Source organism: Moschus berezovskii, chromosome 14, assembly GCF_049115385.1.
Source record: "Moschus berezovskii isolate FMDL1 chromosome 14, NW_MosBer_1.0, whole genome shotgun sequence".
In the NCBI taxonomy this organism is placed as follows: domain Eukaryota; kingdom Metazoa; phylum Chordata; class Mammalia; order Artiodactyla; family Moschidae; genus Moschus; species Moschus berezovskii.
In genome coordinates this window covers 32,903,952-33,035,253 of record NC_142473.1, presented here as the reverse complement: position 1 = coordinate 33,035,253, position 131,302 = coordinate 32,903,952, and the positions used below count along the sequence as shown (strand labels likewise).

The 131,302-nt window shown below is 42.6% G+C and overlaps 4 protein-coding genes, 2 long non-coding RNA genes and 1 pseudogene across 8 annotated transcripts; 4 read left to right on the top strand and 3 right to left on the bottom strand.

Moving 5' to 3' along the window:
• Window positions 1–3,001: 3,001 nt before the first annotated feature.
• On the bottom strand, window positions 3,002–14,186 carry CD3E (CD3 epsilon subunit of T-cell receptor complex). 2 transcript variants are annotated; one of them, XM_055422492.2, is made up of 8 exons: window positions 14,032–14,186; window positions 13,812–13,919; window positions 11,738–11,755; window positions 6,517–6,534; window positions 5,872–6,093; window positions 4,867–5,034; window positions 4,507–4,553; window positions 3,002–3,654 (listed from the first exon to the last, which is right to left on the bottom strand). In XM_055422492.2, exons 2-8 carry the CDS (start codon window positions 13,858–13,860, stop codon window positions 3,598–3,600), a joined length of 579 nt encoding a protein of 192 aa, XP_055278467.2. In that variant the 5' UTR covers window positions 13,861–13,919; window positions 14,032–14,186; the 3' UTR covers window positions 3,002–3,597. The 2 variants fall into 2 exon arrangements, with proteins under 2 accessions (XP_055278467.2, XP_055278468.2); XM_055422493.2 differs by having other exon boundaries at window positions 13,812–13,916; window positions 14,032–14,056.
• A 40,655-nt stretch (window positions 14,187–54,841) lies between these two features.
• Window positions 54,842–62,870, bottom strand: LOC148775560 (uncharacterized). Its single transcript, XR_016038979.1, has 4 exons — window positions 62,747–62,870; window positions 62,202–62,270; window positions 60,251–60,436; window positions 54,842–55,857 (listed from the first exon to the last, which is right to left on the bottom strand). It is a non-coding gene; the product is annotated as an uncharacterized LOC148775560 (long non-coding RNA).
• MPZL2 (myelin protein zero like 2) lies at window positions 57,884–69,084 on the top strand. Its single transcript, XM_055423113.2, has 6 exons — window positions 57,884–58,476; window positions 59,461–59,627; window positions 60,091–60,301; window positions 62,749–62,896; window positions 65,596–65,671; window positions 67,889–69,084. The coding sequence occupies exons 1-5, from the start codon at window positions 58,419–58,421 to the stop codon at window positions 65,657–65,659; spliced, it is 648 nt and encodes a 215-aa protein (XP_055279088.1). The 5' UTR covers window positions 57,884–58,418; the 3' UTR covers window positions 65,660–65,671; window positions 67,889–69,084.
• Window positions 65,678–67,882, top strand: LOC148775559 (large ribosomal subunit protein eL34 pseudogene; annotated as a pseudogene).
• LOC148775558 (uncharacterized) lies at window positions 68,889–70,865 on the bottom strand. Its single transcript, XR_016038978.1, has 2 exons — window positions 70,729–70,865; window positions 68,889–69,256 (listed from the first exon to the last, which is right to left on the bottom strand). It is a non-coding gene; the product is annotated as an uncharacterized LOC148775558 (long non-coding RNA).
• Window positions 70,704–97,940, top strand: MPZL3 (myelin protein zero like 3). Its single transcript, XM_088842962.1, has 6 exons — window positions 70,704–70,858; window positions 83,610–83,776; window positions 87,843–88,053; window positions 90,076–90,241; window positions 91,977–92,037; window positions 94,304–97,940. Exons 1-6 carry the CDS (start codon window positions 70,786–70,788, stop codon window positions 94,328–94,330), a joined length of 705 nt encoding a protein of 234 aa, XP_088699088.1. The 5' UTR covers window positions 70,704–70,785; the 3' UTR covers window positions 94,331–97,940.
• A 214-nt stretch (window positions 97,941–98,154) lies between these two features.
• JAML (junction adhesion molecule like) lies at window positions 98,155–128,034 on the top strand. Of its 2 annotated transcripts, none has more exons than XM_055423112.2 (10): window positions 98,155–98,227; window positions 102,737–102,799; window positions 106,273–106,427; window positions 108,409–108,634; window positions 114,124–114,236; window positions 115,977–116,214; window positions 119,446–119,584; window positions 122,538–122,598; window positions 123,990–124,076; window positions 127,522–128,034. In XM_055423112.2, exons 2-10 carry the CDS (start codon window positions 102,757–102,759, stop codon window positions 127,612–127,614), a joined length of 1,155 nt encoding a protein of 384 aa, XP_055279087.1. In that variant the 5' UTR covers window positions 98,155–98,227; window positions 102,737–102,756; the 3' UTR covers window positions 127,615–128,034. The 2 variants fall into 2 exon arrangements, with proteins under 2 accessions (XP_055279087.1, XP_088699087.1); XM_088842961.1 differs by lacking the exon at window positions 98,155–98,227 and adding an exon at window positions 98,307–98,450.
• The last annotated feature ends 3,268 nt before the right edge of the window (window positions 128,035–131,302 follow it).

Sequence of the window (131,302 nt, the reverse complement as noted above, 5' to 3'; positions counted from 1 at the left end):
TTGCTGTCCTGGGTCTTTGTTGCTGCACGGGCTTTTCTCTAGTTCTCTAGTTATGTTGAGCAGGGGCTACTCTAGTTGCAGTGGCTTCTCTTGTTGCAGAGCACGGGCTGTAGGGCGCGAAGACTTCAGTAGCCGTGGCACGTGGGCTCTGTAGTTGCAGCTCCTGGGCTTTGTAGTTGTGGTAGATGGGCTTTATTGCTCCGAGGCACATGGATCTTCCTGGATCAGGGATCGAAGCCCTGTCTTCTGCATTGGCAGGCTGATTCTTTACCACTGAGCCACAAGGGGAGCCCCCGTGAACACATTTTTTGTCAGATTTATCCCTAAGTGTTTTAATCTAAATTCAATTTATTTACTAGCTAAAGGGCTATTTCGGTTCTCTATTTCATCCTTAGTGGGTGGAATGCCTTCTCTTTTGTCTTTAGATTCTATCTATCCTTCCCTTCAAGACCCAGCTTAAATCTCCCCTTCTCTGTGGAGCTTTTGCCGACCACTTCAATTCTCCCAGTACCTCTTAGGAACGCTGATAATACCATCTATAGTACTCCTATGCACACTCACACTTGTTCTGTTGCTTTTTGCATAGTTGGCCTCTCTTACATAATTGTAAGCTCCCTAGAAACAGAATCCGTTTGTCTCCTTTTAGTACTTAGCACAGTGCTGGTCTGTCACGTGAATGATTAGAAAAGCACTCATCGGAGGAATACCTGAGCAATTCAATACAGGATTTTAAAGACAGAGAAATGGAGAGTGATCACAGTCAGCACTGGGTACCAGCATAGGAGTTGGACAGCCTGGGTTGCTAATTCCAGCTCTGTCCCTGACTAAGCACTTTGGGTGAGTGACTTCACCTCTTTGAGCCCCATATCCTCATCTGTAAAATAAGGACAACATCTATCTTCTCAGTTGTCACAGGAAGAAGCGAGGTAACTCTTGTAAAGTGCTAAGCACAATTTCCGTTGTTGTTGTTTCGTCACTAAGTCGTGCCCGACTCTTTCGTGACTCCATGGACTGTAGCCTGTCAAGCTCCTCTGTCCATGGGATTTTTCCAGGCAAGAATACCTGAGTGGGTTGCCAATTTCTTCTCCAGGAGATCTTCCTGTCCCAGGGATCGAACCTAGGTCTCCCACATTGGCTGCTGCTGCTGCTGCTGCTAAGTCGCTTCAGTCGTGTCCGACTCTATGCGACCCCATAGATGGCAGCCCACCAGGCTTCCCCGTCCCTGGGATTCTCCAGGCAAGAACACTGGAGTGGGTTGCCATTTCCTTCTTCAATGCAGGAAAGTGAAAAGTGAAAGTGAAGTCGCTCAGTCGTGCCCGACTCTTTGCGACCCCATGGACTGCAGCCTACCAGGCTCCTCTGTCCAAGGGATTTTCCAGGCAAGAGTACTGGAGTGGGTTGCCATTGCCTTCTCCCCCACATTGGCAGGTGGATTCTTTACCACTGAGACACCAGAGAAGCCCTCAAGCACAATTGCTAGAGCAGAGTAAATGCTTCCTCAGTTCAATTCAGTTGCTCAGTCATGTCCGACTCTTTGCGACCCCATGAATCACAGGCCTCCCTGTCCATCACCAACTCCCAGAGTTCACTCAAACTCATGTCCATCGAGTCGGTGATGCCATCCAGCCATCTCATTCTCTGTTGTCCCCTTCTCCTCCCGCCTCCAATCCCTTCCAGCATCAGAGTCTTTTCCAGTGAGTCAACTCTTCGCATGAGGTGGCCAAAGTATTGGAGTTTCAGCTTTAGCATCAGTCCTTCCAATGAAAACCCAGGACTGATCTCTTTTAGAATGGACTGGTTGGATCTCCTTGCAGTCCAAGGGACTCTCAAGAGTCTTCTCCAACACCACAGATCAAAATGCTTCCAAATGTTCTCTATTATTGCTTTCATTATGCTGAGCCACACCTCCCTTGCCTGGCCACCATCATATACACCTGGGACAGAACTGCCACCCTTGGACCAGCCTGCTGATCAGCAACTAGTCATGGTCAACGTCATGGAGATTCCTTTTGAGCCTAAGTGCTGAGTGCTTACAGGGACAGAAGTAACTTCAGTGCAGGCCAGTAAATAGAAACAGCAGCCACAAGACCGAGGCTGACTGTGTACAGTATATGGGGCGCTGCAAACCACAGAGGCCTTTTCTGAGTTGTGGTCACACTCCGAAATAGTCCTGTGGTCAGCAGGGTTTTCTGAGTGCAGAGAGCCGACTGATTTGAACTGGGCTGAGAGAGTTCAGCGCTCCGGTGAAGGCGCTCTGGAAGCAGAGCATGTGCCCTGGGAGGCCGAGAAGGAAGCCCTCCCACACGGGCCCTGCTGCTCTGCGCCCATCACCCTCACTCAGCGCAGCCCACATCCGGGCGGCTAAACCACAGCCCGCTTCGGGCTGCCTGCCGGCGCTACCCTGCTGGGCCGCACCTCCCCCGCCTCCCTCTCCCAGCCCCGGCGGCTCCTCCTCTCCTCGGAGGGGCTTCCTTCTCGAGGCAGCGTGGAAATCTGTATCCCCCCTCCCCCACATCCCACCCAACCGCCGACACACACCCCTTCACCGCCTCTTTTCTTTCCGCTGCCTTCATATGCCTTTTAAGACCTCTATTTCTGTCTCACCCGTTTTCTGAACTGACCATTCATCAGGCACTCTGTCATCCTTGCTGTTTTTCTCCAAAAGGGGTTAGTCAAATGATTCTTTTTCTCCCTGCCTTTCTTTGTTTCTCTCTTCCCTCTTTCCCTTCCCTCCCTCCCTTTTCTTTTCTTTCTTCATTCCTTTCCTCTCTCCCTCCTTCCCTTTCTCTATATCCCCTCCCCACCCCCTGCCCCTCTTTGGTTTATTCCCCGATGCCCTTTCCAAAGAGAGCTTCAGGTAAGGCCTGTTCCAGCTGTGCAAACAGGTAGTGCTTGCATTTGGGGTCATAGCTGGGAATACAGTCAAAGGTAGGGAGGACCTGTGTTGTCCAGGAAACAAGACAGCCTCTGAGGGCTTCCCAGAAAAGAGGGACAGCAACTCTTTCAGCCAAATACACTTTATTTCTTTTCTTTCTCAGCTGACAAGGAATTTAGCACATTCATGGAGTGCATGTGACCATCTAGGAGACAGGGAGGGAGGGGGCACAGAACCAGCTCTGGGTTGGGGTCTGTGAACAGGGCAGGACCTCTGCCAGTATCTGCCCAGTCCATTCCCACTAAGGGTTTCCAAAGAGAGAGCTAGAAACAGAGAAAGGTAGGTGGAATAGTTAGGGATGGGGCAATTTCTATGCAGGAGAAAGAGGGAACCAAGGGGAATAGTAATATCCACTGGGGAAGGAAAAAATGGGGGCAGGGCGGCGTGAAAAACAGAAATAAATATCCTGACAAGGCCGGCCAAGTGTGCAGGGGTGAGTAGCTATGATGTTTCAAAGGATAATAAGGCAGCAATATCCTTGGACTGGGCGCCAGCAGAGAGGGCAGGAAGGAGGCCGCTGGGGACGAGGCTGAGTGTGGAAGCACCCCACGAGGCAGAGGGACAGTTCTCCTGTGGGGTCCAAGATTTGCCCAAGGAATAAACAGGGAGTGGCGGGCCTGGCGAGGAGTCAGACCTGGTCAGTGCGAGACGGTGTCAGGTTGTCAGACGCCTCTCTGATTCAGGCCAGCATACAGGTCCCGCTGGCCTTTCCGGATGGGCTAGGGGTGGAATAGAGAGCGGGTGGTCAGCAGGGTGGCAGGAAGTCATTCCTGAGAAAGAAGGGCCTCTGCAGAATTAGTGTTAGAGCAATGGGAAGATCCTAGGCTAGGAGACAGGAGGTGGGCTCGACTGGTAAGAGAGTTGATCTGGTCACGTCCTGGGAACCTCAGTTTTCCCATCTCAAAAATGGGAAACTAAAGGGCTATTTCTCAGGGCTTTTGTCAGCATTAAGTGAAGTCACTCATATGAAAGTAAATGCCACATGCTTGACTGGTGCTCAGTAAATATTTGTTGAGTTTACCCAGGTGTGATATGCAAAATATTTAACCATTGGTGGTGCATACACACTGATCAATCAGAACAGTCCAGTGATTCTCTGCCATGCCAGGCAGTAACTCTTTACTTGCCAAATCAAAAGGTGGTACAGTGGGGGAGGGGCTGTGATGTCAGGTAGTATGTGCATTAAGGGTGAGAAAGCTTGGGACTACTCACTAGTGAAATATTTTCATATTTCAGCAGCTGGTAGGTACACGCTGGTGGGATGGCAGTCATGAGTTTATGGTGTTTGAGTTTGAGTGTATGGTATTCCCCGTGGCTGCTCCTGAGCTAATTAATGAATAAACCAGAGAAAGAGGAGTGACACCGCCACCTCCACTGCTTGTGGTTGTAGGAACCCTGCAGCCTTTGAGATGAATGCGTTCTACCATGATAGATGGTAGAGGTGGGCACATGGTGGGTTGTCCTGTAGCCCTGAAGGAGGGGCTTTGAAGTGTCTGACAGGCCAGGTGGACAGTCCCATCTGTCCCCTTCTCCCCTAGAAAGATCCCTCCCCCGACCCTGTCCCTCATTACCTCATAGTCTGGATTGGGTACAGGGGGTGGCCTCTCCCTATTTTGTCCTGCAAAGAAGGGAAGGGAAAATGATTCATTTCCAAGAGGACACACCAATCTCGTGAAAATGAGACCCAGGTCCAGAATGGCGAACTCCCCTCTACTTCTCAGTTTTTTCTGTTCCAGCTGCTGTTTTTCTTTGCCTTTTTTTCATCCCATCTCTAATGACCCTACACAGTTCTTATCATTTTGTGACCTCAGCTCAAGATGGGACATTCTGTGTCGAGATCTTGGCCATCCATGAGTGTTCTAGAGAAGCTGTCTTGACCTGGCCCGGGCCGGACATCCCCTCCTTGGTGGGCATCTCCTCCGTGATCTTACCCCGGGGCCTGCTGCCAGCACCCGCTCCTCTCGTCATAGGCGTGGCCTTGGCCTTTCGACTCTTGCTCCAGTAATACACCAGCAGCAGCAAGCCCAGAGTGACACAGATGTCAACCACGATGATTGTGGCCACCGCCATCAGATTCACCTCCATGCAGTTCTCACACACTGTGAGGCAGGGGTCGGGGGAGAAGAAGAGAAATCCCCCAGAAAGGAAAACACAGGACACCGGAGATGAGGAAGGAACAAATGAAGCTCGTTCTCCCTTTAGTACTCACATACCTGCATGGCCAGACACCCCTCCCTCTGCCCCCAGGCTGTTTCAGCATCTCCGTAACAACAAACGAAGTGTGGTGTTCATGGGTAGAGACTCTGGAGTCAGACAGTCCTGGGTTCAAATCCCAGCTACGTGACTCACTAGTTATGAGAATTCTGAGATGTGTGTTGAACCCGCAAAGCTTCTGTTTCCTCATATATAAAATGGAGGTAAGATAGCACCGAACCCATATAGTTGGTAAGAGGATTATAGGAAACGCCCGGGCAAGTGTTTGGTATAGTGCTTGAAACTCAATAAGCATTCATTGATTGTTAGCTGTCATTATTGTTTATGATTATGCCTTAGTTTATGACATTTTCATAGAGTAGCTTTGAGTCCTTTTTGTAAAGCCTGAAGAATTCATGTCTGGATAAAGCATCAGATAAACTAATATTGGGGTCCCATATTTTCTGGACAGGATATAACGCAGACAGGATACACAGTCCTGTCTCTTGGGAAGTTGTTTTGGATCTAGTGCTAAGGTTACCCCAACAGCCCTATATTGATGTTTAATCTATATTTCAGAAAATACTGATGATGTGTGGCCCCAGATAGTCTTGGATTGAGTGTAGGAGAAGCACAGAGTTGCCAGGGGACTGTAAGTTGGGTAAGAGGAAATCCTGAGAATGATCTTTTGAAATATCTTCCCTAAAGAGTCTAGTAGTGCTTGCTCTGAAGACCTATATTACCTCTTGCTTTCAGGTACAGCAGATGTGCATCCTCTGCGTTGCCTTCAGTTACGATGCACTGATAATAACCACTGTCGTCCATTTCTGAAAAATCTACCAGTAACAGCTGTTTCCCAAATTGTCCGTGAATTTCTTTACCATTTTTTTCCCATTTTATTTGATTTTCAGACTCTGTAGGGCACGTCAGCTCAACAGTGTTTCCAGAGATGGAGATTTCATATGCTGGGGAATGGGAGAGAAGAGAAGGGAAATTTAAAAAGAGAGACCAGTAAGATTTCAGGCAAGTTAGTAGCCAAAGAACCAACCAAATGCCGAAAGTCATCTGACATCCTAGATCTCAGATTTTCGTGTCAAAAGGCAACTCTGTTGGCTAAAGGGTATGAAAGGAGAGACGCAGGAGAAGGGGCCCTAGAGAACCTCTTGAAGATGACTTCATAGTTTAGGCATGGACATGGGGACTTGGAAGGAGAGGGTGAAAGTAAAGAAAATCTATAGAAGTCCTTATTTGTAATGTTTCTAAAATGGGGAGTTAGAAATGTTGGGAGGACCTCAGTTCTTGGGGTTAATCTCCCTCAATCAGGTGCTTCTTCCCAGCCACGGATCTGCATCATTGATAGGGCAGATAGAAAAGACTGATAAACTTACGTTTCTGTTCAGCATCATCTGAAAATGAAAAAAAGAAAGAATGGTAAGAAAATAACCTTGGTTGAAGTTTAAATTGTAGGTAAAAAATTTCAAGTGGCGCTAGACACTGTCCCTAAGAATTCCCAGAGAATTCTTTGGGAGCCCCATGTCTTGAAGATGAGGTCTGTACCTGGCCTAAGAGATATTCTCATAGACAAAACTCAGGCACATCAAACTGAGAATATATCAGCATGTACTTCTAGACTGAGATCCACTGAAGTTCAAAAAGTCTTAGAATCCTAAAGCTGAAAAATTCTAGACGTCTTCAAACTTATTCTCTTGCATTAGCAAGAGCCATATTCCAGAAAGATACGAAAGGGATATCATATCCTTCTCAGAGATAAAGACCTTCATTTCTTTGAATCACTGATTCTTATACTCATCTGTTTTTCATTATTCAGAAGTTCTTTCTTATAATTAACAGAAACCCTCCTTCTAAGTCACTTCAGTCATGTCTGACTCTGTGTGATCCCATAGACGGAAGCCCACCAGGCTCCCCCGTCCCTGGGATTCTCCAGGCAAGAACACTGGAGTGGGTTGCCATTTCCTTCTCCAATGTGTGAAAATGAAAAGTGAAAGTGAAGTCTCTCAGTCGTGTTCGACCCATAGCGACCCCACAGACTACACCCTACCAGGCTCCTCCATCCATGGGATTTTCTAAGCAAGAGTACTGGAGTGGCTTGCCATTGCCTTCTCCCTCATAGTAGAGATCAAATATCTTTCTTCTTATTCCATGCCACTTTCATGTTATTATCCTTAAATTATGTGAAGTTCTATATACATTTTAAGGAAATAATTCTAATAAAAAGTGACATTATTTTAAATTATATCTCAGTGCAATCAACTCTCAATTATATATGTTGGAACTATTGGTGCAGACAACTGAAATCCACTAATAAAATTTGGGGATCCAGCTAAATTCCCCAGAGTAGGTAATTTTGCCCTAGGAAGTATGGATGGGGAGCACTCTGGTTTCCTGGAAGACCTGTGGCTGGGACCCTATGCAGCACTGGGCTATGCTTGAGCCTGAATATATAACAGCTAGAAGAGCAGAGAGTGATGCTCAGAGACACCCCTCTCTCTACTGGGGGTGTTTTGCTACAGTGTGCATTGCAGATGCTCGAGAAAAGTGTTTTTTACTTACTTTCTTTCCTTCTGGGGGGTCCTGCTAATGGAGAACAGAACAGAGAACTGACTCAGTTGCTCAGTCAGCCCTCCAGCTGAGATCATATGGAATGTAAACAAGTCATTCTGCAGGTTTACCTATCTACTAATAATGGGGAGTTGAGTATAATGACAGTAGATCATCTATAATATTTTGACTTGGAAATAATTTTTCAGCATTGGTATTTCTTAGAAATATTAAACTAGAAATCATAAATAAAATAATTTAGAAGTAAATAGAAGTTTCACTCTGCATGGTATGTTTGTTTGGAAAAGCAATGTGAAAGAAATTGCTCACAACTCTTTTTGGCATAAATTCAGTAGTGAAGCGCAGACCAATACATTCTCATACAAGGGCCTAGATGTCTATGCTTAGAAGCACTTGTTTTATTATTATTATTTGGCTGTGCTCCATGGCATGTGGAATTTCAGTTCCTCAACCAGGGATCGAACCCATGGTCCCTGCAGTAGAAGCACAGAGTCTTAACCACTGGACCACCAGGAAATTCCCTTAGAGGTCTGTACTTAGAAACAGAACATATGCTCACAAAAATTTTGTTCATATTCATAATGATTAAAAAAATGAGTTTCAGGGACTTTCCTGGTGGTCCAGTGGCTAAGACTTCTGTGCTCCCAATGCAGGGGGCCTGGGTTAGACCCCTGGTCAGGGAACTAGATCCCACAAGCTGCAACTAAGACCTGGTGTAGCCAAATAAATATTTTTTAAAAAAAGAGTTTCAGCATCAGGTAAATAGGCGTTTATATCTCTGATTGGACTATATATTTGTGTTCTAAGTCTTGGTTTTCTTATCTGTAGAGTGGGGATGTTAGGAGAATTAGGTGAGGAAATTCAGGTAGAATATTAAGGGCAATACCTAGAACATGTATGCTCAGTAAACTATAATGCTTATTATTTAGTCTGCATATTTCCCATATAATGATAGCTAAACTCTACCAACTGCTTCCTGCCCATCAGATAATATTCTAAGTAAATCAATCAATCCTCGTAACAACTCTACAAGGTAGGTATCATTATTATTTATATTTCACATGTAATAATGCTATGGCAAGGAGAAGTTAAGAAAATTATTCAGACACTCAGCAAGTAAGAAGTTGAGCCAGGATATGATGGTCTAGCTTCAGAGTTAGACTTTTAGCCTCACCCTCCACAACCTTCCCCACTGCCTGAGATATTGTTCCTTATAAGCTCACCCTTTAAAACTCAACTCAAGAATCACCTCCCCTGGGGAGCTTTCCCCAACTATATCCTTTGTAGAGTTGGCCACTCTTCTCTTTATATTTTATTTTACTCTTTACTCATAGCAGGAAACAGATTATATTATCAATTATTTGTCTTTCAAATAAGACCATCAGCTTTCTTTTTTTTTTCTTGCTGAACCCTGTGGCTTGTGGGATCTTAGTTCCCTGACCAGGGATTGAACCCAGGCCCTCAGCAGTGAAAGTAAGAAGTTCTAACTGCTGGACTTCCAGGGAATTCTGAAAACCTTCAGCTTCTTGAGGGGAAGGAACTAGTGATGCAGTCATATGAATAATCATTTATTCATTAAAAAAACAAGTATTGAGCACCTGTTCACATACACACACACACACTGAGCACAGACCATGTGTATTAAAAGTAAAAGTAAAGTGTTAGTGGCTCAGTTGTGTCAGACTCTGTGATCCCATGGACTGTATCCCACTGGGCTTCTCTGTCCATGGGATTCTCCAGGCAAGAATACTGGAGTGGGTTACCATGCCCTTCTCCAGGGGATCTTCCTGACCCAGGGATCAAAACCAGATCTCCTGCATTGCAGGTGGATTCTTTACTGTTTGAGCCACCTGGAAAGCCTATGTATATCTGGTCAAATAAATAAGGTGTTGTTTTGGCCTTCAATGAATTCATGATATACACAAAAATTCCAACCCACACCTGCATATATATTCTTTCCTGAATGGATGCTCAGGAATACACATCACTCAGCTATAATCAGACCTGACAGCAACAAACATAGGTACATCTCATACAGATTCTATTGAAAGATAATTATATTTTCCCTCTAATGGTTCTGGCTCTTAGTATTTATTACTGTGATATGTCATGATCATTTTGATCCACATTTGAAAGGAAGTTGTACAGAGTGAAAATCCTCTTACCAATTTCTTCTGAATCTGAAAAAGAAACTGTTCGAAACACTCCTATCTTTTAATAAGATCAGACCTTTCCACCCTGGGTTAGGACTCTTCCCTCAATCTTCAGAAAACAATGGATATTTAAATTTCCTATGACTGCATATGAAAAACTCTTTCATATTTTACATTAAAAAAACTGGTGGCTAATTAGTTATTAAAAAAGGGTCCTAAGTAATCATTTTGAATATGTCTATTCAATACATAAATATAAAAATATATTTATAAAATTAAAAATATAATTGGCACTAGTGGTAAAGAACCCGTCTGTGAATGCAGGAGACATAAGAAATATGGGTTCCGTTCCTGGGTCGGAAAGATCCCCTGGAGGAGGAAATGGCAATCCACTCTAGTATTCTTGAGAGAATACTTGGAGATTCTTGGAGAATCCCATGGATAGAGGAGCCTGGCAGGCTACAGTCCATAGGGTTGCAAAGAGTTGGACATGACTGAAGCATTGGAGAAGACTCTTGAGAGTCCCTTGGACTGCAAGGAGATCCAACCAGTCCATTCTAAAGGAGATCAATCCTGGGTGTTCATTGGAAGGACTGACGCTAAAGCTGAAACTCCAATACTTCGGCCACCTCATGCGAAGAGTTGACACACTGGAAAAGACTCTGATGCTGGAAGGGATTGGAGGCGGGAGGAGAAGGGGTCAACAGAGAATGAGATGGCTGGATGGCATCACCGACTTGATGGACATGAGTTTGAGTGAACTCTGGGAGTTGGTGATGGACAGGAAGGCCTGGTGTGCTGTGATTCATGGGGTCGCAAAGAGTCGGACACGACTGAGCGACTGAACTGAACTGAACTGAAGCGACTTAGCAGGCAGGCATAAAATTATTACATTGTACACCTTAAACTTATACCATGTTATATGTCAACTATATTCCAATAAAGCTGGCAAAAAAGGAAGATCTGTATTGGGCATAAATTAAATGATAAATAAAAACCAGCCCCAAATGACCATAGCATGCAGAAGAGATTAGTTTTTCTGGAGTTTACCAGTGCTCTCAACATACCCCATCTGTCAGTAAGGTACCATTAACACATTCTCCATGATGTATTTTTTAAAAAGGATTCTAAGGACACTACAATTTAGGCAGATTAATCCTATGTAATGGAGACTGGCCCAGTGCCTGCCTTTTAACACAAAATTGGTTCACTCAATTTGGAGGAGCTGACTGAAGAGAAAGCCTTCCAATATTGGGATATTCCTGCCTCTCTGCTTTGACTGAGGAGGTAAGTGCAGGCCAGGCACACTCATATGCATGTGCACACATGAACACACATGCACACACACACATACTTTCAGAATATTTGGACATGTAATTCTTCTTTTTTTTTTTTTACTTTTTGGTCATACCGCACAGCATGTGGAATGTTATTACCCTGACCAGGAATGGAACCTATGCCCCCACACATTGTAAGTGCAGAGTCTTAACCACTGTACCACCAGGGAAGTCCCTGGATATGTAATACTGAATGTGGACTCAAATGCTGCCCCAGTGGCCTATTCAGTGTATCTCTAGGCATGCATTTAAGCCACAAATCCTCTACAAAAAACTCACATCAAATAGGAAATGAAAACTTGGCATTGTTTTAGTTGGCTCAATTCTTTTCTTCTGGATTGTTAACACTGATTATTTCCTATGATATCTGTTGCATTCCTCTTCTTGGCTAGAACTATCCCTAGACTTATGAGGAAAAGGCAAAGATGAGAGAAACCCCTTTTATTGGTCTCTGTAGGAGGTCTAGTGAAAACATTCATAGATATAAAACAGATGGACTGATTTGATAATAAGGAAAGGAAAGAAAAAGCATAACTCACCTTGTGCCCAAGCACCAACTAGAAAATAAATAAGAAGAAAACAGTTAGTAAATGTTGTGAGTGACTGAAATTCCAAGCAGAGAAAGTTATATAGTTTAGTCTGACCATTTCTGAGCATCTACGGTCTTTCCCACCCACTTCTGGATCACAGATATCCCTATACCCAGTGAGTGATATGGACTCTGGGTACTGACCCGGGGTTTCTGGTCAATTTTGGATGAGACAGAAGAAAGAAGCACCTAGTGTTAAACATGAACACACAGCATTTGACAAACAGACATTAGAAAATGTTGAGGGGTGCTTCTGGGGAGATGGAGAAATAGCGAGAGAGTTTTGCAGCCCAGCCTCCATTTTAAAAAGAAATCTCTTGACTGTGGAAGAAAAACAAGCTCTGGGTTAGGTGCAAAGATTGAGATTCTTGTTCTGTCTCTGACTCCTGCTGGTCTGATGGTTTGGTTTTTCCATTTGTTTTCTACTTGAGACAGAGATGGGAATACTTGAAACCAATTACTCATCAGCTCGAGCCTGTGCATTGAAGAGTCCGATCATATTTCCACTGGGTCCTCCAGAGTCCCTGCACTCATCAGTAATCCAGATTCTCTGTAATGACCAGTTTCCCTGACATCGCCTTCAAGTTTCGTGTGTACCTATTTTATCAACAGCCTCTATACTGGATGAGACACCCCTCCCAATCTCACCATAACCAGAGCAGCCTGGGCACATTCTCATGAGGCTAAACCCCTAGGGGTGGTTGGGTCTTTGGTATTCCCTCTCTCTCCCTCTGCAGAGCAGCTTATACTATGGGGCTGTAACCCAATGCCTTGAGGAATCACACTCTGCCCCTTGACACTCCAAACATGTTCCCTGGACCAGCAGGAGACAAATGAGCCAGATAGCTCATTATAAAGGCAGAAGGGCAGTCCCACTCCAGACCCACTGAAGCAGAAGTTGAAATTTAACAAGATTCCCCGGTGACTCGTGTGCATGCTTAAGCTAGAGAAACCCAAGATGAAGCAGGAAGTGGAGACGCCATGGCTGTAGCTCTGAGATGCAAGCCTCAGCTGTGATAGTGTTTTCTAGATCCCTGAAATAAAACCCTCATGAGCTATTTGGCCTCACATCGTGCCATCATTAAGAACACAGGCTGTAGGCAGTTCTGAGTTCCCAGATCAGCTTCAGCACTTACTGAGTGTGGTTTTAAACAAGCTATTGAACTTCTTTGAATACTAGTTTTTTACATCTATAAAATAGGGTGGAGGTCCCCAACCTCTAGGCCACCTCCTGTCAGATCAGTGGCAGCATTAGATTAGAAGCAAAGTGCACAATAAATGTGATGTGCTGGAAGCACCCCGAAATGAACCCCGCACCCCAGTCAGTGGCAAAACTGTCTTCTCCGAGACTGGTCCCTGGTGCCAAAAAGGCTGGGGACCACTGAAACGGGATACATAGAACGTTTACCTTCCAAGGTGGAGGTAAAGATTAAATTTGTTAACACGGGTAAAGACTTTTTGTAACACGGTATCTGGCACTCAGTAAACAGCAACCTTAAAAAAAATCCTCGTCTGATATGAGCTATGGAAAGCCTTTTCGTTACTTATCAATTTATATTCCACCTTCCTTCCAACAGGACTAAAGTAATTGAAAGCACTTGGTCAACTGAAAAGGACTGGAAATTATCATTGTCTTAGATACTAAGCTTGCTGTATACTTGATGCAGAGTTTGGGTTCAGCCATCTACTCTCCTTATAATAAACAGTGAAGGTTAACTCCTCTAATCTCCTTTGTTAGTTCACAAGGGCTGGGCTGTTAAATGACAGAGGTTTCTCTTGGAGGCACAAAGATCTCCTTGCTTTCGGTAGATATGATCATTTCAACTGCTTTCCTTTAGCTGTTCTCTGAAAGGTCTTCTGGGAACATGCTAGCCTAGCCCTAGTTCCCTGTGCTAACACTGCACAAACACGTCCTTACATTTTCTAGAAAATGAGGCTCCTTGGTACACTGGGCAGCACCAGGTTAGGCAGTGAGTCTTCCATGATCTGGAGAAACACCCATCTTTTCATTCCATCGTACTCACCTAATAAGAGGCAGAGTCCCAGAACTTGCCAGAGATTCCCCGACTGCATCCTTCCTCACTGGATGCTCACTCTACCTAAGATGGCGGAGGCCAGTTGGCTCACAACTTCTGAAAAAGAAACCAGAGGACTTTTTCAAAACCCCTGCTCGAGTTGAGGACCCTGGGGCCATTGCTCCCAATGCTGGGATGAAAAAGGGGGCTTTGTAAGAGAGAGACTCACCATTTTCCGAAGCAGGCACCTATGGCTGGGAGGGGAGGCGGGTTTCTGAACCCCACACAGGAAGTGTGGAGGGGCCTCTGGGCCTGAAGGGTTCTTCGTTAGAGACGGAGGCAGCCACCTGGGTTGGCTGGGGATTGTTGGGCCCCATGTCCTCCCATTGGACGAGGGAGACCTGAGGTGCTGTGAAAAAATACCTGCAATTTAGCTGCCCAGGCCTTGCACAATGCACGCCCCACACTGGGGGCTCCCTTCTCAGATACCCCTCCTCACCACACAAGCTGTCATAGGAAGAGAGAGGAGCACCAAAGAGTTTCTTTCTTTATGGCATACGTGGCTTGGGACAAGGTGTTGATCTGAAAATATATGTTGATTTAAAACCATGAGATGCCATTCTTTTTTTGCCTATAGTGTTTACAAAAATATTTTAAAAATGTAATACTCAGGAAAGGGTAGAGAGTGATAGTCTTAGAATCTGCTTAATTTTTGAGCATGCATCAATCAGATGCTTACCCAGTGCCAGGCAGTGTGCTAAGGGCTTTAACCAACAGTTCTGTAAGGACTTCCTTGGCAGTTCAGTGATTAAGACTCTGTACTCCCAATACAGGGGCACAGGATTGATCCCTGGTCAGGAACTAAGATTCCACATTCTGAGTGGCATGGCCCCAAAACAAACAAACACAAACTAAAAACAAACTTCTAAGGTAGATATTAGAGTTTCCCTGATGGCTCAGTGGTAAAGATTCTGCTTGCTAATACAGAAGATATGGGTTCCATCCCTAGGTCGGGAAGAACTCTTGAAGAAAGAACTGGCAAGCCATTCTAGTATTCTTGCCTGGGAAATCTCATGGAGAGAGGAACCTGGCCAGCTATAGTCCATGGGGTCGCCAAGAGTCAGCCGTGACTTAGCGACTGAACAACAGCAAGGTAGACATGAGGGTTAAGGCGTGGCCTCGAAACAAGTGAAAAATGACCCTCTAAGATAGGTATTATTCTCATCCTCATTTTATGCTTGAGTAAACTGAGGCTCAGATAGGTTGTCTAAGTTGTCACAGATTACAGAGCTGGGATCCTCAAAAATATTCCGGTGAAATTCATTGATTTAGTAAATAGTTGATATCTACTTGGCTGTAGTATGTGCAGCTGCTGCTACTGCTGCTGCTAAGTCGCTTCAGTCGTGTCCGACTCTGTGCGACCCCATAGATGGCGGCCCACCAGGCTCCCCCGTCCCTGGGATTCTCCAGGCAAGAACACTGGAGTGGGCTGTAGTATGTGCTGCTGCTGCTGCTAAGTCACTTCAGTCGTGTCCGACTCTGTGTGACCCCATAGACAGAAGCCCACCAGGCTCCCCCGTCCCTGGGATTCTCCAGGCAAGAACACTGGAGTGGGTTGCCATTTCCTTCTCCAGTAATAAAACAGTCACAAGATAGATAGTCCTCATGGAGGATGAAATGTGGACTTAAGCTGATTGTTTCAGGAGATTGATGCTGAGAAAGAGGAAATCCAGGGGCTGTGGGGGTGATAGAAGGAAGGCCTAGTGCAGTCTGGGGGTAGGGAGGGTCTCCCTTCTGAGGGTGGCATCTAAGCTGAAACCTGCTGGAGGCCTGGAGTGAACCAGGAGTTGGGGGAGGGACAAGGAAAGTATTCCAGACAGAGGGGATGTCTGGGGCCTGGGGATGAGGAAGAGAGACCCATTCAAGAAATCAGAAACTCGGAAAGGCAAGTAGCAGAGACAAGAAATGGAACTGGAAACTCAGCAGGGGCCAGATGGAGAGGGATTTGCAAGCCTTGTTAAAGATTCTTTTTAAAAAACTTTTTAATCGGAGGATGATTGCTTACAGTCCTGTTAGTTTCTGCTGTACAATGAAGTGAGTCAGCTATATGTATACATATATCCCCTCCCTCTGGGACCTCCCTCCCCCCTCCCATCCCACCCCTCTGGGTCATCACAGAGTGCCAGGCTGCCCTGTGCTATACAGCAGCTTCCCACGAGCTATCTATTTTGCATATAGTAGTGCATATATCGGAGAAGGCAATGGCAAGCCACTCCAGTACTATTGCCTAGAAAATCCCATGGATGGAGGAGCCTGGTAGGCTGCAGTCCGTGGGGTCGCTAAGGGTCGGACACAGCTGAGCGACTTCACTTTCACTTTTCACTTTCACACATTGGAGAAGGAAATGGCAACCCACTCCAGTGTTCTTGCCTGGAGAATCCCAGGGACGGGGGAGCCTGGTGGGCTTCCGCCTATGGGATCACACAGAGTCGGACACGACTGAAGTGACTTAGCAGCAGCAGCAGCAGTGCATATATGTCAATGCTGCTCTCCCATTTCACCCCAAAAGATTCTTAAGGATTATTTTAAGGGTAATGGGAAGTGATTGAAGAGTTTAAAACAGGAGAATGACAGCATCAAATTCTTTAAAAAATTTTAAATGAAATAAATTAATCGTGGAAGTAATATATGCACGTTACGAACAAAGGAGGAGCACAGAAGAGTACATACAACCGTCTCCTGACTCACCTTGCCTTGGCCCTATTCCTCTCCCTAGAGAAAACCACTTTCAACTTTGTAAACTGCTTTTCTGGTGGTTACCCTCTTATCTCTAAATGTGAGTTGTCATCGTTCAGGTTCTCTGGAAAACAAACTGAGATGGAGATTTGTGTGCAGGTGGCTCGCAGAGGGAAGCACAGGAACAGCTCTGGTCAGGGAAGGAAGTGGGATTGGCCAAGGGCGAAGAGGAGCTGCAATGAGAGTTCAGCCAGACCAAGGGGAGATACCAGGCTAGGACTGTACTGAAATAGGGAAGGGCCTCATATTCTATAATGCGTTAATCACTAAAGGGATGTTCCGTTCCGTTCCGTCGCTCAGTTACCTATCAGTTAAATTATACATAATGGCTCATCGCTGGGAACCCTGCCTCCCAGGGAATGAGAGTTAACATGAAATACCTTTGTTCAGCTCATAGGAAACATCCTGACCAGGTTTACCTGTGAATGACTGCAGGAAGGAAGAAATTAACACAATCTCTCCCGAATCTGGCTGGAACCAGGACTCTACACCCTCCCCTTTCAGTATAAAAGAAGCCTGAATTCTAACTCTGGGAAGATATTTGGAACGCTAACCCGCCATCTTCTCAGTCTTATGGCTTTTCCAATGAAATAGCTATTCCTTGCTTCCATAACTCCTCTCTCAATATATTGGTCTGTCATGAGGTGACTTTCTGGTACCTCTCTGGTGGCTCAGATGGTAAAGAATCTGCCTGCAATGCGGGACAACCAGGTTCAATCCCTGGGTCGGGAAGTTCCCTTGGAGAAGGAAATGGCAACCCACTCCAGTAGTCTTGCCTAGAGAAGTTCATGGACAGAGGAACCTGGCAGCTACAGTCCATGGAGTCTCAAAGAGTTGGACACAACTAAGCAACTAACACACACACACATGAGGTGGCACTAGTGGTAAAGAACCCGCTTGCCAATGTAGGAGACTTAAGAGATGTGGATTCGATCCCTGGGTCAGGAAGATCCCCTGGAGGAGGGCATGGCAACCCACTCCATATTCTTGCCTGGAGAAGTGGGTTGTGGAGAGTTGGAAGTGACTTAGCATGCATGCATGCATGCAATGAGCGGTACAAGCTTGGACTTGTTAACAGGGTGACCCATCAGAGCAGTCCTGAATTGAGGCCATAGGCATATCATCTAGCTTTCGGTATGAACTGTTTCCAGAGAGGTGTGAATGCGGGTGTTGCAGTTTTTTCCGCTGAGAACAAGGCCTGTGAGAAGGCTCCGCTGTGAGCTCTCAGAGGACACAATCCCAGCAGATGTGTGAGTAAGTGGTCCTCAAGGGGGAACGTGGGCAGCATCATGCAGCATCCATGCCGGTCACCCCTTGGCCTGCTTATCCACTTGCTGTATAATAATTTCACGCCATTCTTTAATCAACCTTTTCAGGATTCTGGTTGATTTCTTTTTCTGGAGAAGCTTGTGAAAGAAGGGTCACGGCCCTACTACAGCTGTTCTGGGGGCCCCATCTGATCGTCATAATCTCGCTTCTTTGTTACTCATTCTAGACTGCTCCTGGCCTTAGATGTTAACAGCACTTTTGCTGACCTAAGGGAAGACATAGCTTGGGGAGCCTGAGCCCCTGGTTGGCATGGCCTTCTCAGGCTGTGAGCCCTTGGTTTCTACATGTATTCTCCCTGCTCCCTGCAGCCCTGACTCCTCCTGATAGTAAGGAGAGATTCATCCTGCTGGGACAGTGGATTATTTTTTTGCCTACTGTCAACTGCTACATCCCTTGGGCCATTGGAAAGTCATATGTAGGACAATTTTTTTGTTTTGCTGACCTGTTCTCTGCACGGCAAGATGCCAGCATTTGGTTGGCTAAAGGCCTCTAGCATCCCACACAAACAACCACACACATTTCCAAAATACCCTCTAGAGAACAGTACCATCTTAATTGAGAATTACCATTTAAGAGCTTTCTTCTCTCTGTGTTTATAGAACCCAGTCTCCAGTTCCGTCTCAAACTGAACAGAAGGAAGCAGCAATTGACTAGGAAATCAGCAATGTGGTCACATGAATACTCCAAAATCACTGCAGATGGTGACTGCAGCCATGAAATTAAAAGACACTTACTCCTTGGAAGAAAAGTTATGACCAACTTAGACAGCATATTAAAAAGCAGAAACATTACTTTGCCAGCAAAGGTCCGTCTAGTCAAGGCTGTGGTTTTTCCAGTAGTAATGTATGGGTGTGAGAGTTGGACTATAAAGAAAGCTGAGCGCCGAAGGACTGATGCTTTTGAACTGTGGTGTTGGAGAAGACTCTTGAGAGTCCCTTGGATTGCAAGGAGATCCAACCAGTCCATCCTAAAGGAGATCAGTCCTGAATATTCATTGGAAGGACTGCTGAAGCTGAAACTCCAGTACTTTGGCCACCTGAGGCGAAGAGCTGACTCATGTGAAAAGACCCTGATGCTGGGAAAGATTGAAGGTGGGAGGAGAAGGGGACGACAGAGGATGAGATGGTTGGATGGCATCATCAACTCAATGGTCATGAGTTTGAGTAAACTCTGGCAGTTGGTGATGGACAGGTACACCTGGCAGGCTGCAGTCCACGGGGTCACAAAGAGTCGGGCATGACTAAGCGACTGAACTGAACTGAATGCTCGGCATGAAATGTCTCTACTTTTCTGAACTTTGCCCTCACTCAGCCTGCACTACAGCCACTAGACCAGCCTAGGACTCCACTCTGTTTCCTGAGAGTCTCTTAGGTCTGTTCTTCCCTCTGGCTTCCCAAATGGTCTCCATCTCTGTTCTAGCAAATTTACAGTCCCTAAGCAGTGTTCTCATTTTTTATTTTTGAGGATTAATTAAAAAATTTATGGTAAGCACACATAACATAAAATTTACCATCTTAACTTTTTTTGGGGGGTTGGGGATGAGGCATGTGGGATATCAGTTTCCTGACCAGAGATTGAATCCATACCCCTTTCAGTGGAAGCACTGAAATGGAGTCATAACCTACTGGACTACCAGGGAAGTCCCCATCTTAGCTACTTTTAAGTGAACAGTTCAGTAGTGTTAGGTACATTTGTATTGTGCAGCCAGTCCCCAAAGTCTTTCCATCTTGCAAAACAGAAACTCTATATTTGTTAAAAAACAACTCCCCATTTCCTCCTCTCTTCAGCCACCATTCTGCTGTCTGTCTCTATGAATTTGACTTTCTCATTTAGGTGAAATCACATAGTGTTGGCTTCTTTGGAACTAGCTTAATTCATTAGCATAATGTCCTCAAGATTTAGACTGAATAATTATTCTATGTGTATACTGTGTTTTGTGTATCTATTCATCTGCTGATGATCTCTTGGGTTGCTTTCACCCTTTTGGCTACTACAAATAATGCTGCTATGAACATGGGTATTCAAATCTCTCTTCAAGACACTGCTTTCAGTTCTTTTGTGTCTGTACCTAGAAGTGGGATCGATGGATCATGTGGAATTATATACTTAATTTTTTGAAGACCTCATATATTATTTTCCCGAGTAGTTGTACCATTTTACATTCTCTCCAAAGGTGCATAATGTTCCAATTTCTTCACATCTTTATCAGCACTTGCTTTCTGTTCTTTTAATAATAGTCATCCTAATGTCTATTGTAGTGGGAATTCCTAATAATGTACTTTCCCAGCCTTGAGAAATTCCATAGAAGTAGAGTCTAGAAAAACAACACATATTAAGAAACTATGCTAATGATTATCTTTCATGTTTTTCTTAGAATAATAGCCTTGTTACAAACCCCAAGACCAGATCCAGAAGGGAGAATGACCGGGATCAAGAAAGCATGGACTTTGGAACACCGGGTCAGCGCCAGGCATGAATGCTGCCTACTCATTTGCTGATTGCTCCTGAGACTAGCCTGGAAGGGAACAGCCTGGGGGTAAAAACCATGGAGATCTGGACTATGTCAGTGTAATCCATGACATTTAGGAGTACATGATTAAAACAGCGTATGTCTTGAGAAAGATAAGATTAAAGAAATTCTTGTAGTCTGCACTTAGGAATACAAACTGGACTCAGAGTAGGCTCTGCACCTCTGTCCAGTAGAAGCTGCAGGTCCCCTGACCCATTGCACCAGATTTCATGTTCTGTCTTCATTCTCGCCACTTGCTCCCAGACCATTAAGGCAACAGGGTATGAAGTGGTATCTCATTGCAGTTTTGATTTACCTTTCCTTGATAATTAGTGATGTTGAGTATCTTTTCACGAGCTTGTTGGCCATTTTATATCTTCTTGGGAGAAATGTCCATTCAAGTCCTTTGCTCATTTTTTAAAAGCTACTTTTTTATAAATTGTATTTACTTATTTTTGGCTGTGCTGGGTCTTTGTTGCCATGCAGGCTTTTCTCTAGCTGTGGCGAACGGGGGCTACCCTGTAGTTTTGGTGCTCTGGCTTCTCATTGCTGTGGGTTCTCTTGCTGCAGAGCACTGGCTCTAGGGCATGCAGGCTTCAGTAGTTGTGACACATGGGCTCAGCAGTTGTGGCTCCCGGGCTCTGGAGCACAAGTTCAATAGTTGTGGTGGACTGGCTTAGTTGCTCTGCGACATGTGGAATCTTCCCAGACCAGGAATTGAAACCGTGTTCCCTGCATTGCCAGGTAATTCTTAACCAATGAACCACCAGGGAAGTCTGTTTGCTCATTTTAAAATTGGACTTTGTAAGAAAGCTATAGTTGTTTATATATTCTAGATGTTAAGCCCTTATCAGACATAGGATTTGCAAATATTTTCTCCCATTCCATAGGTTGCCTTTTTGTGCTATTGTGAAACTGGATGCACAGATTTAAATTTTGATATAGTCCAATTTATCTATTTTTTACTTTTACTGTCTATGTTTTTGAAGTCATGCAGTGGCCCCCTTTCATTGCCAGTCTAAAGAACCCTTCAGGCTGGGGAACAGGAGGAGGAGGATTGGATTAATCTTTCGAGTCTCGATCAGTTATTGCAATAGTGGTCTTTCTGCCTCCTCGCTTGATCCCACCAATTCATTCTCTGTAAGACAGTGAAGGTGAAGTTGAAACATACTAAAAAGTGTGATTTTGTCACACTGCTTCTTGAAGTTTGAAACACCCATCATTCTCAGGATAATTATAAAGCCCAGGGATGGTGGTGAAAGTGGAGAAGGAATTTTGTCCCTGATTCTCTTTCCAGCTTTATCTAGACTTTTATTTCTTTCTCCTCCTTTTTCATGCTTTTGCTGTGCTAAATTATTAATAGATGCCTAACCACTTCATGCTTTTTATTTTTCTTACTTCCAAGCCACTATGTGGGTTTTCTGCCCAGAAAATTCACCCTCATCTAGGTCAGCTCACACTCAGGCTTCAGATATCAACAAGATGCATCAGCCTCTGGGAAGCATGCCCTGAACCCCAAACAAAAAATTAGGTTAGGCAATACTCCTCAACACAGCACTCATCATAATTGCCATTTACTTGTCTTCTCTCTTCTAGACCACTGTAAAATACTGTGTCCTGTACAACAGTGTTTCCCTGTCCAACACTTTGCTGAAGGAATAGGTGGGCAGCTGGTGTAACAAAGGTCTTAGTGTTACTGAGTCAAACTTGTGTCTGCTCGCCCATGCTGAGTAAAGCCTGCCTACTGACACGGAGTTGTGGTGAAGTAAAGTTCAGTGTTCATCGCACAGGGTCAAGCAAGAAGTCAGGCAGCTAATGCTTAAAAGACCTGAACTCCCTGATGGCTTTCAGGGAAAGGTTTTAAAAGACAAGGTGAGGGAGGGAGATTGTGGGGTATGTGATCAGGTTGTGGACATTCTTCTGTTTCGCTGGTGGTGAGGTTACCGGGAGTCAATATCATTAACCTTCTGGTTTCAACCAGTCTGGGGTCTACGTGCTGTGGGTAACACACGGTTAATTCTTTCCACCTGGTGGGGGTTTCAGTATCTGCAAAACAGCTCAAAGGATATGGTACAGAATATTATCTATAGCCCCTGAAGAGGAACTAAAGGTCCTTGACTTTGTTTAGTGGCTAAAGTATCATTGTTTTGCTTGACTATTTTGCTTTGTTTCTGAATATTCTGACTTCTCTGATTGAACCCCAGTCTTCTGCATTAGAATTACCAAGTCTAAGCACTGGACCACCAGTGAAGTCCCAAGCTTCATACTTAAAAAAAATTTATTGATTGATTTATTTTGGTTGCGCTGGGTTGTCACTGCTGCATGCAGGCTTTCTCTGGTTGTGGTGAGTGGGGGCTACTCTCTAGCTGCATTGCTCAGGCTTCTCAATGTGGTGGCTTCTCTTATTGCCGAGCACAGGTCCTAGGGCCCATAGGCTCAGTGGTTATGGTGCATGGGCTTAGCTGCCCTGCGTCATGTGAGATCTTCCCAGACCAGGGATTGAATGTCCCTTGCATTGAAAGGCAGATTCTTAACCACTGGACCACCAGGAAAGCCCAAGCTCCACGTTTTTAATAGTCTGTCCTTTCTCCACTTTTTTGACATGTTACCTGTATTATATACCAAAGTTTCATATGTGTAAAGGTCTAACTAATGGGCTATGATTGTTTTACCAGTTAATTTTTCCATCCCTACATCAATACCACATCATCTTTATTGTTTTCTCTCTTTTTTAAAATTGAGGTAGAGTTGACTAACAATATTACATAAATTTTAGGTGTGCAACATAGTGAATCACAATTTTTAAAGATTATATTCCATTCACAGTTATTATAGAATATTGGCTGTATGCCCTATGTTCTATGGTGCATCCTTGTGGCTTATTTACTTTACACGTAGTAGTTTGTACTTCTTTATCCCCTATCCGTATCATGCCTCTCTACCCTTCCCCTTCCTCACTAGTAGCCACTAGTTTGTTTTCTATATCTGTGAGTCTGTTTCTTGTTATATTCACTAGTTTATTTTAGTTTTTAGATTCCACATATGAATGATAACATACATTATTCGTCTTTCTCTTTTTTCACTGGGCATAATACCTTCCATGTTCATCCATGTTGTGGCAAATGGCAAAATTCCATCCTATTTTATGTCTGAATGGAATTCCACTGCATACATATGCTACATCTCTTTCATCCATTCATCCACTGATGGACACTTAGGTTGCTTCCTTAACTTGGCTATTGTAAATAATGCTGCTTGGAACACTGGGGTGCATGTATCTTTTCAAATTAATGTTTTCATTTTCTTCAGTATATACCCAGGAGTGGAATTTCTGGACTATATTGTAGTTTTATTTTTAGTTTTTTGAGGAACCTCCATACTTTTCCCCACAGTGGCTGCACCAATATATATTCCCACCAACAGTGTACAAGACTTCTTTTTTCTCCACATTCTCTCCAACATTTGTCACTTGTGGTCTTTCTGATGATAGCCATCCTGACAGATGTGAGGTGATATCTCATTGTGGTTTTGACATTTCTCCAACCACATTATCTTACTTTTTATAACTTTATTATAAATCCTGGCATCTGATAGAGTAAGTTCTAAGCCCTGTTCTTTTCAGAAGTGTCCTATTTTGGGCCTTTTACTGTTTCATATAAATTTGGAGTCATTAATAGTTTCATGAAAAACCCTTCTAAAATTTTGTTAGAAAATGAAATAGATTTGTAGATCAATTTGGGGAGAATTGGTATTTTTATAACATTAAGTCTTTGAATACATGAACATGGTTAGCTTTCCATTTATTTATTTTGAAATGTCATTTGGTGGTGGTGGTTTGGTCGCTAAGGCATGTCCAACTCTTATGACCCCATAGACCGTAGCCCACTAGTCTCACTTGTCCATGGGATTTCCCAGGCAAGAATACTGAAGTGGATGAGTGAATACATTTCCTTCTCTAGGGATTTTTCCCAACCTAGGGATCAAACGCGTGTCTCCTGTGTTGCAGGCGTATTCTTTACTGATGAGCCACCAGGGATGCCCCAAAATGCCTCCTAAGAATGTTTTATAATTTCCTCTATCTAAGTCATATTTTGGGGGGAGTTAGATTTTTGTTGAATATACTCTGAGACTATGGTAGGTGGTATCTTTTTTTTAAATTGAAGTATAGTTGATTTAAAATAATAGTTTCAGGTGTACAATATAGTATTCAATTCAGTATTTTTAGAGATTATACTCTAAAGTCTTTCTTAAGCTGTTTTTAGTTAATTGTTGGGGTATAGAAGTGTTTCCTAATAGTATGTATATTAATCTCATATCTGTTTCATTGCTAAATTCTGTTATTCCTAACATTTGTTTATTTAAACAAATAAACATTTTTTTTAAAACATTTAAAACATTTTGTTTTAGTACTGTGGAAAATTGTGTCATCTGCAAACAATTACCGGAGAAGGCATGGCACCCCACTCCACTACTCTTGCCTGGAGAATCCCATGGATGGAGGAGCCTGGAAAGCTGCAGTCCATGGGGTCGCTGAGGGTCGGACATGACTGAGCGACTACTTTCACTTTTCACTTTCATGCACTGGAGAAGGAAATGGCAACCCACTCCAGTGTTCTTGCCTGGAGAATCCCAGGGACGGGGAAGCCTGGGGGCTGCTGTCTATGGGGTCGCACAGAGTCAGACATGACTGAAGTGACTTAGCAGCAGTGGCAGCAAACAATTATAGCTTTACTTCTTTTTTTTTTTTTGCTCTGTAAGCTTCTGATTTGTTTTCCTTGTTGTACTGTGCTGGGTAGGGTCTCTGATACAATGTGGAATAAAAATAGGGACACTGGGCATTCTTCTCAGTTCTTAATTTGGAAATGAATCTGCTGTTAGGATAATATTTGCTGAAGGATTTTAGTATTTACTGTTTGTCAGGTTAAGGAATTCCTATCTTGTTCTGATTTACAAAGAGTTTTTATCCTGCATAGGCATGGGATTTTATTCATGCTTTTTCTGCTTCTATTGAGATGCTCATGTGGTTTTTCTCTTAACCTGTTTATGTGGTGAATTATATTTTTAGATTTTCTAATATTAAACCATTGTTATATAACTGATGTTGGGCTGCACCCCACAGGCTGGCAAACCTTGTAGTTGCCTGGCCTTGAGACCAAAGAAACAGCCTGGAGACAGTGACAGAGACATCAGTGGTTTATTGGACAGTGGATCTTATGAAAACAGACTTGGAGCCACATCCCACCATGTGCAGAAAATGGTGAGAAGAACACAGCAGTCTTTACTGCTTGCAGGGGTGAGGGGGGTGGTGGGAGAAGGAGGCTACCATTTATAGGGAAACTGACACTTGGTGGGCCTATAATTAAGTCCTATAATTACGAGGATTGGATAGTCATGACAGTGGAGCAGGGACTGGTCGAACAGATGTACAGAGAGCAAGAGAATAGCCATCTTGAAAGGTCTGCCCACATGACTAGATAAATCCTATTTTGTAGTGGTTTCTTCCTTCCTCCTTCCCTCCCTCTTTCTCTCTCTTCTTTTTTTAAACTTGGTTGGATTCAATTTGCTATTATTTTGTTTAGGATTTTTCCTTTATTTTCATTAGTGAATTAGGCTTGAAATTTCTTTGTTATAGTGTCTTTGATTTTTGTATGGGGGTTATGCTGGCCTCAATGAATGACTTAAGTAGTATTTTATTTCCTCAATACTCTGGAAGAAATTTAATTTGGGGGGGCATGATAAGTGGCAAATGCCACCCGTTTACTGGTTTTTTAGCTTCTAAACTTTTGTTCCACTTCCTATCTGCTGTTATCTTCATATTCTCCTTGTCTTTTATGGGTATATACCATTTAAGCAGGGTTTCGGAAGTTAAAGGGGATAAGTACCACATGTGCATTAAGTTTGCCATGTTTGATCCCCTTTATTTGTAAAATTGAACTAATTGAGAGTTGATGGTATAAAAAGTAGATTCAGATCTGAGCTTGCATATTTAACTTTAAATTATTCATTTTAATGGAAGGACCGAGAAGCCTACATAACATAAAACAGTACATAATTCAAAACAATTTACCAATCCAGTAGCAATAAGGACCCCTAACGCCTAGGTAAGTAGGCCTAAAAAATGATTTCCCACTAGAAGTAATCAAGGGTACTTGAAGATTTGTGGATGATTTCAGATTTGGGCAAGAAATAGACAAGATCAGGTTGAAACATCTTGTCATATGTGTCAAAAAGATGTCATGTAAGAAATTACTCTAATGTTATCATGGCCTCATACGTGTGTGTTCAGTCTCTCAGTTGTGTCCGACTCTGCAACTCCTTGGACTGTAGCTGGCCAGGCTTCTCTGTCCATGGGATTCTCCAGGCAAGAATACTGGAGTGGGTTGCCATTCCCTCTTCCAGGAGATCTTCTGGACCCAGGAATTGAACCTGGATCTCCTGTGTCTCCTGCATTGGCAGGCAAATTCTTTACTATGAGCGCCACCTGCTGCTTCTCCAGGCAAGAACACTGGAGTGGGTTGCCATTTCCTTTTCCAATGTGTGAAAGTGAAAAGTGAAAGTGAAGTTGCTCAGTCGTGTCCGACTAGTATGGTCTGCAGCCCACCAGGCTCCTCTGTCCATGCGATTTTCTAGGCAAGAGTACTGGAGTGGCTTGCCTTTGCCTTCCCCATGAGCGCCACCTAGGAAATCCTAATATACCATATACAAACAATCCCAGAGATCACAAAGCAGAATGGCTTACAGATAAAATGAATACCCTTGATTCATTTGGTGTATAAATCAATTAAAAACATTTCGTGGAAAAGAATCTAAAAAAGAGAAGATATACATACATGTATAACTGATTCACTTTGCTGTACAGTAGAAACTAACGCATTTTGTTTTTTATTTTGGATTTGAGAGAACAATTTCTTGTTATAATGAACCAGAAACAAAAGATTCTACTGAAACTGAACAGTTGACAGACTATGGTTGAACTTAAACCTTCAGGGGGTACAAAAAGAGGGTATGGGGTCGCACAGAGTCGGACACTACTGAAGCGACTTAGCAGCAGCAGCAACGAAGTCAATGAATGGAGAAGCCCAAGATTGGTCTGGGGTAAACAAAAGGATAACAGCACTTCAGCAAGGTTATCTTCTGACCCCTCCCACCAGGTATCTGTCATCAATTTTCAGCCCTTTTCCTTCTGAGGCATCTGCCAAACCAAAAGGCTTTCTCCTCTTTTATAGGGTGTTCAGCCAACCCAAAAACATCCCTTAGAGCATGATGCAAAACCAAGAAGGAAAGTTTATAAATCTCATTCCAGGGTAGAAAGTGCACATATCCAGCCCAGCACAATGGTTATGTGGTGCAAATGTACACGGTGATAACTTGAATCAAATCAGAGCTGCTACCATGTATAATATGTTAGGTGGCCCGGTAGCTGTGTCAATGTTCCCGGTTTACTAAAACATCAATGTGGCAGAATGCATTTATGAGCTCCAGATTTTCTGAAAACTTTAAAGAGACTATTAAAAATGACGTAAAACAGAATTCTATCTCAGAAACCTAGACAGTAAGGTGGAACAATGGTAGGCTCTTTCTGGGTGTCCTCCCACTGTCTGGAGGAAAGGAACATTCTTATCTCCAAAGATCCAGAAAGATTCCCCCAGTGTAGTATACAATGACCTTATACTCCTCAAAATATTATTCCCCCACAATGGTCCACTCTTTCCTTTAGTATTAAAAAATTTACTTATTTAGCTGCCTTGAGTCTTAGTTGTGGCATGAGAGATCTTTCACTGAGGCATGTGAACTCTTTAATTATGGGGTGCAAGCTTAGTTGCTCTGTAGCATATGGGAGCTTAGATTTCCAATCAGAAATTGAACCCACGCCCCTTGCACTACAAAGCAGTTTCTTAACCACTGAACCAATAGTGAAGTCCCCACAATGGACCATTCTTCATCAAACTCAGCAAAAAATACTCAGGTCTATTTCTCTGAGTCTTCATTTCCTTATGAAATCTCCCATGTAGTGCAAAAGTTGCATTAAATCAATATGTAGGTTTTCCTTCTATGAATCTGTGTTAGTTTAATTTTCAGACCTAGCCAGGGAAACTGAAAGTATCAAGGAAGACTTTGTTGTTGTTATTGTTCAGTCGCTCAATCCTGTCCAACTTTGCGACCCCATGGACTACAGCATGCCAATCTTCCCTGTCCTTTATCATCTCCCAGAGTTTGCTCAAATTCATGTCCATTGAACTGATGATGCCATCCAACCATCTCATCCTCTGTCATCCCCTTCTCCTCCCGCCTTCAATCTTTCCCAGCATCAGGGTCTTTTCCAATGAGTCAGTTCTTCCCAGCAGGTGGCCAAAATATTGGAGTTTCAGCTTCAGCATTAGTCCTTCCCATGAATATTCAGGGTTCATTTCTTTCAGGATTGACTGGTTTGATCTCCTAGCTGTCCAAGTGACTCTAAGGAGTCTTTTCCAGCACCACAGTTTGAAGGTGTCAGTTCTTTGGTGCTCAGTCTTTTTTATTATCTAGCTCTCACATTCCCATATGACTACTAGAAAAACCATAGCTTTGACTATACAGACCTTTGTTGGCAAAGTAATGTCTCTGCTTTTTAATTCACTGTCTAAGTTTGTTCGTTTCCAAGGCAAAACATTCAATATCACAGTAATCCAAGTCTATGCCCTGACAAAAAATGCTGAAGAAGCTGAAGTTGAATGGTTCTATGAAGACCTACAAGACCTTCTAGAACTAACGCCCCCCAAAAATGTCCTTTTCATTATAGGGGACTGGAATGCAAAAGTAGGAAGTCAAGAAACACCTAGAGTAACAGGCAAATTTAGCCTTGGAGTACGGAATGAAGCAGGGCAAAGGCTAACAGAGTTTTGCCAAGAGAACGCACTGATCACAGCAAACACCCTCTTAAATATAAGAGAAGACTACACATGGACATCACCAGATGGTCAATAACAAAATAAGATTGATTATATTCTCTGCAGTCAAAGATGGACTGTTTATACAGTCAGCAAAAACAAGACCAGGAGCTGACTGTGGCTCAGATCATGAACTCCTTATTGCCAAATTCAGACTTAAATTGAAGAAAGTATGGAAAAACCACTAGACCATTCAGGTATAACCTAAATCAAATCCCTTATGACTACACAGTGAAAGTGTCAAATAGATTCAACGGATTAGAACAATGGATGGAGGTTCCTGACATTGTACAGGAGGCAGGGATCAAGACCTGATAGAGTGCCTGAAGAACTATGGATGGAGGTTCCTGACACTGTACAGGAGGCAAGGATCAAGACCATCCCCAAGAAAAAGAAATGCAAAATGGCAAAATGGTTGTCTGAGGAGGCCTTACAAACAGCTATGAAAAGAGAAGCAAAAGGCAAAGGAAAAAAGGAAAGATATACCCATTTGAATGCAGAGTTCCAAAGAACAAGGACAGATAAGAAATCCTTTCTTAGTGATCAATGGAAAGAAATACAGGAAAACAATAGAATGGGAAAGACTAGAGATCTCTTCAAGAAAATTAGAGATACCAAGGGAAAATTTCATGCAAAGATAGGCACAATAAAGGACAGAAATGGTATGGACCTAACAGAAGCAGAAGATGCTAAGAAGAAGTGGCAAGAATACACAGAAGAACTATACAAAAAAGATCTTTGCGACCCAGATAATCACGATGGTGTGATCACTCACCTAGAGCCAGACATCCTGGAATGTGAAGTCAAGTGGGCCTTAGAAAGCATCACTACAAACAAAGCTAGTGGAGGTGATGGAATTCCAGCTGAGCTATTTCAAATTGTAAAAGATGATGCTGTGAAAGTGCTGCAGTCAATATGCCAGCAAATCTGGAAAACTCAGCAGTGGCCACAGGACTGGAAAAGGTCAGTTTTCATTCCAATCCCAAAGAAAGGCAATGCCAAAGAATGCTCAAACTACTGCACAACTGCACTCATCTCACACGCTAGCAAAGCAATGCTCAAAATTCTCCAAGCCAGGCTTCAACAGTATGTGAACCGTGAATTTTCAGATGTTCAAACTGGATTTATATAAGGCAGAGGAACCAGAGGTCAAATTGCCAACATCCGTTGGATCATCGAAAAAGCAAGAGAGTTCCAGAAAAACATCTACTTCTGCTTTATTGACTATGCCAAAGCTCTTGACTATGTGGATCACAACAAACTGTTGAAAATTCTTCCAGAGATGGGAATACCAGACCACCCAACCTGCCTCCTGAGAAATGTGTATGCAGGTCAAGAAGTGACAGAACTGGACATGGAACAAGAGACTGGTTCCAAATCGGGAGTACGTCAAGGCTGTATATTGTCACCCTGCTTATTTAACTTATATGCAGAGTACATCATGAGAAACGCTGGGCTGGAGGAAGCACAAGCTGGAATCAAGATTGCTGGGAGAAATATCGATAACCTCAGATGTGCAGATGAAACCACCCTTATGGCAGAAAGTGAAGAACTAAAGAGCCTCTTGATGAAAGCGAAAGAGGAGAGTGAAAAAGTTGGCTCAAAACTCAACATTCAGAAAACTCAGATCATGGCATCTGGACCCATCACTTCATGGCAAATAGATGGGGAAACAGTGGAAACAATGATAGACTTTATTGTCTTGGGCTCCAAAATCACTGCAGATGGTGACTGCAGCCATGAAATTAAAAGACGCTTGCTCCTTGGAAGAAAAGTTATGACCAACCTAGATAGCTTATTAAAAAGCAGAAACATTACTTTGCCAACAAAGGTCCATCTAGTGAAAACCATGGTTTTTCCAGTAGTCATGTATGGATGTGAGAGTTGGACTATAAAGAAAGCTGAGCACCGAAGAACTGATACTTTTGAACTGTGGTGTTGGAGAAGACTCTTAAGAGTCCCTTGGACTGCAAGGAGATCCAACCAGTCCATCCTAAAGGAAATCAGTCCTGAATATTCATTGGAAGGACTGCTGAAGCTGAAACTCCAGTACTTTGGCCACCTGATGTGAAGAACTGACTCATTTGAAAAGACCCTGATGCTGGGAAAGGTTGAAGGTGGGAGGAGAAGGGGATGATAGAGGATGAGATGGCTGGATGGCATCACCAACTCAATGGACACGAGTTTGAGTAAACTCTGGGAGTTGGTGATGGACAGGGAGGCTTGGTGTGCTGCAGTCTATGGGGTTGCAAAGAGTCGGACACAACTGAGTGACTGGACTGAACTGAGGTTTGTCATAGCTTTTCTTCCAAAGAGTAAGCATCTTTTTATTTCATGACTGCAGTCACCATCCACAGTGATTTTGGAGCCCAAGAAAATAAAGTCCATCACTGTTTCCATTGTTTCCCCATTTATTTGCCATGAAGTGATGGGTCCAGATGCCATGATCATGGTTTTATGAATGTTGAGTTGTAAGCCAGCTTTTTCACTCTCTTCTTTCATTTTCATCAAGAGGCTCTTTAATTCCTATTCACTTTCTGCCATTAGAGTGGTATCATCTGCATATTGGAGAAGGCAATGGCAAGCCACTCCAGTACTCTTGCCTAGAAAATCCCATGGATGGAGGAGCCTAGTAGGCTGCAGTCCGTGGGGTCGCTAAGGGTCGGACACGACTGAGCGACTTCACTTTCACTTTTCACTTTCACACATTGGAGAAGGAAATGGCAACCCACTCCAGTGTTCTTGCCTGGAGAATCCCAGGGACAGGGGAGCCTGGTGGGCTTCCGTCTATGGGGTCACACAGAGTCGGACACGACTGAAGTGACTTAGCAGCATCTGCATATCTGAGGTTATTGATATTTCTCCCTGCAATCCTGATTCCAGCTTATGCTTCAAGGAAGAATTTTCCCTCTCCTATATTCTTTTGGAGGATTCCCAGGTGGCATTAGTGGTAAAGAACCTGGTTGTCAATGCAAGAGACATAAGAGATGGGTTCAATCTCTGGGTTGGGAAGATCCCTTGGAGAAGGGCATGGCAACCCAGTCCAGGATTCTTGCCTGGAATCCCATGGACAGAGGAGCCTGGCGGGTTTAGTCCATAAAGTCGCAAAGAGTTGGACATGACTGAAGCGACTTCACACACACACACACACACACACACACACACACACACACACACACACACTCTGTTGCAGGAACGCAAGGGCAAGAATTCCAGGCTGCAGCTGTAGTGTACCAATTACCATAATAGGCAGCTATGGGTTCTACCTGCATATCTTTTCACTCTCCTCTTTCACCCTCATCAAGAGGTTCTTTAGTTCCTCTTCACTGTCTGCCATTGGAGTTATATCATCTGTATATCTGAGGTTGTTGATGTTTGTACATGTTTGCTAAGTCACTTGGGTCATTTCTGACTCTTTGTGACCCTGTGGACTGTAGCCCGCCAGACTCCTCTGTCCATGGGATTCTCCAGGCAAGAATACTGGAGTGGGTTGCTGTGCCTGCCTCCAGGGGATCTTCCTGACCCAGGGATCGAACCCTTGTCTCTTATGTCTCCTGTACTGGCTGGCGGGTTCTTTACCACTAGTGCCACCTGGGAATGATGTTTGCAATGCATCGAATACGTTTAACGCCATGAGTTTATAATGACCTACAAACAAACAAACAAACACATACACAAAAAATCTCTAAGTGGTAACCATTGGATGATACTAGTGAACGAGCTGTTGTACTCAAAACTGGTCTTTCCTGTGCGAATTATCCCACTGGGTAACCATTTTGTAGATGAGGGAAATTCTCTTCCTAGAAGTAGCCAGGCTAGTAAATGAAGCAGGAATGATAGAATTCAGTCAGTTCAGTTCAGTCGCTCAGTCGTGTCTGACTATCCGCGACCCCATGAATCACAGCACGCCAGGCCTCCCTGTCCATCACCAACTCCCGGAGTTCACTCAAACTCATGTCCACAGAGTTGGTGATGCCATCCAGCCATCTCATTCTTTGTTGTCCCCGTCTCCTCCCGTCCCCAACCTTTCCCAGCATCAGAGTCTTTTCCAGTGAGTCAACTCGTCGCATGAGGTGGCCAAAGTATTGGAGTTTCAGCTTTAGCATCAGTCCTTCCAATGAACACCCAGGATTGATCTCCTTTAGAATGGACTGGTTGGATCTCCTTGCAGTATAAGGTTAGAACTCATTATTTTGTAACACCTAATGAAGGAGTAGTTCTAGACACTGAGTATCAAAGACTGCTAACATCACCAAAAAAAGACAGGAAAAACACCATATCACCTATGAGGTAGAATCAGCTCTGAATCTAACTGAGGCTTGGTCAAGTCTACAGCATGACTCTTAGGTGTGGTCAGCATCAGCTGACAACCTGTGAGAAATGTAAAATTTCAGGACTTGTCTCAGACCAGAAACAGAAACTCTCAAGGTGAGGTCCAGTAATCTGAGTGGTTTGACAAACCATTCAGAAGAGACTCTGACACTCACTAAAGTTTGAGAATCATTGCTCTAAATCCGATAGCAATTTATAGGAAATACATAGGAATATATTATACAACATCCTAGCAACGCAAGCCAAAAATTCAAACTGTGGAAAAATCCAGAGACAAGTGACCCAGTTTCTTTAAATGTAATTTGCAAGGAAATAAAAAAAGGGATGAAGAGGAACATATAGATTAAAAGAGACTTAGGAAATATATAGATCAATTGCAAATTTTGCACATTATTTGGATCCTAATTCAAATATGTAAACTGAAGGGACTCCCCTGGTGGTCTAGTGGTTAAGACTCTGCACTTCCACTTGAGGAGAAGGTTTGATCCCTGGATGGGGAATTAAGATACCACAAGCAGTGTGGCACAGCCAAAAATAAAAAAAGAGATAAGCATTTAAAACACTTAAAACACTTATGATATAATTGGAAATTTTAACACTAGATATTTAATATTTAGGAAATGTTCATTCTTTTTGTGTGTGACAATGGCATTGAAATTACATTTATGGGTGAAATGGTATGATTTCTTCAGTTTGTTCAAAATAAGATTGGATGGGTAGATCAAGGTATAAATGCAAAAAAGTTGACCATGGGTTGCTTATAATTGGAACTGGGTGATAGGTACCTAGGGGTCATTATACCATTTTGTATACTGTTGTATGTGCTTGAAATTCTCTACAGTAAAAAGCTAGAAAAGAAATTGCCTTTGACTCTGTGGGGCTTTGTGAAAAATCCATGGGAAAAGTTTTGGATTTAAATACAGAATTCCCAGACTGGGCCCCGATTCTTCCAGGGGAACTGAGCTGGATAGCGAGGCAAACCACTTCATATCACCATCCTCATTTTCTTCATCTGTTAAAAAGAATATTGAGAATTAAAGGATGCAATGTCTTCAAATGCTTTGCACAGTGCTTTGCAGATGGAAGGTTCTAGTATCAACTATCTGTGAATTTCTTAAAGCTGGCTATCAGTTCAGTTCAGTTCAGTTCAGTTCAGTCACTCAGTCGTGTCCGACTCTTTGCGACCCCATGAATCAGCACGCCAGGCCTCCCTGTCCATCACCAACTCCCGGAGTTCACTCAAACTCATGTCCATCGAGTCGGTGATGGAGTTTCAGCTTTAGCATCAGTCCTTCCAATGAACACCCAGGATTGATCTCCTTTAGAATGGACTGGTTGGATCTCCTTGCAGTCCAAGGGACTCTCAAGAGTCTTCTCCAGCACCACAATTCAAAAGCATCAATTCTTCGGCGATCAGCTTTCTTCACAGTCCAACTCTCACATCCATACATGACCATGGGAAAAACCATAGTCTTGACTAGACGGACCTTGGTTGGCAAAGTAATGTCTCTGCTTCTAAGGCATCTTCTAATGTTTCTTCAGCACAGTGTTGGACATATATCAGGTGATCCTTAAGCGTAGACTCAATTTCCATAATCAAATCATTATTTATTAAATGAGTGAAAGAGTACATTCCAAATTCTGTTTCAGAACTCTAGGTTGAATCATTCTTTCAATAATTAAGACCTAGAATGAATGAATAAAAGTAGGAGACATATCCTGACAATTACAGTTTAATATATTACATTATACATTTTCAAATAGAAATATATTATAGACTATAGTTGCTTCGCTCCTTTCATGATAGCTCCTAGACTGAAAACAATGTTAGGTGGAAAACTGTTGATCAGTGTGTAGTTTTCAGTCATGAAGATGATCTTTGTGTGGGTGTGTGCTCAGTTGTGTTCGACTCTTTGGGACTCTATGGACTGTAGCCCATCAGGCTCCTCTGTCTATGAGATTTCCCAGGCAAGAATACTGGAGCGGGTTGCCATTTCCTTCTCCAGAGGATCTTCCTGACCCAGGGATCTTTATGTGCTAAGTCGCTTCAGTGGTGTCCGACTCTTTGAGATCCTATGGACTGTAGCCCACCAGGTTCCTCTGTCCATGGGATTCTCCAGGCAAGAATACTGGAGTGGGTTGCTATTTACTTCTCCAGGGGATCTTCCCGATCCAGGGATCGAACAGCATCTCTTGCATCTCCTGCATTGGCAGTCGGGTTCTTTATGACTAGAGCCACCTGGTATCTCTGCTGCTGCTGCTGCTAAGTCGCTTCACTCGTGTCCGACTCTGTGTGACCCCATAGACGGCAGCCCACCAGGCTCCCCCATCCCTGGGATTCTCCAGGCAAGAACACTGGGTTGGGTGTTCAGCCCAATGGAGTGGGTTGCCATTTCCTTCTCCTTTACTGAGATACAAAAATAAGCAAAGTTAAAACTGGAACTCAGTTTTAGGTCTTTACCCTGGAGCTTCTTTGGGTTCCACCAGAGGGCGCTCCATATCGCGTGCCTTTGCTGAGATGTGAGCCCACAGGAACCTATACTGTGAGGATGCAGTCACCCTCATTGTACAAATGTACATTGAGCTTCTACCATGTGCCTAGAAGTTGTAGCTGCTGAGGATACAGAGGTGAAAAGACCTAGACCTGTCCTCAAGGGACTCAGACTAGAGTGGAGACAGACATGTAAACAAGAAATGATGGCACAGTGCAGCAAGGGCTATAATAAAGGTATTACAAGATGTAAGGAACTATTAATTCTGGCTCCAGGAGTTAGGGAAGGCGTCATAGAATGTGAGATTAAATTTGAAAGGCAAGTAAGAATTCATCAGGTGGACAAAGTAGACAGAATAGCAAGTACAGATACATGTGTGTGTGTGTATGTTAGTCACTCAGTATGTCCAGCTCTTTGCAACCTCATAGACTATATCCCAGTGGGGGAATAGCCAGGCTCCTCTGTCCATGGGATTTTCCAGGCAAGAATACTGGAGTGGGTTGCCATTTCCTTCTCCAGGGGATCTTCTCTACCCAGAGATCAAACTTGTGTCTCTTGCATTGCAGATTCTTTACTGCCTGAGCCACCAGGGAAGCCCACATGAAGGAAAGAACACACATATAGTTAGTTTGCCATGGCTAAGAATAAGTTTCAAGGAACCTGAAAAGTGGGGAGGTGGGGCTGGATAGTTGGTGGGGCCAGATCATAAAAGGCCTTATTCTGTGAAAAGGAAAGTGCCCCTTAGTATTTTTTTTTTTTTTTAATTTTTTGACCTTGTCCATGCAGCATGTGGGATCCTAATTGCCCAACCAGGGATCAAACCTGCATCCCCTCTATTTGAAGGGTGGAGTTCTAACCACTGGACCGCCAGGGAAATCCTCCCCCTTATGGTCTGTGTTCAGCTCAGTAACTATAGGGACACTGTTAAACTCTAGGAGAGATTATCTCCTCATCATAGTTCTGCACAAAAAGGTTCCAGAGTTTTTTTGTCTTTGAAAGGATCCTTAGAGAGCACATACACTTCACAAGATCTTCATTCTCCCACTTTTATAATTAGCAGCATTTGCTTGCTCACTTTCTCATGATTTTTGGATTTGATTTATGTGTCAGAGAATCAAACTAGCTCTCAAAAGTGTGATATTTGCCATTATTAAGGATCTAAAAAAATTGTGATTCAAGATGCTAAGAATCATTCTAGAAATGTTTGGAATAATGTTAGCATCCTTAGAGTAAGAGCTAACATTAATGGTCATTTTTTGCTGTTTTTCTTTGAAAATCTCATTTCCTCTGGTTCATGCTACAATAACTCAGCAGAAGCTGACACTAGTTTAGTTTAGTTTAGTCGTTCAGTCGTGTCTGACTCTTTGCGACCCCATGGACTGTAGCCTACCAGGCTCCTCTGTCCATGGGGTTTTCCAGGCAAGAGTACTGGAGTGGGTTGTCATTTCCTTCTCCAACTGACAGTGAGAGAGTGTAAACACAGGGGCATTTGGAAAGAAAAAGAAAATAGCAACATTGCTGAGACTTTCCTCCAGTCTTCTGGGGGAAGCTGGGGTTGGGAATCCCCCAAAGGACCGGGCAGGTGTGCTTTCTCTCTTAGTCTCTTACTCAGCAGGAAAGACTCATATCCTCTTTGCCTGGACAAGCAGCGGGTCTGCCCTTTTTACCCAGAAATGCTTCTGAACAGACGAGTCCAACCTGCTCGTTCCCTTGCAGGCATCAGATCTCCATGGGAAGTGGAGGGGAGGGCAGAGAGGCTGAATTGCCTTCGCTAACTCAGCACCTTGGCCGCTTCTCAGCTTTCAGCGGATCTGTGATGGGAAAGAGTGGTTCTGAGACCTTGTGGCATCTGAGGTTTTCTGAGTAAGACTGAATTCATGGATGAAGCACTTTAAATCAGAACAGTAGACTCTTCGAAGGTTAAGACTGGAAGGGTCAGGACTTCCCTGGTGGTCTAGTGGCTAAGACTCTAGACTTCCAATGCAGGGGGCTGGGGTTTAACCCCTGGTCAGGAAACCAGGAGATCCCGAATGCTGCAACTAAGACCTGAAGCAGCCAAAAAAAGGAAGAAGAAACTGGAAGGGTCCTTAAAAGTCACTTGTTCCAAACCCCTCATTTTATTAAGGTGGAAACTGAGGACATGAGAATTTAAAACAGGGTGATACTACATTTCAGTGTCCCTGGAAAAGTCCTGGTTTATGCTTGTTTTTCCAGTGAAAATATCAACCATGCCAGTTTCACTCTCAAAACTGTTCCAGTTTGGACAGTAAATTATATGATCACTCACATCCACCCTAAAAGAGAAGAAAGGGAGTGAATAGGTGAGAAGCAGTGAAGAAGGAATGTTAGAGGAAAGAAACAGCTTGAAAAAGGTATAGAGATTAACATAAGAATGAATCTAGTACAGTAGAGTTCTTTTTCAGTTATTCTTCTAAATTACATTTTCTTTCATAGAGGTTTTGCTTCTCCAGATAAAATTGATAGGGATAAATATTAAAATCTTGGTCATTTGCAGTTTCTTGTTACTAGGACTATGGTTAAATTCTGTTCGGCTGTTATAAACAAATTACATAAATTGTTCATATAAAAATACCAAAGAAATAAACGAGGTCAGGGGAAAATCTCAAAGTGGCAGTATTTTTTTTGTGTGTGTGTGAAAGAACACCTTGATTTTGGTTTTGTGAAGAAGAAAGAATTTTTAGTCAAAACTTATGCTTCCTCTATTATCCTAGAAGTACTTGTTTCTTCTAATCTGAGATAAGTTTACTCAAATCACCAATGTTTACTGAACACTTAGATTGTACTAAGTACTGTGTTTGATCAGTAAGACAGGACATGTTTTTCCCCAAGGATCTGTTAAACTTCTTTTAAAAATTGAAGTATATTTGATTTACAACATTGTTTTAGTTTCAGACCAACCTAGATAGCATATTAAAAAGCAGAGACATTACTTTGCCAACCAAGGTCCGTCTAGTCAAGGCTATGGTTTTTCCATTGGTCATGTATGGATGTGAGAGTTGGACTGTGAAGAAAGGTGATCGCTGAAGAATTGATGCTTTTGAACTGTAGTGTTGGAGAAGACCCTTGAGAGTCCCTTGGACTGCAAAGAGATCCAACCAGTCCATCCTAAAGGAGATCAGTCCTGGGTGTTCATTGGAAGGACTGATGCTAAAGCTGAAACTCCAATACTTTGGCCACCTCATGCGAAGAGTTGACTTACTGGAAAAGACTCTGATGCTGGGAGGGATTGGGGGCAGGAGGAGAAGGGGACGACGGAGAATGAGATGGCTGGATGGCATTACTGACTCGATGGACATGAGTTTGAGTGAACTCCGGGAGTTGGTGATGGACAGGGAGGCCTGGCGTGCTGTGATTCATGGGGTCGCGGAGAGTCGGACACGACTGAGCGACTGAACTGAACTGAACTGATACAGCATAGTGATTTTGTTTTTTGTATTTTTTTTTTTTGCAGATTATATTTTATTATAGGTTATTTTAACTTGTTAAAGTAATTCCCTGTTCTATACAGTAAGTCTTTGTTGCTTATCTATTTTAAGGATTATAGTTTGTATCTGCTAATCTCATACTCCTAGTTTATTTATTCCTACCTCCCTGTTCCATTCAGTAAACATAAATTTGTTTTCTATGTCGATGAGTCCATTTCTGTTTTGTATACAGATTAATTTGTATTATTTTTTAGATTCCACATATAAGTAATATATGATATTTGTCTTTCTCTGTCTTGAGTTTCTTCATGTAGTATGATAATCTCTAAGTCAATCCATGTTGCTGCAAATGGCAAAACTTCATTCTTTTTTGTGGCTAATATTCCATTGTGTGTGTGTGCATATAATATAACATCTTTATCCATTCATCTATTGATGGACATTTAGGTTGCTTCCAAGCAGTGGCTATTGTAAATAGTGCTGCTATGAACACTGGGGTGTATGTGTCTTCTCAAATTAGATTTTTTGTTTTCTCCATGTCCAGGAGTGGGATTGCTGAATCATGGGGTTTTTAGTTTTTTAAGGAACTTCCATACCATTTTTCATAGTGGCTGCACCAATTGACATGGCTACTGCAATACTTTGGCCACCTCATGCGACGAGTTGACTCACTGGAAAAGACTCTGATGCTGGGAAAGGTTGGGGGCGGGAGGAGAAGGGGACAACGGAGAATGAGATGGCTGGATGGCATCACCGACTCTGTGGACATGAGTTTGAGTGTACTCCGGGAGTTGGTGATGGACAGGGAGGCCTGGCGTGCTGTGATTCATGGGGTCACGGAGAGTCGGACACGACTGAGTGACTGAACTGAACTGAACAGTATAGGAGGATTCCCCTTTCTCCGTGCCCTCCCTAGCATTTGTTATTTGTAGACTTTTTAATGATGGCTATTCTGACTCACTGTTCTTTTGCTTTGCATTCCTCTAAAAATTAACGATGCTGAGTATCTGTATATCTTTGGAGAAATATCAATTTAATCCCAGGGACGGGGGAGCCTGGTGGGCTGCCGTCTATGGGGTCACACAGAGTCAGACACGACTGAAGTGACTTAGCAGCAGCAGCAGCCCATCTTTTGGTTGGGTTATTGTTTATTTATTTATTTAGATATTGAATTATATGAGCTGTTAGTATATTTTGGAGATTAACCTCTTGTTGGTTGCATCATTTGCAAATATTTCCTCCCAGTCCATAGGTTGTCTTTGTTTTTGCCGTGCAAAAGCTTATACGTTTAACTAGGTCCCATTTGTTTCTTTTTGCTTTTATTTCTTTTGTCTTGGAAGACTTATTTGAGAAAAGATTGCTACAGGAATTCCCTGGCAGTCCAGTGGTTAAGGCTCTGTGCTTCCACTGCAGGGAGCATGGGTTTGATCCCAGGGTGGGGAACTAAGATCCTATATGCTGTATTAAAGAAAAAGTTTAAAAAATGTGAATTCATTGTCAATACTTATAGAATGAGTATTTTCATGAAAAAACCAGATTTTCTGTTTCTTTTCAAAAAATGATGTGACAGGATCCTGTGGTGATGGAAATGCCCTGCATTTTGCCTGAATCCCTATCAGTATCCTGTTATGATATTGCACTGAAAGAAAGTGAAAGTGTTAGTCGCTCAGTCTTGGCCCACTCTTTTCAACCCCAAGGACTGTAGCCCACCAGGCTTCTCTGTCCATGCGGTTCTCCGGCCAAGAATGGGTTGCCATGCCCTTCTCCAGGGGATCTTTCTTGACCAGGAAACAAACCTGGGTCTCCTGCATTGTAAGTGGATTCTTTACTGTCTGACGATATTGCACTAGAACCTGGCAACATGTTATCATTGGGGGAAACTGAGTAAAAGGTACCGCTCTCTGTATTACTTCTGAGACAGACTGGGACCTGGGACCCTTTGCTTCAGTGCTTTGCACCTGGACAAGCATCTCAACAGAATACAAAGAAACTATAAGGGATTAAGAATAACTGTGTGCATGTGCAGTTGGGGCAAATTATGAACAAGATACAAAAAGACCCCAAACCCACATACCACCACCAAGGCAGAGCACCTGAGCCACCCCCTCAGGCCCAACCCCTGGACCCACCCTTCCCCTCATGCCATATAAGGAACCAGCTTGCCCCTCCTTAGGGAGTGAACAAGGAAACCTGTTATTTGTCTTGGCTCCCTCCTGCTGAGCAGGGGTCCCTGTAAAGCCGTGCCTGAATTTCTTATCTGGCCTCCTATCAATTTCTATTAAGGAGGCCAAGAACCCCGGTGGGTAACACTTCTTACAACCACATGTGCATCTGCAAGTATTTCAAAACAAAAAGTCAAAGATGAAAATAACATATTAAAAAAGATGTGACGAGGCTAGGCCTGTATTTCTCACAGCAGCAACTGGCTAGAGCTGAGGAGCAGAGGCGCCTGTGGACATGGCCACCTTCTCTCTTGTTGGCCGCGGTCCCTGCTCGCCTCCTCCTGCCTCTCGCTTGGCCAGCTGCACTCATTTGTTACCTGCCTACTCCTGAGTCTGGGTCAGTGCCAGACAAAGGAAGGAGCTGCACCCTGTTCTCCCGCTGTTGCCAGGTATGAACTATTTCAAGACTGAATTTCCTCAATCCTGCTTATCACGGAGGTTCTTAGCAGGTTTCAGCATTAGCATTGTCCAACTGACTGAACTTTCATTTCCTTTGTAGGGATCCTGGGAGGGGCTGCATGGAGACCTGCTAGATAAATGCCACTTAAAAATCAGAACCACTGTCATGAAATCATTTTCAAGTGACATTTTTCTTCTGTTTTTAATTTTTCCTTCCATCTGGCTCCCCTGGTGGGCAATCCTTAGAGTCAGCCCTTTGCTACTGACCCTCATGACCTTGAACAAGTCACTTTTATGTCTCTGGGTGTCAACACCCAGTGTGTACAACAGAGATTGGGCTCATCAGTGTTTCTTAAACCAGTGATCAGCAAACTCTGCTGTGCAGTCTATATGTGATCCTGCTGCACGTGACCAGGACAAGGCTAACACCCTATGCCACCTGCCTTGCAACCTGCAACACCCACACTGTTCCGTACCCTATACAACAAGCCCTCTGACCATGGCCTTGGATACTGTGTCAATCAGATTACTTATAATAGCTTTGAACGCTTTGTCTCCGGTTTTTGTTTGTTTGCTTGTTGTTTATCGCCTGGAGGATCTGTGAGAGTTTTAGGGATTCTGCAGATTGCACTTTGAGAAGTATTGTCCCCAAGTTTTTCAGTGAACAGAGTTCTAGAAAGATTAACAGATGATGTGTAAAAAAACTGGCTTCGTGCTAGCATTTTAAAAGCCCTGAGAAATATTGTAGCGAAAAACAAAAATAAACAAGTATCTGTTTAGTTTAATTGAGCATTTCCCCATGAGTACAGAATCTTCTTTTCATTCAGGACCGACTCACATCCTGGGGAGTGGTCTTTGTCTGAATGCCAATTAAGGGGCATGTGGCTCGGTGGTAAAGAATCGACCTGCCAGTGAAGGAGACGTGGGAGACATGGGTTCGATCCCTGGGTTGGGAAGATCCTGTACAGAAGGAAACGGCAACCTACTCCAGCACTTTTGCCTGGAAAACTCCATGAACAGAGGAGCCTGGAGGGCTACAGAGGCACTCCATGGGGTCGCAGAGTCAGACAGGACAGAGTGACTACATGCATGTGTGCATAGTGTAACAGGTCTCCAGACTTCTTGCAGTGCTTAGAATTTGACTTTTTTTTTTAATCACTGGTACATTTATTTTATTTATTTATTTTTATTGGAGGCAAATTACTTTACATTAATATATTGGTTGGTTTTGCCATACATTGACACGAATCCGCCCCGGGTGTACATGTGTTCCCCTTCTTGAAACCCCCTCCCACCTCCCTCTTCCCCATATCCTCCCTCCAGGTCATCCCCGTGCACCAGTCCCAAGCATCCTGTATCATGCGTCGAACCTGGACTGGTGATTCATTTCACATATGATAATATACATGCTACAATGCCATTCTCCCAAATCATCCCACCTTCACCCTCTCCCATAGAGTCCCAAAGACTGTTCTATACACCTATGTCTCTTTTGCTGTCTCGTATACAGGGTTAAGGTTACCATCTTTCTAAATTCCATATATATGCGTTAGTATGCTGTATTGATGTTTTTCTTTCAGGCTGACTTCACTGTGTATAATAAGCTCCAATTTCATCCACCTCATTAGAACTGACTCAAATGCATTCTTTTTGATGGCTGAAAAATACTCCATTGTGTATATGTACCAAAGCTTTCTTATCCATTCATCTGCAGATGGACATCTAGGTTGCTTCCATGTCCTCGCTATTATAAACAGTGCTGCAATGAACATTGGAGTACATGTGTTTCTTTCAATTCTGGTTTCCTCGGTGTATACGCCCAGGAGTGCAACTGCTGGATCATATGGCAGTTCTATTTCCAGTTTTTTGAGGAATCTCCACACTGTTCTCCATAGTGGCCGTACTAGTTTGCATTCCCACCAACAGTGTAAGAGGGTTCCCTTCTCTCCACACCCTCTCCAGCATTTATTGCATGTAGACTTTTGGATAGCAGCCATTCTGACTGGTGTGAAATGGTATCTCATTGTGGTTTTGATTTGCATTTCTCTGATTATGAGGGATGTTGAGCATTTTTTCATGTGTTTGTTAGCCATCTTTATGTCTTCTTTGGAGAAATGTCTGTTTAGTTCTTTGGCCCATTTTTTGATTGGGTCATTTATTTTTCTGGAATTGAGCTGGGAAAACTGGTCAGCCACTTGTAAAAGAATGAAACTAGATCACTTCCTAACACCATACACAAAAATAAACTCAAAATGGATTAAAGATCTAAATGTAAGACCAGAAACTATAAAACTCCTAGAGGAGAACATAGGCAAAACACTCTCCAACATAAATCACAGCAGGATCCTCCATGACCCACCTCCCAGATTATTGGAAATAAAAGCAAAAATAAACAAATGGCACCTAATTAAGATCAAAAGCTTCTGCACAGCAAAGGAAACTATAAGCAAGGTGAAAAGGCAGCCTTCAGAATGGGAGAAATTAATAGCAAATGAAACAACTGACAAAGAATTAATATCCAAAATATACAAGCAGCTCCTGCAGCTCAATTCCAGAAAAATAAAGAATTTGACCTTTGGTGCTGTGCTCTCTTCTCGTCTACCTTTAACCTGAGGGTCAGACCACTCCTTCCTATTGCTTCAGTTACAGATTCCATACGTTTCCTGCTTATGACATCACCACAAATCTGACTGCAACTCCTCTTTTTCTCCGGGATGTTTGCTGCAAAAAGAGTAAAGAGCAAGAGGTGGTGTTACAATATATCAAGGACTCTGGACAGAAAATTGCTAGCGCTAAACAATAAGGTCCTGCTAAACAGCACAGAGAACTATATTCAAAATCCTATGATAAACCATAATGGCAAAGATATAAAAAAGAATGTATGTATGTATATATGTATAACTGAATCGCTTTGCTGTACAGCAGAAACTAACACAACACTATTTTAAAAACAATCAACTTTTTCTTTTTCAGTCGCTAAGTTGTATCCTATTCTTTGAGACCCCAGGGACTGTAATCCATCAGGCTCCTCTGCCCATGGGATTTCCCAGGCAATAATACTGCAGTGGGTTGCCATTTCCTTCTGTAGGGGATCTTTCTGACCCAGGGATCCAACTTGCGTCTCTTGCATTGGCAGGTGGATTCTTTACCACTGAGCCACCAGGGAAGCCCATATATCAACTATATTTCAATTAAAAACAAAAATCCTATTAGAGGGGAAAAAAAGTTGTTGATACTGAAACCAGGGAACAGAATTGATGATTTGGATTATAAATCACTTAAAATCAAAAGTTACAAGTTTCTTTAGTCAGCTTCTACTTGCTGTTACTCTGTAAGCAGGCTAATGGCAAGGTCAGCTTCCTCCAAGAAGCTTAGGTCTCTTTCTAAAGGTAAGTGCAGTCTCAGTGATACTTATGGAGCAAAATATATGAAGGTGTTGGAAAAGGTGAAGCTTTTTCCCATCCTGCCTGGCACAGTGTTGCACATGTGGAGACTTCATCTTTTAATGAACTAACAGATTATTCTCTTACTGTTATAGTTCACTGAATGCTTGATGCAATTACTTTTTAAAAAACTAATTAATGTTTTAACTGAAGGATAAATGTTTAACAGAATTGTGTTGGTTTCTGCCAAGCATCAACATGAGTCAGTCATAGGTATATATATATATGTCCCCTCCTTCTTGAACCTCTCTCCCCATCCCACCCCTCTAGGTTGGTACAGAGCCCCAGTTTGAGTTCCCTGAGTCATACAGCAAATTTCCATTGGCTATCTATTTTACATATGGTATTGTAAGTTTCTATGTTACTCTTGCTGTCCATCCCACCCTCTCCTTCCTTCTTTCCACCCCTGTGTCCACAAGTCTGTTCTCTCTGTCTGTGTCTCCCTGCAAATAATTTCATCAGTACCATCTTTCTAGGTTCCATATACATGTGTTAGTATATGACATTTGTTTTTCTCTTTCTGACTTACTTCACTGTGTATAACAGGCTCTAGGTTCATCTACCTCAACAGAACTGACTCAAATCTGTTCCTTTTTACGGCTGAGTAATATCCCATCGTGTATATCCATTCATGTCAATGGACATCTAGGCTGCTTCCTAGCTATTGTTCTAGCTATTGTAAATAGTGATGCAATGAACATTGCGGGTACATGTGTCTTTTTCAACTTGGTTTCCTCAGGGTATATGCCTAGTAGTGGGATTCTTGGGTCATATGGTTGTTGTATTCCTAGTTTTTAAAGGCATCTCTATACTGACTTCCATAGTGGCTCTGTCAATTTACATTCCCACCAACAGTGCAAGAGGGTTCCCTTTTCTCTACATTCTCTCCATCGTTTGTGGAGACTCCATCTTTTAACTAACATATTATTCTCCATCCCACTTACTGTTATACTTCATGGAATGCTTGATGCAACTCCTTTAACAAATTATTTATTTAAGGCTGTGCTGGGCCTTCGTTGCTGAGCAAGGGCTTTCTCCAGCTGCGGTGGGCAGGTGCTGCCCTTCATTGTGGTGCATGGGCTTCTCATGGCGGTGGCTTCTTTTATTGCAGAGCAGAGGCTCTAGAGTGAGCAGGCTTCAGTAGTTGTGGCACACGGGCTTAGTTGCCCCGCTGTATGAGGAATCTTCTTGGACCAAGGATAGAACCCGTGTTCCCTGCACCGACTTCTCCTGCATTGACAGCCAGATTCTTGTCCACTGGACCACCAGAGAAGTCCATTATTTTTGATTATCTATGCTTAAATCCTTAAACGTGTGTAAAACCCTTTAATATGTTTCCCTTTAGAAAAAAGTAAAACTTCTTTAGCATACTGTCAAGTTGCCATTGCCTTATTCTTTTAAAAGTTTCATTACTCATTAGAATTTCCCTTAATTTATTAGAGTTTAACTGAAAACCCTTGTAATGCAGTGCAGATGAAAGAATCTCACCTTCAAATAGCTCCTTTCCTGCTGTTCTCCCTCTTATTTTTCTAAACTTGTTTTATAGAGGAACAATCATAGAGTCCAGAGTTCAAGGCCAGCTGATACTGTTTCCTTGCTACATGATTTTGGGCAAGTTACTCATCTCCCAGCCTCATTTTACTCATCTGTATAATGGGGAGATTAATGAAGTACTTTCTAGGGTTGTTGTGGATGTGAAGATACTAAAACTAAGTTATGTAACAGATGGTGGTTATTATTAGTACTATGAGCACGCTCCAGCATCCTACTTGGAGTTCCTACACAAGCCATGCTGGTCCACCCCTAACTCAAGGCCTTGGCCCAGAGTGCCCTCCTCTTTTGTCAACTGGTCTTCCTTTTTCAGGATGCCTTGTATATTTAACCCTGTCAGAGAAGGTTCCCTAGTGCTCCCAAGCAGAGTTTATCCTTATTCTTGTGTTATCACTGGTACCTGGTATGTACTTCTGCATTGCTTGTCAGCCTGTCTTGTGACTACCTTTTTTGTTGTTATTAGCCTGATCCTGCCTTGAGGGCTAGGATCTTATCTTTTTTTTTTGTTCCTGAGTTCCTGAGGACAGTGTCTGATACCTGGTAGTTGCTCAAAACTATTTAAAAAAAGAAGAGTAAAAAAAAAACACCAACAACAAACAAATGAGTAAAAAGACACAGAAGGAACATCATGGCGATGCTCTGGCTTAATCCAAACTGCATTTTTGACAGATTTCCAAGTAATTTCCCACAAAGAGGATGCCTAATGTTTGTTTCATTTACTTGTGCTTGGAAAGTCTTCCAGAATGGTGGTGCTGGTTGTGATGGGGAGAGGAGAAAGGCACCCCTGCTCAGAGAGTGGCCTGAACATACAATAGAGGGCTGACGGTAGACATGATAGAAACATTCTAATGAGGAGGGGAGACTGGTATTGTAGAAAGAGCACAAATTATCTCTGGAGTTGACCTGAGAGCTGGGCAGGCCTGGTTTTGAATTCTGACCACGTCACCAGGTACGTGACCTTGGAGATGCCACTTGACTTTGGCCAGTTTGTCCTCTCATTCCTGTCATAAACTGTCCAAATCCATCTCTTTCTGGCTTCTGCTCCTCCATCTGTAACAGCAGGGAAAAGGTCAGGGCACAATTTTTGAAAGAATGACACAGTCCATCACTTCATGGCAAATAGATGGGGAAACAATGGAAACAGTGAGAGACTTTATTGTCTTGGGCTCCAAAATCACTGCAGACGGTGACTGCAGCCATGAAATTAAAAGATGCTTGCTCCTTGAAAGAAAAGCTACGACCAACCTAGACAGCATATTAAAAAGCAGAGACATTACTTTGCCAACAAAGGTCCATCTAGTCAAAGCTATGGTTTTTCCAGTAGTCATGTATGGATATGAGAGTTGGACCATAAAGAAAGCTGAGTGCCAAAGAATTGATGCTTTTGAACTATGGTGTTGGAATAGACTCTTGAGAGTCCCTTGGACTTTAAGGAGGTCAAACCAGTCAGTCTTAAAGGAAATCAGTCCTGAATATTCATTGGAAGGACTGATGATGAAGCTGAAGCTCCAATACTTTCACCACCTGATGCAAAGAACTGACTCATTAGAAAAGACCCTGATGTTGGGAAAGATTGAGGGCAGGAGAAGGGGATGACAGAGAATGAGATGGTTGGATGGCATCACTGACTTGATGGACATGAGTTTAAGCAAGCTCTGGGAGTTGGTGATGGATAGGGAAGCCTGGGGTGCTGCAGTTCATTGGGTCACAAAGAGTCAGACACAACTGAGCGAATGAACTGAACTGAAGGACACGACATAAGCCAGTTAGAACCAAATGGGACCAAGATGGCAGACAAGACCAGACCTTGATCCACAATCAACAAGTGAAATGACAGACCCAGAGGTGCCATGATAGTTCCATGCACTATCAAAAGACCAAGGAGTGGGCGGTGGCCCAAATCCTGGAAATCTCCACCTTTTCCCCAAAATAGTTGGAATAATCCTCCCACTTATTAGCGTCTGAAATTACCCAGCCTATAAAAACTAACCAGGCCACATTTCATGGCTGCACTTGCCCTCTGCGATGGCCCACACTCTGTCTGTGGAGTGTGCTTCTCTCTAAATCTGAATAAATCCATTTCTTACCTATCACTTTGTCTCTCACTGAATTCTTTCTGTGATGAGACATCAAGAACCTGAGCTTTATTAGGCCCTAAAACCAGGTACCATGGGTTTTGGCTGGGTTCGAGTCCCTATCTGAGATCAATGGTTTCACATCTCCCTAGGACTGGGACATTTCTTCCCTAGTACACAAAGGAAGTAGAAACCACTAGATGAGAACTCTCTCAGGAGGGGGGGAAAAAAAACTACACACACACACACACAGATGAAAACTTCATTTTTTGGGCCCAACTCTTTCACTTTCAACATTAGCCAAATCTGGACGCATCCTCGGCTTCCCCCTTGTCTAGGCTGACCATAAAAATTATCTCCCACATTGTCACAGTGTGAAGTGTGAAAGAGGTACTGTTAACCATTACAGTGGGACAGCAGGTATAAACCAGGGCTGTCCTGAGCATTCCAAACATTCTTAACCTCTTGTTAATAATGAGAGAGGTACACTTTTCCCTGTTTACTGGCTCATTTTAACATGCTAATACTTTACCTTCTTAAAACCAACAAATGAAATGAAGTGAAAGTCACTCAGTCATGTCCGACTCTTTGCCAGAATACTGGAGTGGGTGGCCTTTCCCTTCTCCAGGGGATCTTCCTGACCCAGGGATCAAACTCAAGTCTCCCACATTGCAAGGCGGATGCTTTACCAGCCACAAGGGAAGCCCAAGAATACTGGAGTGGGTAGCCTATCCCTTCTCCAGTGGATCTTCCCGACCCAGGAATCCAACCAGGGCCTCCTGCATTGCATGCTAACACTTTACCTTCTTAAGACCAACAAATGAACCCCAAACTAAAAAACTTCTTTCTCCCTTCCAACTATGGGCTTCCCAGGGAAAAGGGGACACGGGTTCAGTCACTGGTCAGGGAATATCCCACATGGCTCAGGACAACTAAGCCCCTGTACCACAACTGCTGAGCCCATATACTGCAACTAGAGTAGCCCCAACTCGCTGCAACCAGAGAAAGCCTGCCCGCAGCAGTGAGGACCCAGCACAGCCAAAAATAGACAAATAAATATGAAAAAAAGTGTTCAACAAATGACAAGACCAAACTTAGAAATATAGTGCTTGAGTCATTATTTTACATCACTCAATTTTAGACATCATTTCTTAGAATATTGGTCATATTTTAACAAATAAAAATTACCATTTATTAAGTGCCTACTATGCACCCAGCAATGCAGCAAGCACGTCACAGATATTATTTCTGATTATCATAATTGTGAGAGAAGCAGATGTCTCCATCTTATAGATGAGAAAATTGAGGCCCAAAGAAACTCATTCATTCTGATACCTATTGAACCTATTCATTCTAATACCTAGTGGAGAGAAAAAGGGAAAAGGGAGAGTGAATGACCAGGGATGGGACTGAAACTCTAATCAGGGTCCAGACCCTAAAGATCCTTGATAAGGGTTAAAGAGTGTGGACTTTATCTAGAGGGCAATGGGGCAACATTGAAAACTTTTCAGGGGAAAGGGACCTGATCAGATTTGTGTAATTAAAAGAGCACGGGAATTTCCCTGGTGCTCCCTCCAGTGGCTAAGATGCCATGCTCTCAATGCAGGGGGCCCAGGTTCAATCTCTGGTTAGGGAATGAGATCCCACAGGCCACAAAGAAGATCCAACCCAACCAGATAAAGAAAATAAATAAGTATTTAAAATAAGTAAGTAAATAAATAAAAGAGCACACAAATACAATTTGGAGAAAGACAATGGAGTGAAACAAGGCTGGAAGCAAGAAGCTGCTTCTGGGAACAGGAATCCGGATGGATGATTTGACCGGAACTGAAACAATGGCGGAGGGAATGGAGAGAAGTTAGGATGTGAGAGCTACACAGGAGGTAGAATGCGAGAAGACTGGTTTACCACCGAGCCACCAGAGAAGTCCCTATTCAAAACTTAATGCTAAAGAAACATGGTAAATGAGGAAGTAGATTTTTGCCAACATTTCATTATGAAAAATTTCAAACATGCAGAAAAGTTGGGAGAACTTTATAGTGAACACCTATATTCCCTACCTAGGTTCTTCAGTCAACATTTTGCTTTGTACATGCTTTATTACATATCTATTCAGTCCTTTTTTCATCCTTTTATCCACCTATCCATTAATATGTTATTTATTTATTTTTTTGATGCATTTTAAAATTGCAGACAAGGGAAGTGGGAGGGGGGTTCAGGTTGGGGGGACACATGTACACCAGTGGCTGATTCATGTCAATGTATGGCAAAAACCACCACAATATTGTAAAGTAATTAGCCTCCAATTAAAATTAATTAATTAATTTAAAAAATAAAATTGCAGACAGTGGGGCCCATCTCCCTATATATTTCGGCATTAGTGAGAGTTCAATATTTGTTTACAATTCTTTTTAAGAATATACTGAAATAAAATTTGAATACAATGTAACACACAAGACTTAAGCATATACATTCAAATAACTTTGGCAAATTCAAAGCCTGTGTAACCGAAACCCATATCAAGATGCAGAACATAAATATCACTCTAGAAATTCCCCTCATGCCTGTCCAGTCAATCCCTTCTCCCACTTGCCCAAGGGAAACACTGTTAGGATATTTTCCCACCAAACATTAGTTTTGCCTGTTCTAGAACTTCATATAAATAGAATCAAAGAGTAAGTACTACTTTATGTCTGGCTAATTTTGTTCAACATAATGTATTTGAGATTCATCAATGTGGCTGTATGTATCAGTAGTTTATTCCTTTTTATTGTTGGACTCTTGAGAGTCCCTTGGACTGCAAGGAGATCAAATCAGTCCATCCTAAAGGAAATCAGTCCTGAATATTCATTGGATGGACTGATGCTGAAGCTGAAGCTCCAAAACTTTGGCCACCTGATGTGAAGAACTGACTCATTGGAAAAGACCCTGATGTTGGGAAAGATTGAAGGTAGGAAGAGACGGGGAGCACAGAGGATGAGATGGTTGGATGGCATCACCGACTTGATGGATATGAGTTTGAGCAAGCTCTGGTTGTTGGTGATGGACAGGGAAGCCTGGTGTGCTGCTGTCCATGGGGTCACAAAGAGTTGGATGCTACTGAGAAACTGAACTGAACTGAACTGATTGTTGAGTAGTATCCCAAGGCATGAGTATTCTACAGAGTATTTATCTGTTGATGGACCCTTGGGCTATTTCCAGTTTGGGGTTAATATGAATAAAGCTTCTTCAAATATTCTTATACAAGCCTTTTGTGGGTATATTACTTCATCTCTCATGGATAAATACTAAGGGTTAGGGAGTGGAATTGCTAAGGTGATTAGCTTTATATGAAGCTTAGCTTTATAAGAAACTGCTAGACCTTTTGGACTTCACCCTTGTGGTCCAATGGTTAAGACTCCACCTGCCAATATAGGGGACATGGGTTCAATCCCTGGCCTGGGAAGATCCCACATGCCTTGGGACAACTAAGCCCCAGTGTCACAACTACTGAAGCCCATGTGCCTAGAACCAGTGCTCTGCAACAAGAGAAGCCACCGTAATGAGAAGCCCGCACGTCACAACCAGGAAGTAGCCCCCACTTGCCACGGCGAGAGAAAGCGTGCCTGCAGCAACAAAGACCCAGCACAGCCAAAAAACAAACCAAAACTGCTAGAGCTTTTTTCAACGCGGTCATGGGAACAGCTTTCAAAAGCCAACTAAGTATAACCACAAACAACTAAATTTACTGAGTGTAAATTTCTATGGGAACTGAGCATAGAGCTTTACTTAAATAGAGCATTCCACCTGATTCTTATACCCAGTGTATGGGGAAGAAATTATTATTCTCATTTCTCATGTAAGATAACTGAGGCACAGAGGATTAAATATCTGCCCAAGGTCACACAGCTAGTAAGTGGCCAAGGTTGGATCTGGACTCCAGTTCCTCTGCCTCATGACTCTAGTATTTAATAGCAAAACAGAAGAAAAGAAGAAGGAAGTGGCTATTTTTTTCCTTAAGGATGAAAATTGGTCTTGGTAAACAAGAGATACTGAATTCATCAATAAATACTATATAAAGGTAAATTCTCCTCTGTTACTTAGATGTGGTGCATATGACAAACAGGGAGATAGGCAGATACATCCATTGAGGATTCTTTATCTTCCTGGGAGACTCTTCAAGGTTATCTTAAAGACATCTGATCTATCCAGCTCTGTGCAAATTCTTCTAAATTCTCTTTAGAATATGAAGGGTTAAACTTCAGAGTCTCTTCCTTGGGCTGGTTAATTAGATTATGATGCCTCTTCTCTATAATTAAGAAAAAAGAGTCTGAGGTTTTACTGGGGAAGTGTTCACATCAGCTGCCAAAAGACGGAGAGATAGGAGCACATTCCTGCCCACGGTTTTACTAAGTAGAGCTCAGTTTCAGATCCCAACTTGCCCTGGACCACCTGTAGGAAATTTGAGGCAAGGAGGAGGACCCAAGCGAACACATGTCTCCCTCGGGCTGAGAGCCCACCTCTCATCCAGGACTTTGACATCCCCTCTTATCTTTGAAAGAGTCTGCCTGCAATGCAAGAGATGCAAGAGATGCGGGTTCAACCCCAGGATCAGGAAGAACCCCTGGAGAAGTAAATGGCAGCCCACTCCAGTATTCTTGCCTGGAGAATTCCAAGGAGAGACGAGCCTGGCAGGCTACCGTCCATGGAGTTGCAAAAAGTAGGACATGACTGAGCGGCTACACGCACACACACACAATCATCTTTACAACTAACACAATGTTGCAAATTAACTATACTTGAAATTATTTTAATGGTTTTTAAAAAAGTAAGAAGGGAAAGCTTTGAGTCATCAACCAGCACATACTTTACCAACTGTCTCATAGGCCCCTGGCCTAGGAGCCACAATGAAAGTTAAACTTTTTACCTGTTTTCTGAAGACTCAGACTCCCAGCCTTCCTAACCAACAATTCCAATCTACAGCTCCTTTTCCTTTACTTTTTTTTTTTTTTAACTTTTTCTAGTTTAGAAGGTCTTCTGCCTGCAATGCAGGAGTCTGGGGTTCAATCCCTAGGTCAGAAAGATCCCCTGGAGAAGGAATGGCAACCCACTCCAGTATTCTGGCCTGGGAAATCCCATGGACAGAGGAGCCTGGTGGGCTACAGTCCATGGGGTTGCAAAGACGCGACTTAGCGACTAAACATATACAAACAACAACCCTGTGGATACCACATTCCACCCATCTGCTTCTCCTCTCTATTCATCCTTTCAGGGCTGGGTCAAAAGTCACAAAAATGGTGATGACTTGTTGTACCTCCACCCTCCACCTTCCAATCCTCTTCAGACTGATTCCTCCCTGCCCCAACCCCAGGCAGAAATGTCTAATTCTACTTTGCATTTCTAGCCTAGCAACACAGTAATAAAAATTTTATAAAGCTTTTCTAGTAAGAAAGACATATGGACCAAAACTTTTTTGAGTAAATAAATACTTTATTTGAACAACCCTAAGAGCTAAATTATCTGTTTTCCTTGCTTCACAGAATGTTATTTTCATCTTGTAGTGAAAAATTTTTTTTTTTTGCCTAGGATGCTAAGACAACAATTTTTACATATATTGATATGGGTCAATTAACCATTTTGTCTTCTGAGCCCCCAGTGAGTTTTCTACTGACCAAAGCCTAGGTATCCATTAGAAATATTTTTAGGAGGGACTTCCCTAGCAGTCCAGTGGCTAAGAGTCTGGGCTTCCAATGCAGGGGTCCTGGGTTTGACACCAGTTGGGGAACTAGATTCCATATGCTACAACTGATACCCAGGTATCAGTTCAGTTCAGTCGTGTCCCACTCTTTGAGACCCCAGGAATCACAGCACGCCAGGCCTCCCTGTCCATCACAAACTCCTGGAGTTCACCCAAACTCATGTCCATTGAGTCGGTGATGCCATCCAACCATCTCATCTTCTGTCGTCCCCTTCTCTTCCTGCCCTCAATCTTTTCCAGCATCAGGGGTCTTTCCAAATGAGTCAGCTCTTCACATCAGGTGGCCAAAGTATTGGAGTTTCAGCTTCAACATCAGTCCTTCCAATGAATATTCAGGACTGATCACCTTTAGGATGGACTGGTTGGATCTCCTTGCAGTCTAAGGGACTCTCATGAGTCTTCTCCAACACCACAGTTCAAAAGACCCAGGTATAGCCAAATGAATATATAAGTAAGTGAATTTGGAAAAAAAAAGAGATATTTTTAGGGAATGTGGAGGGGGAGGGATAGATGAGGTACTTTCAAAACTTAGTACACTGTAGAATTTTAATGACAATCAGAATTTTTCTCTAGAAAAGTTTAAAGAGACAAAGTGATGTCTCCGAAAACTTCACTCTTCTTCCTTTTTAATTTTTTTGGTTGCACTCGGTCTTTGCTGCTGCACGTGGGCTTTCTCCAGCTGTGATGAGCCGGGGCTTCTCCTTGCAGTGGTGCTTCTCTTGTGCAGAGCACAGGCTCTAGAGTGTGGGCTCAGCAGTTGTGGCACGTGGACTTGGTTGCTCCGTGGCATGTGGAATCTGCCAGGATCAGGAATTGAACCCGTGTACCCTGCAATCTCCAGAAATCCTCTTCTTTTTCTCTCACTTGCCCAGATACACACTGTAACTAAGGCCTCATCCAGGTGCCTCCATCTCTGATCAGAGTCCTGCTGAACGGCACCCTGGGGACTCTTAGGGACAGGCTTCCTTTTTCTTTAGTGTTTTCTCTACTTAGCAAGTCCAGCCCTTGGCCTCTCCCCTCCCCACCCAGGGAGGGGAACCCGGTGACTCTGCTGTTAACTGGAAGGAATTGGGCGTTGTTGGGCACCCCGCCAGGAACTTGAACTCTGCTGAGGAGGAATGGGCTCTGGGCAGTGGCTAACTCCCAGAGCTGCGCTGCCTGCCTGCCTGCTCACAGGGCTCCTGGCTACCTAGAGTGGGGTGGGGAGGAAGAGTCTTCCCTCCTGACAACAGTTTGTTCAGCTCTTCCTGCCCTGATTCCTCTCCTGCTGCTGTTTGCTGCATCTCCTGAGCCCTGTGGTTACTCTACCTCTCACCAAAAATTTTCAGTTTGTGGTAGGCTTCAAAACCTTAGACTTCTCCTCTCCTTCCTTTAGAGCTGCACTGCCCGGCAAGTTGAAAGCCAGCCGAGGCTCAAGTTTCCTTAACTGCTTTTCTTTCCGGCTCCTGGAGCTGAACTCTTTGGACCTGCATGCCAGAAAGGCTCTTTTATCCTATCACCATTTAAAATGTTTCCCCAGCATTCTGATTTGAGGTTCTGACCTAGAGGCTTACAAAGGAGCCAAACATCCTGTGTTCAGGAATACTCTTCCCAGGACACTCACGCTGGGACACCACGCCTCTTCACGTGTGGAGCCCCTGGTTTCTCAGGTCTGATGGGGGCTATTTTGGTTGTTAACTTTTTTTTATGGCACATCTTTCTCCTGCTGCTTTTCTCTCTTTTGCTTTTTTCTTCTGTAATCTGCCTCTCTCAGTGGAATTAATTTTCTCTTTGCTTCCCTCTTTATGTTGTTTTATTTTTTCTAGTCAGCCTGTCCCTTCCTCTAGGTCCTAGAAACTTCTCTGTTCTGCGGTTTCACTGGGAGATTTTATGAATCACTTAAGAGTTTCTAGATTGCTAATCCAGGGATAGCAATTTATTTCTTCTGCTCTGAGTTAGATTACTGGTCAAGCCTGCTTCTTTTCTTTTTGGCCGTGCCACGTGGTTTGTGGGATCTTAGTTCCCCCCTCAGGGATTAAACCCTGGACCCAGGGCAGTGAGAGATTACTTCTTAATTGCATGGGTAACCTTCATCCTCCTTCTACTGAGTTTCCATACGGCTTCACTAATCTGTAACAATTACCCGTCATCCTTCCAGACAAGAAGACACCTTGTCTCACTTCAAATCTTCAGCTCTTAAGATTTCTCAGACAGATGACTACCCCCAAAATGGCAAATAAAACCTGAAGTACAAAAAAGTTATTAGGAAATTTTCCTTGAGGATCCTCTGTCTGATTGCTCACATGAGCTATGATTTTTGTGGAAAGAGCATTAGACTGAGCCAAAAAAGAGAACTTCCCTGGCAGTCGAGTGGTTAACACGCATACACTTCCACTGCAGGGGTCATGGGTTCGATCCCTGGGGAACTAAGATCCCACATGCTGTGGCCAAAAAAAAGAAAAAAGAGTCAAAAGAAGTTCCAGTTCTGCTACCTATTGGCTGTGCAAATAAATCACCTCTGGGTTTTTAGTGTCTGTCTTCACTGGTGAAATGGGAACACTTCAGGGCAGTGTCGTGTCAATGAAAGCACTTTGCAAAGTGTCTTGAGATAGCATGTGATTCCTCTTTAAATCCTTCAAACATAAAGGGTCATTAAACACTGAGATTTATTTTGGTCAGTCTGTTTTAGATGGGGGGGTGGAGGGGGAAGGGGGTTTTCAGGGGAAATCTACCAGCTAGAAAAAGCACAGGGATCCTTGTGGTAACATTTGGTTAAAATCAAGTATACAAACTCTAGGACTTTTTGAATACAGAGGGTCCTAAGGAATTCTGATTATTTTGGAGGTGGTAATCCAGTTCAGGCTACTGTGGCCTGAGGGCAGTGCTTTGATAAGTGAAATCACTGCAGGTAAATTCAACATTCACTTCTTAGGCAAGCGTAAAACCTGTTTTTTTTTTTTTAAATTGTGTGCGTATGGGCCAGACCCAAAGCAGCCTGGGACCTTTCAGACAGGCACCACCTCCTCTGGCTGTTTTTGAGGCCATCCAGAGGCCAGGGTCCAGATGAGCTGAAAAGAAAGGACTGCAGAGTCTGGGACTTTGTGTAGACGTGTCTGTAGTGCGGAGGGTGGAAGGGAGGCAAGGAAGGAGGGGAGGAGGGCGTTGGGAGCTGAAGCCCCACCTTTCATTCCAGCAAAGTGCACCGGCAGAGCAGGAATGACTCACAGGCACGGGTGCTCAGGTTCCCACAGGTGAGGGGACAGACTCCTTTCTCCGGAAAAACGCCGAGGCGCTCTCTCCGCCAGGAGTGGCCTTGGCAGGGTGCTGGCGTGCTTGGTCTGCCCGGTCTGGTCTCTGGGGCCAGGGCTGGGTTTCCCTCATGTATGGCAAGAGCCCTACGCGTGCTGTGCTTTTTCTCCTTGGCTTACAGCTCACAGGTAAGGGCTCGCGGGCTTCTCTGAGCATTTTCTCCACTGCCTACCCTATAAAGTTAGCTCATTGTCCCAAAGTTGCAAGACAGTCTTTTACTGGAGCCTGAGCCACGGTTACATTTTGCTTTAGTGTTGACTTTAATGAAACTGAAGTGGGGGGTAATTTTGGGGGAACAGCTTTTGGAAAAACAGGTTTAGGTGTGTTCTGGTTGCCAGGGATTGGGGCACAGAGAGGGTTTTCTAATCTCAGGTTACGCTCCATTTTTTGGTGGCTGCTCTCCACCTCCCACTACAGGCAGAACCTGGCTCTTGGATTTCTGTGTGTGGGTCTTGTTTGAGACTCTGGACAGCATTGGGAAAGCAGAGATGGTTAAGGAGAGAGACCCACTGTGGCTTGCTAACTGCCCCAACATGCACTTACTAAATGTAAATATCATGCTAAAAAAATGCTACATGGTATAAAGGTTCCAGCAGTACAAGCAAGCTAAACTGTCTGGGGCTGATTAATTCCGTTTTTTGCAGAAGACTAGGAACAGTAGGAAATTCACTTAACAAGGACCCTTTCTGGAAAACTTACTGCTAGGGGACCATTATACACATAACATATTATGGTTAATCTGAACAGAGGTCTAATTCATGTGCTGATTAGTTTTAGTTTTTTTGTTTCTGCCTTCAATCTTATTTGCCAACGTGTATAGTTTGTTAGAGCAGTTTTGAAGTGGGTACAATGAGGCTAGGGTATCCTGTTTTAGAGAAAGTGTGACTGCTAAATAAAGTTTACTGGGTGCTATTTTTAGTTGTTAAAGGAATGGGAGGGTCAAGGTTACATGTAGGTAGGAATAAGTGGTGGGTGAAGCTGAGTTTGAGTGAGAGCTGGGGCATCTCAGATCTGTTTGATGCCCTACTCAGACCTTTATTTTGGTAGTGTCAGCAGAAATTCTCTTAAGACACATCTCTTGTTAACTCCTCATTGCCTTTTTTCCATTGCAGCTCTTTGGCCAATAGCAGCTGTGGAAATTTACACTCCCCGTGTGCTGGAGGCTGTCAATGGGACAGATATTCGGTTAAAATGCACTTTCTCCAGCTTTGCCCCAGTGGGTGATGCTCTCACAGTGACCTGGAATTTCCGTCCTCGAGATGGGGGCCCTGAGCAGTTTGTAAGTTTGGGGCCCTTGATGAGAAAAATAAGCCAGTCCATTTCTCCTGGCCCTTTTGTATTTTTCTTGGCGATTAGCACAGGGTAAAGCTGGGGAACAATTCTTGGCACAGAGACAGAACTGAGAGGCTGGTGAAGGAGAAAGCAGGTTTTTGCAGGAGAGCTGCAGACCGGGCAGTCAGGCTTGCTGGTGTTTCTCTTTTGAAGATTTTTTTTTTTTTTGATGTGGACCGTTTAAAAAGTCTTTATTGGATGTGCTCCAATACTGTTTCTTATTGTTTTGGTATTTGGGCCACGAGGCACATGGGAACTTAGCTCCCTGACCAGGGATCAAACCCACACCCTGTGCACTGGAAGGTGAAGTCTTAACCACTAGATGCCCCTGGTGTTTCTCTTCTGCTCCTGCCATCTCAGTCTCCCTGCCCAGGTACTGAATAAAACCTTTGGTCATGACTCCTCTCTAGGTTTTCTACTACCATGTGGATCCCTTCAAGCCCATGAGTGGGCGTTTCAAGGACCGAGTGGTCTGGGATGGGAACCCTGAGCGGTATGATGCCTCCATCCTCCTCTGGAAGCTGCAGTTTGATGACAATGGGACATACACCTGTCAGGTGAAGAACCCACCTGACGTTGATGGGCTGATCGGGGAGATCCAGCTCAGCGTCGTGCAGACCGGTAGGTGACGCAGAGACAAGTGTTTTTGGAAAGTATGAGAGCTTGTAGAAAACAGAGGGGCAAAGTTTTGTGATGCCTGAAAGAGCAGAGAGGAGGGCCAACTCTTTGGATCTGGAAACTGCAGAGTGAAGAGTCCTAGGGTAAAAAGAGAAAGGCTTTGTTTGGCTGTGGAAACAAACAGAAAATAAGGCAAAAGGACCTAGGGTTACAAAAATGGCATTGAGATCCTGAAAGGGAGAGGAAGCAACTCTCTGATAAAAGGCTAACAGTAAGTCCATTCATCCACTCATTTAGTCACAAGATACTATTGAGTACCTTCTCACTGTCCACAGTGCTTGACGTGCACTATCTCATTTAATTCTCGCAATCACTGTTGGAAGTAGACACCAATAATGGTAGCTATTGTTATCGAGCCCTTCCCACATGCTAGGAGATTTATGTAACACATGTAATCTTTGTTGTTGTTCAGTGCTAGTGAAAGTGAAGTTGCTCAGTCGTGTCCGACTCTTTGCGACCCTATGGACTGTAGCCTACCAGTCTCCTTCCTCCATGGGATTTTCCAGGCAAGAATGCTGGAGTGGGTTGCCATTTCCTTCTCCATGTTCAGTGCTAAGTCATGTCCAGCTCTTTGCGACCCCGTGGACTGCAGCGACCCCATGGACTGCAGCGTGCCAGGCTTCCCTGTCCTTCACTATCTCCCGGAGTTTGCTCAAACTTGTGCCCATTGAGTTGGTGATGCCATCCAGCCATCTGGTCCTCGGTCTAATCTTTACACACATCAGTTTACTGTGCTGTCAGTGCTCCCCCCATTTCACTAATGAGGAAACCAATGCTCACACAGGTTAAGTCACTTGTCCAAAGTCATGGAGCAGATAAATGGAGTCACTCAGAACTCAAACTCAAGCATCTCTGTCTCCAAAATTGTGCTCCATCTAATGCACTGTATTGCCTGTAGGCCTAGAAAGGACAACCTGGAAAACTGCCAGATAACAAAAAGAAAAGACCACAAAACTTAAGAATTGTAACTTTGGATCTGAGTCACTGCTACAGTTTATCAGCTGTAAATAAATTTTTTTTCTTCTGTAAAGTGAGAATAGTAGAGCTAAGATTATGATGAGGATAAAATGACATATTAAAAGTAAAAATCCCCAAAGTCTGAATTGTACTGAAAATTATAACAGCTAACATATATTGAAAGTATTATGTGCAGGCACAGCGTGGAACAATAAGCAATTTTATTTTTTATAAGAACTCAAGAAATGAGTATTGTTATCTCTACTTTATACATTGAAGAAACTGAGGCTCAAAAAAGTGAACTACCCAAGTCACACAGAGCTGCTATTTTAACCTAGCCGTCGTCGGTGTATTCTCTTAACCAACATGTTACTATCCAAAACATAAAAGCCTATAAAATGGTATGAATTCCTCCTTTCAGTCCTAGTATCATCCTTAAAGGCCCTATCAATAGAGAGCTGTGTGACCTTGGAGAAGTCATTTGAGTGTTGAAACAAGTAATGTAATGTCTTTGGATCTCAATTTCTTTGCAAAATGAACAGGTAGATAAGAACCCACGGGTCTTAAACATACTAGGATGACTACTCTGAGAACCCAGTGAAAGCCATAACCCCTGTTTACCACAAACAAGGCACACAATCTGACATGGATTTTGTGGGTTTGTTCTCCTTCTCCCCGCCCCTTCCTTTACAGACCTGAGGCTGGGGAACCCCTGGGCTAGATATTTGCTAATGTCCTTTCTAGCTCTGTAGGTTTTTTGAAATTTAAATCAGAAATCAAGCTCAAAATCAAGAGACCCAGACTTCACAGTCTCTAACCTTGCTTAGCGACCCTTCCCTCTGGGTTCTCTCTTACATCACTGATCCACTAGAATACAGTTATTTGCCTCTCTTTCCTGTGGGCATCAGTTCCTTGAAGGTAATGTCTTTTCCGGCTTTGTATTTCCACCAAAGTGCTAGAACAGAATAAGCTCTTAATAAACCTGAATAAATGACGGACTGAATGTCAGAGGTGAGAAGGATTCAGGGAGAAATAAACACTGGATTTGATTAGGTGAGCAATAACCGTACCCCATTAGCTAGGTTACCTGCCCCAGTGATTCTCAATTTTTTTGCATGCAACAGAATCACCTGGAGGACGAGTTAAAACAGATTGCTGGGCCCCACCTGTAATTGGGTAGATCTGGGGTGGGGCCTGATGGAACTTGCCTTTTGAAGTTCTGAAGTCATTCTGTAGCTCCTCCTAGGACCATAGTCTGAGAACCACTAAAGTAGTCTGTATGGCTTTCATATTGCTGCCAGAATTTACACAGTTAATATGGCAGAAGAAAGGAATGTTTCGTTTAAGGGTGAAAACACACCCCTATTATATCTTTAGATTTCATCACAGCCCTCCTCTTTTCAGAATCCCAACTTGATCTTTTCTCCTTACAGTACGCTTCTCTGAGATCCACTTCCTGGCTCTGGCCATCGGCTCCGCCTGTGCACTGATGGTCATAGTAGTAATTGTGGTGGTCCTCTTCCAGCATTTCCGGAAAAAGCGACGGGCTGAAAGAGCTCATAAAGTGGTGGAGATAAAATCGTAAGGCGGGGCAGTTCTGGAAAAGTCTTCTTCTAACACTGTTTTATGGCAACTCTTGGTATTTTATAGCAGGGCTAAATCATTCTTGAACAAATGTCCTTTCTTTTGGGTAAATCTCATACAGAATTCAAATTCACAGGATGGATAAACTAGGGTGTGAATTAGTAACTTTAGCTTTTTCTGTACCAAAATACAGTTGATTTACACTGTTGTGTTAGTTTCAGGTGTACAGTAAGGTGATTCAATTATTTACATCTACACAAATATATATTCTTTTTCAGACTCAATGCCCTTATTGAGTATATTTCCCTGTGCTATACAGTAGGTCCTTGTTGGTTCACTGTTTTATATATTATAGTGTGTATATGTTAGTCCCAAACTCCTAATTCACCCCTCCCCCACCCTTTCACCCTTGGTAGCGGTAAGTTTGTTTCCTGTGGGGTGTTTAGTTTCTTGATTTTAGGGAAGATTTCGTCATAGGCTTTCTTTACTATGTAGGATTTGATATACAAAAATTTGCTTATGTAAAGCTTTTCTAGGATATTTCTTCCTTTTAATGTAAAGCATACATTTCTAAGAACCACTGGGCTGTCAGCAGGGCCTCTGAATCAGTGCCTAGGAAAGTCAGCCATGATGATGTAAGGTACACTATATATATATATATATTTTAGATAAAATTTACATATAATAAAATTCATTATTTAGTGTTCACAAAGTTGTGTAACCATTACCGCTAATTCCAGAACATTTTCATCACCTCCAAAAGAAACTCCATACCTTTTAGCTATCACTCCCTATCTTCCTCTCCCACCTGCCCCTGACAACTACTAATCAATCTGCTTTCTGTCTCCATGGATTTGCCTGTTCAGGACATTTCATGTAAAGGGAATCATATAACACGTGACCTTTTAAAAATAATTATATTTTTGTAATTTAAAAAAAATTATTTTTTATTATTTTAAAAAATATGTGACCTTTTATGTCTGGCTTCTTTGACTTAGTATAATGCTTTCAAGGTTCAACCATGTTATAGTATGTCATTCCTTTCTGTGGCGGCATTATATTCCATTGTATACATATACCACATTTTAAAAAAGTATTTATTTTTTAATTTATTTGGCTGTGTCAGGTATTAGTTGTGGCACACAGGAACGTTCCTTACAGCACGAAAGGCTTCTCTAGTTGCAAGGCACATGGGCTTAGTTGCCCCAGGGCATGGGGCGTCTTAGTTCCCCAGCCGGGGGTTGAACCCATGTCCCCTTCATTGGAAGGAAAATTCTTAACCACTGAACCACTAGGGAAATCCCCACATTTTGTTATTTCATTCAATTGATGGACATTTAAAACTTCCCCACGTTTTGATTATTAGGATTAATGCTACTATGAACATTCATCTGTAAGTTTCTGTGTAGGCATGTTTTCCAGTTTTCTGGAACATATAAACAGGAGTAGAATTACTGGGATATATAGTAACTCTATGTTACCTTCTTGAGGAATTGCTGGACTGTTTTCCAAAACAGCTGCACCTTTTCATATTCCCACCAGCAATGTATATGAGGGTTCCAGTCTGTCTACATCCTCAACACCGCATGTATCGTCTGTCCTTTTGATTACAGCCATCTAGTGTATGTGAAGTGGTATCTCATTAAGGTTTTGTATTTTTCTAACGACTAATGACGTTGGGCATCTTTCCATGTGTTTATTGGCTATTTTAATATCTAATTTGGAAAGATATTATTCAAATATGTTAAATATTTGAATTTTTGACTATCTGAAACCATTTCCAAGTTAGGGTATTTGCCTTTTTATTGTTACGTTTTTAAGGCCTTTATATATTTTGGAGTATACAAAAGCACCTCTTTAGATAAAGGATTTGCAATTATTTTCTCTCATTCTGTGGGTTGCCTTTCCATTATTGTGACTGATGTTCTTTGCAGCACAAAAGTTTTAAATTTGGAAGAATTCCTGTTTATCTTTTTTCTTTTGTTGCTTGTGTTGGTGTCATACTAAGAAACCATTGTTTAATCCAAGGTCAAAAAGATTTATGCCTGTTTTCTTCTAAGAGTTTTACAGTTTAGTTCTTATATTTAGGTCTTTGATTCTTTATTATTATTTTTTGATTCATTTTCAATTAATTCTTATATACAGTGTGAAGTAGGAGTCCAAATTCATTCTCCCATAGTTGTAATTTTTTTCAGCTGTCCCAGCATCATTTATTTCTTTCCCTCAAGAAATATTTACTATAGTAAACAGAACTGATTTTTAAGGAGCTTAATGAATCCAACTCTGAGCTGATTTGAATAGAATACAATTGATAGACATGATTTCTAGGTCAGTCTTTTTTTGTTTTTGTTTTAATTTTATGCTTTTTTCTTTTTTGAATAAGTAGAATTAGAAGTAGAATACTAATGCTAAACTAAAGTATCTGTTTTAAATACCTGGAGTTCCCAAGTGATATTTCCCTCTAGAAATATTCTGAAAAGAGTCTAAATCCACATACCCAGGATCATGTGGAGGCATGAGTATTATTAGTTAGATAGTACTAGTGGTTTAGTGCTCTGTAAGTGTGATCTACTCCCAGGTGCATATAATTCTTCCCCAAATTTGGGGGAATATATCTAACCTGAAACCTTGTATGATTTGCCTCCCTTGTTCTTTGTCTTGTTCTCCTGACATTGGTTTCTGCTTCCATGTTACAGAAAAGAAGAAGAAAAGCTCAACCAGGAAAAAAAGGCTTCTGTTTCTTTAGAATACACAGACTAACATTCTTATATGGTAAGTTTCACAAGTGGGTTGATTTCTTTCCTTAGCTTACTTGCACATCTCATCTCTACTGTAGATCTCCTAGATGATATGATTGTTAGATGTTTCCTGTATGAAATGAGAGGAGCTGGGCAGAGAGATAAAAATCTTTTCTTGTGTTATGGATGGCTTCCCCTTTGAGTGTGTTTTGTGCAAAGGACTAGAAAGCTAGAACTTCCTATAATTAAAGCTGAGAATTCTATGATTATTTGAAGCTTTGGGGTTATATTTATCACCTCCAAGAATAAAAATTAACTTTCAATATGTAAGTAATTTTTTTTTTAAATGAAAGAATTAATATTTGCTCTTTTCTTGTAAACTAATCATGGCAGTTAAGAGAGTGACTCAATAGATATGCTTGACATTTTGACAAGAGAACTTTTGTATTCTTTGGAACTGATTTCAACTCCTCTCATTTAGTTATTGGGACTATGAACCCAATTTTAGTGGTGTGTAATTTTGTTTTTCCAGTTTTTAGGTTTATTAGGCTTAAAAGGTAGGTTGATTTGTCTAGATATGATTATAAGTTTTATTCCCTGAAGTCGGTCCACTATTTTCATTTTCAAAAAGAGCCACAATTTTACAGCCTAAAGCTCCAGTGAAAGTTCACAAGAATTTATAAAAAAAGAATATGGAGAAAAATGATTCTATTGTAAGCCTAGGAAAAAAATTTGGTATCACAGAGATTTTTACCAAGGGCTATTTTTAAAATCAGAAGGACTTCCTTTTTCCTCTTCCGGGGACGGCATCTAGAGGCATTCAGGATGGTGCAGCATCTGACATACCGTTGTAGGCTGTCCTACAATACAGCCTCCAACAAAACCAGGCTGTCCCGATCCCCTGGTAATAGAATTGTTTACCTTTATACCAAGAAGGTTGGGAAAGCACCAAAATCTGCATGCGGTGTGTGCCCAGGCCGACTTAGAGGCGTTCGTGCTGTGAGACCTAAAGTTCTCATGAGGTTGTCTAAAACGAAGAAACACGTCAGCCGAGCCTATGGTGGTTCCAAGTGTGCTAAATGTGTCCGCGATAGGATCAAGCGCGCTTTCCTTATTGAACAGCAGAAGATCGTTGTGAAAGTATTGAAAGCACAAGCACAGAGTCAAAAAGCTAAATAAAAAATGAACCATTTTTGAAAAATAAAAAAAAAAAAATAAAATCAAGCAGATTTTCTAAGTCAGGGGCATGGAAAATAAAGACAGGCTGTTTAAGATTAAAAGAAATTTAAGGGAGTGATACAATCAAGTGCAGTGTATGATTTTTGCCTGAATGGATACTAGTTTGAATGAACTAGTTGTAAAAAGAGTTGGGGGTACAATTGGGAAAGTCTTAATATGAAAAATGTCAATATGGATAATATTAGAGTTATCATTAATTTTTATTAGGTAAATAAAGATATTGTGCTTACACAGGAAGACATACATATTTTTAAAATGCATATTGGAGTACTTAGGGGTAAAATGTCAGTAATTTGTTTTAAAAACTCTAGCCCCCCCATATATGTTATTTATAGCAGGTACAATTTATAGCTATACAATTAAGTGAGAGTGTATTCCACATACTGACTTCTTTGCTTTTCTGTATATTTTATTTGCTTTATTATAAAGGGGTTGGGGGAGACAGAGAGAGAGAATGTATATATGTGAGTAAGCAGCTATGGATCATCCAAGGGTCTATGCAAGGCTGCTGCTGCTGCTGCTGCTGCTGCTAAGTCACTTCAGTCGTGTCCGACTCTGTGTGACCCCATAGACGGAAGCCCACCAGGCTCCCCTGTCCCTGGGATTCTCCGGGCAAGAACACTGGAGTGGGTTGCCATTTCCTTCTCCAATGTGTGAAAGTGAAAAGTGAAGTGAAGTCGCTCAGTCGTGTCCGACCCATAGCGACCCCACGGACTGCAGCCTCCCAGGCTCCTCCATCCATGGGATTTTCTAGGCAAGAGTACTGGAGTGGCTTGCCATTGCCTTCTCCGCTATGCAAGGCAGGGATTATGAATTAAGGACACTGACCCTGGAGAACTATGTAATAAAGATCAGGAAATTTTTTTAAAAGTTAAATTAGGAGACGACAAATATACTTAAGAATATTTTTCTTCCAATGGAAAACAGATCTAGTAATATATATGTATTCATGTCAGGTATTCCTATTGCACTCTTGCCAAATGCATTGGATAACTTCTGCTTTGTATTTCAGGAAGCTGAAAATTTCCCAAAGCAAGAACCCTAAGAAAAGCTGGAGTTAATGAAGCTTTTCTTTGGCTTTTCCAGTTGTGACCTGCCTTACAACCAGCACTGCAGTATATAACCACCTAGACGAGCAATGTTCCTCTGGAGCCAGCATAGGGCCCTTCTTGAACATATCCCACCAGACTCACAAACAGCTCTGTTACTAAGGTTTTATTTAATTTCAGAGTGCAAATATTTTTCAAATGCTCACTAGGTTTTATATACTAAGAAGCTACATTTTGCCCTTAAACACTCCTTGTGGATTACAATTTATATTCACATATTTTGGCCTTAAATGAGATAAAAACCAAACTATCTGTCACCTTTACTTTGATATATTAATTTCTTTAGAGCAGCGTTCTAGCTACTAAAGTTAACGTTTATTTTTTTCTTCTCACATGCTCGATTAAAAGGTGAGCTAATTCTCTCAACAGTTTTGATTAGTTAACAGAAAATCCTAAATTCAAACTGTTAAAGAACAGTTTGATTTTTATGGCTCTCCTTAAGTATGAGACACATCTTATTTTATTGAATTTCTTTCAGTACCCTAGATGAAAGGGCTTTGTTTTTGGTCAGTTGACCCAAGGATTACAGTAGCACAAGCCAAAACCACACAGTAACTAGGGAAGGTGACATAAATGCTAATATATTGACACCTCAGGATGAAATGCTTGTCACCTTTTTTCTGTGCTCTGATAAGTGATCAACAGCTCTGATTTTTCATGAGCAGTGAATGACTGTTTAGATTACTATATTCCCCACTTCCAATTCAATTATTTATAACAGAGCAAAATCTATGTTCATTTGTAGACTGGAATCATTAAGCAGTTAAATGGAAGGATTCTGAAGTAATATATTACAATTTAAAAATTTAGGGCTAGTGAAAAAAACTCAACGCTAAGTGGTGTTAATTTTCTCTAGTGTTATACAAAACTCTGAGAACTGGAAGAGATTAAATTTGTTCTTTCTTTTATTTATTTTTTGTTTTAATACAGAGTGATACTTTGTTTTCACCAACTAGGCTGAAGATACTTTTTAACAAACTGGAATTTCAAAGCAGTTTATTTGTATTTAAAGATGATGAACTTTGATTTTTTTTCCCCCAATACTAAAAAAAAAAACCCACCCTGGTATAATTTACTTATGAACTTGAAATGCATCTCATACCTGTCTCATTTTGCCTTTTATGCTGTCTAAAAAAGTAGTTTCAATACCCAGTTTTGAAACTAAAAATCAGATTTAAAGTCCATATTACCTTTCATTCACATTTTCTTTCTTTTCCTCTGCATTCAACCTTTGAAGATATAGTAACTGGATATTTCTTCAAACAGATGGCCTGGATAAAGTGTAAAGAGGTAGTTAAAAACTCATGGAAGGTGTTTCCAGCAAAACTTGTAGTTTCTGTGTGTTGGTTAAATGCTCAAGGGTTAATACAGCCCCGTTGTTCAGTGTCTTCTACTTAAAGAGAACTTTTGTATTGTAATTTATTTTTTATTGTGCCTTAAACACTATGTAAATAACCGTCGGTAATAAAGCATTACAATTATATAATTTGCTTACACAAAAATCTAAAATTTTTACATAGCAGGTAACAGAAAACTGATGGGAATGTATTTTACCTCTATTGAAAATTTTTCTAAGGGGCAGCCTGGAAGTCAATAATAGAGTTAGTTTCTACTGGATAAATAAACCTATATGAATTTCCACAGAGTTTTCACATTGCTTTGAATAACAGAATTGAGCACAACAAACTACTTAGTTTGGGGACTCTTTTGAAGGAACAGTATCATCTATTCCATTTGATACTCTTACTTTACCTCCTTGATAGAGAAACCTACAAGCTTTCAAGTGTAGTAAAGAAATGCGAGTTGAAAAATGTAAAGTTATTAACTATCCCAAAAGCTGAAGCATATTTTCGTTCCCTTGCTTTCATTAAACATGCTTAGATTCCAGGAGAATAGACTAAAAATTAAAGGAAGGTACCATCCCATTTCTTTTTCAGAAGAATCTGACACCACCTCTTCATTTCACTTCAAGCACTGTGAACACACTTTCTCGCTTTTCCAACCAAAAGAAGCATAAGTCTCAGCTCCTTTTTGTACTGATTTCATCACTGCCACAGTCAGCAATAATTTAAGTGAAAAAGTGAAGTCGCTCAGTCGTGTCCGACTCTTTGTGACCCCATGGACTGTAGCCTACCAAGCTCCTACGTCCATGGGATTTCCTTGGCAAGATTACTGGTGTGGGTTGCCATTTACTTCTCCAGGGGATCTTCCCGACCCAGGGATCGAACCCGAGTCTCCAGTAATTTAACACACACCTAATTTAAATTTAGGTACGTATGAGATGGATGCTGTATTATCTACACACACACACACACACAAAAGAATACAAATCAGTCTTGTACAAACTGCCCATGAAGGCCCAATACAAATTTATGTCTTCACTGAATGACCCTGTATGCTCTCCAGGGTTCCTGTGAACTCTTAAATGCATAGAAATCTATTCCGAAAGCATTCAATAAAATTATCTGTAAGGAGTTACAAAAGGATTTCTGCCTTAGAGTCATAGGATCAAGACGATAAAGTCCTGCAGAATTCCATTACAACAGTCAATTCTCCAAAGCCTGTCCGACTTCATTTCGAGTAAAAGACAATAATGAACTCCTACTTGAGAGTTAAGCATCGCTGACTAGAAGTGAGCAAGTCCAGGTGTGGCTCTGGAAAGAAGCCACGTTGCTATGGCAACTTGAATCGCCATTTTAGGTCTTCTTGCGGCCTCCCGCCCTCGCGTCACTTCCGGTGTTACCTGTGTGGTTATCGGGAGCCGTAAACAAGGTGTGCAAACTTCTGGAGACCTGTCGGGATGCAGCAGAGCGGGGTTCCTGGAAGCCGTGGCTGCGCTCTGTGCCCTTTGCTGGGTGTCTTGTTCTTCCAGGGTGAGTGAGCCGGCGGCGGGCTCGACTTACACTTCCGGCCGGGGGCTCAGGGAAGATGGTCGCTTTTCCGGTTCCGGTGGGGGTCTGAGGAAAGCCCCCACTGAACTTCTGGGAAAGAAGGAAGAAAGCGGGAGGCCGTGGGAGGATGTTCTCGTAATTGCCATCCATTGAGCGGAGTCAGTGGCTTGTCCGTACGGACAAGGCCCTGAGAGCTCGACCACCTTGCGTGACTCTTGTATTGGGGAGAGGGCGCGACTTGATAGAAACACGGAGGGCTCTGACTTTGGGGGCACCTGGCATTATCTCGTGATGAGTTATCAACGGTTGACTCGGCTGTGGTTTTGTGGGCCTTATCTCCTGCTTACAAGAGAACAGTTCTAGTCTTTGGCAGTTTGTCCCAGTAATTTTGAGAAAGTAAATTCATGATTGTTGGCAATTTTATTTTTTGTAAGAGATTGTCAGGGCCTAGGAAGTAAAACATTCGTTAGCCGCAGAAAGGATATGCTTTGATCTTGTGATAGAGATGCATTTGTTGAGGAAAAACAACTGCTTTAGTATTTTAATAAGTTTTTTTTTAATAGAAGGCAGGGAATGTAATTTCTGTTAAAATTTTAATCAAATAATATCAGTTAATATTCACTCTATGACATAATCTTAAAATTTGGATAAGTTTTGCTTTCATGCAGTTTTCAAGTTGCATAAATTTCAGTCAACCTAATTACCTTCATCTAGGGTGCAATTATTTCCTGGATTTTTGTGTATGTATGTGTTTGTCTTCCCCAGGAAATCATATGTTAGTAGAGCTAGCATTAGAGTGAATTGTTAACTTTGTAAAAAATTTCCCTGTGGGAATTTCTGAAGAGGACCTTTGACATAAAGGCTTCAGGTGTTGTAAGTCTCAGCAGGTAGGGCTAGGGAGTTTTTATTTATTTGATGATGACTAGTATTTATGCCGCCAGGACACTCCCTTATCCCTCCCAGCTTTTCAGCTAAGTTATTTTGCAATATACTATTTAGGCTGAACTGCTGCACTCTAAATAATCCTGGTTTCCTGTCTCCCTCTTTTTCTCTCTCACTCTCACACAAATGTTCAAATATTACCCTATTGGAAAAAAAAATTCTAGAAATAGTGGGTGATTTCACAAACTTGAAGTCATTTCACATTAAAAAACATCCATCAATTCAGCAGGCCAAAAAATCCAAGCATTGAAAGTTGAGTTTATGATCTATATATACTTGTTGAAACTTCTTTAGCCTTTAAAAAAAAGAAAGAAAAACCAAACAGATTTATTGAGATATAGTTCATATGCCAAATGATTTCCCTATTTAAAGTGTACCATTCAGGGAATTTGGGGATGGTCCAGTGGTTAGGATTCCTTACTTTCACGGCAGGTGGCAGGGGTTTGGTCCCTGGTGGTGGTTCAATGCTAAAGAATCTACCTGCAGTGCGGGAGATGCAAGGCTCAAGTTCTGTCCCTTGGTTGGGAAGATCCCTTGGAGGAGGAAATGGCACCCCACTCCATTATTCTTGTCTGGAAAATCTCATGGACAGAGGAGCCTGGTGGGTTAAAGTCCATAGGATCACAAAGAGTTGGACATGACTAAGCACGAGCACAATCGGGAACTAAGATTCTTCTTGCTGTGCAGTGCAGCCAAAAAAGAAAAATAAAGTGTGCCGTTTACAGTTGTGCAATTATGACAATTTTAGAACATTTTCATCATCTCAAAGAGAAATAGTCATTAATAGTCATGCCTTATTCCCACTCCTCTGGTCCTGGCAAACACCAATTTACTTTTTACTGCTGTGGTTGCCTATTTTGGATATTTCAGAGAATTGGACTTGTACAATATGTGTTCCTTTGTAACTAGTTTTTTTTGTTTTTTTCCCACTTAGTGTGTTTTCAAGGTTCATCCATTTTTGGGAGGTCTTTTGTTTTGAGTCTATTAGGTAATAGACTTTGGTTTCGTTCCAGTTTATTTGCCTTGCCTTTTCATATTTTTGTTGTTGATGTTTAGTTGCTTAGTTGTGTTCGACTGTTTGTGACCTCATGGACTGTAATAGCCCACCAGGCTTCTCTGTCTATGGGAGTCTCCAGGCAAGAATACTGGAATGGGTTGCCATTTCCTTCTCCAGGGCATCTTCCCGACCCAGAGACTGAACAGAAGTCTCCTGCTTGGCAGGCGGATTCTTTACTGTCTGAGCCACCAGGGAAGCCCAAATATGTAGAACCAGTAGATTAAGATTCCTAGCACTTACACTTTTTCTTTTCCATCTAAGTGTACAATTTTATGAATCAAAGTTTGACATATTTGTGTTTTGGAAAATTGGGTGTATAAAATTGGGAGTTTTAGAATCCCCCCCCCCCCATTTCTTCCATGTCTGCTTAAATATGATTTTCTTGTTTTCTTCCCAGATTAAAAAAATTTTTAAATTTATATATTACTTCTATTGTTGGCTATTTTTACCTGGCAAAATGCTTTTGTCCTCTGCATGTGTGCTAAGTCACTTCAGCCATGTCCGACTCTTTGGAATCCTATGGAATGTAGCATGCCAGGCTCCTCTCCATGGGATTCTCCAGGCAAGAATGCTGGAGTGAATTGCCATGCCTTCCTTCTGGGGATCTTCCCGACCCAGGGATTGAATCAGCATCTCATGTCTCCTGCACTGACAGGCAATTTCTTTACCACCAGTACCACCTGGAAAACCCTTTTCTCTCTGGGGAAAAGATAAATATCCATTAACACAGTAGGCCTAGGGTGAAAGTTTCTGAGTGAATGTAACTCTGGATTGGTGTTTTTTTCTCATTTTTTTTGAGTGGAAGAGACAAATTATTTTATATCCAGTGATTTTAGAATACTTTTAATTTCAGTAAAACATAGAGGAAAGTGCCCATGTTATAAGTGTACAGCTTAGTGAATTTTGAGAAACTGAGCATGCCTGGGTAACTAACCAGAGCCAAAATCAGGATGTAGATTGTTACTGACTTTCCAGAAACTTTCCTTATGCCTCCTTTCAGGCCTTCTCCCATCTCCTTCAGGGGAACCAATGTTAGCGTAGACTTGTTTAGTTCACCATGGATATTATGGTTACTTTTCTGTAACTATACATTGAAGACATGCTTATCTAGTGTTTAAAGTTCAGTAAAGTTGATCACTTTGTGGCAAAATTATGTTCATGAATACGGAGTTGATATAAAGAAAGTTTCTAGTAGGTTTATTGAAGGTGTGCTTACTATAATTCAGTAATCAAAATTTTCTCAGAACTTGTCATTTTTATGCTTTAGTTCAGTTGCTCAGTCGTGTCTGACTCTTTGCGACCCCATGGACTGCAGCACGCCAGGCCTACCTGTCTATTACCAACTCCTGGAGTTTACTCAAACTCATGTCCATTGAGTCAGTGATGCCATTCAACCATCTCATACTCTGTTGAACCCTTCTCTTCCCGTCTTCAATCTTTCTCAGCATCAGGGTCTTTTCAAATGAGTCAGTACCTCGATCAGGTGGCCAAAGTATTGGAGTTTCAGCTTCAGCATCAGTCCTTCCAATGAACACCCAGGACTGATCTCCTTTAGGATGGACTGGTTGGATCTCCTTGCAGACCAAGGGACTTTCAAGAGTCTTCTCCAGCACCCATTTCAAAAGCATCAATTCTTCAGTGCTCAGCTTTCTTTATAGTCCAACTCTCACATCATACGTGACTACTGGAAAAACCATAGCTTTTTATGCTTACTTTATAGCAATTTTCATTTTACAAAAGGAAACTCTTGGTTTTGTTCCATTGAATAAATATTACTGAGCATCCATAATATGCTAGGTTCCATTTGGATGAGTTCAGGATCTATTGAAGAAGACAGACAAGTCTTGGATGCGTTTAGGATCTATTGAAGAAGACAGACAAGTCTACTAGAAACCATGACCACAGAGGAAGTGCCCTTAATCTGCTAAGATGATGCAGGGAAGACTTACTGGAGGTGTCTCAAAAATTAAATCTTGAAAGACAGAGAAGAGTTAGATCTTTCAGAATAGAAAATGGAGCTTCCCTGGTGGCTCAAATGGTAAAGAATCTGCCTGCAATGCAGGAGACCCAGGTTCGCTCCCTGGGTTAGGAAGATCCCCTGGAGAAGGGACTGGCTACCCCATGGACAGAGGAGCCTGGTGGGCTACAGTCCATGGGATCACAAAGAGTTGGACCGGACTGAGCTACTAACACAACAACAACAGAGAAAGGGAGTAAGGAAAATTCCAGACATAGAAACATAAACAAGGGATGGCGGTATTAAGTAATTTTCCAAACAAATTTGATTAGATTAACCTAAATACCATGTTGACCCCAGATATATCTCTGTGGTCAGGAGGATGATCTACTGGATCTAGTTCCTATTGGCTTTCAAGAGTTGATCATGCACATGTCTTCCTAACTCAGCGTTCAGAGACTTTGCATTTGTAGCTTGAAAATGGTGGGAATATCTGTACCACAGAAATTGTCAAACCCTACACACTTGGGGTTTTCTATTTTTAGTTTTTCACCAGCACACCTCTGGATGTAATGATTGGTTTAGGCCAATCTGAGGCACCATCCAGAGCTGGGAGTAGGGTCTATTTATTCTTAATTTGCTCCTCTCTCACCAGATCCATTCACTTTTCTTCTCTGTTTTTCATGCTCCTCAGAAAGCTAACCTATAAACTGCATCATCCAGGCTCCCATCCTCTGGCTTCCAATTAGGTTTGGCCAATGGGAGGCATTGGCAGGAGATTGGAAGGCAGGAGGAGAAAGACTTTTTCTCCCCTGCTCCCTCCCTGTCATGGTGCCATGGTTGATAGTGGCTGTGTTCTACTGTGGCTACAGCTTCTGTCAAATGGCCCACACATCCACCTGTTACCAGGCTGCAGTAACACCATTTCCTCCCTTCGCCCCTCAGGACTGGAGTGGTAAAGACTTTGTGCCTTCGCTGACTTCCCTGACCCTGAGAAAAGTCCCTCTGAAAAGTGGCCCATACACTTTTCAAAGTCTTAGCTGACTCTGCCTTCTGTTTCCTGCCTGGACCCTGACAGAGGCCTCCAAGCTCTTGGGTTATGTGAGAAAGGTGGATATCCTGAGAAAATCTGGATATCGTGAGGAAAGGAGATGAGGGGAATGGGTATTGAGCTGGTAACAAACAAGAGTTCACTGCCTTCAGGTTAGAGTCCTGTGGTGGTGATAGTCAAGTGGGTATATCCTGTAATATTTGGACACTCAGAGGCAGGTCATGGCAAGCAACATACTTTGGGGAATCATTAGCCCATTGGTGGTTGTGAAATCTGTAAAACTGGATAGGGTTGTCTAAAGAGAACATGTTGAAAGGAGGACCATGGGCTCAGGGTGAACTCTGAACAACACCAATGTTTAAGGGATGGGGTAGGAAAAAAGGAGCCTTAGAAAGAAATTTGATAGAAACTCTCAGAGAAGTGGAGTGTGTATGTGTGTATGTATATGTAACACAGTCAGTGTGGAGAGCTGGTTGGTGGGAGACTAATGAGATTCTGATTTTATAACTCTGATCCATATTTCTTCTTTGCTATAAACCAGGATTGGCAAACTTTTGTAAAGGGCCAGATAGTATTTTAGGCTTTGTAGGCTACATAATCTCTGTTGCAGCTATTCAGTTTTGTTGGAGTAGCACAAAAGGTGGAGAAGGAAATGGCAACCCACTCCAGTGTCCTTGCCTGGAGAATCCCAGGGTCGGGAGAGCCTGGTGGGCTTCCGTCTATGGGGTCACACAGAGTCGGACACGACTGAGGTGACTTAGCAGCAGCAGCAGCAGCAGCACAAAAGGATCCCTACACAATACATAAATAAATGGAGCTGGCTGTGTTTGAATAAAACTTTATCTATAAAAAGATTTATGATACACACTACTATGTATAAAATAGATAACTAATAAGGACCTACTGGGTCACATGGGGAACTCTACCAAATGCTCTGTAATGACCTATATTGAAAAGAATCTAAAAAAGTAGATTCCTGTATATGTGTAACTGATTCACTTTGCTGTACATCAGAAACTAGTGCAACATTGTAAATCAACAATAAAAGTTTTTTAAAGAGAATGTAGAGAATAGAATATAACATCTTGCAATCCTAATAAATAAAGCAAATTGATGATTAAAAAAAGGATGATGTGGGCTAGATTTGGCCCATGGTCCACAGTTTGCTGACCCCTGTCCTAAATCAACTGCCTCCCCACCCCCCACCCCCCGATATTATCCCTTGGATATCTCAAAGTCACCTTAAACTTATCCAAAATCAAACTCGTTTTCTTTCCTGCCGAGCCCGGTACTTTTCTAGTCTTCCCTGTGTCAGTGAATGGTATCACCAAGACATAAACTTGGGAGTTACCCTTGATATTTCTCTTCCCCAAACATTCCACATATGACCTGTCACCCGCTCTTGCTGGTTTTACGTTGTAAGTACTGTTGTCTTCTGAGTTCTTTCCACTTCCACTGCCACCAAGTTAGTTCAAGCTTTCCTTATTTCCCCCTTTAACTATTTAAGTAGCTTCTTAGGTTATTTCTTTATATATACCCTTGGCTCACTTTAAGTGTCTTCCCTAGAGTGATGTTTTAAAAATGCAAACTTCATCATGCCCCTTCTCAATACTTAAGTGTTTTCCACTTACTTTGAAAACACGACTTCCCATTACTCTAAGAATAAGGACCCAAATCTCTAAAGTCCTGCCTAATCTGGTTTCTGCTTACCTCCTAGTCATGTCTCATTCTTCTCTCTTGTGCTTTTGTGTTGCTGCCATTCTGCTTTTCTTTCTGTTCTCTGACTGACTGACCTCTTTCTGGCACAGGACCTTTGCATATGCAGAATTCTCTGCCCGGAATGCTCCCAGTCTCCTCACCTTGTTACCCTTCCTTCAGAACTCAACCAAAAAGTAATCTTTTCAGGGAAACTTTCATTTACCACTCTCTGCTCCCCTATCATCGGAGAAGGCAATGGCAATCCACTCCAGTACTCTTGCCTAGAAAATCCCATGGACAGCGGAGCCTGGTAGGCTGTAGTCCATGGGGTCGCTACGAGTCAGACATGACTGAGCGACTTCACTTTCACTTTTCACTTTTACACATTGGAGGAGGAAATGGCACCCACTCCAGTGTTCTTGCCTGGAGAATCCCAGGGATGGGGGAGCCTGGTGGGCTGCCGTCTATGGGGTCGCACATAGTTGGACACGACTGAAGTGACTTAGCAGCAGCAGCAGCAGCTCCCCTATCATAACTGGTATAGTTCTCAAAGCACTCTCTTTGTCTTTTCCATGTAGTGCTTATCAGAGTTTGTAATTATACATTTGTCTTTATGATTATTTGATTAGTATATTGAACTTCTGCTACATTTTAAAAAATATTTGTTTATTTGGCTATACTCGGTCTTAGTTGCGGCTTGTGAGAGCGTTAGTTGCAGCTCGTGGGATCTAGTTCCCTGATCAGGGATCAAACCCTGACCCTGAGAGTGTGGAGTTGTAGCCACTGGACCACCAAGGAAGTCCCCTTCTGCTGCATTTTAAACTCCAAAACAGGGAGTATATGTATTTTGCTCACATTTATTCTCGAACTCAGAGAGTGGCACAAAACATGCTCAATAACTCTATGTTTGAAGAATGAGTGAATAAATGAGAGTATCATCCTGCAAACTTTGAGACAGAGAAGGTCATGGAGCAAATGGTCACTCTTGCAGAGGGAGCCGGTAAAGTCAGGAGAGAAAACTCATTTTTGTGCCTTGGATTTTTGAGGTTTAAGACAATACTACCTTTTGTTAGAAGTGGTAGTTGAGTCCAGATTGTGCTGTAGGGGTCCAGGGGTGGATAGGCAGGAAAGAAAGGGAGATGTTAGATACAGACAACTCTTGCACAAACTTGGTTTAGGAAAGAGAGGGCAATGGTTGGTAACGAATAGCATGACAGAGTTAAGGAAAATTTGACCCTGTCATACTGTAACTGTAATATTATAACAATAGTTATATATTTGTTTTTATAGATGAGAGAGACTCCTGTGTTTTTAGAGGCTGAGGGAAGAGACAGCCCCTCTTGAAAGGGGTAAGCTGAAGATAATTGAGAGGGTTTTTGTTTTTATTTGTTTTTTCTGCAGCAGGGCTTGGAAGGGAGGGATCCAGGCAGAGAGGAAGGGCTTGACATTGCATAGGAAAAGGGACACCACACCCTTTCAGATTGAGGTAAGCATGGGTACAGACACAGGAAGGTGTGTGACTAAGCAGTTTGTATTGCTTCAAGTTTCTTGAAGAAGAGAGATGTTTTCTTTTGAGAATGAGGTGTTGTACAGGGGATAAAAGAGAATGGCAAAATTTGAGGAGTCAGAGGAGCTGACCAAGTCTGGTTAAAGAGTCATCATAACTTGGGACTTCCCTGGTGGTCCAGTGGTTAAGACTCTGGGCAGGGAGTGTGTGTTTGATCCATGGTCAGGGAACTAAGATCCCACATGCTGTGCAATGTGGCAAAAAAAAAAAAATCTAGATAATTAAAAAAAAAAATGTCATCTTGCCTCATTAAAGGCTTAGCTGTGATGGAATTCATGAGTTTCTTATGGTAACTATTTGTGCAATGGTGTGATTTTTCTCCTTCAGTGACGTGAAGTGAAGTCGCTCAGTTGTGTCCGACTCTTTGGGACTCCATGGACTGTAACCTACCAGGCTCCTTGGTCCATGGGATCTTCTAGGCATGAACTGGAGTGGGTTGCTGTTTCCTTCTCCAGGGGATTTTCCTGACCCAGGGATTGAACCCAGGTCTCCTGCATTGTAGGTAGACACTTTACCGTCTGAGCTACCAGAGATACCAGTTATAGTCTAGACATGGTCATTTAGGCTGAGTTTTAGGAATTTTGAATTTTGGAATTTTGAATTTTGCACTGATTTAGTGCAAAGGAAAGATAGGTGTCTAGGAGGCTTAAAAATGTTGAAAATACTATAAAAATAGGAAAGGAGGAGAGTGAGGGACTTTGTTCCTATAATAAGCACACACTTTATTCCTATATGAGAACTTTGGTCACCTGTCGACCTCTTTCTCTGTCTCTCTTTGTCTGCTTCTCTTCCTCTGAATTTTGCCCTTAAGTTACTTCTATTTAATGGAGGAAATCATCTTTACAAATTGAGTGCAAACAGTGGTATATGTGTTTGAGTAGCATTATATGCTAAATATTATGTGAAAATTGAAAAAAATAATAAACTGCATCAGAGAATTTGGGAGGGCATTGTAAGGGAGCTGATATTTGAGCTGAGTTTTGAAGGGTGTGAGTACTGGGGTTGTGGTGTTGTGGGAACAACCCAAGCAGGTTTGGTAGGGATGGGGAGAGCATTCTAGACAAAGACATATTCAACGAAAGTCACAGTGGCATGAAGGATATAGTAAATTTAGGAAATGGTAGGACATTTTGGGCATAGTGAAGAGGATGGGATGGGTAGTGGGTACAGTAGCAAAAGTTAGAGGCCGGATTGGCACTGTTTAGATTTTCTGTTATAGCCCAATAGAAAATTCCTGAAGGTTTTTGAATCTTTGTGGTATTCATTTTAATGATAATAACTAGCATTTATCAAAGTTTCAATTTATGTGTTACCTTCTTTAATCTTATTAGATCCTCCCAGTGACTCAATGAAGTAAGTCTTTTTTATTATTCCCACTTAAAGTGAGGAAGTTGAGTCTGGAACAGTTTAACTATTATCAAGATTTCATAGGCAGAAAGTTGCTGGGCTAGGACTCAAGTTCAAGTCTAGTTCTAAATCCAAACTTTAAAATCTCTCTGGTATTCTTATGTTTTAAGATAAAGATAGTGGGCTGGTCAAAAAAGTTTGTTTGGGTTTTTCCATAAGTTCTTATATAAAACCCGAGTGATCTTTTTGGCCAGTCCAAATGTATAAAGGATAAGAGGAGAATGTAGATTATCTGTTTATTATTTATTTCTGCTTTCCAGTTTTTAGAGCTGTATCTTTAGTACAGAGACCCTGTATCTTGGATCAGGAGTGAGGGCTTAGGAGCAACTAGGTTTTGAAGGATGAAGTCTTTCCAGGCAGAGGAGCAGCATTTGCAAAGGCATGGGAGGAATGACAAGTTTCGCATGGCAAAGTCAGGATGTTTTAGATGAACCAAAAATAGTCCTCATTTTGGAGATGGGCTTAGTGTTTGTCTTGTGAGCTTAGTCTTGGTCTCCTTCTTTTAAGAGGAATGTGAACAGACTGGATTGTCCAGAGAGGAGTGAGAAACGTGATTAAAAGCAGCAGAGGTAAAAGCAGTGGAATGGATGACTCATAAGTAAGTCTGTAATAAGAAAGGTTGAGAGCGGTTCAGTTCAGTTGCTAAGTTGTGTCTGACTCTTTGCAACCCATGGACTGCAGCATGCCAAGCTTCCCTGTCCTTCACCATCTCCTGGAGTTTGCTCAAATTCATGTCCATTGAGTTGATGATGCCATCCAACCATCTCATTCTCTGTCACTCCCTTCTCTTGCCCTCAGTCTTTCCCAGCACCAGGGGCTCATGCAATGAGTCAGCTCCTTGCATCAGGTGGCCAAAGTATTGGAGCTTCAGCATCAGTCCATTCAATGAATATTCAGGGTTGATTTCCTTTAGGATTTACTGGTTTGATCTCCTTACTGTCCAAGGGACTCTCAAGAGTCTTCTCCAGCACCAGTTCAAAAGCATCAACTCTTCGGTGCTCAGTCTTTTTTTTTTTTTCTCTAGGCCTTTTTGGTTCAACTCTCTCATCCCTACATGACTACTAGATAAACCATAGCGTTGACTATATGGATCTTTGTTGCAAAGGGATGTCTTTGCTTTTTAGTACTCTGTCTAGGTTTGTCATAGCTTTTCTTCCAAGGAGCAGGTGTCTTTTAATTTCATGGCTGAAGTCACTGTCCTCAGTGATTTTGAAAGCCAAGAAAATAGTCTGTCACTGTTTCCATTTTTCTCCCATCTGTTTGCCATGAAGTGATGGGACCAGATGCCATGGTCTTAGTTTTTTGAATATTTAGTTTTAAGTCATCCTTTTCACTCTTCTCTTTCACCCTCATCAAGAGACTCTTTAGTTCCTCTTCACTTTCTGGCATTAGGGTGGTATCCTCTGCATTTCTGAGGTGGTTAAAGATAGAACTAAAGAGGTGGCAGTAGGATGATGAAGCTAGCTAATGTATGTTGATCACTTACTCTGGGTTAGGTAGGCTTCTTAGTGTGACACCTGTTTTAATTCAAATATTTCTCACAGTTACCTACTAAGGTAAGTGTTATTATTCTCACTCATATCAGAACGAGAAGCTGAAGAAATCAAGTATGAAGACCACCGAGTATGCTGGGATTTGCATACTGTCTCAACCAGAGGGACTGCTGGTTTTCAGGATGGTGTGTGGGTTTGCTCTCTTTTGAAACCTTGCTGCTCTCTTTGCCTTTGGCCTGCCAGATGAATCATAGCTCATTGTGGTGGAGAAGGAAGCAGGAAAAATGAACTGCTAGTGGCTTACTTTCCTAAAAAGTGGCTCGCTAGTGGGAGAGAAATTTCTACTACTGTTCTCTGAAAGTAGAGGGAATTGTCCAAAGAAAGTGCCAACTCTTTTAGAGGAGACAGGGTTTCAGAGTTGGAACTATGGGGGTGGTTTTGGACAGAGGAAGTCTCTAGAGAATTTTAAAATCATATCTTATTTTTACATTTTAAAATGCATTAAATTGCCTAGAGACTGTCATGCAGAGTGAGATACATCAGAAAGAGAAAAAAATATCATATATTAACATATATATGGAATTTAGAAAAATGGTACTGATTAACTGATTTGCAGGGCAGAAATAGGGACACAGAGAATGGACTTGTGGACACAGCGCAGGGAGGAGAGGGTTGGGCAAACTGACAAGAGTAACACTGACAGGTATACGCTACCATGCGTCAAGTAGATAGCCAGTGGAAGCAGCTGTATAGCACAGAATACTAAGCTCTGTAATGACCTAGAGAGATGAGGTGGAGGGTGGGGGTGGGAGGAGGTGCAAGAGGGAGGGGATAAATGTATACTTAGAGCTGAATCACATTTCATTCAGCAGAAATGAACACAACATTGTAAAGCAATTATCCTCCAATTAAAAAAAAATACAAAGAACCTTACCAAGCCAAAAAAAAAATGCATTAAATTGCAAATTTAATAAACTTTTTCCTGCCCCTGATTTACTTTTAATTGATATGGGATTCATTAACCGGCTTTAAGAAATGGAAAAACAAAACAAAACCAGATAGAACCTCGAGGTAGATTTATAAAATTCTTTGAAAAAATTCCAATTCTTATTTCTGCTGGTGGTTGGGGCAGTGATAGCTTCATGTTAACTGCTGAGCTGTATTTAGGGTAAATCCCTCAGATACAGTAGTTGTCGTACTCCTGCAGTAAGTGTGTCAAGGGAGTGGGTGGCATTGCCTTTTAGCCTTCTGTGGGCTGACATGCTTCATTATAGTTAATTTAACCACAAGTCTATTGGAAAAATGCTGGTATGACCAGGTTTAAAATTTTTACCCAGACTTTCTATGACTTCATTTCGTAAAATGACGAACCACCACCCCACTGTTAATTAATGTAGATATCCACTCCTTATCCTTTTGGGCCTGCCTGATAAGATATTTATTCCCATGGCTTTTTGATGAGAGACCTAAAAATGATACCTAGTGCTTCTGTGTTGTTCACTCACATCTGTGTGTTCTGTCCAATGCACACATTTTAAAAGTTTGGGCTTGCTTTGATTAGGTGCTTATGTCGTCTTTTCCCTGGAGATTAAAGCGGATGCCCATGTCCGGGGTTATGTTGGAGAAAATATCAAGTTGAGATGCACCTTCAGGTCATCCTCTTCTATCACAGACAAACTCACCATAGACTGGACATACCGACCTGCGAGCAGCAGTCGCACGGAATCAGTAAGTGTATACTTTAATTTTTACAGCATTTATTTATTTGGCTGTGTTGACTCACATGGGCTCTTTAGTTGTGGGACGTGGTCTTAGTTGCCCCACAGCATGTGGGGTCTTAGTCTCCCAAACAGGGATAGAACCCACGTCCGCTGCGTTGCAAGGTGGATTCTTAAGCACTGGACCACCAGGGAAATCCCAGTAAGTGTATACTTGTAAGGCTCTTTCCTTGAGTTTTCTGTGGTCAACAACTCTGGAACCCTTTTATTCTAAGTCACAGGCATACTTTAGGCCTTCTCATCTTCTAATAGAAGATGAGCTTCTATTAAATAGAAGGAGATGAGCTTCTACTCTGTATGACAGCCATTTTTGGTCGTGGAGGGCTTTTTCTTCTATGTAAGAATCTTGCAAATGTGCTATAGGAAAAAACCGGTCAGAAACTCAGAGGAAATGTGGTTTAATTTTGTTTCCCCTTTGTTGTTTCATTTTGCTTGGCTTCATAGCTTGAGTTTCAGATTTGTTGTACTCAAAAGGGTACCTCCAGGCTGTTGGATAGAAAAATTCTATAGGCCCCAGTCTTAGACATCCTTTGGCTGAATACTGCTCATTTCCTGTCATGTGAGGTCATCTCTGTGGGTGTATCTGTTTGCATATCAGTACTGTGTAGATTTATCTTGGCAGCTTCTCCAGTGTATAAACATCTGCATTGATTTACACAGCTCTCTTTGAAGGAAGTGGTGGCACCTTATGTTGATGACAGATGCTGTTGGTGACAGATGGTCTTGAAATATTAGAAGCAATATATTTTAATCACACATATAAAACACGTTTATGGCTCAAATCCATTGTGGATGTCTAATTGAAGATTGCAATGCTATTAAAAAATACTTTCTCTGTATGCTTCCAGCAACATCCTAGGTCAGGATACATTTTATCAAGAATGTGAATGTCATAGCGGTATGTAAGATTGTGTTTTTGAAAGTATACTTTGTTTGTTATCCTGTTTCCTTCACTGGAAGTACTTTCTCTTTGATTTTAATGTGTAAGCTTTGGATTTTTTTTAGGAGCCATTACTGAATGCCATGTAGCATCTCCCAGTGGCTACAGTAGGTGTCCCGGTAGGTTGTTTTAGTGGAGGTGGCTCCAGTGAGGGAAGCAAGGCTGTATTTGCAGTCCCTTTTTCTTTCTTTTTTTTAACGGAGGGAAAACATCTCATCAATGTTTTAATATTTTCACAATACAGGTATTTTACCTCCTTGGTTAAGTTTATTCCTAGGCATTTTATTCTTTTTTTTAAATTTTTTTTATTGGAGGCTAATTATTTTAGACTTAAAATAGGTCACTTTATTTTGAGTGGCCAGGAAACTATGGCTGACTTTATATGACTCTTCTTCCTTGGTCAAAAGTAGGACAGAGTAAACAATGGGGATTTTCTAGGGGTAGAAACCTGAAATGCAAACAGCAGTTCTCGTATGGTACTGCTTTTTTTTTTTAATTTTTATTTTAAATAACATTGTCTATACCATTTTTCTATATTCCATATATATATGCATTTATAAACAATACTTGGTTTTCCTTTCTTTTTTTTTTATTTGTATTTAATAAATGGTACAAAGCACAATGCCAAAAACATTAACAGTTAAAATTTCACCAAATGAAAAAATACTATAGAGTACACAGTTGTAAAAAGCTACATTAAGTTATTTTACAACTGCCTCAAGCTGCAAAAAGAAAAAAACCCAATGCCATACCTAAGTTATCCCTCTTTCAAAATAATGCCATTTATGTTATAAACCATGAGCACCCCATCAAAAGATGGGAACTACTTTTGTTAATACACACACACACACACACACACACACACACACACATATATATATATATGATTGTATCACTTTGCTATACACCTGAAACCTTTTTGTGAGGCTAGTCAGGAAATCAGCAAACGCACCCAAGCTGGAATTATTGGACCCTTAAAGTTTGCATTATGCTATGTTGCAGTTATGTGCTCAGTCAGGATTCTATCAAACTAATCAGATAACAGGATTTGAGTATCACTAGTTTAAATTGAAATTTACAGGTTAGATTAATCTTGAAGATTCACAGCAGGCTTTGTTTTGTCAATCAGTTCAGTTCATTTCAGTCACTCGGTCGTGTCCAACTCTTTGCGACCGCATGGACTGCAACACGCGAGGCCTCCCTGTCCATCACCAACTCCCGGAGTTCACTCAAACTCATGTCCACTGAGTCAGTGATGCCATCCAGCCATCTCATTCTCTGTCATCCCCTTCTGCTCTCGCCTTCAATCTTTCCCAGCATCAGGGTCTTTTCAAATGAGTCAGCTCTTTGCATCAGGTGGCCAAAGTATTGGAGTTTCAGCTTTAGCATCAGTCCTTCCAATGAATATTCCGGACTGATCTCGTTTAGGATGGACTGGTTGGATCTCCTTGCAGTCCAAGGGACTCTCAAGAGTCTTCTCCAACACCACAGTTCAGTAGCATCAGTTCTTCGTCGCTCAGCTTTCTTCACAGTCCAACTATCACATCCATACATGACTTCTGGAAAAACCATAGCCTTGACTAGACGGACCTTTGTTGGCAAAGTAATGTCTCTGCTTTTTAATATGCTCTCTAGGTTGGTCATAACTTTCCTTCCAAGGAGTAAGTGTCTTTTTATTTTATGGCTTCAGTCACCATCGGCAGTGATTTTGGAATCCCCAAAAATAAAGTCTGCCACTGTTTCCACTGTTTCTCCATCTATTTGCCATGAAGTGATGGGACTGGATGCCATGATCTTTGTTTTCTGAACAAAAATTGTTTTGTCAATAAGGAATTTTAAACCCTTTTATGCTGATGCTGATAATCTGTGATAGGTATTCTTTACCTCCCTCTTTGGAACACTCAAAAGAGTGTTCCAGCTGTGTAAATCAATTAGTAAACAGGTATTGTTTAGTAATATCTGTATTTCTCACTAGCTGGTAAATCCCTGCCTGAATCCCACTGTATCATTTTGCTAAACACAGTGACTAAGGGCATGTAGTAGGTGTGCAACAAGTATTCATTGAATGAATGCCTGAACCAGGAAGTGATTTAGTGTCTTCTCTGGGAAATTGCTTTTCAAAATTGGGCAATGCAGCGTTTGTAAAAGCCTGGGTTCCTAAGTGGGGAGGATACCAAGTAAGAAAAGAATGAGGAAAGGCTAGAGTCTTGCATAAGAGAGAAAGATGATATTGTATTGTAGTGCCTGCCCAACCTATCACCAGGTGTAATGAGGTGTTTTTTGGTGATTAGGTATGTGATCACCAATCCGAAGCAGAATTGTTTTAATTCAGTGTCTATTCATTGAGAGCCAGTCACACATCTGACTTGGGGTTTTATTAATTTCCGAGATAGATGGCTTGAGAGAAGCTTCTGTTATAGACTCTTGGCGATTTTGAGGATAAATGAAGAATCTCCCCTCTCCCATTATTCGTTATGCGCTTTTGAGTAACTCACTTAATTTTTTGTTTTTGGCCTTGTTTCCCCATCTGCCCCATGTTCAGTGTTGTTGTGAAGGTCAGAAGAGTGAATGTGTAGAGATTGATTGCACCCCATGAAGTACCGTATGATAGTAGATGCTGCTTTAGAATAGGATTTATCGACTTTGGCACTATTGGCGTTTTGATCCAGATACTTCTTTGTGTGTGGGGCTAGCCTATGCACTGTAGGGTTTTCAGCAATGTTCCCTGGCCTTCACCCTCCAGATACCAGTAGTACAATAAAAAATATCTCCAGATGGTGCCAAATGTTTTGATCGCAAAATTGCCCCTAGTTGAGACCTGCTACTTTAGTACTTTGGGGAGAAGAGGTTCAAGAATCAGAATCCTTGGATTCTTTCATTAGGACTGTTTTGGGGACAAGTTACATAAACCTGTCTTTTTAACCTATAGTACGGAAGTGAACAAAGTGTAAGAAAAAATTGTCCAACTGGGAAAACCCATTATACATTTGTATTTTATTTTGGACCTACTTAGCTTTACGTTTCATTGCATTTTCCATATTAACTCTTTTTTTTCCTCATGGTGTTGCTTTCCTAGATTTTTCATTATCAGTCTTTCCAGTACCCAACCACAGCGGGCACTTTTCGGGATCGGATTTCCTGGGTTGGAGATGTATACAAAGGGGATGCATCCATAAGCATAAGCAATCCTACCATGAAGGACAATGGGACATTCAGCTGTGCTGTGAAAAACCCCCCGGACGTGCACCATAATATTCCGGCGACAGAGCTGACAGTCACAGAAAGGGGTAAGCTAACTGCCACCAACCTTGTGCTTCAGTGAGTGCTCTGGGACTTCGGTGGTGGTTTGTGGAGAGATCAGTGATAAGCAGAACTTACCTTATCTTTATCAGAACATTCTGCCATCTTGAATTGTCTTTGAAGATGAGTTCTTTATTTTGCAAACTAAAGCTTTTTTTTTTTTTTTTCAAATATCGTCATAGTTTTGCCATGATTCTTTAAATTTTCATTTCAGGTGACCAGAGTCTTGTGGAATGTAACGCAAACCCCTGAGTAAATAGAGGGTTGCTATCTGTGCGAAACAGATGTCATTCTGGTTTCCCTAATGTGTTCATACCCTCAGTTATGAGACTGTGTTTTTGCCTGAGGCTTGAAAGGGTACCTGCTTTAAATATGGAGGCTGCACATTTCTTTTCTGTTGCAAAGAGCAGCTGTTTGCATTCAGTGTGAAACATGAGTGGGATAAGGACTGACCTTTTTTCTTCCACCATTCCCTGGTGACTATTGAGTGGTCATTCTAGTCCTTGTTTGGATTTGAACCAAAGATTTAGAGATAGAGACCTGCATTATGATTCATTATAGCTACCTTGTCATTTCTCAAATCTTTCTGTATGTCTCTCTGTCTCTTTCTCCCCTCCCTTTATTTTTTTTAGGATAACTCATAGATTTCAAAGACATGGGCACATTTATACTGCTGGTGGGAGTAGAAACTGGCATAGTTTTTCTGGCAGACTGTTTGATAGTATAAATCAGATACCTTAAAATTATATATCCTTTGATCCAGCAATTCCATTTAAAATGTTTTAAAAAATAGAGCTAAGTATGAACGTTTATATACAAGGATGATCATCGTTACATAACTCATAGATTCAAAGAATTGGAAACAGCTTGAATATCCAGCGTTAGCAGATTGATTCAATACATTATTCAGTATGCAGAATACTATGCAGCCCTTAAAAAAAAGTCACACCAGCACTGATGAACCTATTTGCAGGGCAGGAAAACAGACACAGACTTAGAGAAGGGACTTGTGGACCCCGTGGGAGACGGAGAGGGTGGGATGAATTGGAAGAGTAGAATTGACATACATGCGCACCATGGGTAAAATAGACAGCGAGTGGGAAACCGTTGTAGAGAACAGGGAGCTCAGATCGGCACTCTGTGATGACTGAGAGGAATGGAAGGGAGGCTCAAGAGGGAAGGAATATATGAATACACATAGCTGACCCACATTGTTGTACAGCAGAAACTAACACACCATTGTAAGGCAACTGTCTGTGTGTGTGTGTTAGTCACTCGGTCGTATCCGACTCTTTGTGACCCCATGGACTATAGCCCGCCAGGCTCCTCTGTTCATGGGATTCTCCAGGCAAGAATACTCGAGTAGGTTGCCATTTCCTTCTCCAGGGGATCTTCCCAACCCAGGGATCAAACCCGAGTCTCCTGCATTGCAGGTGGACTCTTTACCGTCTGAACCACCAAAGAAGCCACCAATTATACTCCGATGAAAAAACTAAACAAAATGGAAAAAAATCACACATGCATGGAATATTTATGGAAAATATTTGTATAGTAAATAAAAAAGAGGTTAGAAAAAGTACGTAAAGTATGGCCTACACTTCCGAACATATAGTCTCCTCCCTGTATTCCCACTCATACCCACATACTCCTGGGGACTTCCCTGGTGGTCCAGTGGTTAAGACTTCATCTTCCAACGCTGGGGGTGTGCTTTCCATCCCTGTCAGGGGAGCTAAGATCCCACCTGCCTCGTGGCCAAAACCCCAAAACATAAAACAGACACATACTCCTAGAAAGAAGAGTGAACAGGTAGATAACTGACGTGTTGATCCTAGGTATCCAGATTATGGGTAAATTTTAATTCTTTGTATTTTTGTGTGTTTTCTTGTGTTTCTACCGTGAATTTATTCCTTTTGTAATCAGAAGAAAACTGGAGCAAAAGTAAGACTATCTCCTGTCATCGGAGGCACCTTGCACATCCCTCTCTTTCACCTTCTCTTTCCCTCCTTCAGGTTTTGGCACGATGCTGTCCTCTGTGGCCCTTCTTTCCATTCTTGTCTTCGTTCCCTCAACTGTAGTGGTTATTCTGCTACTGGTGAGAATGGGAAGGAAGTCTGCGGGGCTGAAGAAGAGGAGCAAGTCTGGCTATAAGAAGTCGTCTATTGAGGTTTCAGATGAGTAAGTCCAGTTGCAGTCCTGAGCCGTCAACCGTCTTCCGAGCCGTGCTTTGTGGACAGTACCAGACCTCTGCATCCATGCCTTCCTTTCTTCCAGGCTGACCTCAGTTCTGCTGAAAGGGAAATTTGTGGATATTAATTTGGAGAGAAAGAGAGGAGTTAATAGCATGGTCTTAGTCTCTTTTTTTGGAAATAAGATTGTCCAGTGCTGTGGGTCAGAGTGTAAATTCTGAAATGAATCTGTCATTCCTTCCAAATGAACAGGAAATCCCCAAGTCAATTATTTTTTCCTTTTCCTTATTTTGGCACCAAGCTGACAGAAATGCCTGAGCAGTGAGAGAGGCTTTAGAACAGCCATGGAGGGCAACATAATTTAAATAAGCGAGAACTATTCTTGGTCAGCAAATGCTCCAAGGAGGTTAACTGGATTCTGATTATCAAAAGCAGGTGAGCAGGTGTGATCCAGTATTTTCCCTAAGAACAAATCCACTAAAAAAAAAAAAAGGTAGCAAAAGTCTACATAAAACTCTGTTGATTCTCCATTGTCTATTTCAGGGGCTTGGAACCTTGGAAGAGAAATATTACTTTGAGAGAGTCTAAAATCTTTCTCTGTGTGTGTGTGTGTGTATGCATGTACACATTTATGTAATGGGAGTAAGAGTCCCCTTTAAAGGAATCTGTGGCCTCCCACAAGGCAAAGAACATGGTCTAATAAGACCTCCTTATGATCTAAGCCTGAATCACATTGTTTCTTCTCACTGGTTCCAGTGAGCTGTTTCCTTCTCCAAACCTACTATACTCATTTAGATCTTTAAACAAAAATTATTCATTTGGTTGCTCTGGGTCTTTGTTGCTGTGCACAGGCTTTCTGTAGTTGCAGCCAGCGGGGGCTACTCTCTAGTTGTGGTGCATGGGCTTCTCATTGTAGGGGCTTCTGTTGTTGCAGAGCATGGGCTCTAGAGCATAGGCTCAGTAGTTGTAGCACATGGGCCTAGTTGCCTCACAGTATGCGGGATTCTTCCCCAACCAGGGACTGAACTGGTGTCCCTTGCATTGCAAGGCAGATTCTTAATCACTAGACCACCAAGGAAGCCCGATTTAGATATTAAAAAAAAAAATTTGTTTTTCAGTGTGCTTCCCTCTCACCTGGATTCCCCTCCCTCCTTCCCTTGTTTGCCTGGAAAACTCTTCCTTATCTTCCAAGACCCTTCTGCAGCTTCTCCTTCTCTTGAATTTCCCTGACTCTTTCAGGGTAAACTAATCTCTGTCTCCCCTTTGCTGCTGCAGCAGTTTGACTTTAACTCTATGAAAACATTTATCACATTGTATTGTGACATTCTTGTTACGTTCTAATGGGTCTCTCACCCTCAGGAAATCATGAGCTCAAGGGACAGTGCCCAGACATGGTTGATGCCGAGTATATTTCTAAATGAACAGTTGCTACTAGCTCTTATTTATTGATCACTTACTATGTGCCAAGCATTGTGGTCCATGATTTACACTTGCTTATTTTGCATATACTCCTCCCCACTATCCTTTAAGTGTAGCTGGTAATACCTGCATTTTGTCGATGAGGAAACAGGCTCCTGGAGCTTAAATAATTTGCCCAGTCACCCTGTTAGTAAGTGGCAGAACTGGAATTTAAAACCACACCTGTCTGACTTCAACACTTGTCCTCTTAACAGTCACTGCTAAGGATAGTGACTGTCCATATTTGGTTTGTCCTCTTTCTACAGCACTGACCAGGAGGGGGATGACTGCATGGCGAAGCTTTGTGTTCGTTGTGCCGAGTGTGTGGTAAGCCCATGCCATTTCACTGTTCACTGTTCATGCTTTATTTTCCTGCTTAATTAAGGTAATCCTTTGTCCTCAGAGAAGCAGGGGACACGCAGGTAGGTCTACAGCAAAGTATGAACCAAGGTCTTTGCCCAAAGCATTTTAGTCTCAGGGGACCCTTCCCAATTCTAACCACTATTTTATTTTCTGTCTTGTGAGCACTGAGTGGTGTCCTTAGGTTAGGGAAGGGGACTGTGTAGGCAGCCTCTGCTGACTGACAGGGAGCATCCTGAAAGAGGAGTGTCCTGTGTTGCTAAGGTCATACTGGGAGAGCTGGCTGAACCTAAAGCCTGTAGAACTAAGCTTTTCTGCTGAGCCTCAGTTTTTCCCAGGAAATTAGAGTGATATCACTGTTTAGATGACTTGATTGTTTTGTCCATAAGAAATACCCATGTTGGAAGGCTTGAGTTTTGATTGAAATTGCAGAAAGCACTTGCTGTGACTGGTAGGCTTGCGTAGCTGCCCCAGGATCCTAGGAGAAGAGGCTTTCTGATGTGGTACTGTTGAAAACAGGTCAAAAGCAACTCATGATCTAATATGAAGTATACCTGTCATTTCTGAGTTTAAGCTTGAGCCTTCTTTGTACTTACTGCTAAGCTCAGCACTTGGCCAGATGACTGCAGCCCAATTACTCATTGCAGTGTTCTTTGTTTCTCTTTCTCTCATGTACTTGAGTATTATAAGTGGCTTCTCTGTTGAGAAATAGGTGGATAGTGCCAGGGGATAGAATCTAATTAAAACCCTTTGGGATTTGAATATTTTGATAACACAAAATAAGCTAATGTCCTGAAACTAACACATTTTTAATCAAATATATTCGAAGATAAAAACTGAAAAAAAAAAAAAGGAAAAAGAATCATTTTTCGGAAACTAATACAGCATTGTTAATCAACTGTATTCCAATATAAGATAAAAATTAGAAACAAAAAGAATCACTTCGCTGTACGCCTGAAACTACACAACATTTTTAGTTATGTCTCATCCTCCAGGACACAGTTGAAATGTTACCTTCTCTTAAATTGGGGTACAAATAATAGCTAACTATATCTTTTTAAAATTAGTAAGATATAGTGTCTCAGATAGTGCTTCATGCTATAGAGAAAAAATAAAATAGGAAAAGGAGATGGAATGGCTCGATAAGAAGGTGTGATACTAAATAGGATGGTTGGGGGAATTCCCTAGTGGTCCAGTGGTTAGGACTAGATGCTTTCACTGTCGTGGACCAGGTTCAATCCCTGGTTGGAGAACTAAGATCCCATAAGCCACATGGTGTGGCCAAAAAAAATAGGATGGTTGAGGGCATCCTCATTGGGATGATATTCAAACAGACATCTAAAACAAGAAGGAAGAGACATGGCTACCATCAGTTCAGTTCATTCGCTCAGTCGTGTCTGACTATTTGCGACCGCATGAATCACAGCATGCCAGGCCTCCCTGGAGGAGCATTATTCTAGGCAGAAGAAATGGTCGGTGCAAAGACCCTGGGGAGGGGCCATGATTGGCATGTTCTAGGAACAGCATGGAGGCCAGTGTGGCAGGAATGAAGAGAGCAAGGCAAAGAATAGCATTTCTTCAGAGAGGTAATGGCATATCTTATAGAACATTGCATGACTGTAATGACCTAGACTTTCAATCTTACTGAAACAGAATCCACTGGAGGTTTTTGCAAAGAGAACACTGAACTGATTTAAGTGCTAAAAATGTCATTCTGGCTTCTGTGTTGAAAACAGGTGATGAGGGACCATGACAGAAACACAGTCCATTTAGGAGACTTTAGCAATAATGGAGGTGAGGGAAAAGGGTGCTGATCTGGACCAAGATGTTGATTGTGGGGATGGTGAGAAGTGGTTGTTCTCTGGTTATAGTTTGTAGGTAAAGCCAGAAGGACTTCTTGACGAGCTGCATGTGTCTGTGAACAAATGAGAGGAGTTAAGGATAAATCCAAAGTTCTTGACCTGAGCAAATGGTAGAATAGGGTTGCCATATTCTAATATGTACAAGCCTGTGGGTGGAACAAGTTTTAGGCAGAAGATCAGGAGCTGAGTTTGGATATATTAAATTTTAAATACTTAGTAAATTTAGGTGGATTGAGTCAGTGCCATTTTACTGTTAATGAAGCCCCTAGCTGGGTTCCATTTGGGGGGCCCTACCGTGTGGTCTTTACCTGAATTCTGACTGTGGCATGTACTTCATATACACACTGCAACTACTACTCTTTCCTTTCCAGGATTCAGACTACGAAGAGACATATTGATGGAAGTTTGCATGATAGAAGAGTCATCTAATAACAGAAAATGTTCCGTTCCACTGGCAGCTAAAGCCTCCCAGAGAAGTGGAGCTGACTTGGACAATAATGGTGGAGAATCCTGGAAGTCATCAGTAAAACTTTAGGAGTGACTTATTTATTGAGGAAATATTCTTTTTGTATTTATAAACTGTTCAAAAACTCTCAGAAGAGACTCATAACTACCCCTGTTAATAACTTATACTCTAATTGAATGAAGGAATTCTTTTCCTAAATAGAATGATAACTTTTTGTTTAGTCTTTGCTCTTGAATGTATTACATGTTTTCTTCCAGTTTTTATGAGGGAGAATCCTAGATGTTGGCCACACTGCTGATACCAATATACATATATGTATTTAATGAAATGGATCTTAGAGCTTCCTGATGTGCTCCTGGATGAAATGTTTTTGGGGATAGTTATTCTTTGTTTTTTTGCTCCATGAATATTTTCAGCTGTGAGTTAGCATACAGCATATACTCACTGGTTTAATTATCTCATCATCAGTGTTTGGGAGGCTTGGAGTTTATAACCCCAGTTTTTTAGAGATGGTAAGATCAGGAGTCAGTGGTTTATTTGACTGAGTTTTTAATGTATTAAAGTGTCAACAGTTTACAGTTAAGAAATGCTGAGATAGAGGGGCTCCCTTCTTTTTCTCACTAGGTGCAATTTGTTATTTTACTTTCTTACAGCTGAGTGGTTTATGGTTTCCTTCTTGACTTTTCAGATCAGAGGCAAGAAAAACTCTTCATAGGGTTTTTAGTGGGGATAAGTAAAATAACTTTACCAGTTATTTGTAATGAAATCATCTTTTAACCTATGCTGTTCTTAAAAATTTTCTTCTAAAATGCAGAAAATATGTGTGAAAGAAGGTATTTATAAACCCTTTTTTGCATAATATTTGAGATAAGGAAGTGAGGGTATACACAACTTATACTTCCTTCTTCTGTTCTCTCTATACTTTCTATCAACTTCCTCCATTCTACTGCACCAAATTATTTCAAATATTAATTTACATGGGATTTTCTATAAGCCATTAAGAAATATGTTTGACATAGCAGGAAGGGTTGACTGTCTAGTCCTCTGTAATAGAGGGATAGAGTTTGCTTCTTAATTATGAAAGACAAAAAATGTCTCTCATAATTTGATTTTTTTTAACAGGATAGCCCCTTTCTGTGATTCTTTGCTAGGTGACTCAGGAGGTTTCCATATTATAGCACAATGTACTGTATGCTGTACAAAAATAACTATATTTTTTTGCTAAGATCTATTTTTAAAAATTTAGGTTATTCCGTCTCATAGATTTGGCCTGGCCTTTTATGTTAATCTAGTCCATTAATGAGAGAGTCTGATTAGTTAATAGATGTTATGATTTACCTCTGATCATATAAGAAAGAAGAGGCAGAAGCAAGATTGTCAGTCTGCATCTACAGTGGTTAAGTCTCACAGTCTTGGGCTACTTGTTAAGTATGCGGTTGTCTGGGGCCAATCTAGTGAGACAGTCTAGTCTGACACCTCAATGCAGAAAGGAAAGCAGTTTGAGCAACAAGAGTAGATAATTTGGGCTCTAGGACATTTAAAGATAGAGATCTAGTTATGAGAAAGACTTCTTGTGGGTCCTCATTCTTTGAGAAAGAGATGATGTTATAGGAACCTAGGTAAAGTTATATCCCATTCAGTGAAGGACCAATTTTGACTGAATTTTCTGGCAATTTCCTTTAAGGCATGTTACAAGGATTCATCCAGTGGGATATGTTTATCACTTTAGGTAAATAGTGCTGTGTGAATGCCTGGTCATGTTATTTTGTAGCCTTGATCATGGTTTGAATCAGTCCCTTCCTTTTTAAGTGACTGAATGATGAAATCCTTCAGGGTAGGAGAGTAAGTTGACCTCCTAATCTGCTCCATGGGTTTGTGGTCACATCACAGTCTTAAGGTTGCTCTCAGTCTCCTTCGTCAGTCTTTTATTGGGGTCTGAGTTATAGCTTTTTTTTCTTCAAAGAAGCACAAAGCAGTGTTTGGATACCTGCCTTTTAAGGATGAAAGGAAGAGAAAGTGTGGTTTTTTTTTTTTAATTTACTGTTTTAATATTTTCTAAGGTGCTATTCTCTCTTTTTATTTTTTTTCATTTTGCTTCTCCATGAGTTCTTATCACACTTTATGGAGACCAGCCTTGTCTAGAAAGGGAATTGAATTCTGAACCTTCAGAGGGGGTTAAAGCCTTTCAGAATTTTTCTTTGGCTGCTGAAGTCTTTACTTGTGGCTCCATTACCTTATGAATTATGTGCATTGAGCTCTTAATTCTGTTACCAAATGTGAACTTATAAAATGTTTTGTGTTTCCCATGTGACCTGGTACCTCAAGCTTCTTGGGGGGCACATTCTCTGCAGCCCTTAAACTGGGCCCTGTGCTTCACAAGGGAATGTTTCATGTCCTTGTTTAGAAAAAATTCTGGTGGCCAAATCCTGAATCTGCATGTTCTTGTGTCACTCAGTTATGATTCCAAAGGGGAGTTGTAAGAAGACCGATAGGGTGTGGCACAGGACTCTCATTTAATTGCACAATTTAAAACTTTGCTGCTAGAAGAGGCAACTCCGTCCTTTTGACTCTAGTGTTGGACTGTTACCTGCTGCATTTCACTTTGTTTCTTGTTTGTTAATTGTTGTAGGAGGATGTGCACTATTTGGTCATATGCACAGACGTTGTAACTCTTGAGATCTTTACGACATCATAGTTAATAAACTTCTTTGCACTTTCTGGCTACTTTTTGGTGTGTGTGTACAGATAAGACTAGAGCTGTCATGTGAAAGAGAAGGGAGGTGGTTTATGATTTTCGGCACCCAGTAACCATTCATCTCTGAGCCGTACCCCAGCAAAAATCTGCATAGATTCAGAGGTGTACTGGAGCCAGCTCACACCTTAAGAGCTGGTTGTTAAATTTTTAGAAAATTTTAACAATTGTTAAAATGTTGGTAGTTTAAAATAGACCACATTAGGGGTATTTGCTCAGTTGTTGGCTTACCAGAATACCCATTCTCAAGAACCATGCGACATACTCCTGGAGAAGAGCAAGCATTCAACAACTTGTCAAACGATATGGAACAAGTTTCAAAAAACAAGTATGCCCATGTGTAAGTCAAACCAATGCAGGCAAGATTGAAGGTGTGTACACTGAAAACACTTATTTTGAAGTGGTGACTTGAAAGCAAAAGATACCTTGATTCAAAGAAGCTTTGAGTTTTTAATCTAGGATGTCTAAGTCACCCGAGGGATTCTCTGAGGAATAAAATGCTTCTTGTATGCTAGAAATGCTGATGTCACATGGTCAGGGGAGATTGACATGCCTTGGTGGTGAGCTGGAGGACGGGACAGGCATATCTTTGGAAGCAGGGATTGGCTATATTGCCCCTCTGTACTGAGAGGAAAAATAAAATCGCAAGATTGCTATGTTTCAGATACAGAGCAAAATGTTTTGTGTTAATCTTAAATGTATTTTGTTTGCACGATGCTGATTTCTCAGCTTGTTTAGCTGGGGCCATTCAACATCCCATCCTAGGAGGCTGTCACCTAGAAGAGGAGATGACACCTTCAGAGGTCTGAAACATGAGGCTTGCCTCAGTAAGGTGAATTTATTACCTTGTTTTAGAATGAAAGTGTAAATAAAAATTGAGTAATAGGCCAGCTGACTGAAACGAGAACCTTAATTTGGAGGTTCCTGTTTGTGTCGCTGCAGCCACCTCAGGATGCACGCATATGGTTTGATCTGAGCCTGACCTTCTGTGCAGGCAGAAGTGTCTTCAGTCGGACTTGAGAACTGCAGTGGTGGGGGAACTGAGTGAGTTGCTTCTCCTGGTGTTCATCATCTTGGGTAAGCGCCTGCTTTGTATTTCTTAAGCAGTGACTTGAACTTTTCTCACTCGGAAGAAGGCTGGTTCTGAAGGTTTTCATTTAAACGCCATCCTTTTGGGTTGTGAGGCAATCCCAGAACTGTGAGCCTCTGCAGGAGGACTGCCATAAGGTAGTCTAGTGGGTCCAGTTTTCCTTTCTTCAGTGTAGAGTAACCTGTGTTAAGATCCTCAGAGAAAAAATCGGTAAGGTTTGCTCTTAATAAAAGAGTAAATGATGATGATGATGGTGACAAGCTTTAGCTTTTAAGTTGCCTATGGCTTTAAGTAGAGCTGTGGCTGGCTGTTCCTTGGACTCATGACAGAACTCTTCCTGAACTGTTTCTTTTCTCCCAATCCTACACAGGCCAATATTTAACCTTAAGAAGTCAGGAACTTAAACCTCCCAAGAGGGCTAGGCTGTTGTTCATGCTTGCCTCACCATCTGCATGGCTGGATCTCAGGGAAGATAAAGTAGGATGGTTTAGATGGAAGCTGGTCTAAAGGAGAGAGCAGGAGTAATGACTGCCTGATTGAGGGAAGGTGGTGAGGTTGTGGGTGGGCTAGTGGTCACTTGTCCTTACTAGGGGCAAACACTTGACTGAGAGAGAGTGCCTCTCCCTTATTTTGTCCTGTAATATTGTAATATTGAGGGGGTCATTTCCATATCCTGTGTGGTCATCTCATTGCATGAGCCTCTTTTCTGAAGATTTTTTTTTCTGTTGTGCCAAAGACAACAATTCCCTTGCACTTTTAATAATAGAAAAGGGGGTCCTGATAGTTACAACTCCCCAGGGGTGATAGAAGATACTTGCCAAGAGTTATATTGTGAAAGAACCATGAGCTCAGCTCCAAACATTTGACCAACACATGAGATAACTTACTCTGCAGAATTAATTACCTCGAGAACATGCTGGTGAGAAGATACATCAGCTTCTGGGAAGGGGGCTGGCAGAGTCAAAGATTCAGATGGAGTCCATCAAGGTGCTTAAGGTTCATCTGAGTGCTTTTGTTAGGTTTTTTAGAGACTGAGATTCATATATGTATTCTGAATTATGTATCTGAATAATAAAATTCTGAACTATATATATATATATAAAAGATTATCTATTATTTATCTATTTATATTACATGGTAGGAATTTTTGAATATCTGCCAACTAACTAGGAAACTTGAAACTCGACTCGAGTCATGTGCTTGGCCCATTTCAGTGTTTATTGATTCATCTGACCAGTGGTCGCTGGACTTTCACTCTGGGTCTCACTCTTTGCTGTGCTGGAGAGGCACCGGCCAATAGGCATGGCTCTTGGCCTCCTGAAGCTTATAGTCTCGGGGGTGGGGGTGGGGGGGTGGAACACAAGCCTTTAAGGAAACAAGCACTTAAGCAAATAGGTAATTAGAAATTGTGACAAGTGCCCTAAAAGAAATAATAGTACTATTAAAACATGTGGCTAGGATGTGCCCTGGATAGGGTGGTTTGAGAGAGGTTTCCTTGAGGAAATCACATTTAATTTGAGATGTGAGAGATGAACAGGAGTTAACTAGAGGCAGGAGGTGGGAAGAACGGTCAATCAGGGGGATCAAATTAATCTTGTTTTGTTAAATGAAGTTCAGGGAAGCTTTGCTCTAAAACACGGATTACCCTCACACGCATGGAGGAGACATCCACAGTAGTAAGGACACAGTCTCTGATCCAGAAGACCTCGGTTTGAATCCTGGCTCTGCCGCTTGCTCTGTGTTGCTAGGCAGGTCACTTCACCAATTTGTGCCTCAGTTTCCTTATGTGTAAAACCTCATAGAGGGTTGTGAGAATTAAACTGGTTAATGTGCAGAGCACTCAGACAGTGCCTGTCACATACTCTTCTCTAGTTTAATGAGTGTCAGCTACTGACTTCTAGTGTGGTGCTATAACTAGGGGGGAAAGTCTGATCCTTTAATGTTAAGAATGAGGCCCGGGGAGATGGAGTGGTTTCCCAAATATCAAAGAATTAGTTAATAGAATGTCTGATCTGGGAAGAGAATTTTTTAAAAACTTAATGCTTTTCCTATTAAGTCATTGCTTCTCTATTCATTCACACAGACTTCTAATGGTGCCTTTGAGTACTTAGGACTGAAAATGGGTATCTTCTACTTATCAGATTGTTGGCACATTTCTTAGAGTTTGTTTGAAAAAGGTTTGGGTGTGGCTCTGTGTGTCTTGAGTTTGGTGACTAGATTCAGAATCTTTTTGGAGTTGCTGGTTTCCTCTTAGAATAGAACAGTGCATTTGCAGGATGTCGAAGCTTGATTTCAATTTGATGGTTATATGGGCAGCTATCAGCACGTATCCAGTATATGCCGGACAGTTTGCCAGTGTTGTAGTGCAGTCATGGGACAGTCCTAAAGGAGATGCGTTTTGGTCCTGCCCTTGAGGGTGTAGGCAAGTCTACACTGTAATCAATGATTACTCCTCGGTGCATAGTGCGCTGCTTTGGGGCATATAGGACAACTGTTTGCTTGGGAGTGAAGGGGGTGCAACCAGCTTCCTGGGGAAAAAAACCCATCCAGAATACAACAGGGATCTTAGTTGTCCCAGATACGATGAATTAAAGTTATACTATAAAGGAAGCCCCTTACCATGCTCAGCGATGTATGTGTGGGATAAGGTGGGTGTGTCTTATATAGAGCTGGAATAAAGCACGCTGTGGCTATCTTGAGAGAGATCTGTATTTTCATTAGAAACACTTATATTTGGGAAAACTTAATGTGACTTTTGGTAGATCTGAGTCAGTGTAATTGTTACCTTCATTGTTGTAATGGATTCAAGAACCGAAACTTAAGAAGTTTCCAGTTCATTCTGATTCATCATTTGCCATTCTTGTAAAGGTAGATTCTCAGAGTCCAAAATCTCCTCTAAAGCTAATAATTCTATTTCCTATATGATTTTTAGGCTATAAAAAATAGGATCTTATATAGTAATGTTTTCTATTTTTTAAAGCACTGAAATCTACATTCTTACATCTGAGTCTTGCATCGTTTTCCCCATGTTACAGGTGAGGAAATTGAGGTTCATCAACGTCAACCTACTTTCTGCATAAGCAAGACCTGGGTAGGGCTGCCTTGAACAGCTTGACCCAGATTTTCCAGATGGAGAATTTTTTAGTGATTTTGTTTATTTATGGCTGTGTTGTGTGCTCGTTGCCATGTGTGGGCTTTCTCTAGTTGTGGTGTGCTGACTTCTCATTGTGGTGGCGTCTCCTGTTCTGGAGCACGGGCTCTGGGCACGCATGCTTCAGTAGCTGTGGCTCCCAGGCTCTAGAGCACAGAGTTGTGGTGCCCAGACTTAGTTGCTCTGTGGCACGTGGGATCTTCCCAGATCAGGGATTGAACCCATGTCTCCTGCACGGACAGGCAGATTCTTTACCACTGAGCCACCAGGGAAGTCCCAGATGGAGAATTTTGTTGATTAAAATTTGGATAAGAAACTCTTAGATAATCATTTTTTTATAAGTTGAAATGGCCACCATATACGTGCTGGACTTCCAGCAGAGCTGGTTAGGGTAATATGATGTTAATACACCAAGAAGACCTTTCCTTTCAGCAAATTCTGAGGTGGAATTACTCCAGGGTGTTAAGGGTTCAGAGATCATGGCTGAGGCCCGCCACAGGAGTAGGTCGGAGCCTAAGGCTGGTTGAATTGTGAGTCTTTGGAGTTAAGGTATTTCTGTCTTGTCAAGAAAACTGTGGGGCTTTGTAGAATAGATTTGCTTTGTAGAACAGCAAATCTATTCCCAGGAAGTGGTAGATGCAGTGAAATTTATGCCAGAGATAATAGAGATGCTTTTAAAGTACTTTTGCCCATGTACAGGCTGATTCTCCGTCTACTCAAGCTATCCTGCCTGAAAAGTGAAAAAATAAAATCTTGCCATGGACCTTTCAGGTGGCTTCTTTGTGTCATAGAACTTGGTGAATGCCTTAACTGAGTTTAAAAATTTCCCCCTTATTTGTGTATCTCCTTTCTTACATGTTCAGAATGTTCTTTGTATGTTTAAGGTAGTTGTTTTCATTTAGTTGGAGATATAGGCAGACATTTCAGGCTGAGTATCCTGTAATCTTTCATTTTTATAAAACTCTTAGACTGTAGATTGTTTAGGGTTGTCATCTCAAGGTTATCCTGTAATTATTTGCTTTTATTCTCTCGAAAAGCAACTTTCTTATAACCTTCCCTTACAGCGAACCTGAGGCAGCCCCCAAGTGACTCTCCAAACACCGCTGTGTTTTGTTTTATCATAGCAGTTACCAGCATCCGCTGTTTCTCATTCACTCATTTATGCTTTTTTCTCTCCATTTCCCTGCCACATGCAAACTGCATGTGACCCAGGACCTTGTCTTCCTTGTTCCATGCTGCATCCTGGTGCTTCAGAGAAAGACTGGCTCACAGAGGTACTCGCTATTGATTGGTTAAATGAATGAACTCCTCCTAACACTACTTTCTGATTTTTTTTTCTTTTAAGATTGAAAAATTGACAACAGCATGTTTTATCCACTGAAAGTCATCCTGATGCCAGTGTTACTGGGTAAGTAGAAGCCAAGGGACCAAGGAGGGTGTTTGATTTGTTTCAAGTCTTATGTGTGTTCAGAAACCAATTTTATGTATTTTCATTTCCCCTTGCTTTGCTGAAAACGGAAATCCCAGCCTGGAACTTGATAGTTTTGTTGAAACAGTTGTTTTAGAAACCAGGTAGCAGACTCTTTCTTGGAAAGCTGAATATTCCTCTGTTTCTATTAGAAACAGAATGCCTTTTGGTTCTGACTGGGTGTTCCACGACCTTCCTACAGAATGTGAAGAAAGTTTCTCACTGGCATTCCTGCACTTTTGGCTGTTATCTTTAAAACCACAGCTTGTTGCAGATCAGGAAATGAAATCATCAAAGAGACTCCCTAAGATCCTGTAATTGTTTTCCTGCTTTAGCCATGCCAGCCTTCTCGCAGTTCCTCAAATGCACTGAGCTCTTGCCCAATTTTTGATAGTTTCTTTTGCCTAGTGCCTTCTCTCCCCACTTCACCCTAGCAAGCCTGCCTAAGCTTTCAGTCTTCCCCTTAAGCTCTGCTGCTGCTGCTGCTGCTAAGTCACTTCAGTCGTGTCCGACTCTGTGTGACCCCATAGACAGAAGCCTACCAGGCTCCCCTGTCCCTGGGATTCTCCAGGCAAGAACCCTGGAGCGGGTTGCCATTTCCTTCTCCAATGTGTGAAAGTGAAAAGTGAAAGTGAAGTCGCTCAGTCGTGTCTGACCCTTAGCGACCCCATGGACTGCAGCCTACCAGGCTCCTCCATCCTTGGGATTTTCTAGGCAAGAGTACTGGAGTGGCTTGCCATTGCCCTTAAGCTCTACTTCCTTTTAAAAAGCCTGCTCTGGTTGCCTCCGTGAACCGGGTTGGAGTCTCCTGTTCCTGCAGTGCTCAAGGCTGCTGCTTCTTGCTCATCTGTTGTCTTTTCACCCTTTAGCCCCTTCTCTCTCTCTTTATCCCATGGATATAGCTCTGTCAGAAGAATAAATTAATTAGGTGCTTTACTCTCATGACTTTTAAATTTCTTTAAAAATTTTTTAAAATTTCATTTTAAAATTTATTCTATTTATTTATTTGGCTGCATTGGGCCTGAGTTGCAGCACTTGGGATCTTTAGTTGTGGCATGTGGGATCCAGTTCCCTGTTGAGGGATTGAACCTGAGGTCCCTTCATTGGGAGCTCAAGAGTCTCAGCCACTGGACCACCAGGGAAGTCCAAAATTTTTTATTTTATTGAAGTATAGTTGATTTATAATGTTGTGTTAATTTCTGCTGTGTAGCAAAACAATTCAGTTATACATATATACATAGTTTTTCATATTCTTTTCTATTATGGTTTATTGCAGGATATTGACTGTTGTTCTCTGTCCTGTACAGTAAGACCTTGTTGTTTATCCATTCCATTTTTCTCTTTTTTATGAGCTTTTTGGACTTTGCATGGTGACCTAAAGAATGACTCAGCAAAGTACACAAAGGACTGGTCTTTGCTTTAATTCCAGGCAACATAGCATTTGCATACACACGCAGTTAGACACGTGCAAGCACAAGAAAATAGTCCATATTAGAGAAGTTTTTTCACCATGGAATCAGGGTTATAATAATCTCAGGGGCTTCCCTGATAGCTCAGTTGGTAAAGAATCTGCCTGCAATGCAGGAGACCTGGGTTTGATCCCTGGGTTGGGAAGATCCCCTGGAGAAGGGAACAGCTAGCCACTCCAGTATTCTGGCCTGGAGAATTTCATGGACTGTTTAGTCCATGGGTTTGTGAGTGACTTTCACTTTCACTCTCTTTTCTTTCCAGAGATGGGTGAAGCAGCCTGCAGCGTTTTGCCCTTCCATCAGAGACTTAGCAATCTAACCCCTGTGGCGTTGCCTGGTGACACTGGGCGATCGGGACTGTATTCCTTGATGGAGAGGTTTTCCTCCTCTGTAGAAAGTCTTGATTTCTTCAGTTATTTCTGTACAAAGGCTGCTGGTCAAACCTAAGCTTCTCTCCGCTTTGCTTGCTGCTCTTACCTTCTCGCAAGCTCATTTGATTCTGCAGTTAGCACTCTTCATATCACATTGTATAGCTTCTTATCCCTTTAACCACACTTGAAGCTGCTCAGTTCTTCCTTATAGGAAAATTCCAAATAATTTTTGGAGGTACTTTTGATTTCTTTCAAAATAATTCCCTCCAGAGGGTGGCGAGTTCATGTTTTCTTTCCCATCTTCCCCACTGTGTGTGCCTGCTGTTGGGCAGGAAGTTAACACTCTTCTCTTGGGACAACAGCTTGGATGGAGAGGCTGGCGCATTTTCTGTTTATACCCAAATCCATTCACTTGGCTCTTGTTTGATGGGAACTGGCCAGCATCTGATTGTGTCTTGCTGTGGTTGTCTCTTTGCATAGAGCATGTCTTGTGATAACAGAAAAATCCACGTGATGGTTTTCTCTTTAGAAATGGTTTTCTCTTTAAGTGAAAAGGAAATTACTTGAACAGTGGGCAGAGATTGGAGGGGTATGATGCAGACTAACCCCTAGAGGCTGGGAAGCCAGGCTGAGGGCAGAACTGGAGGGGCAGGTGGGGAGAAAGCAAACAAAGGAAATTCAAGGGAGAAGTCGTGCTCTGTACTGACCTAATTACAAGGATCTGCACTACAGCCAGAATCAGCCAGCACATTCAGAGATAAGCTTTTGTAGAGGAACGAAAAAAGGAGAAAAACTGAGGGAAGCAAAGTTACCTGTGAACTGGCCTTTCAGTTAGGGGACTGGTGGGAAACTAGGAGCCAGACATCATTATCTGCTTATAGGTGTCTAAATTCATGACCTCAAGGGAGAGACTTCAGGGTTTCTCTTCTTTCTTCTTATTTTTGCTTTTTTTTTTGGCCCTGCTACGTGCCTTGTAGGATCTTAGTTCCCCAACCAGGGATTGAACCTGTGCCCTCAGCAGTGAAAGCACAGACTCCTATCTACTGAATTGCCAAGGAATTCCCTCTCTTCTTTCTTTAGAAAGGAGATTTCAGGGATGAAGACTAGAAAAGAGGGAGGGTCTAGCTAGGAGCATTGGACAGTATGAAGATTGTAGAAGTCCTTTGACTTGAGCCACGTGGGGGAACCACAGGGTATTTTTCTTACCCTTGGGAATGCCACGTTGGGTTGAATTAAAGGCCTCTGAATACTTTGTTCACATTGGGTCATCTGGGGAGGGAAGATGTTAGTTGCTTAGTTGTGTCAGACTCTTTGTGACCCCATGGACTGTAGCCCACCAGCCTCCTCTGTCCCTGGAATTCTCCAGGCAAGAAGAATACTGGAGTGGGTAACCATTCCTTTCTCCAGGGGATTTTCTTGACCCAGAGATTGAACCCGGGTATCCTGCATTGCAGGCAGATTCTTTACCATCTGAGCCACCAGGAAAGTCTGCATCTACTTGGAGATTAATACTAGTTTTTGTTGTTGAGTGTGTTTGTCTGATGATGTGTCTCTTGCCTTTTGCTTTCTCTAGGTTATTCCTTGGCCCTGAATGACTTGACTATTTCCGCCATGGAGCTAACAGTCCACGTGGGTGATTCAGCCCTTCTGGGATGTGTTTCAAAGAGCACAGGAGAGAAACATGTGACCAAGGTAGACTGGATGTTCTCATCAGGAGAGCACGTCAAGGTAACAAGGAGGAAACCCTGCTGTGTATTAGAAGCCCCTGGCCAGTGGTGTCAGAATGTGGGGAGAGGGAGAATCAGGTCATCCCGTGCCATGAGGTAGGGTTTCAGGAGTTGGGTTCTGGAGCTCGCCAGAACTCAGCCTCCTCCTAGTTTAATCTCTTGGCGGTACACAGCTGATTACAATCAGCTGGGAAAGTTACTCAACCTCTCTGAGCTTCACTTCCCCATCTGAGAATAATGGTAATACTTACTTTTCATGTCATTGAGAAGCTAATGGGAGACGTACACATAAAGATCTTTTAGTTTCTTTTCTTTCCTGTTTCTCCCATTTGTGGAGTAGCTTAGGTGGGTGGGAGGGGTAAGAAGAATGAAAACACATTGGTCTAGACAAAAAGAGTTATGGCCCAGGCACAGGAGTGATGTCACAGTAATCTTTCAGGAGGGTGGAGATGCTTTCCGCATTCTGCTGATCCATTTAAGTGCTGGGGAATCATCTCTTTCTCCTTCACGGCTGTTCAAACTGTTAGGATTGGCAGGTTCAGCATGGCTGAGTGAAGGAGCTCTTTGGATTAGCAAAAGTGTATGAAGCCTCATCTGAGATTCTGTGGAGATATTTGTGTATCGGGCTCATTTGTGAAATATGCTCCAAGTGATGTAAGACTACCAATAAAGTCCTAAGGTTTTCAAGTGAAATATTGTTTCAGTAGCTCAGAGCGTGTTATTTCCATAATGTTACTCTCACTGAAATTTTTGTTACTATTTACTTTTTTCAAAGATTTTTTTTTATTTTTTGCTGCAGACCATTTTAAAAGTCCTTATTGAATTTGTTACAATATTGCTTCTGTTTTATGTTTTAGTTTTTTGGCCCCAAGACATGTGGGATCTTAGTTCCCTGACCAGAGATTGAACCTCCTCACCCTCTGCATTGGAAGGCAAAGTCTTAACCTCCTGATTGTTTATTGTTATAAGAGGGGTATACCAACCAGTCCATTCTAAAGGAGATCAATCCTGGGTGTTCATTGGAAGGACTGATGCTAAAGCTGAAACTCCAATACTTTGGCCACCTCATGCGACGAGTTGACTCACTGGAAAAGAGTCTGATGCTGGGAGGGATTGGGGGTGGGAGGAGACATGGACGACAGAGAATGAGATGGCTGGATGGCATCACCAACTCGATGGATATGAGTTTGCATGAACTCTGGGAGTTGGTGATGGACAGGGAGGCCTGGCGTGCTGTGATTCATGGGGTTGCAAAGAGTCGGACATGACTGAGCAACTGAACTGACTGAACTGAACCCATGGTCTAAGTGAAAATAAGAATTCCCTATAGCTCCTCCCCCAAGTCTGAAAACCATTTCCTTTGATGACTGCTTCTCATGCCTTATGATGTGCTGCCTGGAGGAGGGTGGAAAGGGAAGGGGTGACAGCTAACATGGAAGGAATTCTTACAACAGCCAGTCTGTAGGGTTGCATTTAGATGCCATCGAATCCAGGGGCCATGGCAGAACACAGGGAGGTACTTTTCAAAAGTTGTGAGCTTGTGGAATTCCCTGGAGGTCCTGTGGTTAGAACTCTGTACTCCCACTGCCTAGAGTCCAGGTGCAATCCCTGGTTGGAAAACTAAGATCCCACATGCCGTGCAGCATGGCCAAACAAACACCAAAAGTTGTGAGTTTGAATCCCCAAAGTGATTTTCAAAGCAGGTGTTACATTTTACCTTAAACTGTAAGAAATGAAAATGTGTCCACCCTGTTTCTCCAATTGTCTTTGTCTAATGGAAGCCACAGAGTCTTGTGTCAGTTAAAGTATTGTCTGGCACACTCTTCTTATTCTTCTTCTTATTAATTGGGTACCAAGTACTTCTTTGATCCTGGTGGTGACGATGACTGTGCTGCCTCCTTGGAATGGGGGCTTTTGAACCCAGACTTCTGGGTCTGGTGCCATGGGCTTGAGATTTCCTCTGATGTTGCATTGCCCTCCAGGATGAGTACGTGCTCTTCTATTACTCCAACATCAGCGTGCCTGTGGGGCGCTTCCAGAATCGCGTGCGCTTGGTGGGGGACATCTTACACCATGACGGTTCCCTCCTGCTCCAAAATGTGAAAGAGACTGACCAAGGAAACTTTACCTGTGAAATCCGCTTCCAAATGGAGAGCCTTGTGTTCAAAAAAGTGGTCGTCCTGCATGTTCTGCCAGAGGAACCCAAAGGTAACATGAATGCTTACTCAGAGAAGGGCGAAGGACAAGAGATGTGGTGTGCCGAGAGGGACGTGACCTGATTTTGTCGAGCAAATCCCCGTCGGTGGGCGAGGTACTCACCACGAAGTGAGTCCTCAATAAATGGTGCTCACTATTTACGACTAGTTTTTTAAAGTGGCCCATAGAGGATTGAAAAAATATTATCTGCTTATTACTTTTGGCTGCTCTGGTCTTTGTTGCTGCTGGCGGCAGGGGCTGCCCTCTGCTTGTGGTGTGCAGGCTTCTCGTTGAGATGACTTCTCTTGTTGTGGATCATGAGCTCCAGCGCCTGGACTCAGTAGTTGTGCTGCGTGGGTTTAGTTGCCCCGTGGCATGTGGGATCTTAGTTCCCAGACCAGGGATTGAAACTGTGCTCCCTGCATTGGCAGGCAGATTCTTAACCACTGGACCTCCAGGGAAGTCCCAATGGTGCTCTTTAAATAAAAAGAATGATGATCATTATTTTATCATTAATTTAAACATATTTCATCCTTATGAAAATTCTGTGAAGGAAGTATTGTGTTCTCCTTTTCAGTTTATAGACGTGTTAACTGAGGCTTAGAAGTTTCAGTGACTTGCCTGAAGACATATATTTATTAAATGGCATATCCAATACTTGGACCCTGGAACCTCTGTCAACATAGTTCATGTTCTTTTCGCTATACCCTGATACTCCCCATAAGTTTTGCAGATTGATGTTGTCTCCATATTTTGTAGGCAACTATGTCAAGTGTTCTGGGGGATATGAGCAGGTTTCCCTAACTTCCTAGGACCTCATGTTCCTATTTATAAATAGCTTCAGTAGTTTGTTGGTTTTAAAAAACATGCTCTGTAGAACACTCAGGGTCCAAGGGACCTGGGGGGCCACACAGAGGGTGAGAGCAAGGCAGGCGGGGATAGAGGACCTCGTCACGCCAGGACCTCAGGCTTCCACCTCCACTACAACAGAGTCCTTTTCCTTTTTTCTGTCATATTCTTGGACTTCCAGGTAAGATTTTGTTTGAAGAAAGAATTCTGCTGCTTTAAAAAGTTTGAAAATCACAGAATTAGGTATACTCTTTAAATGTGTGAAATGGAGACTTCGCTGGTGGTACAGTGGATAAGAATCCACCTGCCAATGCAGGGGACACGGGCTTGACCCCTGGTCCAGGAAGATTTTACATGCTGTGGAGCAACTAAGTCTGCGCCACAACTGCTGAAGCCTAGAGCCCATTTTCCGCAGCAAGAGAAGCCACGACAGTGAGAAGCCCGCACAGTGCAACTAGAGAGTGGCCCCGCTCTCCACAACCATAGTAAGCCTGCACACAGCAATGAAGACCCAGTGCAACCAAACATAAAAAAGTGAAAAGACGAAAGCAACAACAAAAAAGCGTGAAATGGAAGCACTGTCTTTGTCCTCAGGAGAGCTTGCTGTCTAGTGCAGGAGCTGGGATCTAGACGCCCCCATGCCAGCTTGCTTAGGTCTGTCCTTTCAGTGAGCTCTTTGGACACCCAGCTCTCCTCTCTGGTGAACCACTCATCACACCTGTTCAGCTGTGTCTCCCCTGGCCACCTGCATCTGTGTTCTTGGTCCCATGACCAGCCCCAGGCGCAGCACCTGGCACAGAGTACACAATCAATAAACATTCGTTGAATGAATGAAATCCTTAGGCTAGCATCTCTCACTTGAATCTGATTTCTAAAAAAATGACACGGTAGAAGGAATTGTGGAAGGTGGCTTCTGACCTCACTCCTAACTTCATATTAATACTTTTTATCAATTGCATTATTTTCTTTTGATTTCAAAGCTAGGGCTCTCCAGGAAGAAGAAAAGAACCAGCTACCTGTGTCTCCCAAGGATTATCTTTGAGTTACCCCTTTCTTCTTTGTTTTCTGATACTGGCCTTGAGAACGCGCAAACATGTCCTACAAAATGGTGCCTTTTCCTGCTTAGAAGAGACACAGAGGGAACAAATCCAAAGGAGGCAATTTTAAGAGCTGAGTCCATGGGAGTAGGCTAGAGCAATTTTGTGGGAGGCAGATATTTTCCGGTAGCCAGTGGAACAACTTGTATTTACTTTTTCCTTTCAGTCAGAGTGGGAATAGCTCTGGGTGCTATTGCCTGGTGGCCATCTCCTCCCGCGTGGAAACTCATGTGTGGCTTCCTCCACGAAGTTTACTCTTCAGTTTGTAATTTTTCTGTCTTTCTACTGCTTCAACTCTGTTACTCGTAGTTCTTATTTTAAAAGCTAGAGACAGTTTTTTTTTCTTTTCTGTCTCTCTCTTTTTTTTTTTTTTAAAGAATTTGCTTCCTTATATTCTGTGAAAGGATTTTAAGGCATCTGAATGTGTGTGTTCACAGATTATATAATTACACTGTATAGATATATAATAGTTAGAGATGTATAAAGAGAACAAAAAGTAATTGTTACTCAAGCATGAGCATATTATTTCAATCATGTGACCTGTATTTTTAAGATTCAAAATGGAATTAAAGTTTTCATAGCAGATGAATTGCCTGAACAATGTTTTGAGTTGTTCAGGGAGAGAAAATACTCCTATTGAAGAGACTCATGTATGTGGTAGGTGGCATAGTAGGTGAGCTTTAGGTGACTTCTGGATCCTAACTTCATTCAGTTCAGTTCAGTTCAGTCATTCAGTCGTGTCCGACTCTTTGTGACCCCATGGACTGCAGCACGTCAGGCCTCCCTGTCCATCATCAACTCCCGGAGTTTACTCAAACTCATATCCATTGAGTCGGTGATGCCATCCAGTCATCTAATCCTCTGTCGTCCCCTTCTCTTCCCTCCTTCAATCTTTCCCAGCATCAGGGCCTTTTCAAATGAGTCAGCTCTTCGCATCAGGTGGCCAAAGTATTGGAGTTTCAGCTTTAACATCATTACTTCATTACTCTAGTTATTTTTATTCTATTCTAATCTCTTCTCAATTTATGAAGGTCTGTGATACTAGAAAGTGAAGGTGAAAGTGAAAGTCGCTCAGTCGTGTCCGACTCTTTGAGACCCCATGGACTATACGGTCCTTGGAATTGTCCAGGCCAGAATACTGGAGTGGGTAGCCTTTCCCTTCTCCAGGGGATCTTCCCAACCCAGGGATCAAACTCAGCTCTCCCACATTGCAGGCGGATTCTTTACCACCTGAGCCACAAGGGAAGCCCAAGAATACTAGAGTGGGTAGCCTATCCTTTCTCTAGCAGATCTTCCCAACCCAGGAATTGAACTGGGGTCTCTGGCATTGCAGGCAGATTCTTTATCAACTGATCTATCAGGGAAGCCCTGTGATACTAGAAAAAGCCCACAAAGGTCCACCTAGTCAAAGCTATGGTTTTTCCAGTAGTCATGTATGGAGGTGAGAGTTGGACTATAAAGAAAGCTGAGCACTGAAGAATTGATGCTTTTGAACTGTGGTGTTGGAGAAGACTCTTGAGAGTCCCTTGGACTGAAAGGAGATCAAATCTGTCAGTCCTAAAGGAAATTAGTCCTGAATATTCATTGGAAGGACTGATGCTGAAGCTGAAACTCCAATACTTTGACCACCTGATATGAAGAACTGACTCATTGGAAAAGACCCTGATGCTGGGAAAGATTGAAGGCAGGAGAAGGGGATGAGACATGTGCTAAACACCTAGGTTATCACCTAGTCATTACAATATTTTGAGATATCCATTGGCAGGACAGAGGATGAGATGGTTGGATGGCATCACTGACTTTATGGACTTGAGTTTGAGCAAGCTCCGGGAGTTGGTGATGGACAGGGAAGCCTGGCGTGCTGCAGTCCGTGGGGTTACAAAGAGTCAGACACAACTGAGCGACTGAACTGAACTGATGATACTAGAAAGGAGGGAATATAATGAAATAATTAAACATCCATGTTTTAGAATCACATCTGACAGGCTTTAAATTTTAATTTAGAGAAAGTTCCTAATATTTGAAAGACAAATTTCAGTTGTATGGACAGATTCCTTACAAATAAAAATAATGTTAACTTCCTGTACTTTTGCTCTAGAATCAGCCATCTTTCCACTTACGTGAGGTGGTAACAGTAAAGGGAGTGAGAACGCATGGGCTTTGTTTTCACTCAGGCCTGGGTGTGAGTTCTGCTCTGCCTTTTACTGGCCATGAAGCGCTGAACTCATTCAGTTTCTTCCTCTGTGAAATGGGAGAATAACAATGGATATCTCAAAATATTGTAATGACTAGGTGATAACCTAGGTGTTTAGCACATGTCTGGTGTGTTGAAAGAATTCAGAATATTTAGTTCTTATTATTGCATTTAAAATATAGGATTCAATTCTTGATATACTCATAGATTTAGAGGGCGTTGCCTTCACTACTGATACTCTTTGGAGTGAATTTTTATTACTTCCAAAATAATTTCCTCCATAGAGTTCCAAGTTCATAATACTTTCTTTTGCTTTCCTCCCATTGTACATCTTTCCTGCTGAGTGGGAAGTTAGTGTTCTCCCAGGGACACAATTCAGATGAAAAAGTTAGCTGATGTACTGTGTTGCTTTGTGAGCTTTGCTCAATGCTCTTTTGAAGGAACTCTGTCCAAATAAGACCTAGACTTGTGTCTTCCTTAAATACCATCCTGCCTTTCATCTCTTGACTGATTTTGTGGTTGATTTATATAGAGCACTGTTGAAAAATCAGAAGCATCTTTCTAATTATTCTCTTTTTCAGGGACTTCTTAAAATTACAGAAGTAGTAAACATATGATGGGATCTGCTGTTTACACAAATAACCAGGAGGAAGAGACTATGAGTTGGAAAGCCAAGAATGAGGGGAAGGGGCAGCAGGTGTGGAAGTAGGAACAGGTGGGGAAGTGGGGGCAGGGATTAAAATGAGAGAAAAGTCAAAAGGAAAACTGTCTGTTGTTTGGCCTAATTAGCAAGCAGTCCTGTGACCTGTATTCTAGCCAGAATTAGCCTAAGCAAGTCCTAAGACAACTTGTAAAAGAATTAAGTAGAAGAGAGTCACCCATGATTCAGTTTTTCACCTGGGAGAGCCAGTGGGTTATTTATAAGACTGAGAGTTATTTCTACTTCCTGTTTATGTTAAGCAGATGTGGGTACTCAAGTGGGTGAACAGAAAGTGGAGGGCTTCATGGTTTTTCGTTCTTTGTTACAGGCTTGACATGAAGTTGGGGCTTGTGGGAGAAGTTCTAGAAAAGGAGAAGGAGAAAGGAATTAAAGAGAAGCCAGAAAGTGTTTATTGATGTCAGTGGGACCCCTCAGACTTGATGTGTGTTGGCAGCTAGAGGGTATTCTCTTATCCTTGGGGTATCGTGTTGGTTTGATGAGAGGCCTCTGAATATTCTGACCACACAGAGGGAAGGTGTGCAGTATGTGGTGGTGAGATGGATTTTACTGCTGAGGATCTTTGGCTAAACATGATCTCTTCCAGAAGGTCTTTGGCTTCTAGAGATTATACTTTGAGTTTGACTTATCATTTTATCCCCAGAGCTGATGGTTCACGTGGGTGATTCGACTCAGATGGGATGTGTTTTCCACAGCACAGAAGAGAAGCACATGAGCAGGTTAGACTGGATGTTCTCATCAGGAGAGCCTGCCAAGGTAAGGAGGAGAAGCCCTCATTGTGTAGAAGAAGCCCCTGACCAATGGTGTCAGGACAGAGTGGGGACAGCAAGAACCTAGACATCAGGTGCCACATGGTGGTCTTATGAGGGCTTGGACTTTGGAGTTTGTTTTAAAAAAAACTGGGCCTCTTAGCTTGGCTGGGCAATTTCAGCTTCCAGTTGGGAAAAATGACTAATGAAGGTGATGAAGAAGTAGATGTTGGTACTGCTCAACTTTTTGGATTGTCAAGATGCACCTAGGACACGGAGATGTGAAACATTGGTTCCTGACTTGGCTACTGCATCTTGGTTTCATCATTTCTCTCTCTCTTCCTTTTTATAGAGTTCATGGAATAACAAGGGGGAATGATTTTGGTGACCTAGAGAGGAAAGCAATGGGTTAGGCATAAGAATGATTGTCTTATTTGGGTTATTTTTGTGAGTTTTCTCCTGCGCCCCTTCACCCCATTTATGTGATGGGATTTCCTTTGTCCTCATGGATGTGTTGAATGTTGGGATTAGCAGTCCTGGAGGCCCAGATGAAGTGGGTACTTCACAGGAACTCTGAAGCAGTAAACAGCAGGTTAATTCATTAGACTAGTAGATGTCAACTATGGCATGGTGATGTCTTGATGAGTCAAGCTGTGTCTTGAGAGACATCCCACATAACTTATTGTTAATAAAAGTTAAGGTACAAAGCCTAGAAAAGATTTAGCTTTTACAAATGAAGGCATATTCCAGGTCACCCATACAAAATGTCATTTATACTCAGTTGATTCCTTTATTCTGTCTGAATGGATCACAAAGGATGGCTTTATGGTGGAGTCTGGGGAATTACATGTAGTTTCAGGCTCACCTCTGGGAACTCGCTGTATATTTAAATGTCATCCACCAAACTGAGTCACTGCAGAACATAGGATGATAGTTGACATTTGTGAGTTATGAATTTGAATCACAAGAGACAACAGGTTAGGTGCCAGGTCTTTTCATTCATATTTGTGTCTGTATCCTCATTTCCTGGCCTTAAAAACTTCTAAAAAATAATGGTATTTATATACCTTTCTGAAAAATTCTGACACATTCTTTATTTAACAAGTATTTTTAAAGCGTCTGTTGTATGGTAAACACTCAAAGCTCCTACCCTAGTGGGAGACTTACAATCAAGATGGAGGGAGATACATAGAAAAATAATGAAGAAATAGGAATTTCCCTGGTGGTCCAGTGGTTAAGAATTCGTCTTGCAATGCAGGGACACTGGTTTGATCCCTGGTCAGGGAACTAAGATCCCACATGCTGTGGGGCAACTAATACCCAATGCAGCCAAATAATAATAATAGTAATAATGAAGAAATATATACACAGTACGTCAGGTAACAGTAAGAGCTATGGAGAACAAGAAAGCAGGCTTTTGTGATCGTTATTTTATGTAGGTGGTCAAGGAGGCCTCACCAAAAAGGTAACATTTAAGTAGAGGTCTTGGGGAAGTGAAGGAGGCAACCATATGTCTGTCTAGGTGGGAAGAGTGTTCCAGGCATAGGGAGCAGCAAGTGCGAAGTCCCTGAGGCCAGCACTCAAGGAGCAGCAGGAGGCTGGTGTGGACACGTGTGTCCGTGGCTTTGTGTTTTCTGATACTTTCTGATGATACCTTTACTGCTTCTACATGTAGGGCCTGTGATTCCTGAGAGCTCCCTCCAACCCCAGTTCCTTCAGTCTCTTACATTTTGCCTTTCCCTTCTAGGAGGAGATTGTGTTGCGCTATCAACCCAAACTCAGGGCACCCATGGGGTACCCTCAGAACTGGGGCCGCTTCCTGAACCGTGTAAGCTTGGTGGGAGACACTTCCCGCAATGATGGCTCTATAATGCTCCACGGAGTGAAGGAGTCAGATGGAGGAAACTACACCTGCAGTATCTACCTGGGGAACCTGACATTCAGGAAAACCACTGTGCTACAAGTGATCCTGAAAGAGCCCCGAAGTATGTAACATTTGGCCGGGCGGGGAGGAGGGACTGCATAGCTGGTAGGCAGGGGCAGTACTAGGGTGAAGCTGGAGAGGCTTCTAGGATGCAAAATTTAAGGAGACATCACTCTCAGGTCCTGTACTTGCCTGCCCCTGATAAGCCTCGTACTTATCAAGCACTCGTACCCTGTGCTTGCATGACATTGAGAGTAATCTCTCCTTAAATTTGGTGCCCTAGGCACCTTGCCTGCCTCACCCTAGTGCTTCCCTGATGGTAGGGTGAAGGGAAAAAAGGTAATACTGAGTGAACGCCAACCCCTCTGCCAAACCTCACTCATGGTTTCTGTAATATACCAATTTAAAGATATAAGAGCTCAGAGATGGATTGGGGTCATTTTGACTTGGCTTCAAGGGAGATGCTCTATGCTCTGTAGTAGAAGGGAAGATGCTCCTGAGCTAGTGAGAGACAGCAAAGAACAGAGGAAACAGGAAGGGGAAGGAACCAAAAATAGAGGGAGTTTCTGATCCAAGGTTCTGTATTCTGGCATCGTGTTTTAAGGCCATTGGTGAGGAGAGTAAAGACTCAATTGTGTTGACTGAGAGAGGTTGATAAGTGAGGGGTTAAAGTTAAACCAGAACCCAGTTAGCAGTCAGGATGTGGCCTGTGGACTTTGCCTTTTGTGAGGGCCCCAGGGGTTGGCTGTGGTTGGTTGGGGGCAGGGATGGGGTAATGAAGCACCTCTACCCTCAGTACCTCTGGCCAGAGACTTAAGTCCATGGAGACACCTTCTTGTCAATAATGGAGGATCCCAGCTGGAGACAGAAGCAGGACAGATGGCTTTCTTCACTCTCAGAAGTCTTACTCTGCTTCACAGGAAAGAGAAGCCATTAGTGGGAACTCATGCAACTTCTGAGCCCTCCACACCCACACACAGACCTACGTCTACTCCATTCTCATCTTTGCCCTGCCATCCTGAGCTCCCTCCCCTTTGGGGGCTTATCTGAGACCCTGTGCTCAGGTGGTGCCCTCGCCTCCTTCTCAGTACCCTCACAACGTGCCTCCTTAAGCTCTTACTTTCCGTGGGCTTCTACATTTCCGTGGGCTTCTACATTAAGCACAAGCATACACTCAACTCTTCCTCTTACCTGTGTCCTTGTCTGCTTTAGCTCTCACCCTAGGTCACACCTTTTCTTTTTTCCCCTCTTTCACTTAAACTTTATTTATTTATTTATTTTAATTGGAGGATAATTACTTTACAATATTGTGGTGGTGTTTGCCACACCTCAACATGAATCGGTCATGGGCATACATGTGTCCCCTCCCTCTTGAACTCCTCCCCACCTCCCTCCTCACACCACCCCTCCAGGAGACACAGACACAAAGAACAGACTTTTGGACTCAGTGGGAGGAGTCGAGAGGGTGGGATGACTGGAGAGAATAGCATTGAAACATACACATTAACATATGTAAAATAGATAGCCAGTGTCTTACTTTTTCATGAAACAGCTTTATTGAGATATAACTCACACGCCACACAGTTCACCCATTTAAAACGTACAACTCAGTGTTTTTAGTATATTCTGAGTTGTGCGACTTTCATCATAATACATTATACATTTCTTTCTAGACACAGTCAGTTTGCTGAAGGGCTGAACTCAGGGTCTCCTGTCTCACCTTCTATTAACTCATCGCACTCTGCAGCCAGCCTTCTACTTCTGCCTCTCCTCCAGTGTGGATCACCAATGGTTCTCCAGCTGTTCATCCGTGACCTTCCCTACCCCAGTGGTACTGAACACCATGTTCTGTATACATTTAATGTCTTCTGTTAGACTCAACCTATCTGTCCATGCATCCATCCATCCTCTATCTCTGTATATGAACTCCACCCAGGTATTCCACAAATACTCAAACACAATCCAAATCTACCACTCACACCTGTCCCCTGCCCATCTCTCCAACCTCAGTTGATGGCACCGTTATCTACACAATTATCCAACTGGGTGCCTGGCAGTTGCACTTGATTTTTCCCTTTCTCAGGACCCCCAATCTAACAAGTCAACAAGTCCTGTCGTTTCTACTGCTGACTTTGGATCTGTCTTCTTCCTTCTCTGGCACCATCCCCTTATTCTGTCTGTCGATCTGTCTTAGACTGTAGGCCTCTCATCAGTCTCTGCTTTCACTTAGTCACTACCCATCATTCTCAATGCCATCTTTCTCAGCACAAATCTGAACTTCCTACAACCTTTCAATGTCTTCTGCATTGCCTACAGAGAAAACAAAAAACAAAGCAAAACAAAAAATTGAAACAAACTCCTCATTGAGATAATCAAGGTCCTTCATGACTTAGATCCTATTATCTACCCAGCCTGATTCCCCAATCACGCCCTCAAACGCAACCTTTGACCCAGAGCCATGGACCTCTTGCTAGTTTCTCTAAGCACCATCCTGAACCTAAAGGCTCCAGACCTTGGATATAATGTCCCTACCTCCCCCACCCCCATCCTTCTCCTACTGTTGCCAAAATCTTTGATAGTTCCTTTCAGACTCAAACTTTAAAACTTTTGCTGGCAAATTCTCAGGTTCTGCTCCCCGAAGAATTGGGTGCCCTTTTCTCAGTGCTGCTTTGCCCCCCGTGTGGACTGCTCTCGTAGCGCCTATAGCAGTCTGCGGTGTTCCGTGCGCACTGCCCCCCTCCTTGAGGGCATAGACCATGCAGTATTGGTCTCTCTATCTTCTGTGCCTAGCGCTATCTGGCACCCAGGAGGTGTTTGATGTATGTGTTCAGAGTGAATTGAGGAAATGGGTGACGGGTGCTCTGTAGATGGATGGACGTGTTGTGCTTGGTGTCATGACTATGGGGCTGTGTTGTAGCCTAGATACCTTTGAAAACAATCACTTCACCATAAAAAGGCCAGCAACCTCTAACGTGTCTGTTATTTGTGTCATTTGGTGAACCACATTTCAAGATAGAATTGTTAATGTAAACGGAAACTCTACTGTACCTCAGGTGATATTCTGTTTACCCACCCACCTTCATCTATGTTTTAAGGGTGAAAAGGGGTGGGCAAAGCCTGGTTCTCAATCTAAAGGGGTCAGCTGGAGTCCCACTGCTTCCATGTGGGGTGAAGTCTGGCCTTCTCCTCCTCCTTCCTGATGTGGCTGTTGCTGCTTGGCATAGAACTGGTGAGGCTCCCAGCTCTTCTCTGGAATGTTGAGGCTCTGTCACTGCTCTTCTCCTTTCCCAAGCACTGGTGACCCCGGTAGCCCTCAGACCAGAGATCCTGGGTGGTAACCAGCTGGTGATCATCGTGGGGATTGTCTGCGCCACCATCCTGCTGCTTCCGGTTCTGATACTGATTGTGAAGAGGGCCTATGGAAATAAGAGGTACGGGACTGCTCCCATCTCTTGGACTGGGAGGCTGAGATGCCTCTAGTCGGAAATGGAAGATAGTGATAGGACCCTATGTGTACCATTTTCACAGAAGGGTGTATTTTATTTATTTTTAGAAAGATTTATTTATTTATTGTGGTGGGTCTTCTCTAGTTGTGATGAGTGGGCTTCTCGTTACAGCAGCTTCTCTCGTTGCCGAGCATGGGCTCTAGGCGCTCAGGCTTCAGTCATTGCGGCGAGTGGACTCAGTAGCTGTGGAGCACGGGCTTAGTTGCTCCATGGCATGTGGGATCTTCCTGGACCAGGGAATCGAACCTGTGTCCCCTGAATTGGCTGGAGGATTTTTAACCAGTGAACCACCAGGGAAGCCCAGAAGGGAGTGTTTTAAACTAGCCATCATCTGGGGTAATCATGGTAGATCTCATCGTATAGTGACCCCACCCCCATTGCTCACTGTTCAGTCTCTAAGTCTTCTCTGACTCTTTTGCGACCCTATGAACTGTAGCCTGCCAGGCTCCTCTGTCCGTGGGATTTCCCGGACAGGACTAGTGGAATAGGTTGCCATTTCCTTCTCCAAGGGACCTTCCTGAGCTGGGGATCAAACCCATATCTTCTGCAGTGGCAGGTGGATTCTTTACCACTGAGCCACCAGGGAAGCCTCCTCTGTTCTTGCTTGTCCTGAAAGGCCTTGCACATTCCCACATCATCCTCATTTTATAAGATTACAAAGACTTATAAATGTTTGTCCAAGTAGAGCACAATTAAGAGTATAAATCCTATGCAAGAACCGTAATGGTGCTATTCAATGCCTGAGAGAAATGATTTTTGAATTACCCATATTACATATACACTTTTTAGAGAAGCTCAGATTTTGAGGGCTGTCAGTGACTTTATTTGAAGGACCACGTTTTAATTATGAGAAGCTACTTTTGAATGGACAGCCTCAGGTCCTAAATTATTTTTAGGGAAAGTATTTTTAAAGGCTTGAAGTTCTCCTGTACATGCATGCTCAGAATTGTGTCTGACTTTTTGTGACACCATGGTCTGTAGCCCTCCAGGCCCCTCTGTCCATGGGATTTTCTAGGCAAGAATACTGGAGTGGGTTGCCATTTTCTCTACCAGGGGATCTTCCCGACCCAGGGATTGAACCTATATCTGTTTGTTTCCTGCATTGAAGAGGCAGATTCTTTACCAACTGCACCACCTGAAGTTCTAGTATCTCAGAAATTCGCAGATGCTCTGGCGTGAGCACTAGTGTTTCACTGGTTTTGGCTGGGCCATATCCTTCTGTTTACCCACCTACTGATGAACTATGTTGCTAGGGCAAATCGACTCTCCTTTTGATATAGTGTCAAGGGGCAAGAACCCCCATTTAGACTGAGTAGAGCTGACTTTTAGGTCTCCTTTCCCCATGGGACATGGATCGTACAGAAACTGCTGGTGTCTGCTAGGTTTCCATTTGACTCCCCAGGGGCTTTCTGACTTGGTTTTGAAATTGAAAGTCTTGCTCTGGGCAGGTGGGCAACACAGAATGAAGAGTTAGACAATGTGGCTTCCCTATCAGCTCACTTCCTGGAGAAACTGGACCTCAGTTTCTCTCAAAATGAAAAACAGAACTCCTGTGTCTGTGTATCTGTTTATTCTAAGGAATAATCAGATGGATGTGTTGAGATTTGTGCATAAACATGATTACTGTAGCAAAGGTTATAATTAAAAACTGAAATCATTGTCAGTGCCTGTCAGAAAGGTAATGACCCAATGAATTGGTATTCCAGTCGATGAAATACTGCTCAGCCCTGTATGTAATGATGGGGAAAGATGTCCAAGAAGTGATATACAATGTATAGTAGGATCTTATTTTAATAAAAAAGTAAATTATGTAATTCTCACTTCAGCAGCACATATACTAAATATATTCTGTATGAGTATACTTATGCATTGAGAGAAGTTTGGAAAGATAATTTTAAAATACTAATAGTGCTACTTGGGAGAAAAGAAAAGGTGGGTCCGATGAGGGTAGGAGGTTTACTGGAACTTGAACTTCAGACTGTCTACATTTCTGTATTATTTGGATTATTTTACAGTCAGAGCATACAACTTTATAATCAGGAAATATGATTAAAATATTTACACTTTGAGACAAAAAGACAGATTCCCTTCTAGCTTTACCCCTGGTTGTTGTTGTTTTTAGCTATACTTTAGGCCAAAGCAGAAAAACGGAAGGCTTATTCAGTAGCAAAAGCAGAAGGCAGATAGATGGTCAAGAGATCAAAGGCCAAGGGCAAGGAAGGGGCCAGAGCTCCCAGCCTTGGGTGTTTGTGGGGTTAATTCTGCTTGTCCTTCCACCAGGGAGAGTCCCAGAGCCTTTGACCTGGTGTCTTGCTGAGTTTCTGCTGCCCCCTGCTGGTCCAGGTTCTTCTCCCTAGTCCTCGGAAATGATGAACTCAAATCCCATGGAGTCCCTCTATTAATTCACTTACAATTGTTCTGGACAGGAAGTTATTAGGGTGACAGTAGAGAGGCTGAGGGCTTTCCTTGTGGCTCAGCTGGTAAAGAATCCGCCTGCAGTGCGGGAGACCTGGGTTTGACCCCTGGGTTGGGAAGATCCCCTGGAGAAGGGAAAGGCTACCCACACCAGTATTCTGGCCTGGAGAATCCTATGGATTGTATAGTCCATGGGGTTGCAAAGAGTCGGACACCACTGAGCAACTTCCACTCCCTAGAGAGGCTGAAGCTGTCTTCAGCCCAGGCTTTCTCTAGATGCTTCTCTGCTCCATTAAAGCGATGCGTGCCTCAGATTCTAGGCTGAGCTGTTTAGTGCGGGCTGAGGGTGTCTGGAAGTGGGTCCTCCTCTGGGGTCTGTATAAAGACTGTGTGATCTTGTGTTATCACCCTTGACTCTACAATGCCGGGTGGTTAATTTCACGTGCTTTTCATGTCTTTGCAGTTCAGTCACTTCCACCACCCTGGTCAAAAGCCTGGAGAACACAGAGAAGGCGCGTGCAGAGGTAAGAGAAGAATTCTGCCATTTGGGGATCTCCCTGGCGGTCCAGTGGTTAAGACTCTGTGCCTCCAACGCAGGGGACATGGTTTTGATTCCTGGTCAGGGAACTAAGAGCCCACATGCCTGCAGGGCCAAATAAGTAAAATAATAAAAAAAGATAAACCAAAAAACAGAATTATGCTGTTTTGCAGCTGTGCCCCGTGAGGACAAGGTGGAGACTGCTCCAGCACCCAGGTGGTGTGCCTCTGTTTTCTCATCCCCAAAATGAGGATAAGGACAAATATATTTGCCCAGTTGTGAGGTTCAAATAACACGACGTTATGTGCAAGTGCTCTATAATCTCTGAGGCATTGTATCAATATGAGGGGTGATTATGATCCATTCTGGGGTTAAGTGAAGGAGTTAACAGTTCAGATTAAATATTCAGGAAACTTTAGAAAGAGAAAATCAAGAACTTTTTCTTGATCATATTAGTTTGTGATAGTTTATATAAATAATTGCTACTAGGAACTGAAATATGGATTACTTTCCTTGAACCCCACCCCCCTCACCCCTGCTTTTTGTTCTTTCTTTTCTTCCCTCCTTCCTTCCCCCCTCCCTCCCTCTTTCTTTCTTCCTTCCTGTTTTCCTCCCTCCCTCCTTCCTTTCTTTCCTTTGAAAAACTCTTCTTACGTACCCATCCATCTTTTGGGCTGTTTGTGACCCAAGAGTAGGATTTTCTCACATCATAGTACAGGGGACTCCAGAAGTCCAAGAATTTGTCACTGGATAATATCACTTCCCCAAATAGTGACAGGGACGGTAGTCACAAAGTACCCCTGACCTCACAGACATGAAGTTCAGTGAGGGCTGTTCCTGCCATTTAAGCCCTATTGGAGAGATGATGACAATTAGGTGCTGATGAATGCTGTCCTGCCAAGACTCTAACTGGGAGGGAAAAACCACAAAATTCAAATCATTCGGCAAATAAGAATTCTCTGCTGCTACCTCAGTGCCCATCCAAACAAAGATGTTGGACTTTTTTTTTTTTCTGGTCACACCATGGGACCTTAGTTCCCGGACAAGGGATTGAATCTGTGCTCCCTGCATTGAGAGTGTGGAGTCTTAACCACTGGACCACCAGCGAAGTCCCAGATGTTTGACTTTTGAACCAAAGAATTTGGTTCTTAATATAGTGCTCTTTGCCAATAAGTTAATTTTCAGGAAGTCTGAGGACTGGATTATTGTGACCTATGATAATTCTGTAGCTCTCAATAACCCTCAGAACCCACTGATTTTGGTGGCTGATGCCCTGTGGACATAGGGGATCATAAGAACATAGAAAAGATAGCCTTTTCTCTGGCATGTAAGATTTGTTGAGTTTTAAGAATGTTTATATGATTTTCTTCCCTCCAGAAACATATTTATTCCTCAATAACCACACAAGAGGTGAACGATGAGGAAGAATCAAGTGGAAAATCAGAGGCCACCTACATGACCATGGTGAGGAATGTTCTGGGTCCTGCTGAGCCTGGTATTAGGAGGCAGGAAAAGAACTTGGGAAGGATATGGCAGAATCATGGGGGATGGACGTTGCTAGGTTTCCTGGTGGGAGCAGGGGTGGGGGTGAGGTGGGGTGGTGGTAGTGGTGGGGACACTCTGCTGAAGGCAGAGCTTTTTCTAGGTAGTTGGAAATTGTAAGAAGTTGAAGGTCTGCTAGATAGAAGAGTAGTAGCAGACTTGTCCTTATACTCAATTTTGAGTCTTTTGAGCATCTCTAGGGCTGGAAAGGGTTGATCTTAGAGGTAAAAGGAAGTGCCAAGGAGGTTAGACAAAGATCTCTTCCTCATCAGCACAATACTGGTTTAACACAATGTAGTAAAGAAGGACTGTAAGATCCTTGTAAAAAAACCATGTCATGAGGAACTGTTTTCTTCCCTTTCACAAGGTCCCTTCTGACTCTTAGATTTTTTTTGCTTTTGCAGCATAAGATCATTAATTACACTTTGTTAACTGAACACAACACAGATTTGCCGTGCCCATTAGATGCTCATATACACATGCCTGCAAGCCCAGCACCAATAGCTTCCTAGTGCTGTGTTGTGCTAAGGAATTGCTATATACGATTTAAGCCCTAGGTCCCTTAATGAATTCCATGTCTTTCCCCAAGTCCTCTTTATGCTAAGCCCTTACAGTTTTCCTATGGTGTCGGGATATTTTACTGTTGTTGTTTAGTCGCTAAGTCATATCTGACTCTTTCATCACCTCATGGACTGTAGCCCACCAGGCTCCTCGGTCCATGGGATCTCCAGGCAAGAATACTGGAGTAGGTTGCCATTTCCTCCTCCTGGCTATCTTCTTGACTCAGGGATCCAACCTGTGTCTCCTGCATTGGCAGTTGGGCTCCTTGCCACTGAGCCATATCCATTGGGATATTTTATATACTTGTTAATTGGTTTATCATGTTATTAAATTTTATTTTTTTACATTTCTGAGTATGACCTCTTCTCTGCACATATCTTTTAGAATTCCTTATATTACTAATGGTTGTATCTTTACACTGATTTTTACTTGGCTCTAATTCTGGATGGCCAACATATATCCAAATGTATACGTTCTAGTATGTCCTGGAGTGTTACATGTCTTCAGTGTTAGCTTGTGAGCTTTTCCTTCACTGGTATTTTCCTATAATTTACAGTGTTTACTAAACTTACCAGTGTGTGCTCAGTCACATCCAACTCTTTGTGGTCCCATGGACTGTAGCCTGCCTGACTTCTCTGTCTATGGGATTCTCTAGGCAAGAATACTGGAGTGAGTTGCCACTTCCTGCTCCAGGGAATCTCCCTGACCCAGGGACTGAATCCACATCTTCTGCATTGGCAGGCAGATTCTTTACACTAGCTCCACATCTGTTGTTGTTCAGTTGCTCAGTCATGTCCCCATGGGGACTCTTTGCCGACCCCTTGGAGTGCAGCACACCAGGTTTCCCTGTGCTTCACTGTCTCGTGGAGTTTGCTCAAACTCATGTCCATTGAGTCGAAACTCCACCTGGGAAGCCCTAAACTAAATTTACCCACCAGTTGTATTTAAAGTCAATATTTTGCAACTCTTAGATTTTTAAATTCTGTGACTTATTGTACCTTGACATAATCCAACTGCTGGAAGGTTGCATGCTGGATTTCGTGTAATAATACAGAGTCTGATTCCTATGTTCTCTTTGTTCATCTCTCCAGGGAAGTCTAGCACCTAGAAAAGACACTGGCTGTGTAGTGAGTAGGGGTAAGGACAAAAGGAATGAGCTGGCGAGGGACATTATGCTATTTGTAGATAAATAATAGCTGGTCAAAAATCCGCCTGCAGTGCAGGAGACCTAGGTTCAATCCCTGGGTTGCAAAGATCCCCTGGAGAAGGGAATGGCTGTCCACTCCAGTGTTCTGGCCTGGAGAATTCCATGGACTGTATAGTCCATGGGGTCACAGAGAGTCGGACACAACTGAGGGACTTTCACAATAGGCACCCCAGCCATGGAGGGAACAGTGTTCTGCTGTGTTCAGGAAGGCTGGCCTCCTCTGTTTATAGGATGATGGCTTGTGTTTTTTTCCTGTTACACCAGCTCCAAGGACACATGACTCCCAGATGATTGCAACAGAGAAAGGTTCTGCCAGGGAAGAGTGAGATCAGAATCTGGCCTTGCTCCACCAAGTGAAACACGAGCTCCCCTCTGAAGTTGAATATAGTCGTTCCCCTTCCCCCCGTCCTTCTCCCATCATTGCCATGTGATGCTTCGGTAACTGCCAGAACCTTGTCTTAGAGACCTGCTGATACTGGTGCGTGCTGCTCAGTGTGTCCGTCACCTGGGTGGCACTGTTTGCAGACACTCTGTGGGACAGAGATGATGGAGAAGTGACCACCTTCAATGCCAGCGTCTCATGTTTAGTGCCAGGTGTTTGCGATTTAAACTCTGCAGAAAACAGCACCCGTATCCCCTCGAAACAAATCCAATAAAGTGTGATGGGAGACCAGGGCCACAAACTCAAAGGCCTTCAGGGGCTCGTCAAGTTATTGAAAAACACTGTGTCCAATTACACAAGGCTGTGGGTGAATTCTGACCTGTGTTCCACTTGTTTGAGACTTCAGGTAGGGAGCTGTTATCTGATACAGAGCAGGGGTAACAAAGAAATTTTACTTAAAATTTTTTTTGTTTATTTTTCGTTCATCATGGATTTTTTTACATTGATTTTTTTTTCTTTTATTTTTCATGTTTTTAAAATTCTGATGTCGTTTATTGGCACAAAAATTATTCAGATACAACATGGTGTCTAGACATGGCTACACTTTATACTTTGTGCATTTATTTCTTTTGCTCCTACTTCCCAACATGTACTAGACCTTCCCTCTCTGTGTCAGCACCTCCGTGACAGCATTTCCATATTCCAAGGCCTTGCTCCAAACGGAGGGTACATTGATTTTTATTTTTGACTACACCTGCAGTGTGCAGGATCTTAAATCCCCAACCAGGGATTGAACCCTTCCCCCCTTACCTCCCTGGTGTCCTAACCACTGGACCGCCAGGGAAGTCCCAGAACCTTTGCTTTCTTATTAAATTTACTTAAATGGAGGGGCACCGTTCCATGTCCTCTTTCTCAGGCTGTATGGCACAATAGTTAAGATCCCTAGCTTTGAAGTTGGACAGACCAGGGTCCGGATCTTTACCCTGACTTAGAAGCTGAACCATCTTGGGCAGGTAACTTGGTTTCTTGAGCTTCAGTTTCCTCATCCTTAATGGGAATAATATTAATAAAACCTCCCTCTCGGGTGGAGAGGAACAAATGAGGTAGTGCGTGTGAAATTCAGAACTGGCCCAGACAGATGGAAGGAGCTCAGTAAATGGTAACGATTATGATTGAAATGCTTCTTACAAATGTGCTTTGTTTCTCTCCCTCCACAGAACCCAGTTTGGCCTTCTCTGAGGTCAGCACCAACTAGCCCACCAGACCAAAGGTCAACTGGGAGAATGGCAAAAACAGAGCAAGCCTTCTGAGAAGAAAGGGTGGTCCTTTCGCCCTTGGCTGAGGCAGAGACTCTCTTTGCTGTGTGTCCTGAGTCCATCCATGTAGCAGTTGTTTCAGACCCTCTGCCCTCCCAGTCCTCTTCCTGCCTCCCTGCTTGGGCAGAGGGCTGAAGATGGAGGGCTCGAAGCCCAGCAAAGAGACTGGACAGCCCTGGAGGAAGACAGGTTGATAAGGGGGAGCATGGACTTGGTCCCCCTGGAGTGAGACTCTGGCCCTGGGGACCCTGGTCAGCTGCCGCAGTGGCCTTGAGCGTCCCTTCAGGTCAGACCCTCTGCTTGGACGGTGCTCTCTGTGGAAGGTTCCAGAGAAGAATCCCAGAGATAAAAACCACCCCAAATGATTATTCCTTTGGCCAATGATCCCTAAATAAATGCAGTCTGTGGCAATCATCCTGTGTTTCTACCCTGGCTAAAGGGCATGTGGAGTGCTGGTGAAGAATCTATAGTTGGGAACTCCTGAAACAACTGAAGTGACTGGAAGAAAACCCTGCTGTGACTCACACATTGGGGGCCAGTTTGAGGCCTGAGAAAATTTGGGGGGCATGAATGGGTTGGAAGTGGGCTATGAATACATCTCTTTGATGTAACTCAGTGCTTCTTGATGCTGGCTGGGTATCAGAGTGGCTGGTGGCTCTTGGCTGGGCCCCACCAGAGGTCTGGTAGACTATATGGGTGGAGCTGGAGCACTTGTCTTTTTCAGAAGCGACACTCCTGGGTCACTAAAGGAGACAGCCACTGGTTTAACTCTTGGTCTGAAATGTGAGATTCCTTTCCTTTTGTAAGATTTAATAAGGCTAGTTTTTTGGGTATTTTTTTTAAATCCTCTGGTTCTGAACTCCTGTTTCTAGTCTGGGCTCAGCTCAGATCTCTTCGTCTTTACTCCCACTCCGCCTGCCTCATGTACTGTGTCCCATTTTTCCCTCTTAGCTATTTAGAGCCTGGATAAAGAGCAGAGCCTTTGTGAGTCTCTGATTTCGATCCAAACTCAAGTTGAGATAATTTTTAATTCTTTTTAGCTGCACCCCAAAGCATGTGGGATCTTAGTTCCCTGACCAGTGATCGAACCCATGCACCTTGCATTGGAAGTGTGTAGTCTTAACCACTGAACCACCAGGGAAGTCCCAGAGCTACATTTTTGAGTGATTTTCCTAACTCTCCAGATTTCAAGGACCCTCCGCAACACACTCATCATTAACTTTCTCTTTTACCAATTATCCTCTGGTCTCCACTTGGAGGTTTGAAGCCTCTTTTTGTTCAGCTATGGCTAAGAGTCATGAAATGTTTCCTCCTCATTGTTAGCTCTCAATAAGGAGCATGTCAGTAATTTACAATATGTGGATTGAAGGCAATATCCTGTCCAAGACATACCAGAGAGGGGACACATGTTGACATGATGGGGGGGGGGCGGTGCTCTTTCATATAGTAAGAGTTCATGGGGAGGAAGTGGTTTCATTTCTGACTTATTAGGCAACATGCTCTCCTGGGCTAAGGGGTCCTCTTCCACTTCCTCAAATGTTGTTTTCATGTGATGACAACCTTCAGGATACCAAGTGGGGTGGATGGATGGTGATTGTACATCTGTTGTCCTGGGTAGAAGGAATACTTGGGATAAGGGCTGAGTGGGCTCGGCAGCTTCTCCATGTGCTCCTCCCTGCAGAGGGCGCTCTGCCCCGGCAAGTGTGCACATGCCCCTGCAGGGTTTGACTTGGGCACATCAAATTTGAATTCCATTCATTCAAGGTTAAGTTTTCATTCTGAGGAGGAAGAAGAGGAAGTCTACCTCTCTCCCTCAACTCTGCCTCTCCACAAATCTTCCTCTTATACACAGGCATGCAGTCAAGGTTGAGAGTACAAGTCCACAGCTGTCAAATACAATTTTGCCCCAAACCAAAATAGCCCTGCAGGGGCCCATGGGAAAGACCTGCCTGCCTATTATGCCCTTCGCTTAGGGGTGGTTGTCTACTAAATCCAGGACCATGAAGGCATATGGTGTAGGGAATGACTTCTAGGTGAAACAAACCTGGTTTAAATCTTGGCTCTGCCTCTTACTCTCTGTTCAATATGACGAAGTTTATGTCAATTCTTTGAGGCTATTTGCCTGATGGAAAATAATCATGGGAACTAAAGGTCAGTTAGGGGCTAGAGCCTGGTCTAGATCCTCCATCCCCTTCCAATATGTTTTCCCCAGTGCATTTGTCATCTGATGATTCAGTCCCCATCTCATTATTTTTTATTTCTATGGACAGGAAGCCCTGCAACCCTAAATATAATAACTAAGTCCTTCTTCTCATCCAAAGAAAGAGTTAGGAAGCCGAACTTGGGGAAGGGTTTTTCATAGCTCTGAGGGGTGACGTTCTGAAGGGCAAGACGCCTGCTGGAGATTGAGCAAGCTGGATCTCCTTGTAGATCCAAGCAGTTATGTTACTTGAATTTGCAGTATTTTAAGTCTCTAGAATACCAGATGCTCCCATATTCAAAGGCTTCCAAAGCAAGCAAACTTTTGCCAACAGAAAGCAGCCTAAGGGTGGAGGGGGTGGGGCCACCCAGGAATAATGGAGAATCTGACACCATCAGAGTTTGGCTACTGGAATTGAAAACAGTTCAGCCTGTCCCCTGGGGACCTACAGAAGATATGCCTCCTTTAAAAGGCTTCTTCCTTCTGCCAGCCCTTCAGTTTTTTTCTCTTTGCCACCTCACTCTTTCTCCTTTTAGCTAGTCTGTGTGCTTACATGTCTACACTGGGAATTTCCTTTATAAAACACCAGCTCTTTGTATGTGCACGTGTGTATGTGTTTGGAGGTGGTCATGCTACCACTGATTTGGCTCAGTTACTTAGACCTAGAGAACCTTAGGTTGCAAGTTTTGTCCCAACCCAGACCAGTTATCTTCTTACTGAGAATAAACCAAAGTTTCTCAGAACTCCTGACCTTCTGTCCTGGCCAGTTGGTTTGCAAATGTGGTTCGTTCTTCCTCAAGGGAGATCAGGTGGTCCATTACCACTTCTATAAAAACCAACTCTTGAAACACCCCTTCTTCATCAAAAACTAAAGGAACTTGGAGTTTTCACAGAAAGCTAAACCCTTTCATATTTCCTAGATGGTGAGAGCAATAGTGATTTACTTTGTCCCAGAACTCCCAAAACCCTTGTCTCAACTCCACATTGTATGCTCACGGCCTTCTGACACTGGGCACCATCTTGTCTACCCATCCACACCTCCCATTTTTTCCCCCGTGCTGCATGTACCTTTGTCTTTTGTGCTTCTGAGCCTTTGCTGTTGCTGTTCCCCTGTCTAGAATTCCCTTTTTCTTCTTACCTGCCCAAATAAACATCTCTTCAAGGACCTGCTTGAGTCTCGCTCGGGTGATGGTCCATTTCTATGTATCTCTACACTTATCGGATTTTATCATATGATTTTTTTTTTCTAATTGTTTCATGGGTGTGGGCTTTATTTTCTCCGAGAGATCTTAAACTCTTTAGAGACCCTGCGTTAGGTCTTTTCTGCGAACGTTGCAGTATCTGACTCCATGTGGGAAAATCCTTCACTGAATGGAATTCCTAGGGAATGGGGTGGCTGAACCTGGCTCCCAGACCTGGCTCCACCACACTTTGGCTGTGGAAGGTCAGGTGGATGGAGTTTCTGCTCTTTCCCAAGATATG

Coding starts and splice junctions, on each gene's coding strand:
- CD3E (XM_055422492.2), bottom strand. CDS start 13,860: ATGCAGTCGGGGAATCTCTGGCAAGTTCTGGGACTCTGCCTCTTATTA. Junction 4,554..4,866: donor TGCTGGCAGCAGGCCCCGGG/GTAAGATCACGG, acceptor CCTTCTTTGCAG/GACAAAATAGGGAGAGGCCA. Junction 3,655..4,506: donor TACCCAATCCAGACTATGAG/GTAATGAGGGAC, acceptor TTCCACCCCTAG/CCCATCCGGAAAGGCCAGCG.
- MPZL2 (XM_055423113.2), top strand. CDS start 58,419: ATGTATGGCAAGAGCCCTACGCGTGCTGTGCTTTTTCTCCTTGGCTTA. Junction 59,628..60,090: donor ATGGGGGCCCTGAGCAGTTT/GTAAGTTTGGGG, acceptor ACTCCTCTCTAG/GTTTTCTACTACCATGTGGA. Junction 62,897..65,595: donor AAAGTGGTGGAGATAAAATC/GTAAGGCGGGGC, acceptor TCCATGTTACAG/AAAAGAAGAAGAAAAGCTCA.
- MPZL3 (XM_088842962.1), top strand. CDS start 70,786: ATGCAGCAGAGCGGGGTTCCTGGAAGCCGTGGCTGCGCTCTGTGCCCT. Junction 83,777..87,842: donor GCAGCAGTCGCACGGAATCA/GTAAGTGTATAC, acceptor TTGCTTTCCTAG/ATTTTTCATTATCAGTCTTT. Junction 90,242..91,976: donor TCTATTGAGGTTTCAGATGA/GTAAGTCCAGTT, acceptor CTCTTTCTACAG/CACTGACCAGGAGGGGGATG.
- JAML (XM_055423112.2), top strand. CDS start 102,757: ATGTTTTATCCACTGAAAGTCATCCTGATGCCAGTGTTACTGG. Junction 106,428..108,408: donor CATCAGGAGAGCACGTCAAG/GTAACAAGGAGG, acceptor ATTGCCCTCCAG/GATGAGTACGTGCTCTTCTA. Junction 119,585..122,537: donor AGGGCCTATGGAAATAAGAG/GTACGGGACTGC, acceptor ATGTCTTTGCAG/TTCAGTCACTTCCACCACCC.